Here is a 144,179-nt window from a genome sequence, read left to right on the forward strand (position 1 = left end):
TTGCTTCAGCAAACACCCATGTGCAATGCATAGAGTAGCCACAGCTGTAGTGGGAGGGACTGAGCCCTGGCTGGACTGCCTCTGAGACTTTCTCTGAGCTTGAGCTAAGCTGTGCACTTTCTAAGATACCCTTCTGCTAGGGCTCTTTGGACAGTAATGGTATCTCAAAGGTTGCTTCTGCAGTGACACTCCAGCTGGCGTGCCATACTACCCTTTCACCTATGTTAAACCTCCACATTTACACGACTGCAGCAATTTACAAGTGTATTTGTAAGTGGCAATTTGGGCAGCCCACACATGGTTTTTGCCTACTATAAATGTGCAATAACAAACTCTTTTACTCTGACAGCAAAATCAATTAAAGAGATTTCTACCCTGGCTGCTCATTCATCATTGCTAGTGTGACTCCGAAGTGAACTAGGAGAAGAATTTTTTAAATCATCTGACTAAATACAAATAAAGCTTCTTGGTTTTTATTCTGTTTTCTGTTTCTTTAAATGGAGGAATTAAGCTCTGCTGTTAGGGATCTTGTTCACAACGTGGCTCCATAAATAGTTGTATCGGTCTAGCCAGCAGCATTGGTTGGAGCATTGTGGTTTGTGGGCAGGAATTAGCAGCTCAGACTGGTTTGGGGGCTTGGAAAATGTTTGCACAAACGTGTAAGTGTGCAGTTTCAGCCTGTGTTAAGTCCATGCCACTATTGAAAGAGCTTTTAGGCTCTACCTGGGCTGCACTTTCCTGCCACCCTCCTACCCCAGGGTCAGCTGCATCAGGAACTGGCTTGGCTGAAGTCTAATGTTGCACCAATAACAAAGTTTTTATGATAAGCTTTTCCTAGATCATCTCCTTGATCTGACTCAAAGTCCAGTTGCACAAACCTGCGTGCCAAAAGGAAGGGAGGGGCAGCTGGGTGCAAGGTTGCTTATCTACTTCTGCAGTTCTTTCTCTCCTTTGTAGCATCCTCCTGTATTTTGTCTATTAGAGACATCAGTATAGTTGAAAGATCTTTTTATCATTAGTGTTCTGTTTTAAGGTGATACACCTAGTCTGCATTCAGGATATGTATTTTGATCATTTAGGCTCAGTTAGATAGTGTATCACATTACAGCTTTATAAATATAGTAATTATGTTGATTGATCTAAGCAAAAAGATGGAATTCTTCTAAATAATTTTAATGTCATAATACATGCTGCCAATCAACATCATATTATCAATTTATTGTTCATAGTAAGGCATTCTAATGGGGAAAATGCCCTAAGCAACAAGATAGCTAGTACCTTGAGTTGCATGTTCTAAACCATCTTATTAAACATAATTTTAAAATTAATCCTGCCACCAAAAGTTAAAACATGCTCCAGTGCAAGGTCATTAAAATAACATGTTTTCTACAAAATACTTCTTTATTTGTGTGATAGATTTTCTAGATTATTAAACCTATGACTCCTTGCTTTGTGCAGCTAGCACAGAATAGGGAAATTTTTGTGCTCTGCTGTTGCTTGGCAGAGGTAGTCAGACTTGGAGCTCTGCAGCTTACTAAAGTTAATGAATAAAAATGGATTTGTACTTAAACTCTTAACAGCGCATAGCAACGTTTTAGCATGTTATAAAATCTAAAATTATAGCAGAGTATGTGAGCAGCATTAATGAATGAATGGAGCTGCTTTTACTGAAAAGTAGGGATCTTGACTTTGATGTTTAAATAAGGTTTTAGTCCTGCAAATATTTGCTAGTCACTATGAAAATTAGTTTTCCTTCCTCAGAAATATGTTCTCATTTCATTTCTGTTCTTCCAGTTTACACAGGCAATAAAAATAAATGATGTTATATTTGCATGATAAGAAGGAAGGCAATGTAGACCAAATAGACTGACAGAGTAGATGGTCCTTTTAGCAGACATTTTCGGTGCCGGAACCTAAGCTTCCTGCTCCCAAAACACATTTTATAACCACTACTCTACCTCATAATAAGTAGGCATTAGCAGCACTGCTGCTTGCTATGAATTCAGACATCAACAGCTGTATTTTGTGACGGTCTGGATCCTGTTGGTGTGTTAAGAGTGATAAGGGCATGCCTTCCAGATTGGACCTGTCTCCCACACTTCTGGATCCTGGCTGGCATCAATGGGATTTAACTGCTCATGCTGTTTTGCGGGAGGCATAGCAACAAAACTGAAGGCATGTCAGGAACTTTTGGGTTAAATAGGAGTGAATTCAGGCTCTGGCTACCATCAGAGCAGGAATCGCAGATTACTATACGGACTGAAATGCCCATTTCTTCCTTGATCTGGACTTGGCTTGCTGGAAGATGTCTGGTGTTCAGACTGAAAGCATGGTGCTGTAATGTACTTTGCTGTTTTCTCCTCTGGTGATTTTCATCTTTCTTGCTTTCTATAGACTAACTGAAAGCAGTAAATCAAAGATATGTCAATATTTTTATTGGCAGATTTGTTCATTGTCATCAGTTATATACACAGAAGAGCACAGAAGGCAAAAAGCTAAAAATCTCATAATTGTTCATCAAGTAAAATATGTTCCCTTTCATTTACTTGTCTCAGGGAAGATACAGAATGTTATAAAAAAATCAATGTTTTATTACAAAAATAAAAATCAGTATGATCTTTTATGACAGATCCATATGTGAAACGGGATTAGTCTTACCTCATTTTAAAACATTGTAGTTTATTGGGAATTTCTATAAAATTCGTGGGGGCCCCCACAAGCAAAAAAAAAAAAAAGGTAAGCACAAAATGCATTTGCTGAACCATTTCGTAACTGTTTGAAAGGCCACAAACAAAAGCCCTATCGTAATTAAGAAATGTAATGCTTACTTGAGGTTACAGTGAAGAGCACATTCCACATGCTGTCACTGAGCACAGAGGGTGTCCACCCTCTTTGTCTGCTTGCATTTAGGCTTCTGTACTTTCACTTTAAAGGTTGTTGAGATTTAATTAATGAATGCTTCTGGGACTTGAATGAAAGGGTTATGAGCACCTTTGGAAAACTGATAATTCTGGAGTGACCTGGGGGAATTGGCATCTGCTGCAGGAGAGGTTAGCAAGGTCATGTCTGTGAGTGCTTGCTGTCAGTTGTTAGCTGTGGTAGTCTCCATGCTATAGTGGATGAAAAGAATGTAGAAAGATTGACATTAGTCAAGTCTATTGACCTGATTAGGACAGTGAAGATACTTTGCATCAGAGCAAGGATGAGGACTAAGGATTTTGCTATTCTTTGTTTTTGGAAGTATGTGGTACCTGTGGTGGTTGGCAAAGTGAGCATCAATGCCAGTTGAATGTTCAACTTAAATTCCAGATACTATTTTGATTTGTGGCTTTCCAGATGGAGCCCAGTTTGAGGATGAGGAGTGGGGCTTTCTGTGTTGTCAATGCAAGTTGTTGTTCAAGGACAGGCTGTTAAGTCCTCAGGCAAACAGCTCCTGTTCTTGAAGTCAAGGCTTATGCCTTTAGGACTTCAGCATGTAGATGTGAAGCTTTATTCCTGTTTCTGTACATTAAACCTGCTGTATGAGGGAGATGGGCAGTGATCATGCATGTTGAGACAGACAGATAAAAATCCAGAGAAGTAATGTACTTATTAAAACGCTTCAGGTCTGGTGTCAGCGTTATTGTCCACACTGCCTCAGGCAGCTTTGAGGTAAAGATCATTGGTTTGTATTTTATATACTATTTTCTTGCCAACTAGGGTTATAGGTGAGGGCACTGAACTGAAGATGTCAGATGATGTGTGTTTCTGGCAGCTCATGTGCTAATCTCACAGGTACAGTTACACCCAAATGACTCTTAAAGAGTATCAACTACCAGTAATTTCACTGCCAGTATTTCTACAATCTCCTTTTACTGACAGCATGCCACCAACACAGGCTGCTCCTCTACTTCCCTGTGGCCATGGACCTGGCATGAAGGTTTGGTGTAGCAGATACTTCCACAGTACTGGTGGTCAGCTGTTCTGGTGGAGTTTGGGTTGCCTACATATGGTATTGCAGCGCTTACCTGGTAAGGGTCTGCCATCAGGCATTGCTGTACTGCCATGAACAGGCCTGGTCTCCTTCAATACTTTAATTGGAATGATGTTGGATTTTGTGTCGGTGATGTCTGCAGGACAGAACTATGCTTACACCGTTCATCAGCAGTGTAACTCCATTGCTAAACCATTTCCTTTCAGTTTCCTGGTAGTTTCCCTATGTCTGTATCCATTTATTTTTGTCCTGTCTTACATTTGATGATGAATATTTTGGAGTAGTGGAGTATGTTTTTGTTTACCCTACATTCTGATTTGCTCTGAACTGACTGCTGGCAATTAACTTGCTTTTCAAGATATCCATACAACTGAAAGAATTAAACACACGTTTTATGCACAAAATAAAAATGTGTCTTACGCTCTGATATTGAGTCCTCCAAACAGATTTTATGAGCTATGAAAGCTGTATCTTGCTTAGCTGAAATCAAATGGAGTAAACGTGACAAAATATGTGGTATGAGAGCAATTCTTAAGCCATGAAAAATTGAATTAGTATTTTTTAGTCTCATTTAATTGCTATCAGAGATGACCACTGTCATGAGTTATTTGGCCAAACTGCCTGCTCTTTCCAATTGTAGTCTACTTGTATTCTGTTGACCTGAAAGCAATAAAATTAATTCTGGTCACACACACGTGAAATTCAGCATTGCAAAGCAGTCAGCTTTAAGGCTACATACTCTAAATCCTAGAAATGGTCTTTATATAGGTCTTGAATTTTTGATCTGCATGGTTAATAAGATTGTATTTTGTGATGTGGTTTTGCGTGCACAAGTAATTTCTCCCATTTTGCATAGAGTATAAAATAATTGCTCTGCTTTTCAAAATATATTCAGTTGTTATAAAACAGGAAATAATGCCTAGGAAAGAAAGTAAAGGAATCTAGATCTATAGACAGGAACTTTATTTTAATGTGTTGAAACAGTAGAGTGACACAGTTAAATATATGCTTGAAAATTTTGAAGCAGTGGAAATAAAAAAAAATAGGAAAAAAAAAAAGAGGGGGGATTTTTCTCTTAAAATGGTGTTTAAAACAACCTGGACTTTAGGAGCTGATATAATTCTCTGTAATCCTATTTACTATTCATTTATTGGTAACACTGTTTCATGCCCATAAAATATGGGAATATATTGCCCATTGCTGTGAGTTGTCATCTGAGGATCTGCCAAATGTTTGCTTTCTATAAGCTCTAGTCTCTTCTTCAGCATAGCACTGAAAATTATGTTTCTGTTCCCTCCTGTTCAAGTGTATTGCCAGCATTTTTTTCTCCATTCAAACCTGCACATGTGTTATAGGATTAAAGTGTACATCTAGGTGAGGTTAATGATCCTTAATTACACAGTGGTTCCCTTCATTTGCTTTTCTCTGAGATCAGCACCTCTTTCTATATGCAAATAGAAGGTTATTTCTGCACTTCCAACACTGTCTAATTTTCTTCCTATCTTCTTACACCCTTTGGTGTCTACCAGTTTCCACTATTCATTCTCCTCATGCACTAGTCTGTTTAAGCATCACGTAGATGGATCAGCTTTTTAAAATTGTTCTCCATAATGTTTCTCTGGGTCCCCCTTTTTCCTTCTCCTGAGAGGATGTCTGCATTCCAACCATTTATTACTTTATTGGTAGCGTCAACAGGACAGAAGAAACTTTCTTTTTCTCTGACAGATTGCAGTCTAGATGGTGTACAAACAGACTAAAGGACATAGTTTACAGAAAAGCATGACTGATGGGAGGAGTCCAGCCAGTAGCTATCCCTACCATGACTTTTGTTGTCTTTTAAAAATGTGTCCTGGGGAAATACTTTGTCCTGTAGTTACTTATTCCCAAGTTTACACTCCTTAATAACATGCATCTTCAACTCAGTGTATTGAAAACATATTTAGTGAAAGAATGAGAAAGGCCCTGTGAGCATAACCCTTCCTTTTACACCCTTTCTTTTCTCCTAGATCCCAATCTCATATTCAGCGTGTCAGAACAGAGGTGTTACAGATTAGGTACTCTCTTGCCTCCTACACCTCTAAGGCATATAAATCCTTTCAGCTCTATCACCTCCGTGATATTGCCAATATATAACACTCTTGATCAATCCACTGTGAAAATTCCTGCTGATGCCTTCATTTCCTCCTGTTTGGATTGCTGTAATTCACAGCTCTCAGGCACTTAACTGCTGTAATACTCCGTAGGATTGTGTCATGGTTTAACCCCAGCCAGCAGCTAAGCACCACGCAGCTGCTCACTCACTCCCCCCCCCCCCCAGTGGGATGGGGGAGAGAATCGGGGGGAAAAAAAATGTAAAACTTATGGGTTGAGATAAGAACAGTTTAATAGGACAGAAAGGAAGAAAATAATAATGATAATAATAAAATGAAAATAATAATAATAAAAGAATTGGCATATACAAAAAAAAGTGATACACAATGCAATTGCTCACCACTCACTGACCGATGCCCAGTTAGTTCCTGAGCAGTGATCTGCCCCCATGGCCAACTCCCCCAGTTTATATACTGGGCATGATGTCCTATGGTACGGAATACCCTGTTGGCCAGTTTGGGTCAGCTGCCCTGGCTGTGTCCCCTCCCAACTTCTTGTGCCCCTCCAACCTTCTTGCTGGCTGGGCATGAGAAGCTGAAAAATCCTTGACTTAGTCTAAACACTACTTAGCAACAACTGAAGACATCAGTGTGTTATCAACACTCTTCTCATACTGAACCCAAAACATAGCACTATACCAGCTACTAGAAAGAAAAGTAACTCTATTCCAGACGAAACCAGGACAGATCGGTACTAGTGCAGTATGATATTATAATCTGACGTGTTTTGGACAGTGACTGCCGTGTGCTTTAATTTCTAAAATCTGTGATAACTCTTAACTGTATCTGAAGCATTTTGATTTAAATTCATCATTTATTATGCCTTTGCAGGTACAGTTCCAAGTCTGAGGACTGCATAATTTGCAAGAAAGAAAACTTTCTGTCAGTTGTTGAACATAATTGGCTAGACTTCTAACAATACATTTGAATTGCACACCCATAATTAATCACCCATGCTCAACTGCAGGCATAAATGTTAGCATTTAGACATGTAACTGTGTGCAGGCACAGGGAGTCAGAACCTTTCAGTATTGTCACCCACATTAGATTTCAGGCACAAGAAATAAATTGAAATACTTTTCTTATAAGGGCCAAGTGAATTACTGTTCCATAGCATCGGCGTAGGAGAGTACCAAGAGCACACTAGACTTATGTTTTATTATTTTTTATGACAGAAATAACAAAGTACAAGGCTGATGAAATATGTGTGTTGTAGACTTGATTTATATACAGCTGTAAAGCATTTTCAGAGCTGGATCTTTGTTCTGCTGAAGCTGAGTGTGAGTTTTGCCTTTAACTTACCTGGACCAAGTGGTTGGACTGGGGTCAGGAGTGGCTGCGCGCGTTGCACCCTGTGCTGCAGCCATGGGATGAAAACTGCAAGGGCGTGAAAGGAGTGCGAAGGGCTCTGCAAGCACAGGGCTCCCCTGGAGGAGCCTTCTATTTGCTACACCAGAAACTACGGTATAATGGCCTTCAGTGCTGTAAGAAACCGTCTGTGGTGGGGGAAAGGTGCATTGGAGTATGTGGTGCAATTACAGTCACAGTGATACCTCTTCTGAAGTACAGCAAATCTTGAGCATCCCATGGAGAAGTGGAGGAGTCCACAGGGTGCTTAAAACCAAACAAACCGCAACAAGGAAAATAAATAATTGACATAAAACATGTATCTTTTGGGCTATCTGTAATTTTAAAATTCTGATGGAAGTAACTGGTCCAGAGTAAGATATAGCTTTATAATTTGCATTGGCACTTTTTACATGGTTTCCCTTTCCCCACCTCCATGCTTTCCAGCCTTCCCAAGCCATGTTTTTGTTCATTTGGTTTTAATTCAGTCCCAGTTCAGTATCTTAAAACAATTCCCCTGTGGGCAAAGGGCATCTTGAAAGTCACCCCAGGTTTTCACATCTTGTTTGAGATTTACAGCAGAATTCACGCTGCTTTTTAGATGTAGTTAATAAAGCTGAAAAGAAAAGATGTTAGGCTTGTTTGTCATTCAGCAGTTACAGCTCCATGCAAGACTCCACGGGCAAGGTAATTAAGTCTCTCACAGGGACTTGCTGCAGTGTGTGCATCTCTTGCTTTGTGCTGTGCATGCATGTGACGGTCACGTTTAGTTGTGTTGGTAGAGCTCTAGCTCCTTGGAGAGAGGACTGGAAATTAAAACCACTTCCAGTCCTTAACTTGTATGGATCACCATGCCACCAAGCCCTCTTTCAAGTGAAAACTAAATTAAGCTCTGGGGAGTCTTTTAGAAAATGTCCTGCAGCACTGTTCTGATCTATGTGCGATGTGGTTTTCATGAGACCTACCTCCACTGGTAAAAATAACATGAAGGGAAAGTAGCTTAAGGTATGGCCTACTGACATGGCTTAATGTGTATGGCTTTTCCAGTCATGGGAAGTCTACTTGATCGAGATAATTATTGACAGATAAACAAGTAATGTTACAGACAGGTCTAATCGATCTTACATGCTTGTTGCAATAATTATACTGTCAGTAGCTGAATCATTATTTTACAAACTGCAGACAGACAGCTTAGGTATCAGAACATGTTTGTATTTACTGTGTGTATGCACATTTGCTTTTACAACACAAACAGGTAACTTTTTAAAAAAACTATCTGTGATTTTTGAATGAATGAGTAATAGTTTCACTGGCTTCATTTTTTATCTCTGTTGTTTCCCTGCAGGTGAAGGCAACAGATGCAGATGCTGATCAGTTTGGTGAAATTGAGTATTTTCTTTACGATGGATTTCATTATTATGAAAAATCCAAAGCCTTCCAGATTGACCCACGTACTGGTCAGATCTGTGTGTCTCAAGACATTGACAGAGAAGGAGATCCAACCACTTATGATCTCTTAGTAAAAGCTATGGATGGGGTAAGTTTCACCTTTCCATACTACCAGGTTTGTGAATGCATTTACAAATTTGGATGCGCTGTATACTCTTAAATGAGAATGTAATTAGTATGTAAAAATTGCATTAATTTGAATAAAATTTCTTACCCCTACAGAGGGTAGAAAGTGATACTTCATGAACTATAAATTTTGACCCAAATTGATAAAATTGGCTGTGAAATCCCCAATTACTCATAAACAAGTTGTTGAAAACCATTTCTAGGATGTGTTAGTCCCTACTGATTTTCCTTCTCCTCTTGGAACTGGTGGACTCCAGGTTACCTCTGCTCCCTGCTTTCAGGATGACTGCAGCAGTAATAAACCAGTAACTTGTGCTAGAGCTGCATGGTTACTGTGGGTGCCAATGATTTTCCTGGATAAATTCTTTGTCCTTCCTAGCTAGCTGATGCCATTGCTGCTGCTGTGGCTGGGTACAGCCTCCCTGCAGTGGTGTGTCTGAAAGTTTTCCCACTTTACAAGATCTGGTGCTTGGAAGTGGGTATTCATGGTACAGCAAGGGCAGGGTAGTTGCCTGTGCCTGAAATAGTCCATTTCAGATCTCTGTTTGGCAAGGAAGGCGAAGAGACGTTCATTCTGGTGGGAACACATCGAGATGTCTGGGTGCCACATGACAGAAATTTTTGGTAGCACAATTCCTGAAAAAGACTGGAAGAAAATAATTCTTGGGTTCATCTTGTTGTGGAAGTATCTAAAGGCGATTTGCAATGAGAGGCCCAAAAGGAGACCAGCTGGTACTTTTCTTAACTTTCTTTAGCTTTAGTAGTGAACTGTGAAGAGGCTGAAGAAAAAGGTTACTGGTTGGCTTCAAATGTTAAATTAACATAGGGACACTTTAAAAAATGTTATTCAGGTCACATTTTGCAACACAATTTGAGCTGAAAAATGTTGAAATTTTCAGGCTATACAGTCTTTATTCCATACTTTGAATAATTACCTTGCATTTAAGATATCGTCTTAAGCGTATCTAATATAAATTTTAAAAAATGCAGTTGTGCTAGAAATACTGTATTTTTCATTAAAAAGTCTGTGCTTTTTATTACAGTACACTGGAGAAACTTAGTGAACTATGATTTCCATATTCATGAGTGGATGAACTTAAACAGCTGCAGTTGGTGCTTGGTATTAATTGCTGCATTTTGAGAAAGTAGTAGTTGAGGGTATGTTCATATGTTGTTGAATTTGGATATATGTGTAATAGTTAAGCGATTAATCTGCTTTTTTTTTTTTCTTTAGCTATCACTATTTAGTGTTTATTTCAGAGGGTACAGCAGCATTCTCTTGTATTAATAGTGCCTTTAGCAGTGTGCCTCTTCTTCCCCATAGGTTTCTTTTGAGGAGAAACAATTATATAGGAATATATTTCTTTGTTTGTATGTTTGTTTCCTGGCTCTTTCTGATTTGAACATCTAATAATTTAAGAATGTAAGTCTTTTTGTTAGGACAGCGTCTGTAATCTTTACAGGAGAATTAAGTCTGTGTGACCATTTTGGAATTTCTCTGATTTGTGATTTCTGTCTTCAGAATTCCTTTCTAGGCAAAATTTTGTAGCATACACCTGAGTACAGATGTCCAAGCCTTGAAAAGTAAAGCAGTCAGTATTGCAATGTATAACAGCAGAAAATTATGTATTCTGCTGTACTTCATCACTTCATTTTTCCTTCTATCACATGTTTTGAAGCTGTATAAATGTGAAGAACACATACATGTATCTGGAATATCAAGATTAGTCTTATTGATAAAAGCTATGTGAGAGCTGGACAATAGCAGTGAAATTCTGTCAAGTTTCTAAGATATCCGGTCTGGGCCAGAAGATTATCTTGAAAATGTGAAAGAAAACAGGTTTACATGAAAAAAGCTTGATGCATTTTTTTTTTTAATAAATTACTGCTTCAATGATAAATCTTCCATCCAAAGTTAAACAGCCAATGCATTGAAACTACAGAGTATTTAATTTTTAAATTGGTCTGTCATTTATCTTCATTTAGGGACCTTGTGTTTTCAGAAGTTCAATAATTGGGAGAGGGGTTCAATTCTTGATTGCCTTGTCTGTGACAGGCAGGACTTGACCTTTTTACTGGAAGTCAGCACTTTGTAGATCCCATTGATTTCTAAAAATTTGCTCATCTGACATCTAAATACTAAAGCACCTAAATTCAATATTAGCTTTTCAAAATTTTCAATATACCTGAACTTACATTGATCCACTCTCCACCTTTAAAGCAGAATTATAGTAGGGTGTTTTATCTCCTGGCATTCTGCTGCTGATTTTGATGGGTTAAAGATGTTAGGTGTGGGGTTCAAAGTAGAGGCTACAGTCAGGGGAGAAATGTGTACAGAAAAGACAGAGGAATAGTGAAGGGTCAGTGTTGTCAAAGATGGGGGAGAGAGATGAAAAGGAAAGAAAATAACAAAGTTAATTAGAAATGAGGAGGAAAAAGTATTCTCCAGGTGGTGCTCAGTTTATCTTACAGCAAAACTATCAGTTTCCTCCACCTGTTTGTGCCTACTCCATTACATGGTTTTGGAGCTTTGTCAGTCATGTCTTTTATGCATTATGTTGAAAGCGTAATGGGAGAACTGAAATTGCACACAAGAGCCTATGGAGAGGCAAGTGGAAAACAGATTCTGTTAAACTGGTGTTAAATGAACATCCCATGAGAGCTTGTGGGAGCACTCTCACTGATTAAGTGGGGATAAGACTGATCATAATATTAGCATTAGCCTTTTCAGTTGGCAGCACCAGTTTTGGTCCCAAAGTCACTTACTTCACATACATATTCGTTGGTACTCCTTGAAATGCTTTTATGTGAAAAGAAGTCATGTAGCTAGGTTTATAGAAAGGTGTTTGTGCTGAATCCCACAGCATCTGCATCTAGCCCTCTCCTTGGGTCTCGGTCTGAACTGTGGCAGACTGAGAGCTGTTCCAGTAGTGAGGGTGACCCTCCTGTGATTCACATGCCAGCTCTGCCTGGGACACCCCCAATTCAAACTGCACCCTTAGTCACAACAGCTGTATTTATGCACTTGTGACAGATCAGAAACAGTTTCAGCAGGCATTTGGGGAGTCTTTGAATTTACAGTCAGCTGAAATTTTCTTGTAATGATATTAAGATTGTAGGTTTTTTTCCTCTCTCTGGAAAAACAAAATTGGGTGAAGGTATGTTGCTTGGAGAAGCTCCACAAGCACTTGAGAGAGATTTAGATCAGACATACTGTGAAATCAAGACTTGCAAAAGGAAAATACAGAAAAGCAGGAATTCTAATAAGAGTATATGCATGTTTCCAAAGCAGTATAGAGGACAAAATTAGTACTTTTTTTGGTTTTGAATATGTGCAAATTAGGTCTGATATGTTTTAATTCTATTGTTTGGCTTTTTTTTTGTTTGCTTTCACAACATGACTGAAATGGACGCTCCATTGTGTGTTCTTGCCTGTTTGATTAGGGGTCTCCAAACTACTACATATGTAAATTTATGCTTCCTTTATGCTTGCTTTGTGTACTTCTGCCTTAAAGAGTCTTAATGTGAATTCACTTTCACACAGGAAACCTTTTTTTTTAACAGCACATACTTTTGCTGCTGTACAGTGGCAAATTTTATTGCTATGTATCATGCATAATTCAATCATTTTGTTTATTCATTTGCATTTTTTATGATGCCCATCACCTCTCTCTCTCTTTCAACCAAATAAACAGTAATGACTGCAGCTGTTAAAGAAAACCTGTCACAATCCAGAGAAATTTAATTGGAATAATGCTAATTTAAATTCTGTCTAGTGGCATCTGTACTATCTGCTTACAGACAACAGTTGCCTGGCCTTCAAAGCCAAAATCTGAGTTGCATGATCTTGGGGTTGGTGCAGAATGAGGGGTGTTCAGGAGTGTCCAACGTTGACTCTGGGAGGAGCTGGCCCACAGTTTTCTTCAAAAGCTGGGGAAGACTGGATGACCTATGTTTGTGAGAGCTGCTACCAGGCATGGACCAATTCCAGCAACAAACATCTCTGTAGGTAACACAGTCCACGTGCCAGTGTACCGACTCTAATATTGGTCTGGCAAGAAGTTTTAAAAACTGCAGAGCACAGGCAGGATGTTCTTCCACTCTTTGTCCTCCACTAGTATAAGGAGTGCCACACACACCTGTATAACCTACTGAAAGTCCAGAGGTTTGGGTTTGTGGGGTTTTTTTTGTCTTTTCCCTTTGCAGAGTGGACTGCCTTGGTTTTGTTTTCTCCAAGTGAGGTTCTTGAGTGCTGTGATAGGACTGCCCTTAATGATGGTTTGAAGGCTGCCGTTGAATGGTGGTGGGAGGCAATTAAAAGTCATCTTATTTTAATACTAATCAACTGGAGATGAAAAGAAGCGTCCTTGTATCTTTTATAAGGAATGCTAGGTCTTCAGTTTTTTAGCTGCTACATAATCATTACAAAAGGTTCAATACATCATCGACAGCTGTATTAGCAACTCTCTTAATGTCTTTCTGCATAGAAAAATACTTTGTTCTTCATCTCTTGCTTTTTGGTAAACCACGCTGCTTGTCCAGTTTTCTTTGTCTTTTATGCTGAAGCAATTGAAACGTAGAGGTAAGCACTGGACACTGACAGGCTTCTGAAGAAGTTAAGGCTTTTGAGATAATTGGCGATGTCTCTCCATTTTGACAGCATTACAACTTCAAGGTGACATATCTTTTAGGTTTAATGAAAAAAAAAAAAAAGAAAATATGTCTTCATGTCAGGGATCCTGTATATCACAGTTTAGTTTGGAACAAAAATTTGACAGCACAGTTCACTGACAAAAACTTTGGAGGCTGTAGTGGAAATCTTGGCAGATTCTTAAGCATTTTACAGCACTGAGATGAAGAAATACAGCTATTCAAAATAGCACCATTTCTATGGTAGGATTTTTTTTTTTTTTTTTTTGAGACACGATAAAGAGGTGTACTAATAGCTTTATCTTTTCACACAAATTTGGTCGTGCCAAAGTCAAGAAAATAATACTTGTGCTTATTTTTACTTGGTGGTAGTTTCTTATGTCCCCTTTTTGTTCCACAGGACACACAACTCTCAGGAGTCTGACAAAGAAGCTGTTGTAATTGTGACTTTTTTTTTTTTTGCATCAAACAGCACTACAGTAGTTAAAAATACTTGAATGTTTGAGAAGAGGGATTTCAAAATGAAAAACTGTGTCTTTCTGTTGCTTGTAACACGTTTTGACAAATGCAATTTTCTGTCAGCAACAGACTTGTTTAAATCGGCTTTCATATTTTGGAAGATCTACTATGTCGTGCTTGCTTCCGAGTAGATGAAGTATATCCATGTGGTTAGAAATAGAAGCAGTTTGTTCCTTCTCGCTTGGGATGATACTTAAAAATTTTTATAGCCAGAGCAAGCACTGAGCCATAACCAGTTAGTATCGTTAAGGTAATAAGTTAATATCGTACTTGACTTATGTGTGAGGGGATGCACTGCTTCTTCAGGAAAAGAAGGGTCTGTCTCTATCATAAAATTTGGCCTGTCTTCTGAGAGATTAGGTTCCCCCACATACTTAGAATTAATCAATTTCCAAAGACTTTGGAGTCTTTACGTAACTCCATAGGAGAAATACAAATTGGCTGAAGAGTGTTGTTTTTTGTTGTTTGTTTTTATGTCTGTTTAGCAATAATTAAACTTGGAAGAAGCAGTTTCACACAAGTTCTAATAAGTTTTTGCAGTTTGGTTTCATGCTGTTCCAACCATCTTTTTAGATGCTTTTTATAATTGACCTCACTTCTTCCTTGGCCCTCTTGCCTTAAAAATTTCTCATTTCTCATTTCTGTCCTAAAGTAGCTGAAAGCTGTGGAGATGCAGAGCATCTTCTGACAGTGAACAGAGCACATGGGGGCCCCCCCTTTTAGCTCCTGTGCAGGAATTTCCTCTGTGTGGAAATCAAGCTATTGGGGAAGGGACTCACCCTGAAGCGTGGTTGGGGTGTTGGCAGTGAGCCCGCTAGATCCGCACACCTCCGCTTCTCCATAGTGGCACAGGGTTTCATGGCTGGCTGAGTAGTTTTGAGGCTGGTGCTAGCCCGGTACACTTCACGGTCCTAGTCCCCAGGCACGTGTCCTGGCTGCTGGCTCCCTCTGCAGCAGCGGTGAGCCCTGGAAGCATGCCATGCTTGGGTTTTCTTTGAAGGAAACCCAAGCACACCAGGAGGATGTGGGCCAGATCTCCTAGTCTGTGGGTGAAACATAGACACGTGATGCACAAGATCATCCTAATTTTTCACATACTTGAGCCTTCATGGGAATGTCACTGCCACCCAACAGAGGTAATATTACGTGGAAGAAAAAAACTAAATGGAACAAAGCAAAAATCCCTATGGAAATGTGGAACAGAATGCCGATACTATTTTTTTCCCAAAAGTAAGTCTGAACCTGTGGACATAAAAAGCAAACTGACAAAAATAATTTTGGGGGAGATTATTATGCTGCAGGGCAAGTCTAAAGGAGTGGTATCCAGTCTGAATCATTGGATGGTTTCATGAAGGTCAGGTTTAAAAATAATTGACATGAACAATTAGGTTGCAGAATTCTGCAACCTATTTATTTTTTTTATATCATAGCTACTGTGACTGCAAAATTGTTTGGACTAGCTCAGCATATCTTGTGATGTGTACACACCAACATCTGATCTGTGTCAGCAGTTTCTGTAAGTGACTAATTGGTACAAGCACAGCATGCTCAGTGTGCCTTTAAGGAGCGCAGGATTCTTCCTCCATCTGTATCTTATCTTAATGTACTACATACAGGCTATACATACATGTGCTGCTTTGTGCCTCTGTTGCACATGCCAGTGCCCCAGCATTTGCTGTTAGCTGTGCCACAAGTGGAGCTGCTTTCTTTTAAAAATGTTTGTAGTTGTTACGGCTGTAAAATAACCTTGGAAATATGAACCCCTCCAAACTGATGGGAGGGAGCCTGCAGGGAGTACAAGGTAGTACCTCTGAGAAGTAAATTGCGATTTGTTTCACTTGGGACCCTGTGGGATCTACACTTCAGCACCCACAGAATTGTCTTTTTTTCCAGACTGACAAAAAATTCAGTGCTTTGCCATGGCAGATTGTGATGTTGTTGTAGCATAGTTTGATAAGCCAGCTTGCAGTTGCTCCTTGCTTCTCCTGTTTCACTGCAGAACAAGGCTAAATGTGGTACCACGGCTGCCCACACAGTATTTCAGTGGGCTCTTGGTGGGCACCTGTAGCAGGAGCCTCAACCATGTGGAGAGCAGTGCAGTGACTGGGCTGGGGTCGCAAAGAGGTACAGTGCCAAAGCTGCGCCCAACACCTGGCTCTTTTCCCAGCATTTTGTGTAGGGAAAAGAAACAAGAGCAGAGAAGTCGAGCCAAGACCCCTAGAAAGCGTGTTGAGACCTCTTTCCTTGCAAAATCACAGGCGCACTGGAAATGATTTTATGTAATCAGTTACAAATTTTACATCAACAAATCATTTCAGCTATGTGCTTCAGTTGAATTTGGTGTTGTTCTGTCTGTGTACACAAAGTGAAGGTGTGGGTATGTAGACAAGCACACATGCATACATATATATATAGAGAGATATATACACACACACACTTATATACACACATACGCAGACAAAAATATATATGTATAGACACACACGCATGCTGCACGAGCAGAACTGCTTGAACCTGCCAGGGTGGTAAATGGATGATGGGTCTTGCAGGCAGCAGCCTGACAAGTCAGCTTTTGGCTGTCCTGCACTGCTCTGCTCTCAGTCTGTGTTCCTAATCAGTAGTTGAAAAAGCCTCATATTTGCTGTTATAATGGTCACGCTTTTAAATCTGAAAGACTCAAAGATAGAAAGAAGTTATTCCTGCTTTACTGGAACACCACAGTCACCCACAGTCACTTGGGGGACATGTGTTTCTGGGGCAGAAAGCCCTGACTTTTAGTTGTGAAGGAGTAAGTGGTGTGTAGGTGATTACAGTAAAAACAAGCAAGGTTAGACTAGCAAAGATTTGACATGAGTAGGGTTCATTAGTATTTACAAAAATAACTCCATGTTCAGGCCTCATTGTTGTGAGAAGTTGAACTTCTTTGTGTACTCAGTCAGCCCACTGGAGTTGTTCTGAGTGTGTAGCTTGCCTGAATGCAATATTTTGGGATATTACAGATATCATAAGTTGATTTTAACAGACTTTTTCATTGCTCAGTATTGTTGCAGCATGTTCCATTTCCTAATGATGGGCTGAAGCCAGATGTGCATCATTCTGTTGTGTACACTTTTAAAATTTACCTTGTTTTTTGTTTTTATCTTTCTGATTTATCCAACAGGGTGGGCTGAGTGCCCAAGCTTTTGTTCGCATTGAGATAGAAGATATTAATGATAATCAACCTGTTTTTGAACAAACCGTCTATGTGACAAGCATCAGCAGTCACACACAGCCAGGAACAGAGGTCATCAATGTTGTTGCCACAGACAGAGATTCAGGAATATATGGCGTTGTCACATATGAACTGGTCCCAGGAGAATTTTCTTCTTTTTTCACAGTGGATACATCCACAGGTACTGTATGAGTCTATTATTCAGAAAGGCTATAATTATACAACATGTATCTTTTCCTTGACAATGATTTTTTTTTTATTTGGAGTCATGTCATACAGTTGAATCTTAGATTCTGCTGGGCAATAATTCTAGAGGAGGATGGAGGATTTAGGTTTAATATGAAGCCTTTGCGTTCACTGGAATAAACAGGAGAATGGGAAACATGGTAAATGCCAGTACAATACAGGTCAAGCAGTATGCCACTTAACACTATTTTCAGCCATAAATCTATTCATCATTGTGAGAAATAATCAAAACATTATTTTTTACAATAATATCTGAATTCCTTAAATTTTTAGCTCTTACTCTTGAGGAGCAATGAAAGACCCTTCAAGATGCTTGTCCTTTCATTTCATATCTCTGTTTCTGTCCTAACTTTTCCCCACACTGTGCTAGAATAAGTCCCCATTCTGCTCACAGTCTTAAAATATCCAGCTGCCTCCCTATTCGACTCAATGATTAGCTTTATAAGTGTCTTTCTCTGCCTTTTGCTTCCTGATGTGACTCTTTGTCCTTCTGGTTTCTGGAGAGAGGTTCAGTGAAGGAGTGACGAAGAGAGCAAGAAAGCAATTATGGCAAAAGCAAATCTGGGTGAATTTTCTCAAAAACAGGTTGAATCTCACAGATTGAATTACTTTTCCCATGGCCACAAAGCAGCCCCTGTAGTCTGCTTTCTAACCTTAAAATAGTTATCAATGTCAGCTGGAAAGAACATGACCAGCGTATCTACAAATGTCCAATGGTGTTTTCAGGGAGCGGTTAACTAAACTGCAGCTATCATTTTACCTGAGAGCCAGCCCTTGCATGTGAATCTATCTAGATCAATGGTTTTGCTTTATGATGGTCATGGCACAGGGAATTATTTTATGTATTGTAAACATTTTTTTGGCTGTTGTATGTGTGTATATATTAGCTGTTTGGCATATGAAATGTTACAAGGCTCTACTCTTTCAAAATGGTGCCTATTTTCACTTTCTTACATGGTCCCCAAAATACTCTGATGAACAGAAGAAACTAATGTTCTTAGGAAGTCGGTCTGCTTGTCTTGGCTATTTTAGAATTTATTTAACTGAGGACTTTTAACTGCCTGTCAAATCAGAGTCTCAGGGGCATAGCTGATGCCAAAAATATATAGTTCAATCAATAATTAGGAAGCTGGATCTCCATAGGCATTTAACTGGTCATTTTAAAACTGCCCAAGCAGGCTTGTCAGAGAGAGCCCCTGTGGATCATGCTAGCAGCACTGGCTTTGCAGCAGTCCTCTCTTTTGAAAGGCTTCTTCCTCAGATTGTGACCTTTTGGCCTTTTTTTTTTTTCCAGTTTTGGCACTTTGTATAGGAAAAATGTCATGCTTAATCATGAAGACCGTAAGTTTATAAGTTACTATTATTTTGCAGATCTATCATGGTATTTTATCAAAGGCAGACCAAATTCAGGGTGGAGTTGCTTGAGGTCATTATTGCTGACATTTCATGATGAGAAGAGCATATAGGTCAGAGACACTATTCCCCACGTTACAGTGCTTGGAATCTGATTGCGCTTAATCAGATCTCCTGGGTAATTCATGAGGCCAGACTAATTTTAACTTACTAATATTAATGATGTGTGGTTTTTCTTTTCTGAAGAATACACTTTTTCCTTTTATATTCTTCCACATTTACCTACAATAGTGCTTTTGCTCAGTCACTGGTGAGCAGAATGATTTTTAAACTCTTGGCAAAAAATAAACATTATAAACATTAAAATTGCCAATTTGTCACACAGAAGTTTTGCAATCTTTGCAGGTTAAATTGCTGCAAAAACTGTTCAGTATTCAGAGGGAAATTGAATAAGTGGCTCACTGTTAGGGCATAGAGATTATGAGCTCTTCCTCCTTCTTGTTAGGACACTGACATTTTCCAGTTTTCATTGTGCTAAAGCTGTCTTCATATGCTTTGATATATGGCCTAATTTATATTGTCTCTCTGAAGGTTATGTGGGGGACTTTATCTAGTTTTGTGGGCTGCATTTTGTGAACAGAGGGCAATGGACAAGTATGACAAGAGATAGGAATTCTTCAGGAGGTAAATCCCCAAACCCGTAAGCCAAACAAGATCATATTACAGTTTTGGTCTTTGTTTTTCTGATGTCATGAATGTGCAGTCTGTTACTGATGTGTTCTGCAGTTTTTCCAATTTGAAGTATGGCATATTCTGTTTTATCTGCTCTTTTCATTATTAGAGGACCTAAAAGGGAGGCACAGGGATGGTGTTGGAGCCTTCCATGAATTTGCCTTACTGATAAGTTTTATTTTTTTAAATGTTTAATATTTCTTACTGACAGAGCATTTAGAAATAAGCAATGAAAATCAATGCACTAGTCTTTCTGACTTATTATGTTCATTATAGCCCTTAGCATTATATGTGGAAGTGGACAGAGATGTTTTCAGTATTATGAGATTTAAATTAATTAGTAGCTAACAGTTTGTTACATTGCCCTACAGTACGTTAAAATCATATGCAAGATGATGCTGTTCTCTATGGCACATGTAGTTTCTATTTTATGGCATGTAGATTGTGGATTTGAAAATTTATCTGACTGTAGTTTTCTTCAGGGAATGTTTTTGGAGTGCTGAGCTTCGAATACTCACTAAAGATTAACTTTTTTCCCCCATTCCCTTTTTCATGTTTAAGAGAAATGGATAAAATAATAAAATAAAAACTGTAACCTGAATTCTTCACTGCTATGGCTTGCTTCTGGCTGTTGCTTTGTTAAAGCAATTGTATGGATATATTAAGAAAGCTTTTAGCTTTGCATAGTGATGTGTGTTCACAGTACAGGATATCACACCAGCTGGTTGACCACTGACTGTATAGAATATATCAGTGATGCTTTTGATACATAGGTATTAGGAGGTCAAGCCACATCCAACCTCCTTGAAGGGCCTCCATCTTTTTTTTTCAAGCACTGTGACATGTGGATGTCATATATAGATACATTCAGTGAGGGTGTGAAGGAAGAGCCTTTCACTGAGCAGATAGATATTCCATTAAAAAGTTTTTTGAATTCTAAACAAGTCTTTATTAGTGATATTTGATTGCTATTTTAGCTTTTAGATACTGCATTTATTGTTTGTGATATGCTCTTATACTCAATAAATAACATTTATTGCATTTCCCTTTGAGAAAAAAATGAAATGAAATATTTTTCATTTGATTGATGATAGACTGTCCACAAGAAAAACCACTTTAAGAACTGTGTAACTAGAAAAATGTATGGATAGGGAACTGTAAATCAGTTCCTCTGCTAGTTCGTGACTCTTGCTATCATTTGTTTCTAGTGTTGGTGTAAACAACATCTTGGCTTCATTATGTTTCCTTTTGTAGATATCTGATCCATGCATGATCTATGAACAGCACTCGTGAATTGATTAGAACAGAGCAAGTTGAAGAGCTCTTCTGGCTAAGAAACTGTTTGAGCTATGTTTGTTTATTTTCCCATCATTACCTAACAAGCTATCTGAAGAACAGTGTATTTATAGTTATGGCTGAGCAGGTAATTAAAAATTTAAGTCACAGGATACAATCACAAGTGTGGCAGAAAACCTATGCAGCGCTTAACTTTAAGACTTTGGGATTAACAATTGAATTGATAAACTTTCATTATGTTACAAGCACTAATATTTTCCTTCACCCAAGGGCATATAATTCATTTTTCCATTGATCTTGGTGATACCCTTCTTTAGAGCTGGATAAAAAGATGGTTATCATCTTACTGTAGCCCTGGTTCAAGGAAGCTGTTTCAAATCTACAAAATTAATAATAGTCTTTGGGCCATTGTGACTTCATGTGTCAGTCCTCAGGTAAATGGGCTGTTCATATTCTTGGAACAAGTCCCCTAGCTAGTCACTTTGTGCAGAGGAAACTCCCATGAAGGCTAAGTAAAAGGCAGCAACCATTGGTTTGTGTTCATTTGACAGTATTAGTGATTTAAACCTAGTATGAAAAGGTTGCAGAGAAAGTAACATTCACACAGTGTACGTTAGAGCAGTATAAGCATTTAACTTAGCTTCTCTGTTTCTTTTGACTATGTAAGATATTTAGGCTTGTGTTTCTGTGAGTCCTACCTAAATTAGATGCCTAAAACAGAGGCTGTGACCTTCCTTTATATTTTACTGAGAATGTTTCTGGGAGCGTGGTGGGTTGACCCTGGCTGGACATCAGGTGCCCACCAAAGCCACTCTATTACTCCTCAGCTGGACAGGTGAGAGAAAATATAATGAAAGACTCATGGGTTGAAATAAGGATGGGGAGAGATCACTCACCAATTACCATCATGGGCAGAACAGACTGGGTGTGGGGAAATTAATTTAATTTATTGCCAATCAAATCAGAGTAGGGTAATGAGAAATAAAACCAAATCTTAAAACACCTTCCCCCCACCTCTCCCTTCTTCCCAGGCTCAACTTCACTCCCAATTTTCTCTACTTCCTCCCTGTGAGTGGCGCAGGGGACGGGGAATAGGGGCTGCAGTCAGTTTATCACACGTCTCTGCTGCTTCTTCCTCCTCACACTCTTCCCCTGCTCCAGCATGGAGTCCCTCCCATGGGAGACAGTCCTTCACAAACTTCTCCAATGTGAGTCCTTCCCACGGGCTGCAGTTCTTCACAAACTACTCCAGTGTAGGTCCCTTCCATGGGCTGCAGTCCTTCAGGCACAGACTGCTCCAGCATGGGTCCCCTACGGGGTCACAAGTCCTCCCAGAAAACCTGCTCCAACATGGGCTCCTCTCTCCACAGATCCGCAGGTCCTGCCAGGACCCTGCTCCAGCGTGGGCTTCCCATGGTGTCACAGCCTCTTTCAGGCACCCACCTGCTCCGGCGTGAGGTCCTCCATGGGCTGCAGGTGGATATCTGCTCCACCGTGGACCTCCATGGGCTGCAGGGGGACAGCCTGCCTCACCAGGGTGTTCCCCATGGGCTGCAGGGGAATCTCTGCTCCGGCGCCTGGAGCATCTCCTCCCCATCCTTCTGCACTGACCTTGGTGTCTGCAGGGTTGTTTCTCTTACATGTTCTCACTCCTCTCTCTGGCTGCGGTTTCTGTTGCACAGCAACTTTTTTTCCTTCTTAAATATGTTATCACAGAGGTGCTACCACCATCGCTGATGGGCTTGGGCTTGGCCAGCAGCAGGTCCGTCTTAGAGCCGGCTGGCATTGGCTCTGTCGGACACAGGGGAAGCTTCCAGCAGCTTCTCGCAGAAGACACCCCTGTAACACCCCACCCCCCCCCCCACCCCCTGCTATCAAAACCTTGCCATGCAAACCCAATACAGTGAGGAATTTGGAGATCTTTCCATTGACTTGAAGATACATGGATCAACCTTTTGTCATGATACCATCTGTTACTTATTTATGCCCCAAAATAACATATTGAGTACAAGAGACAAGCCTTGTTACAAGAGCTGGTCAGTAGTTCAGCATTAAAAAAATTTTTTCAGCACAAAACTACAGCTTCTGCAAAATGAGCATTCTTCTGGGGAAATTTTGACTTGCTAAAAAAATAATTCATTTCCTTTAAGATTGTCAAGGTTTAACCCCAGCTGGCAACTAAGTACCACACAGCTGCTTGCTCACTCCCCTCTGGTGGGATGGGGGAGAGAATTGGGAGAGTAAAAGTGAGAAAACTTGGAGGTTGAAAATAAAGACAGTTTAATAAGTAAAGCAAAATCCATGTGCACAAGGAAAGTAAAACAAGGAGTTCATTCACCGCTTCCCATCGGCAGGCAGGTATTCAGCCATCTCCAGGAAAGCAGGGCTTCATCATGTGTAACTGTTACTTGGGAAGACAAAGGCCATCACTCCGAACATCCCGCCCCTTCCTCCTTCTTCCCCCAGCTTCTTCCCCCAGCTTTATCTGCTGAGCATGATGCCGTATGGTCTGGGACATCCCTTGGGTCAGTCGGGGTCAGCTGTCCCAGCTGTGTCCCCTCCCAACTTCTTGTGCCCCCCCAGCCTCCTCGCTGGTGGGGTGGGGGGAGAAGCAGAAAAGGCCTTGATGCAGTACAAGCACTGCTCAGTAATGGCTAAAACATCCCTGTATTATCAACACTTTTCAGCACAAAGCCAAAACATAGCCTCATACTAGCTACTAGGAAGAAAATTAACTCTATCCCAGCCAAAACCAGCACAAAGATGCATTCTGATTTCTTTTTAACTGAATAGCATAGGGCATCATGTGATTAAAATGTCCTGTAAGAGATGTAGAGCAGTCTAGGAGCTTAGGCTGTTGGAGAAGAATAAAAGGAGGAATACACCTGAAGGACACACAAATTTAAGAATATAAGAATTATTAACTTATCAGCCAAAAGGAAGATTTAATTCCAGCATCTCATCTCTTTAACAGTGCCTGGTAATGGATGCAAAAAGAGGAGTTAAGTGTAGAGCCTGTGCAGAACAGTTCCTCCATTGATACACTTTTCTTGTTTTGGCAGTGTGCAATTTAGTGCTGTACTACTTCCATTACTGTACTATGGCACCATGTGTAGATGCGATTTAGTGTCAAACTGACTTAAAATAAACTTTTTTATTTGGTTCAGAGCACCAGAATAAATTCATTCCTGTTAAGGATGTTGACAAGTTCTGTTTTATTGAAGAAAATGGAAATGTCGATGTTTAACAGTCACATCTTAGGAGATTTTCATTGCATGAAAAAGTTTTGCTTTATTTTTATTACAGTACAGGTTGAAAACAAAAGTTGAAACACCAAAATTTCTTTTTGGGAAAAACAAAATCCAAACTTTGCTTAACTCCATGTATTATAGAAAGTTTAATATATAGCAGATTGTAATATGCATCAAAGTAAAATGGGGATGCATCCTTTTTAAAGAAAACAAGGCCATTTTTATGATGATTAATGATGTTTTCATATAGTATTGTAGGAAAAAACAGTTTATTTTTAAACTACTTTTGGCATTTTCATACAGCATGCAGTACATTTGCTAAACATATGAAGAGGTTCACATAAATAACATTTAAAATTAGGAGTGTTTTGGAACATTTTGAATCCACTTGTTTTTTTAAACTGCAGTTTCTTCAATTACTGTTTTTCTGATCTTTCATATGAAATTGATAGTGTATTCAGAATGCTGCAAATCAGATGAATATGTCTGAGACATTGGTTTAAGCTCATTAAGTTTTCACCTTTGAAGAACTTTGAGTTAAGTCACAAAGGAAAAATTAGTGGTCTCAGCTGAGTAATTTGTGGACATCTACCTTCACTGAGATCTCATCTAATGAGAAATCTAACATGAATACAGGAAACGGTATATTCTTGAAATACACAAAATTTGCTGTAGTAAATGTGAGAGTGCAGATTTTGGCCCTGAAAGGAAGCTGTGTAGCAGAACAGCATGAAAAAATATCCACAGTGCCAGCTCTTAATGTATGTGTCTCTTTTATGAATAAAATCCAACAGAATTGACCATCTAACAAACAGAAAAATTCCTACAAGCTGTGTGCCAAAACTCAACCATGCAATAGTGTGGTGATGTGTAATTGAGAGTCATTGTGCGTGATACAATGCAAAGTATTTACAAAAATACTCTAGCCCCCCCCCCCCTTTCTTGTAGTTAAGTCAATGTCAGATCTCAGAAACAGAAGAACTCACCAGGTGAGACAAGAGTGAACTCCCATGGGGTTGCACAGATGATGTGGGCTGATAACAAGAAAAATGGTGAAAATGAAAAAATTATGCCCAAACCTCCCATTTTGGAGGAGAGGAGTAACATGAGACTTGTACAGTAAAGTTCAAACAATCAACACTTTTCTTTGATAGAGACTGTATGGGTCTTAAGTACAGATGTACTTAATGTACTTCATGTTCTCAGTTAACCTAAAAAAAAGACAAAAGCGGCAGGTCACACGAGGCAACAGACAGCCTTGGCAAAATGCCTTCACACTGTTGGACTGTTAAAATGGGCATAGTAGGGGAGTGTATAGAGTAGAAAATCAGTTCGTGAGGAGTAAGGTGAACATCTGATAAGTTTCATAATGCTCTTAATAGAAGAACAGCAACTGTAACTTACTTGGCTTATATTAGGTTTCATTCTGTATCTGGGCTGGAAACATGCATCTTTTGGTACAGTGCCTTCAATGAAATATCATCTCCGGTTACCATGGCAGTTGAATTTTGTTACCAGGTTGTGCACTGAACTATTTTTGGATCTGCAGGCTGGCAGCTTAATTGATTGAAAAAGTCCTTATTAAAAATATGTTTTTGGAAAACTTCAATAAGCTAAGAAAGCAAAGGTGACCTGGTGGGATGGTGCGGCAGTGCTGGAGCTGTGTAGATTGCGTGGGGAAGGCTCTGCCTTTGTCTTTGAAAATACAGCAGTTCACCAGGCCAGAGTCCTGCCCACTTACGGTGCAGACTTTGATTTTTGATGTGGGTGTTTTTAAAACTCATGTTCTATGTGGAAGTGTTCTCTTTGTATGCAATCAGACAACAAACGTACTCTGAGTTACTATTCTGTCAGATTAAAGAAAACAAACCAAGGCAGAAACAGAGGAAATATCCCTGTAACAGCAAATTATGTCTCTTCGGTTATGTGCTGCTTTACTGGCAAATTAGTGTTTTGGTGTTTTGTTTTGGTTTGGTTTTTTTTCGTTAGGGGAGAATTATTTAAACATGTAATACTACAATATAGAGAAGGCTACATCGAAGTAATACTTGGGTTTTTTCCTGTATTAAGTTTAGTCATAAAACCTTTGTGGTACTAACAACAGCATTGTACTAAGCAAAAAAACCCCCCAACCCTAGTCCTGTCCTGTGAGGTTTATAGTAGGTTTAAATAGTGAGACAGCGATGGATTAACATTACAATCAGTCAGTTCAGTTATCTCCAGGTTTCTTTTAATATATACTGTAGAAAATGAGAGGTTTTGAACAGCTGAATGTTAGATTTGACAGTATTCTGAAGAACATGTAGCAAATATAAATTTGTTGACAATCTGAGGGGGGTTTATGTTGAAAATTAAGATGGGAGGAAAAGGATCAAGCAAAATGTTTCATTTGACTTGAATGTTAAAAATAAAGGAAGTGAATCAATAGATTCACAAAGTAAGTGCAGAACTGAAATCCCAAACAGTTTAGCGATTGCTGTGGTCACCAGAAAGACCCAGTTGAGTTCTTCCTTTGCTTTGAGCAACACTGGATCTATTTGTCTTTTGGTGGGTGTTGTAATCACCTGATTAAAGTTGGAGTGGTAGGACTTTTTTTTTACCCTATTAATATTTCTTAAGCATTTGGGGCAAAGTGGAGCAGCTTCCCTGCTCAGAATAGCCGCACTTACTGGGGACTTCATAGCTAAAGCACTGCTGTTTTTTGCTAAATGGGGAGCATGAGGCTGTTCTGCTGCTGGCAGCTTCTTCAGAATACTACTGCCTGGCTTGTAGCTGGTGGGGGCACGTTCGGCTTGCTTTGCTCACTCTTCATTGAGAGCTTGTTCAATGAAACACTTGGTTTGGAAGCAGTGTAGGGGTTTGCAAGGGTCTGAATGGGTCTGATCCAGCTTCTGTTCGAGACCTTTCTTTGGGCTTTTGCTGTTACATACCTTTTCCTTAGGTATTCATCATCTCTCATGCAATCAATAGGCAACTGAACTTTTAAAATACAGTAATAATTGGTAGAACCATTGCTCTAAAAAATTTGCTTGCTTTAAACTCTTAGCTTCTCAAAATCATTGGAAAAAAGCACTACAAATTTTGTTTATGGTCTGCAATTTTTCATGGGATTCGTGAGCATTTTTTTAGGATTATCTAAATCCTAATTGCTTTATAAATTAGTTTTCCCCTACAAAATAAACAGCCATCATGCTAACTTGATTTGTAGTAAACTTTGAACCATGCATTGACAGCACCACTGAAATATTAATATTACCTGTAATTTAAGATGTAAAAAAACATTCAAATACTGAATAGTTTCGAACTTGAAATAGTCCTCTTATTCACTGAAACTCAAAACAGCATTTGTGCCATCAAGATTAAGCTTTTTAAAGCCTTTTCCTATGAGCTGAAGCTGTGTGTATTACAGCAGGTAGACTGTAAATAACAGTGTAATTCCTCATTAATTCTTTCCTTTCCTCTGACAGTTATTAAACCAGCTCTTCAAACAGTGCATTTGGCAGAGTGTTGTTATGGTTACCATCAAGAATGCAGCTTCACTAAAAAAGGTGCATTTTAAATACAGGTAAATTGCTAAAACTGGAACTTAAATGTAAAGATTATAGCATAGGCAATGAGTCGGATAAACTTAAATAGAAACGTCAAGCAGAAACACTATCGTTCTTCCCTAGAACAATGCTGGTTTTAATGTTAATGCAAAGTCTACACCTCCTAACTGCATCCATCTCTAGGAAGATCATCCTGTCTATGCTCATCTGGAACATTTTTCTGGACCATAAAAAGCAAAGCTGTATGTGTGTCTCTGCACTGAAAAGCTGGAATGCTAGGTTGGGTGAGGCGTGCTCTGAGCAGGTCAGTGGGTCAGCACTGACCTATGCAGTATTAAACAGCAGGTCCAGTGGCCAGCTTTGAAGGTGAATTGGGGTGACAAACTATGCGTACCTTTTTGCCATCTGCTTACTGTCTGAGCTGTGTGTCAGGTCATGCCAGCTCACCCATCCTAGGATATTTGCTGAAGAAATACTGCCATCATTTAAAGCTGGTAGGGCATTCAGTTTCATGATCTTAGGGAACACTATTGATAGCTATTGATTTTATTCCTCTTGCCGTGTTCTGAAGTTGCTTTTTTATTTTATGAACAATTAGAAAATATTGGAAGCCATTTAAATGAGTACACATTTCTATGCAATCCAGACTTTGTTACTGAAGTTAGTCCATCCTGATTTTTATCTTTGCCTCTGCAGTGCTTGCCTAGTGGAAAATATTTTGTTTACCTATGAATGGCTATAAATGTAGGGCTGTTTTTTGCTTTGTTTACATGATGATCCTGTGGAAAAACGGATAGGTTTTCAAAGTGGTCAGCTAGAGAGAGGTATGTGTGGAAATCCTATTGGGATAACCAGTTTATTTCTGCCATACAAAAAATGCTTTTGGTGAGTGAACCTACTGATGATGTATGCTGTTGTAATGTTAGGACTGAACACAGGATCATGAAGATAATCAGAAATATATTTTAAAAGAATCATTATATGCGGGCACCTGTCTCCTGCCTTTAATTCTTGAGAAACAGCACTTAGCAGCTAACTCACCTGTGGAGTAAGGTGCATCTCCACAAAAATAAGAACAAAAAAACCCCATGAGAAATTTTGTCATTGACAGATGATGGCAGGTGCCACAGAGTCCTGTCTTTCTCTAATGTGTTTGCATGTTCTGGGCAAACATTGGCTTCATGTATCTTTTGTGGTTGATAGGCGCAAAGTGGAGAGCAAGAACTTCTTGGAAGTAAGAGTCCTAGCATGTACCGTGAGTGAGGAAGTATGAAGCAGAGCAAGGAATTGACAATTATGATTTCACCCTTCATTAGTACTAGCTCTCACCATACATCAGTCCCCGAAACCATTGTAACAATTTATGCTAGCCAGTAAGCACAGATTGTTCTGCAGCAAAAGGTCTGTGCTAAGCTACCCTGCCCTGGAAGCAGAGCTGTTCCCCAGCTAGAGCCTACAGTGGCAGTTGCTAACATGCAACCAGCATTGCAGATTCTGTCTAAAATGTGTATACAAATCATGATAGGCAGTCTCTGTGTCATGTTTTTGATTTACAAAGGTTGGAATCTGCAGTCAGTTACACCCATGCAGATCTAGTCAAGAAAATGAGATTGCCAAGGTGTAAGTGAGGCTGGATGTTAATGCTTCATCTGGTACATAATTATATGATTGTTCACCTGTGAAGCAGAATTGATTCCAGCTGTCTCTCGTGCAGAATGAGGAATTACCAGAGGTAAAATCTTCAAGGCACTGCAGTAATATAAACAATAAATGTAAAAAATTGGAATTAAATGTTATTAAAGGCAGCAGACAAGACTGTCCATATGTATGGGGAGCCAAGCTGTAAGAAAGAAGGTGGCATTCTTCACGCAGTGACTCCTTAAAGTGGAACCAGACTTGTGTCTGTGTGGTCCCCTGCTGGGAGCTTTGGTCTTGGTAAAACGTTCCTCACAGAGGAGCCATCTCATTATTCCCTTTCCATCCTCAGCATTTCTAGAAACTGTTTTTCATAATGGAAGAATATGTTCTGTACCACAGCAACCTAATTGTCTTTTAAGTTCTCTGAAGCCACAAATTGCAGGCTGCAAATGACTACGATAATAACAATAATAAGCCACTGTCTTTTCTTAATCACAGAACAGGAAAGAAAGGAAAAATGTGACTTGTCTTCAACCTGTTATTTAGCAAGGCATACCTCTATTGAGTTTCACACCCCAAATGTGTGACTTGACTTACACAGCTAGTTCCTGCCATGTGCTTCTTGCAGTTAGCCCCATGTTTCTGCCTTTGCAGTGTAGTACTAGGGGATCGCCTGCACCGTACTTCAGCAAATCAAATACACCTAGCCAGTTTACTCTGAGGTGTGCTGGCAGCTAGTTTTGACCCAAGTGGTCATGACCGTCCATTTTAGTCACAGTCCAATGTTTTTACCTAACCGTATAGAAAGTAGGATCCCAGGTGCTGCCTACTTCTACAACTTCTTTCCCATCATATGATGCCATAATAGAGCCTAATGTGGCCTGTTCCCCAGCATATGGTAGAGCTGTCTCAAATGTCTGTATAGATTATGTATCACTAGATGCAAAGCTAATGCCCAGTCCTACAAATGCTGAAAGAAACAGAATGTATATAATTAAAAGTCAAACTGGGTTATAAAATTTCCCGCATACTACAGTTTTGTGGCTGGAAGGAACCATATGGAAGACATACACTTTTTACCTGGAATCTGCTACTGTTCTTAGGGTGTCCCTGGTCCTCCAAGAGAGGACTGAGTTGGCGAGATGTACTTGCCTATTCCTTTCCCTCCCTAGGACACAGCAAAAGAATTAAGAGAGAAATCAAAATCTTTTATCCGTTTTCTTTTCTGTCTGCTTTCTGTAGCTGAACTGGCTGTAATCTGTCTAGGTCAGCAGAGAAGGAATTTTGATTCTGAAATATTTCTGTTCCATCAGGTCTTCAGAGTTCCTGGAGTGGAGCACTGTTTGCTCCACCCTTTGCTAAGGGATGTTCTGAAGTCATTAGTTATTGCTTTGAGAGTAAGAATTTCAATGTAATGCTTTTGTGTAGAAGTTTTCCCACTCTTCACGTACGTTTTGAAGTATCCAAAATAGGAATGAAATATTTTTGACCTTGTCAGTAGAAAAATACCCAATTGGTCAAGTTAGTAAAATACAGTCCATTTGATTGGCTTCATTTAATTTGAAAACAACAGTGTTTAAAGTCCGTGTTTATACATTTAACCTCTGGAAAAAAAAAAGGTTAAACCCCTTTTTCCTTTGAGCTACAGTTGCTCAGATTACCGCAGGAAATGCCAAAAGTTTATGTCTTTGGAAGACTACTTTGTTGAGCTAACTAATCGTAAAACCCAATCATCAGAAGACAAAAAAGAACAAAAAGGCCAAAATAAGGTTGATTCTTGGAAGTGCATCAGTTACTGGCATAGGAACTGGATCAGCAATGAATTCTGAATCCATCTCTATCTCTGTTGTGTTTTTACTGTGTTTTGCTACACTGGAATAAGTGCCCTTTGTTGTTAGTGGAAAGCATTCTTCCTTGATCCTGAAGAACCTTTGAATGCATTTTAAGCATGTCAAGACACAGTTTGTTATTACAATGTCCTAGCAGTATAATTGGAATGTATACTGCGTGCACATTTGAATATTTATAAGGATTTCATGTATTTTCCTTTATTCTGCTTAAAAATACATTGTAGCAAATTAGTGTTGTGGCTTCACGCTAAATTTTGAGAAGGTATATTGTAGTTGAATCATGCACTGATTCTCCTTAGGCACTTGAAGTTAAATCTAATTTTTACCCTGTCTGACAAATAGGACCACTAAATGTCTGATTTGAATGCCAAACATCATCCCTACTAAACCTGTCTGGAGAGCCAGGAAATTACAAAGGTAGCTCAAAGTTTAAAAGTTTGGTTTTACTGAGCTGCTAGAGGTTTTGTGTCTTCACCAGCTTCTACAGAAAGCACAGGTGATTTCTTGAAAATATCTGTTGATATGTAGAAAGTTGTCTCTATTAGTTGAATCACTTGAGTTTACTGCAACCTTACTGCTTAGCTCACTGCAATTTTAGCATTTAGCGTATATTTAGTTAAACTCAGTCATTGCTAAGAAGGATTTTCAGGTGTTTGGTCACCTTTCATCTTCATTTTCATGTTGAAAAACTTACTTTACAAATAGTTCTCTGTGTGTTGCAAAATCTGTGACTACCAAAAGGTCTTAGAATATTGATGGATTTTTGTTACCTCAGAGTAAGTGGTCTTCCTCCTGCTCAATGATAGGGAATATGCTGGAAAGGATAAGACAAATCAGTATTAATGCTCTCTAGGATGTAATTACATTTTTTTATTCCATCTTTTACCTGGCTGAAAGCACCTGGTCTTTGACTGTGTGCCTCAGGTTATAATTTAGTTATACAATTTATGAAGTAACAAACATACTGTGATCTGCTGTATTACTCTATGATCTAGTGTTTACCCTTAAATTTTTAAGTATTGATGTTCACTTCATCTAGACCAGACATTTCGGAGTGCTCTGAGGGCTAATGATTTATTTGTGGGTTTATATCTTCATTTATAAATCCTTAATTTGCTTGGAAAGGACAATGAATGACTGTCTGTCATGGAACAGTTAACAAGTATCAGTTTTGGATAATTGTTGTGGACCATTATGAATGTCCCATAGAGAACTATGGTTTGGATGTAATTCTCATTGCTGAGACTGAAGTCTTCACTCAAAAAAAGCTTTCTTTCAAGTTCGTACAAGCTTTTACTGTAGAAGAAGATGCGACAGGATTCCTGCCATGTTCATTCTTTCTACCCATACTGCCATCTTAGGTAATAATAGTTAGATGTGGGTTTCTGTAGTTATATAGAGAGTATTTGAAAATTGGACATAATTATCTGATACTACTGTAGACTTATTTTAGCAGTCAGAAGAGAATGTATTTGGAGACAGCTAGTCTCATTCATCAGCTTTAAAGGATGAAAATTTATTTATCTTGGGGAAGAAGACATATCCAAAGTCCTGTATTTCTGGACAGAGGATTGCATTTTCTTTTCAAAGAATTACTTATTTCATATAGTTTATAAAAAATTTAATTGTTAGCAGCTTGCAAATTCAACAGATCTTAGAATTCACTATTAAAGGGTATTTTACCAGAAACTCATGATCAGACAGCAGGTGGTTGCTTCCCAGATACTCTCCACAGAGCCCACTGCTCCTAAGATTTGTATTTTGGGGCTTCAGCCCCGTTTGTGTGGATGGTTTATTTGGGGACTTATTTGAGCAGAATGTCTCTGCAGCCTGTTTGTAACTTCACTGTTTGCAAAGATAAGTTAGTCTTTTGTAACAAGAAAGTATTCCCCCCCCCCCGCCCCCAATGTACTTCCAGATTCCTATAGACTAGTACTGGTAAAATTGTGTTTTTCCTAACATTGCTGAAAACTCAGAACAACGCCACTGACTCAGTTAAGTTGTTAAAGATTTAGCTGAATCTGTGTTTCTAAAATTGGAATTATGGACACTGTGTTTTGACACAGAACGTGCTATGTCTCAGTGGCTTTGTGCATGGTAAAGACCATATAATTTGAAAAAACTTGGCTCTCAAAAAGGAATGGGGAGAGCTGCTTTTTGTCCACATTGTCTGGCTGTCTCTTAGAGTAGTGGTACATGTTTAAACTATTTTGACAGCCTGCTGAATTTTAACTTATTTTATTGCTCTTTTGTTTCTGTGTATTTTCAGGAATTATTTACCTGATCTCAGCTCTTGGTCACCTGGCACGCTCTGCGCTCTTCCTGACTGTTTCTGCATGGGATGGGGGTGGCCTTCCCTCTGCCACCAATGCAGCCATCACAGTAAACATCCTTCAGACCGCTTCGGCCCCTGCCGTATTTGAGAGATCCCAGTATGCTTTTTCTGTTCCTGAAGATGCACCTGAAGACAGCCCAGTCGGCACTGTAAAGGCCAGAGAGCCTCCAAGTAAGTTGCATGCTCAGTCAGAGATTACATTGCATTTCTGTTGTGACCGTTAACTGGAAATATCTGCAGATAATTTTTTTAAAACTTTCATATTATTCATTCAGTCTGTCAAGCATTAAATAGTATTTACTGTTGGTATTTACAGCAGCTGGTGTAATCACTGCTGTATCAGGATGCTCTTTGGAACAGATGGAGATTTGTGGTACTCTCCTTGGTGGTCCATGGGGATTGGCAACTGCCTCCATTTCTTCAAGATGGATTTCTGTAATTGTAAATGGGGAGGTGAGAAGCATTTTGTGAAAGTGTAAGGAAATGTCCGTATGATGGTGTGGCTTGTGTTAAAGCATTACCCATGCAAGACATATCTCAGAGCAATACTCATTATCAGAGAGTGTTCAGAAGTCTCAGAGAATCTATATGAAGTGGTGCTGCAAAATAACCCCAAACAACACCCCCCAAAAAAGACCACAAACACCCCACCCCACCCCATTTTCTCAAATTAAGTGGTGAAGTCCAGATGAATGTTTATGGGACCTTTTGAAAATGTATTTAATCCATTTGGTTTCATTACCATTTTTAGAGGAAAATAGGTAGCTGCTACCAGGCCTTAGTCATAAAAGATCCTGTCCTGAGAGCCATATATATTTGGTTCCTATGCAGAACAGCGGGAGCCATGAGTCCACGTACCAGCTTGATGATGGATCTGTACATGTAAGGTGGTAGAGGCAGAGGTTTTATATAAGTTTGATTAGTCAGGTCTTCCCATTTTCTCCTTCTTGGAAGGACAGTTCATTGACCACTGTCCTCGCGGTGAGGTAGCACCTGTGGAGCGGCTTTGGTAATAAGCCTGAACCTTTAGATAGCTTTTGCTTTAGGTAGCATCTGATGTATAAAGGTTATAGCAATGGTCATCCATGAACAGTAAGTTCAGGAAAATGCAGTTCTTTCAGAGAACTGCCACCTGTTTCATTCCTTGCTATAGTGAATGCCTGTGTGTAATGAAATTACTCCCATAAGACTAATTTATAGGAGTGTTTTTTCTATATTTTAGAAAAGGGAAAAACAAGAGGCTTTTATACTATTTCCTCTGTAGAGTTTTATCATACCAGTGAGATGAAAAGCAAATGGTGCACAAGTGGACAAACTGTATACAGTCATATTTTACTGAAGGGCTCCAGGGACAGGAAGAAGGAAGCATAAAAAGCCCAAGGAAGTCAAACATCGGTGTAGCTTACATTTATTCCACTGAATTTAACAGCATGCATTCTTCACAGATGTTCACACCAACCTTCATATTATCACTTTCTTTCTCTCTCTCTTTTTTTTTTTTTTTTTTTTTTTTACACTTTTTGTTGTTATTTCCATTTCTAGATTCTTTAGAAGTGGTTTCTTACAGAATTTCCTCTGGTGATCCACATGGAAGATTCTCTATTGATCCCCAGTTTGGTATCATCCGCACCAAACAACAGCTTGACCATGAAACTCAGTCTGTTGTGGTGCTCACCGTTCAGTCACAGTTGGGTAACTCCCCTGTCTATGGTAGCACCCAGGTCAACATATCTGTGGTAGATATTAATGACAACCCTCCAGTGTTTCTTACCAAATCTGACAAGGTAACTATTTCACATACCCAGCCCCCTGGCACTGCTGTCTACATTGCTCATGCAGAAGACAAAGACAGTGGCCTGAATGGGGCAATCAAATATAGTATTGCAAGCAAGCAGTCAAATGCATTCAGCATCGATCCAAACCTTGGAGTGGTAAACCTCACCAGGACAGTGTTTGCGGATAAGCAGCAGGAGTATACTCTACACATAGCAGCTGAAGACTATGGCAGTCCTCCTCTGACTTCTTTGCTGATGTTGACAGTGATTATTGAAGAGCAGAAGATGGGCCCTACTTTGGTTTTTCAGAACTTGGTTTATCAAGTAGAAATCAGCGAAGCCACCTCTCCAGGTGCCCAAATCCTTCAGGTTCAAGCCCACTCACTTGATCCACACGGCGTTACCTCCAAGCTGACGTATTCCTTAGAGCCTAGCACGGATTCTATTGCATTTGGAATCAGCTCTGATACTGGCTGGATTTATCTTCGGAAACATTTGAACTACGAATGTGCACAGATACTAAGTTTCAGAGTCCTGGTCAGCACCTCCAAGGATGAAAACCTCAGGCAAAATGCAAGTACATCGGTAATAGTTAATGTCCTGGATGAAAATGATAATTCTCCCATGTTTCTGCATGAGAGCTACTTCTTTGAAGTGGAGGAAAATCCAATTCCCAGGGGTGTGGTTGGCACCATCACAGCTGTTGACAAAGACTCGGGAAGAAACGGACAACTTTCCTATTTCCTTTTGTCTGATGGAAAGTATTTCAAGATGAATTCCAACACAGGTAGCATTTTGTGATTTGTAATCTGCCTAATATTGCTTTTGGAAAGCAGCCTTCCCTAAGGGAATGGAAGTAAAGTGTAAAGCTTTCAGGAACTGCAGTGAATCTCTTGGGTTGATATGTGAATATTCTCACTCAGAGCTTCACAATTTGGGGAATGAAATAAATCTAATATATGTTCATGAAGAATGAACTAACCCTTAGGATTTTATTTTTTTCATGACTTCATTCTGGTCACTTGGTCATAAGTTTCAGTGTTTGACTGTAACAAATTAAAAGGAGTTTTAAGTTGTAGCTTCAGTAGTTCATATGAGGAACTTAATTGCCTGTGATGAAGTACAGTTGAAAAGTACAGATCAGCCATAAAAAACTGTAAAGGTAACTATGACATTTGACAGTTACAGTGATTTAAAATATTTGTGAAAACTTCTGTGAGTTACATCAAACTTGAGTTCATGTTGTACATGGCACCACAGAAATCAAATTGGCTGAGAGAAATTTTTCACGGCGCAGGGTGTGCTCTGCAGTGAATCCCAAATGCTTTGAGTAATAGGTACTATGTCCACACAGTATAACACCACAGACCACAGCATGGAGAGCCCGGAGGAAGGGAATCCTGTAGGGACCACAGGCACTGTAAATTATCCAGTTTAGCAAAATGATACATAGCAAGCAAAGATCTGCTGTTTAAAATTCTTATTCCCAGATGTCCTGCCCTCATGGGGAGTGAATAAGCTCTCCCAGAATTTCTCTGTGTGAATCTCAAAATAAAATTGTCATTTCAAAGCAGGTTCCTGTTGAGTATGTTTATGGAAGTTTAAAGGCAGAGTGCTAGGAGTTAACCAAGAAGATCTTAAAATAATATGTGGCTATCTGTGTGAAGGACTTTGGTCAATTGCAAGTCTACAGCTATATTGAGTAAGGTTGAGCAGATGGAGAGAAGATTGGGTCAGATTTATTCACTGGGTTTACCAGAACATATAGGAGACATAAGGGTTCCTGATTAATGTACAGACATTGTGTTGAGCATTTCCTAACCCAGGGGCTTAACAAAGGCTGTTGTCAGCAGTTAAAACCCAGTGCTCTTATATTATCTGTCCTGAAGTGTGGTGAAGAAAAGGCCAGATGGATTTCTTTGGGGGTTTGGCGCATTGGTTCGTACTGTTTTACACCTTTGCTCAGGGGCATCCACTGTATAGTAAAGAATGTAATACAGTACTAAAGTACAACTGCAAACTATGATTGACAGAACGTTTCTATGGAATGGAGCTTGGGAAGCTGAGGTTTTAATGTGAGCAGTAAGGTGTATCAGAAGACATGTATTGTTATTTCACATTAAATTAGAAGTATAATTGCATGTAGTATGATGAGTGGTAGCACACAGTAAAGATCTAACTCCCTTTCTCCTTCATTTTCTTTGTCCGTCAGGTGAAATCATAAACTGGGTTGCACTAGACCGTGAAAAACACGCTCACCACCAGCTGACCGTGCTAGTGACTGACCACGGCTCACCGCGGCTGAACGCCACAGCAACCGTGTACATCGCAGTGAGGGACCTCAACGACAATAAGCCCCTCTTCCCTCAGGCGGCACTCGGGCGGGAGCTGCGTGCCCAGGTGGGTGCTGCGTGCCCAGGTGGGTGCTGCATGCCCAGGTGGGTGCTGCATGCCCAGGTGGGTGCTGCCGGTGGGATGCGCTGCCTTGCTCTGAGCACCACCCTGTGGTGGGAGCCCAAACCCCCTGCGCTGGGAAACGGTGACGGTGGTGCTGCAGCGAAATAGAAACCGACCCCGTTCTTAATTGAGACTCGGGTGTGTTTGGGAGTATCAGGCTTTATCAAATGATGACGATTCTCCGCTGTGTATTCTGTTAGATGTAAAGGATAGACGTGTATAATTTTATTTATGTGTGCAGTAGAATCTCTTTTAATTTCTGACATCTGAGTCTGCTGTACTACAGATTTTCGAATTAGCAATATATGCAGACTGTAACAGAGGATTGCTAGAACTGTATTGTTTAACCATTTCCTGAAATGCTCTTTGCACTGACTGTAAATATTACTAAAACGGAAAATAGAGTAACAGATAAACTCTTGTGTTATGGCAAGGGATTTATTTTAAGACTTGCTGTTATCCATGTATATTTGCAAATTATTTATAAAATGCTTGATGACAGGTTTTGGAAGGGCAGCCGTCAGGGACACATATTACCACTGTCTTTGCAAAAGACTTTGATTCTGGAAACAACGGTGTTGTATTGTATTCAATAGAATCAGGTAAGAATTTAAAGTGTTATTCATAAGAAAGGATACATTGAAATAACTAGAGTTTTAGAGGTGCCATATATACATACAGGATTTTATGTCTATTTTGTGTTTGTTGGAATAAAGGTGCCTGCGTAAATAGGAATCGTGACCATGGTACGTCTTATGAAGTATCTAAGGAGGTGCAAGCAGCTACCTTTTCTTCCTTCCTTCCTTCTGTCTGTCTGTCCATCCCCCTCTGCCCCATCTTCCCAGGAGTTTGGTTGCTTATGTGGCTGGCCAGAGACCGTTCAAACAGCACTCAGAAGAGATTAGGAACATGGTCTTGTACTGTGCAGTTTTGTGTTTCAGTCAGTTGTTTAACATCTTAAACGAAAGATGATCTCCCTTTTCCCATGACCAATTGAAAATTTTTCCTGCTAAAAGAACTGTTCATGACAGTCTGAGACAGGGATCAGAAGGATCAACAGATAATCTGGGCAAACAGTGAGACTTGTGGTTTTTAGTTCATGTTTCACCCTTTGTTTAGCACTGTGTTAGCCTGACATAGCATGGCCACTTAAAAACACTTCTCTTTAGTTTTCCCCATAATTCCTACGTGTAGTAGTTCACTTCTGGGGTGAGCTATAGGATCCAGTTTTGATTGCAGTGAAATCAATAACAGAAGGTCCAAAATTAGAACATGAGTGGGACTGGGGCATTAATACTAGTAAGAGACATAGATGTGATCTCCATTTTTGCTGCATGCCACTTGCTACACTTTTACGCAAAGGAGAACTCCGTCTGTAACCAGTGAGGAAAACATGTCTGTTTCTCCTGCTTTTCTTCACTATTGGTTGAAAACAGCAAGAGGTGCCAAGAACAGAACTATTTCTTTATTTTGGTACCTGCTGTATTCTAGCAGCTTAATGTAATCAATACCTTTTAAGCTTGGTATTTGTAGTCTATGGTAATTTGCACACAGAGCATACTGTTTTATCAGAGCAAGAAAGCATTTCCAATACTTCCATCCACTCAGTGCATTTCCTCAGGTGTTCTCTTCTGTGTAGGCAGAGCTCAAATGTGGGCTCAGTTGGTTTAAACTCATTACAATTATTTGTCACTGCAGAGTAAAGAACAAAATACTGCAAAGCTACATTACTCCTCACTCTTAAAGAGCAAGGGAATCTGTAGCCTCTTCTTGCCAAGGCTGAAATTACCAGAAGATTCCTGTGGATTATGTTATACTGTGTCTTTATGTATCCTTTTGACTTCTGTGGAGTAATGGAAGGACTTTAAGATCCAAATCCACAAGGGCCAGAGAACTAACTCTGCTGTCTTCCACCAAGAGATGCTTAAAAAAATGAGACATTTAACAACTCTATTGGAAATTTTGCAGTTGAAATATATGTAGATAATAAAAGACTGTAGGGTCAGTTTATGGCCATACTATTATTCCCTTAATTTGGATACAAGTGACTGCCTCTTCCAGAGGGAACTGGAGAGAATTGTTGACTTCTGCATTGTGAATAATAATATTTTGCAGGAAATGATCCCCCTTAAGACAAAGGGAATGAGTAGTGCCCAACCCTTTGTTTGAAGGGTGGTGGCCAGGCAACACAGGAAGTGTTCTTCAGGGGTCTCTGCCTGTCTGTGTATCTAACTATATTCCCTTCCTTCAAACTATACGTTGGATTTTCTTACTGCCTTCACTGTAGAGCCCCAGAGGGGAGTAAGTAAGAGTTCAAATTATAAAAATGACTAGCAACACAAAATACAACTGGTCTTGCAAATGCTGTCTCTAGAAAGAACAAAAGGATAAAAACAGCACCAAAAAAAACCCACTAAAAGAGCCCTCCCAGCCTTGGAACTAGATATTTTCCCGATAAACAAATCCAGAAACAGCTGAGCTTCTCTGATACTGATTTTTGTTGTTGTTGTTAGTTGGCTCAAAGCCTTTAACATCTGGTCTTCTGTTTCATGGTGAAGTTCTTGCCTGGTTTATATTTAAAGTAGTATTTTCTTGTTCAGGGACATTGTTCAGTGCTAAAATATGGAGAAGAAATATGATCTGATTTACAGTCATATTTGTTAAACACAAAGACATCAGGTTAATTGGAGGACTGCATGCAGACTAGTGCTCTTTTCAACAGTTGAGGGACTGCCACAAGATTAAGAGCTATGAGTATCAGTGTCAGCTGTTAAGCTTGTAAGAGTCACTGGGTGATTTTTAATGTTCTTGAGACCTTAAAGAAACACCAGGATAGCAGCAATAGATTAAGCTATGCATGAGGGTTGATGGCAAATGCCAACAAATTACATGAGGAAGAATCTGTAAAAGAACTGTGAGGCTTACACAACAGATGAATTTTAGCCTTCAGAGGAGAAGCGTTTCCTTCAAAATGCCCCTCTCTATTCCCAGAAAATCAAAACAGATCATTCTTAAATATTCATGTGTATGGAAATGCATGATCATATTGCCATACCTCCACTTTTGTGTTGTCAGTGTAAGAGTAACCTAATTCAGAGAGAGATGAATCCCAGCTATGTGTGCTATTCCTTAGTGATGCTGGCAATTGCAAAGTGGTTTGCCTGGCCTTCTTTGTGACTGTCAATAGGTTATAGTATAGCATTTATAACAAAAATTAGTCTGTATTTGTAGTGTATCATAAACTATTACTTTATGTGTTAAGACTAGCACTGGCAAAGTAGAGGCTTTTACAGTTGCATTTGGACCAATTCTGTGGATAGATTAGCACTTGACCAACAGAGTGCTAGGAGAAGCCCAGTTTACACTGCTAACACACAGAAATTGGCAAGTGTTGTACGTGTGTCTGTAGACAAGTACTTGTTCTCCAGGGTGATTTGCTAGCAGCATGTAGGGAGCATTCCTAGACTTGCAGAGGGCTGTATTTCTGCAGCAGCCTCAAGGTGTTCAAGCTCTTTGGGAGCCATGCCATTGCCTTCCTCTTTTCTGTGAAGAGAAACAAATTTCCTTTCATCTCAAAGGAGAATGAGATGGCCAAGGCACTAAGTATTTTAAAACCTGGGAAAGATACAGTTCTTCAGGAAATTAGGTAAAAATATGTAGCTAACTATTACTGTATACTGAGGTCACGAATATCTGAGAAAACTCTAGTGTTACTTTTTTCTGCTTTCTGGGCCATTTTGCCTGAATGCCAGTCCCTGGAAGGCTTAAATGCTCTGCCAAAGTTCACAGCCACATGTTGCCTGGGGTTTCTCAGGCCATCTTTTTTTGTCCAAAACTGCAGTTTCTGTGATTATATTTGAGAGCACAGAGTTGAGAAGGTGCCTGGGCTTTGAAGAACCTCATGTAAATGAAAGGCTGGCCAAGGGGTTGGACAATGCAGAGGTGGAAAATTTAAGTGAAAAAGTGTATCTGTTTATTGGCAGGTTAGGATAGAGTTGCAAGCACAAGAAGATACTGGGCCCATTAGAGTCAAGTTATTGAGAAATTTAATTTTTTTCTGTTCCATGCTTCATCTGCTCTTCTCAATTTCCTTCTTTCGTATTGATTTCTCCTATACTTTCTCCCTTTTCCCTTCATACAAAAAGGGACATCTTTAGGGTGTATGATACAAGCAGCAGTTGCCTAATTCAGGTGACTAATGGAGATGAAAACTGAGCAAATCTTTCTGAAAGTGCAGGGAGCATGAGCTTTTAGAGCAATGACTGACGTGCTCTTTGAGTGTAAAACTTAAACCCACTTTTTCCCTTATTCCTCATTTTGAACTTCCAAAAGAATGAGGAGTAGAATTTGGAGTGTATTTAGAAAGTGAGCAACCTACTGCTCACATGCACTTGCCCTCAGTAATCTTGGGCAAAAGTATTCAAAAGTGGTCTATCTCTTCTCTAATGTCATCTATTAAATCGGTTGAAAAGCAAGATCTGTCTTCAGGTAAGCTTTGAAATTCAGAACTGAATTCAATTGCTTTAGCTACAAAATGTAGTGTAAAAGTTTGATTAGTCTGTCTGTAGATGTAGGGAAATCCATTTCACAAGAATTTATTTTCTTGAATTTTTTTCTGATTTGGAATCAAATGGCTACACTTTGAAATTGTCCATGAATAAATTACAAAATAGATGGGTAAAAATACTGGAAAAATAGAAATAAGATGTTTCAGTTTTGACTGTCTTTATTATGCAGTACCAGATAAAAAAAGATGAAAATGAGAAGTACTTTTGAAATGTAAGTCCCAAGGGGTTGTAGTTTTATACAGTATCTCTTTCCGACATTATCAGACTTTTCTGTTACTTTTATTGCCACCAAAATAAGTACAAAACTTACCATTTCATGCAATATTTGGATTTTAGTGGAATTGTAGTCTCTAGTGAATAACACTACTGGTAATTTCTTTTCTGACCAGCTGTCTTTTATTTTATTCAGAAATGTAGATTCTGACCATTCCTTTCCCCTATCAAATAAGCTTCAACCCTTCAGAAGCTCTGTGGACTGACACCCATTTCAGCTGAGCTTAGCTATTTATGTTCTGCTACTTGAAACAGAAAAACAAGTATTGGTCTTTATGCTAAGACTGTCCTCATCACTGCTGAAGCCTCATAGCCTCATGCTTAGATTTCAATTACATACTTGCAATGTTTTTGTTCTCTGATATGTTTTTTTTAAACTATTTTTTATTTTTTGGTTCAGTTTGGTAACTGTAGCTCCATTTTGGTAGAAAAATGAAGTGAATAGTTTTTGTGCACTTCTGTTTACTGTTTTCTTTTTCTTGTTAGTTCTCCGTATCAGTTATTTTAAATGTCAGTTTTAGCAAAATGTTAAAAATATATGCATGCAATTCATGTTATGTTTTCTGTTTTTCATATCTCCTCTGTCTTTTGCTTAGCTGGGATTTTGTGTCCTGAAACATTATACAGAACAAAATAGCGTATCTGTGAATGTAGACATACACTGTTGGGACCTAAACCAGGAAAGTAACCAAAAGCTATTTATGAAAACAGTAATATAGGGTCATTACTATTTTGAAACTATCATGAAAAATACAGAATGCAGGACTGTCTCATTCAATATAATTGTCTCTACATATTGTTTCCTTTTGTTGGCAATTTCCTTGTTACGTTCCAGACTGCAAGAGTCAACCCAGAAGGGACTCATGGAGCATTAGAAACCTATAGGCAGTCAAAAATAGCAGAACAATATTGGAAAAATCTCCTATTTGTTGATGGTGAAAACCCTGATTTCTAACTGGCCTGCTCAGTGTTTTTTCAAATTCTGCAGGTGCAAATATTTTACAGTTGCAGGTGAGGTGATTGGATAAAAAAAATGAACATCTATATGTGCAGCTAACTAGTTTGCATGTGCAGATTTGGAGAACGTAAACAGCTTCATGCTCACTTAGGTGCCAATGGAAATACAGATTTTTATGCGTGTTTTGTGTACTACATCTGCACTGAATTTATTTTTACCATAGTTGCTTATTAGAATAGCAGCTGTTATACTGCATGACTTTGTTTAACCCACTAGCACACCTTATTAAAAATTCACATAGTAAAAAATTTTTTGCATAGTATTTCAAGAGAGAAGTAGTTATGACAAATTTGATTTTCTAAGTTTCTGGTAAGGTATACCAAGTAATAGATACTTCCCCATTTTACTAAAAATTAGAGAGTAATTTGTATTGCATTCCTTAAAAATGGGGGAGGCGGGTGTCAATCTCTTTTCCCAGGTAACAAGTGATAGGATAAGAGGAAACAGCCTCAAGTTGCACCAGAGAGGTTTAGACTGGATTTTAGGAAAAAATTCTTCACCGAAAGGGTTATCAAGCACTGGAACAGGCTGCCCCGGAAAGTGGTAGAGTCACCATCCCTGGAGGTATTTAAAAGATGTGTAGATGTGGTGCTTAGGGACATGGTTTAGTGGTGGACTTGGTAGTGTTAGGTTTACAGTTGGACTCGATCTTAAGGTTCTTTTCCAACCTAAATGATTCTATGATTCTAAGTCACAAAGAGCTATTTACTCTTCTATGGTAGAATTTTTCTTTGCAACTCTAGAATAAGTGTAATATGTTGTAGCTCTAAATAGTAATTTTAATTAGAAGTTGCTTGTTATTAGCATGCGGCCAGTCTTTGAAAGATGTAAGCATAATTTCTAATATTCACATGTTGGTCTGCAATAATTTACTGTAAGATTTTAGCTACTCCTACTTAGGTCCTGGTTCAGAGCACAGGCAGGGCCCATGGCATCACTGCAGTTATGGTGTCTTAGGGGTAGATAGGTGTCGTGGTTTAACCCCAGCCAGCAACTAAGCACCACGCAGCCGCTCACTCACTCCCCCCCATCCAGTGGGATGGGGGAGAAAATCAGGAAAAGAAGTAAAACTCCTGGGTTGAGATAAGAATGGTTTAATAGAACAGAAAAGAAGAAACTAATAATGATAATGATAACACTAATAAAATGACAACAGTAGTACTAAAAGGATTGGAATGTACAAATGATGCGCAGGGCAATTGCTCACCACCCGCCGACCGACACCCAGCCAGTCCCCGAGCGGCGATTCCCTGCCCCTCCCTTCCCAGTTCCTAAACTAGATGGGACATCATATGGTATGGAATACACCGTTGGCCAGTTTGGGTCAGGTGCCCTGGCTGGGCATGAGAAGCTGAAAAATCCTTGACTATAGTCTAAACACTACTCAGCAACAACTGAAAACATCAGTGTGTTATCAACATTCTTCACATACTGAACTCAAAACATAGCACTGTACCAGCTACTAGGAAGACAGTTAACTCTATCCCAGCTGAAACCAGGACAGGGTCCTACTCTTTTTTACTGTTAATTACAATGTTCAGTACTATGGAAGCAAGCTGAAGAGATCTGCAATAACTCATACCCATTTTTTCCCCAAAGAAGAGGATATAGGATACTTCCAGATTGATGCTGTCAGTGGGGAGTTAAGAACAACCCGGTCTCTATCATATGCTGAGAGATCAGACTACAGAATGATGGTCACAGCCAGGGACCAGGGCACACCTTCACTTCAAGGACATGCTGCTGTTCACATTCAGGTACTGGTTTATGTTGAGGGATAGAACAGTTATGTTAGATACTTAGTTACTTTGAAAAAAGAATTTTGGGAGAAGCTAGAGAAATAAGCTGAAGAAAGGAGGAAGTTCCAAATCATAAGCACCTTGCCTCATGGTAATTTTCTTTAGCCATTTTTCCGTTAAGGGAGGAAATGAGAGGGCAGACTCATTTTAATTTGTTAAGAATACACAACAGCATTCTGCGATGTCTTGCAAATAGATTATGTTTATGCTTTAGTAGGAGGTCATTATGAACACTGGAAAAGACAAGGAAAATATCCAGGTAGGCAGAATGAAAAGCAAATATCAGGAGGGACTGAAAGTGGGGGAGAGGGTAGTTTGTTTTTTTTCTCCTCTATGTTACTCTATTTCTAAATTCTGTCTCTGTAAACCAGTATAAGGATAGCTCATTCCTTTGTGCTGGTTTATATAGGGCTGCTCTGCATGGGCGTGTGAAATCCAGCGTGTGCTTTTTCCACAGTCAGCCACCTGCTGTTCATTGAGCTGCAGTGGGGCTGCTTTGCCCAGGCTGCCTATGCACTCCTTTATCAGAGGTTGAACGTCACTGAGGCTGCTATTTTCATGTCACCCAAAAGATGGTTAATTTTGGATAGCTTGGATAAAAATGCTTCAGTCAAGACAAGGCAAATGCAGTTTCCACAGTTAAAGAGATTCTTTCATTTTGAAGCATTAACTTGGAACACAGCAGCAATCCATAATGAATGAAACTCTGTAATGACATAAACAATCATCAAAAAAACCCAGCTATCTGTTTGCATTTGGAAAACTGCATAATGTACCATGCTTTCTTTGTCACATCTGTCACTGTGATGCTGTCCTACGTAGAAAGAGTGTTGAAGTGCTCCAGAGCAGGGGCAAAGATAGCAGTATTCAAGTTGTCTGTCTTCGGACCCCTGTGATTCAGAGGGTGAGAGACAGTCTTGTCCCTTTTTTTAACATGGGAATGAAAGATAGCATTATGGAATGACAGGCCAAGGACTATTTGAATTCTTATGGAGCATGCTGACTTTGTTTTCTGGCTTTGAGGCATACTTGGGATAAATAACAGTCACAAATAATAAATGATTAAACTCTCAATTAAGGAAAAAAATTTTCATGACACTGTTCATAATAATGATCGGAAAATATTGCAGTCTTTGTCTTTTTTTGTAGGTAATCCCATTTCCCAATGGGAGATCTGTCTTCTCTCAAGATTTCAAGCACTTTGTTGTACCTGAAAATTTTAAACCTGCACAAGTGTTGAGTTCTCTGAAGTGGCCTGATAATCATCTAGCGACTAACAGGAAACTGCATTTCAGTATTGCTAAAGATGATGATGTTCATTTTGAAATGGATAGCTTGACAGGAGACCTTTATCTTTCCAAGGAACTTGATTATGAAACAGCTTCGCACTTCCTTTTGCAAGTTATTATAAAGGATTATAATAGTAATCCTCCACAGAATTACACTGTCTTCCTGAGTATCGATGTAGAAGATCAGAATGATCATTCTCCATATTTCCAAGATGACTTTGTAGTGATTGGCGTAGAGGAAAATGTACCTGTTGGCACTCTGGTTTACACATTCAATGCCAAAGATGGAGATGGCAGTTTTCTGAACAGCAAAATACAGTATTCCTTAGAAATGAGTAACATGGGTGAAAATCCATTTCTTATTCACCCTTCCTATGGCACCTTGACCACAGCTTTTCCACTCGACAGGGAGACTACTCGCTCTGTGATCCTTACAGTGTCTGCAGCAGACCAGGCAATAAATCTGACTGATCGCAGGCTTGATTCCCTGGCTGCAAAAATTGTAGTTTTAGATATCAATGACAACAGTCCCAATTTTACATCTTCACCTCTTTCCTACATCATGGAGGATGTGGAGGTGGGATTCCTTGTGCACCACATAATTGCAAAGGATCCTGATGAGGGAAGAAATGGACAAGTTACCTATCACATTCTTTCAGGCAATGAAAACAAAGCATTTGTATTGGATGAAATCACAGGTACTGTAACTTCTGTTCTCTGGATTTTTTTGTACTGTGCTTCTCATGGTAATATTGGGGAGTGCATACCACGCAATACTGAAATACCACATTACTATAATAGTCTACCCAGGTGACTTACCATCCTCAGGGGTGATTACCTTGGGCAGAGCACCACACGAGCACGGCAGTACTATGTGCAGCAGGCAAGCTCAGTGAGACTCAGGTGAAAAATTTCCACATGACACTATTACTGTGTTGTGTAGATGTACTGGAGTGCTTTCCAATAGTGCATTAAGGAATGTGGGAAGAAAGTGTGTGTGAGTAAAATGCTTCATTCTGATTTTTGCATGGTGCATACTTAAAGCATGTGCACACACATGTATTGCTATACGTACACATGATGAAAGGGAAAGTCAAGATCAAGGAATGTGCATTACACAGTGGGTGGAACATGTTCTCACACTAATAGTTGCAATATTTTCTCATTCTTATTCTGATTTTGAATCCATTATATGATACAGCTGACACTGATTTGTAGAGCTCCTAATTGTGTAACTTGCATGCAAAAGACAAATATTTAAGTTAAATAAAGTTAAAAAGTTAAGTCCAAAATTAAATAAAAAAAAAATCTCTGAACTTCACTTAAATATTCTATGAATCCTGGTTTCCCTTGATGTCAAAATGAGTATTTCTGGGCCAGTTAGCACTCTAAAGGGAATCACAGGTAATGACTGACTCCAAAGTCTTGGAAGCCTTGGAGCAGTGGCACAGTGTGCACAGTGATGTTACATTGAAGCTGTGAGTGCTGGAACAACTGGGATCCTAACCTGGACCAGAACACTTTTTTAATACCTTTTTTCTTTATAATAGGACTCTTAACTACAGCCCAGCTTCTGGACCGTGAGATTCAAGAGTGGTACAGTTTGACAGTCATGGCTCTTGATGATGGCAGCCCAGCTCTTTCCGCCACGCAGGTTCTAACCATCATTGTTCTTGATGTGAATGATGAGACCCCGATATTTCTGAAGCAACTTTACGAGACTGCAGTTCGTGAAAACCAACATCCAGGGGAGTTTGTCATAAAGGTGGAAGCTGTGGACAGAGATGCAGGTAATTTCTGTCTTTTTGCTATTGATTTCATTGTGGACCATAGTAGACTGATTAAATCTTGCTGCCTGCTGTGCTTGCGTGTACAGCCGTTGTGCTTTTCCCAAGGTGATGTATGAGTTTTGGGTTTCAAAACATGGCTTTTGGTTCAGACCCTCAACCTTTATTGAGGGCTTGGAGGTATTCTGACTTACACACTGGGGTAGCTTCAGCTCTGACTGGTATATTAAATGGAAACGTGCGCTTGCGTGATGCAGAGTAGCTCAGCGTACTGTAGCTTTCATGTGAAGATAGCCAGCGTGCTCTGCTTGTAAATCAGCAAACAATGTTCAGCTCAGTTAAAGTTAATATTTGAACGTTTTGTTGCTCTCAATCAGAGCGGTTTTAATAGTTTTAAAACAGTTCGCTAGACCAGGGGCCTGGTTTTGTGACAGAACCGGCAAATATGCACTAATCTTTTCTCACCAGAGAGGGGCACTGTCATCCAAGATTTTCCAGCTAGTTGTGCTGTGACGGTATGGTGGAAGCTGCTCTGGATTTCAAATAGGATTTTACATATGTAAGAATGTTAATGCATTGCTTTTCAAACATACGCAGAATGGATGAGTAAGAAGGGGTGGTTCATAGGCTCTTTGTATCACAGGTAAGCACTAAACGTGAGAGACTCTTTGCTAAACAACGAAAAATTCCCTCCAGTCCTTCAACTACCTGCTCTTTTGAAATATCTAAATGCATATGATGTTACAGGGAGTCTGTGTGCTGGAGAGAATCTTATCTTAAGTAATACCACACACAGTGCATACAGTTGGTGTAACATGAAGCAGTTACACAGAGTCTGTGGTCTGCAGAAAAGATAAAATCTGGAAAGAGAATTAAATACTACAGTACTGCTGCAGTTGGCCCAAAGGTGGTCTCAACTCTGTGAATGACTTTCTTTTTACTGTGGGTTCATTTTCTGCACATCTTTAGAATTAAGTTTAAGGTTGTGCTATCTGAAAAATAGATAAAACAATAGGTCTTGTTAGCAAAACAGTTTTCTGTATTAAGATTTGTCATTTTAATGTAGATCATGTATTGATTACAAAAGGCTGATGTGAGCTCAGTAGAGGTGCTATATAGAAGAAACATTTCCCCACAAGTATGTAAAATATTTAAAAATTAGGAAAAGGTGGGTAGCCCTGTCTATGAAAATCTTCATGACAGCTGAACAGTGTTACAGTCTACCTCTGTAGCTCGCTCTTCCAAGTATTTTCTTTCTTTTGTGGATCACACTATAAAAAAAAAAAAAGGCAGTATTTGAAGCAAAAATTTGCAAAATAATAGAAAAAAGAAGTGGGAATTTGCTCGGATTCCTCTCCCTCCTTTCTTTGTCCCTTATGTTTATTTATCGCACATCTTGTGGGAAATACAGCAGAAAGGAAATTTTGGGAGCCATTAGGAGCAGGGAGTGGGGGTGGCTTGGCCAGGTGGAGGGGAAGGGCATTCCAAGTGTACTGGGTGGCACAGTGTGCGCCTGCCTGTGCAGACACTTCGGGCTGGAGCGCTGTTGTGGCTGATGGTTCCTTCCTGCTTTTTTTTTTCTAAAGTACATTTTCCAGTAACCACAGTCCTTCTGTTGGGTCTTTTTCTCACATTTGCCTGATTTGGCCTCATGTCATGTGCGTGTAACAGTATTGTTCCAAACACTGAAATGATGCTCATAATGTAAGAAAATAGAATTTATATAGGAGTCATATAAATATAATGCTACTCACTTTGGTTATATTTTTGGAACAAAATTTTTGAATAAGACAACTCCTTTCATGGTGTTCTTTCATTTTTTACATCACATTTTTTACTTTATTTTTATTCTCTCTTTAAATTGCAGTTCACATCACAGTAATATTTGCATAGTCTCAGTGGAGGACTTTCCTCCCATCACAGATGCGGGGTTTATTTTCACTTCATATGTTTTCTGACTGACCACGGGGAAGAATAATTTTTACTGACAATATCAGCCATCATCAACCTTTTGCTTTGTTTGTCTTACTACTCATTCCCTGTGAAGGGAAGAGGGAAAGCAACCAGCTGTCACCTTCTTTGTGTTTGACCCTTTGTGTTGTGAGCTTGCTTCCAGTTCGAAAGGTTGTTTTTTTGTTTTGGTGGTGGGTTTTTTTTGGAAATCACTGCTAAAATTTTTGCTTGTAATGTTGTAATGGTTTTCTTTCATGTGGATATCCATGAAACATCTTGTTCGGCCAGCTCCCTCCTGCACACAACAAAAGCTGCACTTATTGCAACTCTGTGTTGCCTCCTTTCCTCTAAGTCCTCTTACACTGTGGGAGCTCTCCACCCACCCCGAGACCAACATCTAACAGTACAACACAAGTAAATGCAAGTGTAAAGATACGTGTAGTACAGGTAAATGCTGGAAAAAAATGTGCCCGCAGCCTATTTAAGATAGGTCAGGGGTTTGTCTTGAGATACGTCTTTGCAGAAGCTCTGAATGAAGTAACATTTATCAAGGTTTGCTTTTAAGCTGATGTGCCCCTCTGTGGTTCAGTAGTTATGTCTGGAGCCTTAGGAGAAAAATCTCAGAAGATTAATGGGGACCACTGACTTAGAGTTATGAGACAGGGCTTACTGCCATTCACTGGACATTTTGTCTTGCTCATATTCATGGATTAGCATGGTCTTAACAACACTAGTATTATAAAGATGAGATTTCATCCTAGATTTGGGGCAGGGGGGACATTTGTTCCCATTGCTTCTTCACTGGTGTTGGCACTAGACATATCCACAGTGTAATGCTATGGCTGCTGCTTCCAAGAAGCTGGGGGAGCACAGGGCCTGCCCGTGCTATGGTGAGGTGTCATGGTTTCGGCTGGGATAGAGTTACTTTTCTTTCTAGTAGCTGGTATAGTGTTATGTTTTGGGTTCAGTATGAGAAGAATGTTGATAACACACTGATGTTTTCAGCTGTTGCTAAGTGGTCAGGGACTTTTCAGCTTCTCATGCCCAGCCAGCAAGAAGGCTGAAGGGGCACAAGAAGCTGTGAGGGGACACAGGCAGGGCAGCTGACCCAAACTGACCAACGGGGTATTCTATACCATAGGACATCATGCCCAGTATATAAACTGGGGGGAATTGACCTGGGGGGGGATCCCTGCTGGAGAACTAACTGGGCATCAGTCAGCATTGGTGAGCAACTGCATTGTGCATCACTTGTTTTGTATATTCCAATTCTTTTACTATTATTATTATTGTCATTTTATTAGTGTTACCATTATCATTATTATTTTCTTCCTTTCTGTCCTATTAAACTGTTCTTATCTCAACCCACGAGTTCTACTTTTTTTTTTTTCCTGATTCTCTCCCCCATCCCATGTGGGGAAATGAGTGAGCAGCTGCATGGTGCTTAGTTGCTGGCTGGGGTTAAACCATGACATGGGGTAATGGGAAAAGGGGCTGAAGCTTTTCCCTGGCTGTAGCTCAGGCACCATGCATCCACCCTGCCATTTCGCCTGCAGGGAAAGGGGTCCAGGTCCTTGCCACCAGCTGGTGGCAAGGAAGGGGCTTAGCTCCTCTTCCAGCTCGTAATGCGCAGGAAGATTAGTTTGTTTCTCATTTCAGTTTGTAAGTTCAGCCCCCAAAATGTGAGTAACACTACTGAATAATTAACCAACAGGTTGGATCAAGTGCAAACATGTCAGCTGCTGTGCCATGGTATATGAATGCGTAGAGTCATCATGCTCCTCTCTTGGGCAGGGTGTGCAGCTTTCTCCTACTGCTAGGTATATGCTCCTAGCAGCAGGATATGAGAAAGGAGGCAGTAAGTGCTTGGTAAATAAATGTAATTATGGTGTCACATATCTGTGTACTTTAAGGGTTAAAAGTTTTAATTTCAACAGTGTGTGAATAGTCAACTTGGATGGCACCTGTATGTTTTTCAGTACTGTCTGTAAATAATGTCCATTGTGAAATCTGCCAGTGAAGGCACTGGGGTTGAAGCAGCTCGGTTGCAGGAGAGCAAAGGCTAATAGTTAATATCAGCCTTGGAGTGTCATGTGTCTTTTTTTTCATCTGTAGCATATTGGTGATTAAGAATAGATATATGCAAGCAAAGCTGTGAGTATCTTTTTAAATGTAGTTGAATGGTATTTAATATGCACAGATCAGATAGTGTGTGTTGGTAAACTTAAACTTTCAAGACGTTCTCCTTGATTGTCCTTACTGCTGTGATTTTTCTCCTTTCTTCTGGAAAGCTGGAAGGATTTCTGTAACTCCTGTTTGCTTTCGCTGTGTACTGCATGAATATGTGCCTCCCTTGACTTAGTTTAGGTGCAAATGCATTTACAGTAATAATTCTCTTAATCAAATTTCAATATCATTGTCAACTATTTAACAAAGCGATTCGAAGGCAAACAAAGGAAGTCATGGATGTTAAAAACTGTAGGCTGTTTTTTCTCTCACACTGGTGTTTCTCCATCAACTCCAGCGCAGATTGTCATGTTTTCGACTGCAGCGGATGAGAACAGGCAGGCAGTGTTTGACTCTGAATAGCAGTTTTCGTATGACTAGGAGTGCTGTAGTTTTCCATGTGTGCCAACTGTCCCTACCTTACTAAAAGACTGATTGTTGGTTGGAAAAACACAGGATGATTGAATGAAACTTAGAAAAAATTGCAAAAAAAAAAAAAAAAAAAAAAGCCCAATACTATAAGCCCTTCAAGTGTAATGTAGGATTAAACTCATTAAAGTTAATAATATAAATGTGATGGAGATGACATACTTTCCTCAGGAGGGTGTTGAAACTAAGAGAAATATGAAAAAAATTATTTTATAACCATAATAGGTGAGAATGTAGAGTCACGTTTCTTGTTCAACTCAGGCAGGCAACTTTGAAAGAAAGGTATTTAAAAGCCTGTACAGTTTTAGCCTATTTCCCAGAGAAAGACAGGAAGGCTAATATCCCTGTACTATATGCAAATGGTAGGTCTGATTAGGAGCTGAATGGAATTGGCATTCAGAAAAACTTGAAGGGAAGGAAATTCTCTAACCTTCCCTTCTGAAAATCCTGCACAACTTTATAAAACCAAGCAGTATCATTTCGGAGACTGGCTACAAGCAGGAGCAGTCGAAAACGCCTGAGATGTGCTGTGGGAATATCCACCAAATTAGCTTTTCTGTTGAAGACAACTAGGAGATGGCTACCCTGTGAGCCCTGATGGGACTTAGGCACCTGCCTGCTCAGTATTACGAATATTTAGAACTGGTGGGCATGCCAAGAAGTGGATGTTTTCTCTGAATGTTTATACTGTTCAGTGTTGTACTGTATAAAGATACTTGCGTTGTCTCCGAGTGAAGTTGAGTGGAGAACCAGAGCTGCCAAGAGCAGCCTGGTAGTCTGCCTGACATCCTGTTGAGAAATAAACTAACTGCATCCAGGAGAGCAGAAGACAAATGCATGGATTCTATGGTCTAAGTTAATGCTGTCTTGCACCATGTTGATCTCTCAGCTTGTTGGAGACATGCCCTGTGTACCTAGAAATGTTGCTGGGGTCACTTTGAGTGGCTGCAGAACTTAGGCACAAAGCAGCATCTGGACAAGGCTTTTGAAGATCCAAATTTAAAATTTGTGCTAATGAAGAAGCAATTACTCACTGCATTAAAAATAATAATTTTCATCCATAACCCATTTCCCAGGGCGGGGGGGAGAAGAAAGAAGCAAATCTGTAGACCTGAATGTGAGGAGAGTGGCTGTGTTTTACTAAAACTTCCATTCTGTTTTTAAGGGCTGAATTCCTTGCTTCAGTATGAAATCTTACCAGGAACTGGTTATGAGAAATTCAAGATGAACTCAGACAGTGGAGAACTCGTAACAACTGCATCACTGGACAGGGAAACCCAGGAGGTTTTCAATATTAAAGGTAACAGTGTGAAATATCTATGAGTGCCTGTAAAATGGGAAGTGAGAATGGGTGTGGTGTTACTATCAGTATTACCTTTTCTCGTGCTATTTGAATTAGATGGAAGCGGTAAGATTTTCAGGTACAAAAGAGCATGTGCTTTTTGCATAGCACAAATAAGTCTCCTATTCTGCTATCATTAAGGAACATCTATTGTTGCACCCACAACCATTGTATAAAATCTACTTTCTTTTTATTAAACTCAGTTTTGGTTCATGATAGTGGAATCCCATCGCTGTCAAGCACAGCGACAATTATCTGCACAGTGCTGGATGAAAACGATCACTCTCCCGTGTTTCTTCTTCCCGCCTTGGAGATCCGTATTCCAGAGAACCAACAGCCTTCTGTTGTTTACACTACCTGGGCTGTAGATATGGATTCTGGCAATAATGGAGCTCTAAGATACAAAATAATTGGTAAGTTATGCTCCATCATTTTTGTTATAAATAAATCAGGAAGTATGTAAACAGCAGTATCCAAGTTTTCGACTAGTCCTGATTTTACCAAGCCTCCCTAGCTCCCATCTTGTCCACGTGTTTCTTTCATGTGGAAAAAAGAAAGATCTTTCACCCCTTTGTCAGCATTAATAAGCACTTTCCAGGCATACTTTCAGTCTACTTTCTGGATTTGAAGTAGTACAGAAAAGAAAAACAAAAAACTACCAAATGCTGGAAGGAGGCATTAATCATGAAGGCATAATTTTGTCCTTTTTGTTACAGTTGTGGAAGTACTGAATGTAAATATACCCCTGCAAATAAGTACAAGAATTAATCTAATTTTTTTTATTTAATTTTATTTCATGAGAGCTTCTTTCACCCAACAATTAGTAATGTCATACTTGGTTTTCATGTTGCCAAACTCTCCCTGTGTCCACTATGCCAATGTAAGCTCCATAGCTGTTCAAAGCCTCCTGTAAAGTCTTTGCACAAATACAAGTTTGCTGTGCTTGCTTTGGTTTGTGGCTCTCAGCAATAGCTCAAATGTAGACAGATAGCTGCTGTGGTAACAGCTAAGACATTTTTATGTGAAGAAACAGTTATGAATTCCTTTATGTTTTCTTGGGTTTAATTTCACAATCTTTTATGATCTTTAATTTAATTACCTTTTGTCTTTCTACATGTTGTAAAGTATGTATGCCATTCACTGTTACTAAAACCTCTGACTTTTCTGTCAACTGATTCATATTTACCTCCCCCTCCCCACGCCCCCCAAATCAAGACCTTGCACAACTGTTCACTTCCAAGACAGGTTTGTAGAAGAGAACAAGGAGCGAGTAATTACAATTGTCAGCAATGCTTTATAGGTTTCTTGAATTTGTAACTAAGGTTGGGAAGAGGTCACTTTATGTGGCAGCATAGTTGCAGGAGATTTTATAAGGTGTTCTGCTTCAGGAAAAAAGACATGCATCTGGCAAAATAGCCACTCTGTAAATTGATATGACATTCTGTATTTACTGTCATTGCCACCCACTGATTTAAATTAAATGCAGGTTTTAATTTGTATAAGAGGAATAAAATACGTGAAAGGCACATGAGCGCACCAGCTGTACGAGCAATTGGATCATGTTATTGCAATTAACATAGCAGTATTCAGAAGGGATTCTTTTTTCAAAAGCAATTGTTTGTGATCATTTTATTTTTTATGTGTTTGAAAGGTGGAAATGTTGGAGGATACTTCACACTAAATAACACTTCAGGAAAACTGCTGGTCACTCGTAGCTTAGACAGAGAAGATGTCAGCAATTTCACTCTTGTAATTGAGTGCCGTGACTTAGGCAGTCCCTCGAGAAGCTCCACTGCACAGCTCACTCTGATGGTCTTGGATGAAAATGACCACAACCCCTTGTTTGCAAAGAGCCAGTATCAAATCTCCGTGAGAGAAGATCTAGAGGAAGGCTCAGCCATCCTGGACCTCTTCGCTTCTGACGAAGATGATGGCCTGAATGGCGAAGTTAGATACTCCCTTGTTGACAACACCTTTGGAGCATTTGCTATCAACAGTGTAACGGGGTCTATAGTTACTACAAAGGCACTGGACCGGGAGACCAAATCCCAGTATACATTTAGGGCTGTGGCAAGTGACTGTAGCACCCATTTGCCAAGAAGCACCACTGTCAGGGTTGTGGTGCACATTGATGACATCAATGACAATGATCCCGTTTTTTTGCAGAATCCTCTAAGGGCCTTTGTGCCTGCTGAAACCCCTGTGAATGAGACAGTAGCCACTGTGAGAGTGGAGGACGTGGACCTGGGATCAAACGGAGCTGTTGTTTTTAGTCTGATGATAGCGGAAACTATATTTCAGATCAACGTGAAGACAGGTGACATCATTCTTCAGGAGCCATTGGCTTCCAAGGAGTTCAGTACCCGGCTGCTAGTGATGGCTTCAGATCAAGGTATCTCACCTCGAACAGCCACAGCTATGGTCATTATCTCTACAGAAGAACAAGAGGAGGAGATTTCATTCAGCCACAGCCTGTATGAAGCAAGCATACCTGAGAACAGTGCAGCAGGTGGGCATCAAATCCCAATTTGTGTTCTTGTGGTTTCCAATCTCCCCTCGTTTTGGAATCATAATTGTAACGAATAGTATAGGGGAACCTTCTTCCAGTGCACCAGCATGAAAAAGAAGCATGGCCTGTTAGTTGTAGGCATTGTCTGGCTCTAGAGTTTGCTGCCCATCTACAACAGTGATGCTCACATTAAACAGAAAGCTCTCTTGTCAAAGGTGGTGTTTCCATCCCTCAGCCTGGGAGGCCCTGAGCATCAGTGGGTTCACTCTTTTAGCAAAATTACTTTAATGATGGGCGTACAGCGTTTACTTGTCGCTTCACTTGTCAACACACCCGCACTCAGATGAGATGAGTGGTGTGTACCAGCTGCAACATGACGTTTCTTGGTTTTACAAAACTCTTCGTGAACGGTAGTAGCTTTCAGAGATACTCTAAAACCTTACTGAAGTTTTGGACTTGCCAGAAGAAGGAGAATGTGGGCTAGGGTGGGGTGAAGGGGAGAGAAATTCAAAGGCTGTGGTACACTGTCACTCAGACAGGCTTCTACAATGTATTTCTAGGTAGAGCCTGTGCTATTGAATGCTACTTATAGGCAAACAAGCTTCAATCACAAGGTGCTTACAGATTTATATATTTTTTTTCCATATAATGATGAGAATTACTGGTCTACTTTATATCATTCAGAGAATATTAGTAGTTATGCCTCCTGCCAATTGGATATGGTAAGTACCTTTTTTTGCTTCAGGGGATGGGTTCGTCCTAATGAGGGGCAGAAAGGAATGCCTTTCACATTTTTGTGCCCACAAGTCCCACTGTACAATTGACCAGATGTATGTAGAGATCTGACCTGCACTATATTCTTGATTCAAATACTGCCTCATGAGGTTCACCTTGAACAAGTCATTTATCCTCTTTATAGTTCAAATTTCCCGCAGTAAAATGAAAGCAATATTCCTTTATATCCTAAGGGTATTGTGAGACTAGTGAATTCTTAGATCTTGAATAACAGCCTATATATTTGATTAGGAATCAGTAAAAAAGAAATGTGTTTATAATTTTGGAAAACCAATCAATATTCTTGGATAATTACAAACAGAATAGAGAATGAAGGGTGAAGATGGCTGTTGCAGCAATTACTGCTGTGGTACTCAGCCATTCCTTCCTCTGTGCCTGTTTGGGACTACAAGCCAAATTTTCAGCAATGTATTGTAAAATAAAGATAATGCTGTGGATATTACTGATGTTTCAGTTAACAGATCGAAAATAGGCAATAAAGTGAATTTATTTTCTTTTTAATTAAGTGACTTTTTTTTTTAACCATTGATGAAATATTTTGGTTTCAGGCTATTTTTAAAAAGTTGTGATGAGTGATCAAACCATGAAGCTAGAGCATCCTTCTAGCTCTCTCACTGTCTGTCAAAATATACGTGGGATTTTTTGAAAAAGTGGAAGGCTTCCAGCAGGAAAGAGTGGAGTGTGCAGTAGCCTGGTGGTTAAAACACTCTCCTGAAATATGAAAGGTGTAGATTCAAGTCTCCTCAGGCAGAGGAGCATTTATTTCCCTTTCACTCCATACTGAGCACTCAGAGTATGGAACCTGCAGAATAAGAAATTCTGTAGTGTTTAAATTTTTTTAAACCAGTGTTTCATTTATTGCTTTTATTACAAATGCAAAAAAAAAAAAATCCCTAAACACATTTGTCCTGACATTTAAAAAATGCTTTTTATTCCATGAATTTGACCAGGATTTACAAGTAGTTTTGGACACCCTAAAATTGAATTTTTCAGTGAATGTGAGTCACAGATACCCCAAGGCCTCCAAGCCCTGTTTTACTAGAGTTGGCACTGTACAGTAATTAATTGTGTGTCACTTCGCAAAGGAGAGTGTGCCCTGGGGGAATCGCTGCTTCCAGAAGATACGGTTGGGATGTCACAGCAATGTGTGTTAATTTTCTGTTTTGTGTCTTTTCATTGATCTACCCATTGAGAGTCAATTGTGGTCATGGGGGGAGCCCTCAATCCTAGGTGTCCGGAAAGCAGAGAGACCATGGTGTTTCCAGAGGCGAGCTCTGGGCTCTCAATTTTGTCTCCCCCTTGCTGCAGCAGGCTTGTATTTTCAAAAATTGTCATCAGAACCTGTTTGTCAGGCTTCCCAGGGGAGTAAGGTCAAGGCCCTGGGGTTTCGGTCTTTTCAGGAGAGATGGGATTAACCTGCGTTAATCCTGCATTAAAATTTCTTTCTAGTTAAGAAAAAAATAATAAAAGGGAAGATAGGTTTTGTTAGGTTTAAAGAAAGAAAATAAAAATCGGGGCTTTATGGCAATAGATAAACTGATCTGATCCTACATTTTCCTAATTGTAGATAAGTTCTGGGTCAGGCTAGACAATCCAGCCTGAAATGAATGCCCTGAGGAACTGTGGTATCAGAATGCCATAGTCACATGTTCTCCCATACAATCTGTAGAAAATATAAATAAGATTCAATTTAAGTTGTTTTGATTAAAGGAAATTTAGCAAAGCTTCAGGGTAAACAGGAGGGTTTCATCCCAAAATGTTAGTTTGTATATTTAATAAAAGTCTATTTGCTAAGAAGATCAAATTCTTTTAAGATTATGAGAGATTTTACCAAATACTAATACTATTTTGGCTCTGTTTGTAGTATTTTCTTATTTATATAAGCATAAGTAAATATCAAATATTTTACATTTCAGTGGGAAAAAAAGCATGATTATAATTAAAACTCTCATAGAAGTTAGGTTACAGGATATATGTGATCCTGGGACTTCTACAAATATGAATGGTACCAGTGTGTTCAGACCAGGGGAGATTTACATTACATACTGATTATTTGTAGAACTGGTATTAATAAATGTGGCTTTTCCTCCTAATTTTATTTCTACCTTAACTAATAGAGTGGGAAAACTCTTAAGTTTATTTTAAAAAGAATCAAAAATCTGAATAGTATAAACGACGAAAGCCAAAGCCAAGGGTCCTTGGACTAAATTAAAACTAAACTCGTCAATTGGGTCAGTGCCTCAGGAATTGGTCCTTGTGATCAGATTTTCTTTAAGTGTTTGACCTCAAAGTTTGATGACCTTCAGAAAACCCTATTCTTTTGCTTTTGTTTAATATTGAATATTTAATGACTGTAAATATTATAAACTGCATTACAACAGGCACTTAGAAGCCAGTCAATAAATAATCAAGTCACTGTGCTCTCCAGAGGGTAGGAAACCTTTATTATTCACCAAGCTTTCACTTGAATGGTTGTTTGCATAGCACTTCCTTGGAGACAGATTCACCAGTAAAACTTGTTGACTCCTGTTTTTTTTTCTAATAGATATAAAATATGTAGCCTCTTATTCTGTAAGTCATCTCTTACTCATTGTGCTCAGTTAGCTTTTTCTTTCATGAGCAATTAAGAGGTCTCAGGAAATAATGGCAAGTATGAACTGGGGTTAGATGGCAAAGGAGGGGAAAAGAGATTACTATAATGAGTACTGAAGAGAGAAGAAAACCAATGATACAGCGATACAGTAACTCAGTTCTGGTGTCTATGTGATGTCCTAACACAGAGTACAGTGAATGTTTTTGAGCCTCTTTGGCCAGGTAGGAAAATACTGTCCACGCTGCCATGCTTCAGTTTCAAGTCAGGAGGCATAATGTAAGGGTTGGTGTCCAGGCTATTTAAAGCAGTTTGAGATACTTTCAAATGCACTTAGGTTGTCTGTGACTGAAATGAAATAAACCTAAATATAAACATTTTAAATCAACCTCCGCTTCCTTTAATATTCTTAACTAATTCAGGAGTCGATTGCATAGCGTTTGAAGCCAATCTGACTGCTGTCTATGATCCTGATCTCCTTCCTTCCTTGCACTAGCTTCAGCGCTGATCTCATCCTTGTGCCATTTCAGTGTGCTTTGCAGCCAGAAAGCTACCTGTCTCTTAATCTTCTCTGGGTTAAGTGTTACATGTTGTGACCTCCGCTTGAAGCGGTATTTGAATCACGTGTACTTGAAATGGCGAGGTCCAGCAGATGGGTACTGTCTTTTGCTATTTACCTCTCTAGGGCCTGTTTGTCTCACAACAGACCTCACAGTTTGGTCATATTTTTTTGACAATAAACTGTAAAAATTCACAGTTTGAAAGAGTCATTTTCTGTGAAAGGTATCAGAAACAGAAGAAATTTATTCTCTGCCAAAAAGAAGTTATAAACAATTTTAACTACATGAAAAATATGAAACTTAAAGGATTAGGATTTGAAGACCCAGAGTAAAAATTTATTAACCTAACCCCTGAAAAACAGGGATTCAAGTAGAAATGCTGCTGCTTCCTTTATTTCTGGTAGTTTTTCTTTTTAAACACTCAAACAAACAAACAAAAAGACTGCTGACAGCATTAGAAGATGAATAGTGACATTCTTCAGACCTTGAAATTTTTCTTATCTTTAACTCTGCTCTGAGGACACTATGAATGATTGCCCTTGCAGGCTTTTGTAGTAAATCAAAGTTGCTCAGCAATGAAAATTCAACTTACAACCCCCTATTTTAGTTCCTAAAAAAAACAGTGCAGCATTCATATCAGACCTTACCTATTGGACGGTTGGATCTTACTTTCAGAACTTTTCTAGTAAATATCTTATAAATATATTGACTAGTACAGAAAATTACACCTGTCCAAATCAGCATATTTTTGCTTTTGACAATCAGATTTTAGGAGCAGATGACAAACCACTTAAAATTTCCTGCTTTTAAAAATCAATAAGAAACAATGCTAGAATAAAAAAGGTAGCAGATAGTTGTAAAGAGCAATGTTTCCTCTCACTTTTACACTCAAGTCCTTTCCTCTGACATCCAGGACACTGAGTGTGAACAGTATGCCCTTTGTAATGTAATAAAATAGCTAGTTGTCTGTAATGCTGTTTGGAAGAGTTCAGGTTGCGCCGTAACCTCAATCCATCACAGTTGCGTGGAATCAATTACAACTAAACTAAATAATTAAAATCTATTAAAATCAATCACCATATATGCTAAACAATTTTGTAACTCACTTGAAAAGAATAATTATTTGGAAATCTTGATAATGCTTTTTGAACTTGCTACATTTTTGTTATATGTGATGATTCAGAGCAGGATAATGTATTCAGTTCCACATTTTTCCTAATTCTATTTCAAACAGGATTTTTATTTATTGTCTCTTGTATTCTATATTAAATTGCTCTTTTCATGGAATTTAGATTCTGCTTGAATTGACACATAGCTATGCATGTAGTTTCACCTTTTCATTCATTCTGTCAAAAGGTGGCTAATTAAAATTTTTAAGAATGTATCATTTAAAATATTTTTCAAAAATCCAAATTGAATTCAGATAAATGAAGGAAAAATAAACTCTTTATGGTGATTCAGGGTTAACATGCATTCCTATGATCCACAAAAAAAGGGACTATTTTCCTTAGAAGAATTCAGGAAAAGGTGAGTTTTAAATGAACAAAGCATAATCTGAATAAAAGGAATACATATGACTTCAGGTAAGAGGTAGTTCCAGTGGTACATGGGAGTTTGCAATTAGGAAAAGTTAAAACTCACATTTCGTTTAGGCAGGTGATGAAGTTGTGATCAAATTAGTAATCTACTGAGCAAGCAGTGATAGACAGTGCCTTGCCTATGAAGTTGTAATGCAGTGAAAGTCAGGGAGGAGTTGTTTTTATTGCCTACTGTAGGGTTCGGCGTTCGGAAGATCTCGCGATGTCACGGAAAGTTAGAGGGTTAGTCGCAGCCTTATGCTGTACCTGTAATCCCGCCTCCCCTTGTTAGTATAAAAGGAATTAACTGCACAATAAAAGGCGGAAGTTGGCGCTCACACTGCGTGTGTTATCTGTCTCTTTCCCTGATCTGGGGGTTGATCAGTGATCTAATTGTGGCACCTTGATATGCGGCGAATGCTACAGCCTACTATTTTAGTTCATGAATAAGCACCTAGCCTAGTACGTAGGTGTTTTGCTGTGCATCTGCTATTAATCACAGTAATATAAAATTAGAATAAAACCCTCTAAAGTGGGTGTGATTAAAGTGTTTTATTACTCCCATAGGTACATCTCTTGTAACTGTAGAAGCTTATGAACACAAATTTACAGGAGAAAACATAAAATACAGCATCTTCAATGACAAGGAAAGCATATTCTCCATACATCCCACTACAGGTACATTTTTATAAATGTATTTTTTTTCAGTTGTCTGTGTGTAGCCTAAAGAGTGTGGTCTCTGAAATATAGCCAGTCCCTACCACAAGAACAAGGGGTAGAGTATTACTGTCCTGTTACAACGAATAAATCATTAGTAAAACCAAGGATGTGGAGGGACCTGCACTATTGTAAACTTGATGTGGAAAGAAATTGAACACCAGTATACCTGTTTAAAATGCTCAGTTCTGATTAACTATTGATCACCAGGTGTTAGGAGTTGATAAACTACTGCTGTGTGATCCAAGGTGAGACTCCATCTTGTTTCTCATTATGAAGTTGCCCAAAAACTCAATAAACATAATCCTTCAAAACACTCCTAATGTAGGAAGCATTAGACCCTTGTTGAGTTAATGCTCTTTGTTTCAGGCAAACCATGACAAGTCTGGAAGTCAAGTTTGTTTATTTTTTTGGCGATTGTATTTGCATTTTGCAGCAGGTCTGCTTTTACCTGCTCTTCAGTCAGGAACTTTGGATGGCAGGAGAGTGGTGTGTTCCCCATGTGCATTTACATGCTCTCATCTAAGGCGTGTAAGATTGCATAGCTACTCTGGTTGCCTCTCAGCTCCTAAATCTCTGCAACAAAAGAGTTTGCCTTCTGAATAGCTGTAGTCTTTCTGGGATGGCATAGACAGTGTAAACAGTCTTCCTCAGAAGTAGTGTAAATAGTTTGTACTCTTAACAAATGGCTTTCTCCCTGAGTTCCTGGAGGCTTTAGTCTCTGATTATTCTGCTATCTCCAGGCATCAAGTGGTGTACTTATGTAAAGCAATCATGTTTGATGCTGATGAACAGTTAAAATTATTTTGTTTTGTTTAGAAGAGGGGCACTTAAAGGGCATACACTTGATTTGCAAGTCCTTCTTATTTCACTTAAATAAAGCTAGAAAGATTAATCTTAAAGAACGTCTTAGACCCAGACAAGTTTATCCCCAAGAAAGTGAATCTTCCCCAATATCACCTCCAAAAAAAAAAAAGGAAAAAAAAATCAGATGGGATTTTCCTTTTTTTTTATCAAGCCAGGCTGAAAAATGGTTACATGATGTTTTTAAGGGTCTTGTAAGCACTCCCTTCACAAACAATAGTGGCATTTCTATAGCAGTGGATGTCACAAGTCTTCATTTGAGATATTTGAGCCATTGTGGTTTCTTCTGTTTCCTTTCTTCTGAAACCTTTCTTCTGTTTCTTAGAAAGCATTAATTGAAGTGCAGCCTTCCAGGACTTCTTTTTAAGAACAGTTCTTACCTCAGCTTTAATTTTGACACCAGTAACTCTACCCCTTGTTTCTACAGCAGAAGTATTTTGAGCTTTATTGATGCCCTTTCTATCTTAGGTATTCTAAACTGCCAAAGGTCTGGTCTACTTCTATTTTCAAGCACTGATGTTAATTAACCCCACTTTGGAGACTTTCTCCCATTCTAGGGGGGGGTTTATTATATTGTAGAATCATATGAAGTATAGTAGGAAGTGACCCAAAGACATGAACTAGTCCGTCCTCTGATGCAGAAGGGGAATCAATTGTGCTGAAATCTGACAGAACTTTGTTGTGTTCTTAAAAACCTCCAGTGATAGTGATTTTGCAAAGCCTCTCAATAGCCTGTACAAGTCTTGGCAGTTGGAAAGTTTTTATTCATATTTATCTGAATGTTTGTTGAAATGATTTAAATTTATTACTACTTCAACTAGTAACAACAGACATAAGACAAAGGCAAAACCTCCATTCTTCACATATTTGAAGACTGTTACCCTGTTTCTTCTTAATGTGCACTTCACTAGAATGAGCAACTCTGGTTCTTTCACTTGTTCCTTCTAGGTGGTGTACCTCAAACTTGATTATTTGCACCATGCTCCACTAGAGTCTTAAAGTTACTCTGTCGTCTTGAAGTGTATTCCTTCTGCCACTGTCTATTTTGCTTTTTCTGTATACAGAATGTGATCATTTTTAAGTGTTGTGCTGAAGAGAGACCACCTGCCAGCTTTGAAATCTTTATGTTCAAGATGTAATTATTGAACACTGGACAGATCCATAAACAATAGCCAATCATTGCTGCTTATCTTAGAAAATAAAAACTAAAAAGCACTAGCTTGGAGAGCCACAGCAGATGGGTTCTTATGCTGTCACAGGTGTGGGACATAGATATTCATGGCATTATTACTGAAAAACCCATGCAAAACTCAGCTTGAATTCTGATGAAATTAACATAAAAATTAACTATCTTTGGTGTTTAGATGTAGTGAAGAATTTTGAGTATATTACTGTATTACTTAGAACATCAAAACAATGCTACGGATTTCCAAGGACATTTCAGGTTGAATGTGGAGGTGTCTAGTTGTGCTTGGTGTTCTCAATAATTTTCACTGATTATTTTTAATAGAATAACAGTTGGGGCGGTGGGGCTTACTGCATCAGGAGGAGTCAATGTTTTACCTGTATGTCAGTCAGATACAGAAATTGATGCAGCTGTTGCCCAATTTGGATATAGGTGGAGGGCTAGATGTAGCCACTTTCAGATGAGGTCCAAGAGTCTCTTCAGACACAGCTGGCTTACTGTCACGTGTCAAGGAGCACATGTCACGCAGCCACTTTCTTCCTCTCTATCCCTCTACAAGTAAATTGGCTTTGCTTTAGGAAATTGCCAACATGGTGGTCGATCAGTAAAAACCTAGCTGTCCAAGATTTGTACAGTAACTAGCATGTGGGGGGTGATGTTAGGTAGAGGAAGGACACAGTGGGGAGCTTGCTGGAATTCTGTTATGTGTTCAGTGAAGGAGACCATATACATTAGGGACTTTGTAACTGCATTTGTGGATGTTTTTTCCTGAAGACATATGTCACATCTTGATTTATTTTTTTTTATTATTTTAATAAACCAGGTGCAATCACAGTAAAAGAGCCAAAGTTTCTTGATTATGAAGTTAAGAATAAAATACATCTTTCAGTTTTGGCTGAAAATAGCTTGAATTCAGCGCTCTGTGGAGTCACAGTTTTGATACAAGATGTGAATGACAACGTACCTAAATTTGAGCAAAGCTACTACAAAGCATCAGTATGGGAAGGCCAAAGTCCTATAACAGACATCATACAGGTAAGTGGAAATATAAGTTGAAAGAGAATTCTTTATCTTCTTAATAGTTGTGCAGCTGGACTTTAAATTCTTTTAATTTTCTGTTTCTCTCTTCAAGTAGTTGAAAAACACCATTCAAAGCTGTGGTTCTGGTTACAATGTAGGCTGGGTCTTGCATTAATGCATCTACTGAAAGGGCTATAGCAATAAAAAGAATACTTTCAAATCATCAAACTAGTAGAGTCAAACCCAAGAGTTCAATTTAAAATCTGATGCCTAAAGAGCAGCTTGTCTCAATTTAAATGTGCAAACACTTCCTCTGAATGGATCCATTCTCTGAAAGTGTTTCCAGCTGGCCGTGTTAGTGCAAAAGAAGACATCAGTTGGACTAGGAGAACGCATAATTTCCTCAGTGTATGTTCTTGCATTGCAAGTAAGGTCACAGTGAGGGTCATGTTAGGTACTAAAGATATTCCTCCTCTAGAGAATAAATAAATGGAAAGCTACGAATGCCTCCAGGGCAAAGTGATTAGAAACTGATGGACATTGTATTTACAGAAACATATGTCCAGGAATGGAGAAGAATCAAAAGGCAGTCAACCCAGATGTGTAGTTGAAATTTTATGACAGAATACATTCTATTATGTTTCCTTTATTCAGTCTGACTGGTTGCCTCTGCTATGGTTTGGATCCCGTACTCATAATAATGCTTGTTCAGCAACCAGAAAAATACAAAGACAACTCTTTGAAGAGTCAGAGGAGTCTCTGAGAGACCTGTTCACTGCTGTTTAATGTTATTTATTTTGTTGGGGTTATAGCTTGCCTCTGCCCTTTTTACATTTTCTGGTTTGTATTTTGTAAAGTAATTAATAAACTATTCCATGAAACCTCTGAAAACTTAATAATTTAGTTATTTTATCCTTTGTCTGTTTGTATAGCAGTACTACTTTAAGGGCCAGTCCCAGGCCCCATTTTTATGCACTAAACAGAGACAGCATTCTAACAGCAACCTTATAGTAATATAAGCAGTGTAAAATGATTACATTCAGCCCTAGCCCTTTATGTAGCTGAATTTCGATTTACTCAGGGAAAGAATTCATGTACATCCTATTGCAATTCATGAGCAGATTTTGTGACCTCACGTGACACTCATGTTGGAGACCAGTATGATTGTTTGCTTAATCTGTGCAGTCAAAAGGAAAGTAACCAGAAATAGAGACTGTAGCATGAGGTTCTTCTTTCCGAAACTGCATTCTGCCCTTTTGAATTAAGCCTCAGTTTTGCTCCCAAACAGGTATTTGCAACTGACCTTGACAGTGGGCTGAATGGGGATACTGAATACTCAATTTTATCTGGTAATGAAAATGCAACATTTCTGATTGATTCAGCATGGGGGATTTTAGCAACTAATACAGTCCTAGATCATGAAAACACTTCATCTTACAGGTTTGTATGCCAGGTTCTTGTAAAAATGTATTCTTCTTTTTGTCCACTTTAACTTGAGATTGCTTGTGTTATGTATTTTGTAGTTTTCTGTTGATATCCATTACCCACAGAGCCTGGGTGCAAGCCAGACAGCATTGAGAACAGCACTAAAGCTGCCTATTTGTACCATGGATTCTTGCATACTTCTCAAATTTAGGGGAAGATATATAGTCTTGTTTAATAAATGGCAACACTTACTGATATAAACGAGTGTGATGATTCGCTATCAGAATGATGACAGTTCCTGGACTTTAGTTTATTAAGAACTGTACAGCCACTCCCTCTCCGTAACCTTTGTTTATAAATAAGTAAAGACACAGAGAAAGCACACATATTCTGTTCTTTAAATAGAATATAGTTCAAATTTCCTTCTCCATAATTTGATAAAGATGCTTCTGTAAGCTGTTTCCATCTATAAGCTGTCTTGTACTAAATAGTTTTTTCCTGCTTTCCAAGAAACTGTGAGTAAATATGATTGAGTGGACATGACAATTTTTCTTTACAGGTCATGCCATAATTGGAATTAGAAAGCAAATAAATCATGCCTTGAAGAGAAAATACAAATAGCAGATTCATTAATACACCCTTTTTACATACTGCAATCTCTACAAAAAGTAGATTTCTGTGTATGTGTCAGTAGAAGTTAGTTCTTTTTTTCCCATATGGTTGTGGCATCAGTTAAAATATTTGCAAGTTTTCCTATCCTCTGGGGCCTCAAAGTTTTAAACATCCAATCAGAATTCTGATGAACCAGAACAACTTTTAGAAAACCACATCAAAAAGTTCAACAGAATATGATTTCTTTCTTTTTTAAATGTCAGTGTGATCTGATAACAGTGTCCCAAAATACTTTGTTTTCACCTAATATACAGAACACTTCATTTGGAGTTTATTTTTTTCAGTTTTTCACTGAATCAAAAACATCAGTTCTGATTTTTAGTCATTTAAATAGCATAATACATTTTGTTGGTAACTAATACTTTAAAAGAATACCTGGAATAAATCCTTCAAAGGAAGGATGTTTACTGTTGATGAAGTATTGAACATGTAAACATAATAATTCTCATATCTGTCTTTAACTGGGAGCCTGATTTATTTCAGTATTTATGTAGGAATTCTAGCCTTTTAAATTGACAGTTTGTTTGAGGAATCTGAAACTTCATATTCCTTCTCTTTATTAATATGTTATTAATCTGTACATTGTTAGGTGAAATGTGAATAGCAAAAGAAGCTTTCAAAACTGTTTTCTTGTTTAATTTCAAAATGTTACCATTGGTTCTTTCAAATTTGCAAGTTGTTTATTTTATCTAAATTGAACGTTTTCATCCCCAGAAGTTCTAAGTCCCTTATAATAGGAGTTACAATGAAAGTGTTGACAGAACCTTAATTTTAATGCTTTGGCTGAGATGTTTTTATGAGAGTTTTTTCCTGAAACCTTAGAAAGTGATTATTTTTAGTAAAATATTTCCATATGTATACCTTACCAATATTCATTCTAGAAAAAATACTCTTTCTATATGGAATTATACATGGTCACAGATTGAATACTAGCCTGCAATTCAAGTTATGTGTTCTGTCGGCGTCAGAAACCACAAGAACACCCAGAGCAGAGCTGGTGTGGTTCAGGAATGGAAGTGCTGCAATCCACAGCTTGAGTTACAGCCTTGGTATTCCATATTGTCATGTGAACATTCAGGAAGTAATATCTATTTGACACTTTAAACAGAATCTGTGACTTAGAAGAAAGGGGGGGAAATAAAGCATTCAGAAGATCAGCAGGGAGACCCAGAAAATATGATGCGACATGCAGTTGTTAGTGCACAAAATGTTTAATTGAGATGCCAGGCTGTGACGTGTATATCCTTTCACATAGCTTGATGTTTTCTTTTTTTGGTATGTTCCTTTTTTTTTTAGAGCACCTGTTGAGTTAGATTTAATTTTGAATTCCCTTCTGGATAATTTTAAATAGTAGGGAATGGTGAAGTCTTCCAAATAATCTTTGCTTACAATAAACATTTGCTCTGTATTGCTCAGAAGCTAGTTCCCGCAGAGAGTAAATGTCCTTGTATCCATCTTTATCAGGTTGTTACTTACCATTTTCTTTGCTACATTGTTTGTGGAAATCAAAAGATTGTTAACAGAATCTACTTCCCAACCTCATGCAGGTGTAAGATGGAAGCATACAGGTCTTAATCTGACAGTGAGATTCTGGTCCCGCTAAAATCACTGGGAACTTTGCCATTGTCAAATGGTGCATGTATTCAGCTTTTTCACTTTATCACTTACATTTATAGTATAATAGGGGGCTATTCTATATCTCTGCAGATATTTTGGCTGAATATTACTTTGGATGTTTTTATATTATTCAATTTTAACATTCCTGTTGTCCCTTTATAAACAATGAGGAGAGTCAGGTTCCTCCAAAGGACAATTTAGTACTTAAATTTTAGTTCCTGCTCTGAATTACCAACTGGAGAAATGTGTCTTATTTGAAAGAGTCTTGCTAGCTTGTTTAACCACCTACATTTGTTATGAAGTTGGGTGAAATGAATACAGATGAATACTTCCTTTTCTTTGTATGATTTTGTTATGGTTTTGCCACCTAGAATCTCCTGGACATTTTTCCTGCAAGACACAAAAAATAAAACTCCAGACAGTCAACCTTAGAAAAAGAAAGGTGGAATTCAAGAGTTGCAATGAGGAGCAGAAAGGGCTAATCTTTTTGTTTGTAATTTTTCCCCTGCTTATAACATTGGTGGATAATTCGGTGATTTCTGACCAATAGTGACAATTACTGCTTCCTTTAATTGTAGGTTAGTTATACAAGCTGCTGATAAAGGAAACCCCAGACTTTCTGCTACAAGTATTGTGAGGATACAAGTGTTAGATGTTAATGACAATGCTCCAGTTGTCCAACCACCAGGTGAAGTGGAGGTCCCAGAAAGTAAGTGTGATAGTACAGCTAAGTTTTGTTAAGACTGGGATTTGTCAGACAACAATAGTGCTTTTGGTGATTTGTGTAACCAAGAAACTGTAGTAAAAAGGATAATACTGAAATATTGACGTAAAGTGTGATCTGCTTTTGTTCTCAGAGGCATTATTCTTAATCTTTAGACATTGTGGTTAAGAATAGTTTGGAACAAAACCGTAGGCAATTCAGAAAGAGGAAAACAAACTGCAGAAATACATCTGTAATCTGCTCATTTTGGACTTCAGTGTCATATTCTGCTTTTCTCCAGTAAAAATACTTGGTGTTATAACCAGCATTGCTAGAAATGAGACATTTTGAACTTCATTGTGATGAAAGAAATAATTTCTGTAAATATGAATGAAGCTTTAAAATGCTCTATATTTTGATCCAGTTGATGATCATGAAGAGGAGGACCCAGGACCTCCTGAGTTCTCATCCCATCATACAATTGGTATGTTGTGTGACATTTGCAGACCTTGAGTCTTAAGCCCAGCATTTTCAAATACAGGCATCACACATGTGATGCATTAAGTTACACAGCAGAAAATTTATAAAGATTTAGGTGCTGAAATTCCAGTACTCCTGTTAACAAAAGATATCAAGGCTGTCTTTCTATTGAAATTTTTTAGCCTTTCCTAAACTTAGCTCCCACTGGTAATGACAAGTACGGGAGTCATGGATGCACAGCAGCTGTAAACAACTGGCTACTTATTTAGGTTTTTGTATTCCATTTAAGAACACTTGCTTTAGGACATGGCACAGCATTTTTGAGGCTTAATGCCCCAGGCATGCAAATGGGAAATGGTTTAATTTCTGTTAGCTCCAGGCTTTATTAGGTGATCACTAATACGTTCAGTTTGCAATCCCTGGTACTGTCAATCTGGCACATGACAAAAACTGTCTGTATCCAGTTTCTCACTCTCATAGGACTATACCTTGAGCTCTGAAGATTTTTGTGCCATGTAGGCCTGGCTGGAGGTCTCGTTTCTCCCTAGTGGCCTTCTCCTTTGGAAAAGCTTCAGAATTGCCTTCACTGGTTCTACATGGACTAGGGGACTCTGATGCCTCAGTTAAATATTCTTGTTGAAGTTTGTTACACTGTTCCATAAATTCATGTCACCTAAATGCTTGTGGAAAATCATGGAAGTTCCTGTTGCTGGTGAAGAAACAGTTATGGCTACACTGGATCTGGGAAAGTCTAAAGAAAACCTGAATTAAAATTTATAAAATACTAATACTAAAATAAAAGCAAGATGCATTTGAAGAAATCCACTACTGTTTCCATAGTAGTTTGGGATATTGCTCTTATTCTAAAACACAAAGTCAAAATACACCAAAAGCTAATACAGAAAGTTTACATATATCTAAAATCCAATATTACAAGATTGGCAAAATCTTCAGAAAGTATAACATCATCTTTTAGCTATGACTTATTCTGAAAATTACTGTTTCAGATGCCCTGCCTGGTTTTACGGTGACTCAGGTGTCAGCAAGTGATGAGGACTCCAGGCCAGCACTTCAGTTTGGTTTTATTTGTGGTAATAGTCCCGGAATGAAATTTGCCATTGATCAACACACCGGTGTAGTCACAGTGATAGAACCATTAGATTTTGAAGAAACTGCTGTGTATAAGCTGAGAATCGTAGTTTCGGATTCTGTACATCAAACAGAAGCAGAACTCACCATCCTTGTTTTGGACGTCAATGATAACCCACCAGTGTTTACTCAGGATTTGTATCAGGTGGGAATGTGGCAAATGGACAATGAACATAGGATATCTTTCTGTGTATGATGATAAATAGTTGGAGTGCTTGTTTTATTTGTCTTAAAAATGCATTTAAGCACTGAGAGGGAAGGTCTGTGCAAACTTTTACTGAGCAGAAACAGAGAAGAGCTCTTCTGGGAAACCCCAGACCCTTCCTAGGAATTCTGCTAAAAGGACTGATGGAACTGTTAAGTTTTCATGTTTGTTGTTTCTGACTTCAGAAGGAAAGTGGTGTGAATGCTAGCTGTACTCCATACACCATCCATTCATCACTAGGGGTTACTGGATATAATCCAAACCAGTTTGGGGAGCAGGGTCTAGTGTTCAGAACTTCCTTCTTCTGAGAGAATGGTAAACAAGTTTGTACATTTATTCTGGCCCCATTACTGTGGCATGCATTTTCAGTTACACAGCTCCACAGAGGTGTAGCAAATGCCCCTGTGGTATGTCATGTACATACAGTTTGTAATGTGTAACCCAGCCTTATAGCAATGGCACTGATCTAGGGAGTGAGGGATATGAGTTTTGACGTCCTCAACATCCCCTACAAGACTGAGGAGGGTACAGAGCTCAGCTTTTGGACTTCTGGACAAGGATTTGAACTGCTAGAATGTTGTAGAAGTCAAGTTGTCCAACAATGTTTTGAAACAAAGCTGGTTTAGCAACTATGGACAACTATGAGCCACTAAGATGATTAAATGAATTGAAACATATATAAAATGGAATAGAATAGACTATTTCAGTTGGAAGGGACCTACAACGATCATCCAGTCCTGACTAATTCAGGGCTGCCCAAAAGTTAAAGCATGTTATTAAGGGCATTGTCCAAATGCCTCTTGAACACTGACAGGCTTGGGACCTCAAACACCTCTCTAGGAAGCCTGTTCCAGTGTTTGACCACCCTCTCAGTAAAGAAATGCTTCCTAATGTGCAGTCTAAACCTCCCTTGGTGCAGCTGTGAACCATTCCCACATGTCCTGTCACTGGATACCAGGGAGAAGAGATCAGCATCTTCCTCTCCACATCCCCTCCTCAGGAAGCTGTAGAGAGCAATAAGGTCACCCCTCAGCCTCCTTTTCTCCAAACTAGACAAGCCCAAAGCCCTCAGCTGCTTCTCACAGGACGTTCCCTCCAGCCCTTTCACCAGCTTTGTTGCCCCCTCTGGACACATTCCCTTCACATCCTTCTTAAATTGTGGGGCCTAGAACTGCACACAGTCCTCAAGGTGAGGCAGCACCAAAGCTAAAGTACATGGGGATAATAATTTCTCTTGACTGACTGGTTATCCTGTGTTTGATGCACCCCAGGATGGGGTTTCCCCTCTTGGCTGCCAGGGCACACTGCTGACTCATATTGAGCCTGCTGTCGACCAGCACCCCCAGATCCCTAAAAAAATACGGAATGCTTTACAATTTTGTGTGCCGTCCTTGGGCAGGGGCCGTGCTAAGCTTCTCTGTATCACTCCAATTTTAGTGTATGTGCTGCCGAAGTGAGCACGGTACCATACAAGGCTCTAAAGGGTAGGCTGCTAAAAGGGTTTTGCCCTGACTTCATCTGCCCTAAGGTTGTGGGGCTTGGACTAAGGCTCAGCACATGTAATGGCTTGGAGTTAGGGTTAGGGATGGGAGAGAGACAAAGCATGGAGCTCCGGGTGAAGTTAGGCTGCAGTAAGGCTGCCACAGGAAAGGTGAGGCTGCCAGAGGAGTTGTTTCCTTAGCACTTGTTTGTGTGGGGCTAGGCTGTGTGGCTTGGGCTGAGGCCCAAGAGACCCTAGAGCATGGATCGTTCAGCCTGGGAAAGAGAAGGCTCAGGGTGGGTCTTACCGATGTGTGTAAATACTAGTGGGGGGAGTAAAGAAGACAGAGCCAGACTCTCCTCTGTGGTGTCCAGTGACAGGACAAGAGGCAGTGGGCACAAACTGAAATACAGAACATTCTGTTTAAACATCAGGAAAACCTTTTTCTTTTTAAATTCTAACAGTGACTGAGTACTGGCACAGGTTGCTCAGAGAGGTTGTGGAGTCTCCATCCCTGGAGATACTAAAAACTCAACTATATACAGTCATGGGTACCGTGCTCCAGGGGACTCTCCTCTGGGCAAGGGTTGGACAAGATGCACTGTGGAGGTGCTCTCCAGCCTCAGCAATTCTGCCGTCCTGTGAACTGAGCTGTTTGCTTGACTTGGCACTTTTTGTGCGGGGTGGATGTGCTCAGAGCCAAAAAATACGAGGCACCACAGAAGACTTGGATTTAATAATGCTTCATTTATAAGTCTCAGACAGATTTAGTCAAAAAATAAGTCTAAACATTTGGTTTAGTAAAGAAATTGCAACACCTGAGCATGTGCAGGCACCACAGTTTAGTCACTTAGATAACTATGGGACAGACTGTAGGCACCTGTGAAACTTTCAGGTGCCTGAGTTGTCAGGATTTGTGTAAACTGCCCAAACTCGTAAGTCTGAATTATGAAAAAAAAAAAAAAAAAGGCACTATTAATGCTCAAGTGTTTTTTAGACCTTGCCTTAAGTTTTCCTCAACCCTCATATGTGTCTGATTTCAGAGAATAGTTTAGGCAAGTACTTGCTTGTGCAAGGGCTAGGAATTTTTTTGTAGATTGGAGCAGACATTACAGGCAGTGTTATTAACTGAAGCAAAACACTGTAGCTCTATTGACTATACTAATGTAAACAGCTGAGCTTTTCTCTCCACAATCCTGATGTTTTGGTGTATTGCTTGGACAGTAAGATACACTGCTTCTTTTTGGGCGATGATATGTATAATTCCCTATTCATCATCCTGTAATTTTTACCCTTTTATTGTCCTTTCAAGTGTTTTCATATTTATACTTTTCATATCTAGTTTTATACGTATATATATAGCTATTATATAAATATAATCACTCTGTTAAAATGATTTAAACTAACACTTGAAGTTATAACAAAAGCAGCTGCTGTATCATACTGTTCATTTGAAATTTGATTTATAAGGTGGAAGGAAACTTTGGTCACAAAAGTACTATATCTGGACATCAAATAATGGAAGCTCTTAAGGAGAAGGGCTTTCTTGGTTTCATAGATTATATGAAGAAAAAAGGGAGTATTTTGAAAAACTAAATTCTAGGAATAATCCACTGATGATTAAGTGCTCTGGTGCTGGAATTTTCAGGGTACATATGTTGGGTTTTTTTAATGGTCAATCATATACTCCAGATGGGGACTGCAGACTGTATTCCATGTATGAAAATCAAGGTGTTTCTGAAAGCAGGGAGAAAAGCCAATTTTAGTTGCAGTCCATTGTAGGTATTCCTTCCATTAGTGTACTATTGCAAAAAGAGATTCAGTGATTCTCTGAACTTATTGTCAAAATGAACTAGAACTAGATGTATTTTACTACTGTTTAAAGTTTACTATAAATTTTGGCTGTATTGTATACATCGTTTGCAATATCTCAATTCTTTATAGTTTTGTCCCAGAAGAAAATGGGTAGGTGAAACTTTTTCCAAAGCTGGGAACTGTGTTTGTTTTTTTCTAGTAAGATCAAATGAAGGAAAATGTATTTTTCATGTTCAAAATCTTTTATTAAGCTCTATCAAAACTGTACTTTTGCTTTATATGTCAGGTGAGCTTGCCAGAGCTAATTTCTGTGGATGCTACTGTTCTGACAGTCTCTGCTGTGGATAGGGATTCAGAGCATAATGGAATGATTTCCTACAAAATCCTCTCTTCCTCTGAGGGATTTTCCATTGATCACAAGAATGGTGAGTCTGTAAGCACAGTTTATTATTTCAGCTTTTTCAGTGTAAATTGAAGAGTCCTATTGCAATTCCTCACCTGTTGCCAGTAATCACTTAAGTTCTGGAAATCTTTGGTGGCCAAAGTCCACTGTATGTTCTGGCTAAATCTGCCATTGTCGCTGAAGAACTGGTCACATCAAAGACTGGAGTTCTCAGTTTGTCCCTGAACCATGCAAGAGGCAGCTAGTCACAACATCCTATAGGTGCTATTCCTCTGATGTGATTTGATAGAAAAGTTGGTGTACATTTTGCATTGATTTATAATGTTTCAGCTCACGTATTAGATTTCAGTCAATTTAAGTTTGTACTTAGTATTTTTCAGTATAAGTTGAACCTATCATAATGGAGCTTCTCTACAGCTTGGGCAGTATGTTTTTAAGATTGCTTCTTTAGAGAGCTTATATTATCCTATAATCCTAAATGGAATTTAGAAGTTTTCTAAATTGAGAACACTCTCTCCAAAGTACATACTTTTCTTCAATAGTTAAGAGATTTACTGGTTTAAATTTTCTGGCCCAATGTTGTAACACTCTGGGAGGTGGAAAACTGTGCATCTCTCTCTTTGTATGCATGTGTACATGAGATTTTGGGGAATATCAGCTTCAGACATTACTAGATACTGCAAAAATGATGTGCAACTATTGTTCAGTGAGCAAGTTCTTACACTTACATGCTATTCCCAGATGTTTACATGACATGAATTTTTGAAAGCAATGTTTGTTGGGTGATGGTAACTATAAACACTGAATGTCTCACCCAGTTAAAGCTGTTTTCTGTTTTTACCCATTTGTTACTCTGTAATCACCAACCTGTCTTTATGTTTGGCCAGTGGCTGTTTTCAACTGTGATCAGAAAATTGTCACATGTCATTCTCTCTGTGGTGCTTAGCTATAGACTGTGAAGAGTGAAGTAGAAGTAGATGGCTTATGAACATAGTCATTGAATGGTTTGGGTTGGAAGGGACCTTTAAAGGTCATCTAGTCCAACCCCCCTGCAATGAGCAGGGACATCTTCAACTAGATCAGGTTGCTCAGAGCCCCATCCAACCTGACCTTGAATGTTTCCAGGAATGGGACATCTACCACCTCTCTGGGCAACCTGTTCCAGTGTTTCGCCACCCCCCATAGTAAAAAATTTCTTCCTTATATCTAGTCTGAATCTACCCTCTTTTAGTTTAAAACCATTACACCTTGTCCTATTGCAACAGGCCTTACTGAAAAGTCTGTCCCCATCTTTCTTATAAGCTCCCTTAAAGTATTGAAAGGCTCCAATAAGGTCTCCCCAGAGCCTTCTCTTCTCCAGGCTGAACAACCCCAACTCTCTCAGCCTGTCTGCATAGGAGAGGTTCTCCAGCCCTCTGATCATCTTCGTGGCCCTCCTCTGGACTCATTCCAACAGGTCCATGTCCTTCTTATTTTGGGGGCCCCAGAGCTGAACGCAGTACTCCAGGTGGGGTCTCACAAGAGCAGAGGGGCAGAATTGCCTCCCTTGACCTGCTGGTCACACTTCTTTTGATGCAGCCCAGGATATGGCTGGCTTTCTGGGCTCTGAGCACACATTGTCGGTTCATGTCCAGCTTTTCATCCACCAGTACCCCCAAGTCCTTCTCAGCAGGGCTGCTCTCAATCCCTTCATCCCCCAGCCTGTATTGATACCAGGGATTGCCCTGACCCAGGTGCAGGACCTTGCACTTGGCCTTGTTGAACCTCATGAGGTTCACATGGGCCCACTTCTTGAGCTTGTCCAGGTCCCTCTGAATGGCATCCCGTCCCTCAGGTGCGTCAACTGCACCACTCAGCTTAGTGTTGCCTGCAAAGTCATTGAGGGTGCACTCGATCCCACTGTCTGTGTCACTGATGAAGATATTAAAGGATGCTGGTCCCAGTACGGACCCCTGAGACACACCACTCATGACTGATCTCCATTCAGACATTGAGCCATTGACCCACTACTCTCTGGATGTGAGAGAGTTACTTTGGGGTGTGCAGCTGTTACGGTTGAGTAATTTTCAAATATGACTGATTAGAGTCAGCTTTTGGAATCACATTTACTTGCCTTAGTGAGCGTGAAGTGTGGTCTTTTGTTAATTCTGTTTTATTTTCAGGTTCAGTGTTCGCTACGGGACCAGTGACACGGCTGGAAAAGTTTTCCATTATTCGGCTCCTGATAGAAGCCACAGATGGTGGGTGTCCCACCCTGAGTGCGGTTACCTCTGTAGAGGTGCACATAGAAGATGTAAATAACTATGCCCCTCAGTTCACAAGAGTTCTGTACAATCTCAGTGTGAACGAGGATACCTCAGCTGGAGAAAGTGTTCTCACGTTTTCAGCCATTGACTATGATTGGACCCGTGAAAACACATATGTTGAATACTCTATTATTGATGGCAATGCTGAGAATTTATTCTCCGTGGAAACAAGTGTCATGGAGTCAGAAACATCCTACAAACTTGTTGGCAGTCTTGTTTTGAACAACGTTCTTGACAGGGAAACGGCTTCTTCTCACCGTTTGGTCCTCCTTGCCTCTGATCATGGAACGCCCTCCTTGAATTCAACTGCTACTGTACTAATAACTGTGCTGGATGTTAATGATAATCCTCCAGTATTTAGCAGCCCGGAATACCATATTCATCTCAAGGAAAGCATCCCTGTAGGTAGTCACGTCACTGAAGTTTCAGCAAATGACTGCGATGCAGGCACTAACGCAGAGATCACTTATGCTATCATCTCTGGAAATGACAGGGGACATTTTCGCTTGGATGGGAAAACGGGATCAGTGGATTTGATGAAAATCCTGGATTACGAGGATACCATGAAATTCACTTTGATCATCCAAGCCACAGATGGAGGAGCTGATGTAAAAAATGTGGCTTTTTCTGTTGTTCTTGTCAGCATCCTAGATGACAACGATTATAGCCCACTGTTTCTGTTTCCCAGCCTGAGCTGTAGTGTCAGTGAAAATCTGCCTACGTTTTCTTTTGTGTGTGCTGTCAATGCACTGGATTTTGATAAAGGCTCCTATGGGCACCTTACCTACTCCGTCCAGTCTTCATGTTTGGCTCATCGTGAAGCTCCTAGAGACCACAACATGTTCTTCATTGATCCTTTGACAGGAGATATTCATACAAAGCAAATGTTTGACTATGAAAGTCAGAATAGGTACTGTCTCATAATCCAAGCAAAAGACAAAGGTGACTCACTGGCTACTGTTACAGTTCAGGTAGATATTGAGGGGAGAGATGAATTTGACCCAGTGTTTACACAAGATCAGTATTTCTTTAATCTCCCTGAGAGGAACGAAGCAGGCCAGTTGCTTGGCAGAGTGACAGCATCGGACAGCGATGGTGGACTGGATGGAGTTGTTCATTACTCCCTGCTAAAAACCTCTTCATTCTTTTCTGTGAATCAAACCAGTGGTAATATTTATTTGACTCAGGCTGTTCACAGAAAGAAAAATGGCAGCAAAAGGAATGATGACACCCTGGAATTGTTGGTAAGAGCTCATAGCCCCCAGATTGAGTCAAAGTTCACAGTATGCACTGTTTTGGTAAATGTTTCCAATTCTCCTGAGAGTTATCCCATAGTGTCAGCATACAGCCTGACCATTAGCATTTCGGTCTCCTTGATAGTGTTCCTACTGCTTGCGGTCAGTCTTACTGCACTTATTCTAAGACATAAGTGGAAATATCTGACGAATGCTTGTGTGAAAAAAGAAGTAGTATCCTCCTCAGCTACTGATGTGAATTCAGCCAGCGAAGATAAGGACTGCCAGAAAATCCAAAGTACTGAGAGCAGTATGCTTCCCATGGGTGCCATAGCAGAATGGCTGAGCCTAGTAGGAGTCGAAGAAGGGAAGGATGATGGTGTCCCCTGCAGGCATTCAGACTCCAGTGGCCACGGTTCTGCCGAAGGAGAAACTGCAGAGGACGAGGAAATCAAAAGGATCAATGAGCATCCTTGCAGAAGGAGCACTGGCTCGGTGCTGAGCGAGCACGGCTCACGGGTGCCAGATTCAGGGATCCCAAGAGAGTCTGATCAGATCTCCTGTCAGTCTGGAGAAATGGACGTCATGGCTACCATGCAAAGCATGGAGAGTGTGCAGGCCATTAAAGAAGACAGAGAAGAAGCCTGTGACACAGCCTTCGCACATAAAATGTTGTCTCAAACAATTAAGAAAATTGGAATAAAAGAGAAAGACATAATGACAGACCTCACAAGAGACTATGTCTTGATGTCAGATAGGCAGGACTCTGGGTATGATTCACTTGCAACTCTTGGCACCCCTGATGAGGATCTCGGAGGTGGTTATGACTGGGATTATGTGCTCAGCTGGGAACCCAGATTTCAACATCTTGCCTCAGTGTTTAATGATATTGCAAAACTGAAAGATGAAAATGTACACATTCATAGCTTCCCTAAGGAGAAGAAGTCTCTTGTTTTCCCTCCTCCCTTGATAACATCAGTAGCTCAGCCTGGCATAAGGACAGTGCCACCACGAATGCCAAATATAATATCAGGGCAAGCATTTAAAAAATACCCTCGTTCTCCCCTTATCCATAATCTTGGATACCCTCCACCAACTATGACCCCCAGTTTTTCTCCTTCTCTCTCTTTACTTACCATGCAGACACCTACTGCTTCTCCAGTAATGTCTGATGGGAAAATGATAGGAACACATCTCATTGATCCAAGCTGTGAACTTGCAACAGAGGAAGAAATTCAGGTCTAGGTTATCAACTAACAGTAGTTTATGGTAAAAAATATGGCTTAAAATGTGTTTTTCTATTGTTTAACAAGCAAAATATGCCTATCAGAGCTATATCACCAGTATTCCTTCTGTTTTCATGAGCTGAAAAAGTTAAAATACAACATAGCCACAAACTTGGTAATTATCCATCTTGTTCCTCCCAAAATACACTGTGAGGCCATGAGGCTTCTCCTCTTTCAGCTCCCAACAACTGTGGTTTCCTATGTAAATCATACAGCCAGGTGCCTGATAACCAACTTGACCGATTTTACTGGTTTTCTCATAAAATATGAGAAGATAAATAATGAATGAAATAAATGGTAGTAATTCTTTACTGTGGAAAAACTTTATTAGCATGCCATTTCTGTGGTGGTATTAGAAGAGGGTACTAGAGGGATGTGTAAGTACGGCAGGATTGGGGGTGGGCAAAGAATAAAGCAAGGATTCCTATTGAGCTCTTTCTTGAGTGTTTACCCAGATTTCCCACATCTCAGCCCCTGGGTCCCAACAACCTGTTGGGCCTGGTGCAGTTTCATCATCTAGCATGGCTCCCCCCCGGGCTTTATTAGCTAACTTTGTGCTGTGGAATCCCACTTAGCAGGTTCTGTGCACCTTTCGTTTATCTCCTGGTGTAAAGCCTGTGAGTCCTGATTATCTGAATAATAACAGATCACCCTTGGAAAACAGAATAACCAGTGGTAAGATAAAAGCAACTATCTTCTCTATTACTAGATCTAAAATGGATGCCTCTTATGTTTCTGTCCTATTACAGAAGCTGTCCTGGTCCTCAGGCAGCTGCAGGAACAGACAGTGTTACAGTTCTGAAGGGTTTGTATGCCTCCACCCTGGTCTTTGGTCCTGTGCTGGGCATATCTCTGCAAGACCAGATAATCTGGCCTTGTTTGTTGTATGTATCATACATATGGCATTTTGTGTATGTATGTATATCCAGACACATACACATGCCTATACTGCTGTGTATGCTTGTATATTGTATCAGATCAATAAAATACATAGAAAATACATCTAGAGTAACTCTGGTTTCTCTTCAGTGTATATTTAAAAGTATTTTGCATCACGTGTATTAAAACTGGGCTATAGGGAAGGGTCCAGTTGGTGCCTGGGAATCTGTTACAAGTTGGATGTGTACAGAGGTATATATTGTACAGGTCACAACAGGTGGAGGAAGAGCATACGGTGTGGTTAGACTGAGTGATCTTGTGGGATCAGCATCATGTGTGCAGGGGCTTTTGTCGTTTCCTCGGTTACGCATGTCAAGATTTGCAGCCAGTGGGCTCGTAACCTGTCTTTGAATAGAATCCTGTTTCAAATGCTACACCTGCACGGTACTATCATGCAACAGGATCCATGCAGCTATGCAAGAGTGCTTCTTTTAAGCTGGCATTTGTTCTTTGTACTGGCGTGGAGAATGAAACAAGGCGTAGCTTAGGAATTCATCGGGATAGACAAATGTTACTAAGAAAGGAGACAGGATGGTAAGTTTTATAGTCAGACAAAAACCTGTGCCAGGAAGAGGAAAGGAAAGAAGAAGAGTCATTCCCAGTTCATATCTGAACATGGAGTATCAGTTTAAGGCTATTATTTCAGAATTAATATTATTCTCCACCTGTTAACATTATGCTATCTGCAGTGTGTTTGGTTTTGACTTTTATGTCTTAACTTGTAAATTTCTAATAGAATGAGAGGTGTTCTTTGTGGTGTTCAGTTCTCTGCAGTTATAGTTTCAGGAGGCACACATGGCACACAGAACTACCTTTTCTATATAGTCAACAACTTAGCTAATCTGATTTTAGTTTCAGGTAGTAATGGTCAAATGGCAGCTATTGCTCTGAGGAGCAAGGAACACATGCTGTCCTGATAGGGGTCATCTTTCCAATAGGTGAACAGTGAAAGAATAAATGCTTTACAAAGCAAAACTGTGTTTGATCTTTCACGTTGATGGGTATGAAGTGGTAGCTAGGGCCTCATTTTATGTATAGAGTCTAGGCTAATGGATAAGTAGCTTTTTCTTCACTAATATTGCTGTTGCAAATGGAATACTGTTAGCATTAGAAATCATTAGAAAGCATTCAGTCATCATATTAAGCGCAAGATTTGGACCTCACCATGCTAATGTGTGCCCACTTCCTATGGTTCTGCTTGAAAAGTGAGAAGACCCTGTTTCTGTTTGTGCCCTTTTTGCTCCTTCAAATGCAGCTTGTTTTCGATGCCTTTCTGGAAAGTTTACATATGATTTGCATCCTGTTTTTCAAGCACATGATATAACCGATGCATGCTTTGTGCTCCTTTTAAGTGTTACAGCAATCTTTTCCTTGTCTCTTATGTATTTGCTCATTCTGTATCAGATGGGAAAGAACACTTAGCTGATATATTGTTGTTTCATATATAGTCAAGCTTAAAAATGTGACCATTGAAACCAGTGTGTGCAATAAATCATGTGTAGTTCTTTTAACCTTACTATTCTTTTCCCTAAGTAAACAGTATAACTTCTATAATTTACCATGAGTTTAATATTAGCTTGCCTCGAAGAGGCTGTGTTACTTTGCAATGCTGCACACCAGTTTTAGCACTTTGGAGAAGGTACAGAACTTGTTAGTGGAAAATCATATTAAGCTCAAAACGCATAAGCTATAAAATAAAAGACAGTTGTCTCTTCTGGAATTTTGGCTGCCTGCCTTCTGGATTTGCTTGTTGGCAGCCTTGAAAACACTGGTGTAAATCACTACCAAATGGATATCAAAATTCCATCTACTAGTAGTAATCATTAAATTGATGTTCAAGCAGATTCCTGCGCAAAGAGTAAAAACCTTCATATTTTTAGGGAATTCATCATGTACAGATTATAAAAATATATATACCTATTTTCTAAAATGATACTAAAACCACTAGTTACTTACACGAGTCCATAGTTAGTTTGTATTTTATCTTCAGCTGAAGACAGGAATTGTTCCTAAAGCAGGTTTAGATAAAAATAGTTCCGATAAAAATGAAGCCTTGTTGCTAAGTATATTGCATTGCCGATTCCTACTATCATTTATATTTGGTTGGCATCATTTCTCTGTGCTGTATGTCACTTGTTTTCTTTAACTGGCACACAGGTTCCTGAAGAACTACATTTAACTCTTCTCTCTGGGAGACCTATAAGCCAAAAAATGCTGCCCTGACAAGAAATTTAACTAAAACATCAGCTAGCACCAGACTGATGATTGTGCCCGTATGGCTTTATACTTCCACAGCTCATGGAGTCAAAGGCCAATTGGCAATCCAGTTGGCCATTGTAGGCGTGTGGAGCCATTGGGATTAGACCTCCTCCCAGTGCCTGCTGACAGCATTGCTCCTTAAAAACTGGCTCCCTGGGGATGAAGGACACAGGGGAATCCTTGCAGGGAGGGAACTGGCACTGGTTGGCGGAGAATGGAGGGTGGTGTTCCCTAAAATCCTGTAAAAACGCTAATTAGAATATGAGGCAGTTGCGATTTTGTAATTGAATATACTGTGGTGCGAGGTTTATATTTAGAATTTGGCTTACTTTGCAAGTGAAATGGCTTTGCAGCTTCTCGCTCTTAGTATCTGGCACAACAGAACCAACTTGCTATGGCAGTATGTGGCTTAGTTCCCTGTAGATGATCTGGTTGGAATAACTAAGGTGTTGCAGAATCAAATTGAGTATACTTTTGGGTGTTGCATAGCTGCTAGCTCTGCTAGCTGTTTGCTAGCACGTATACAAAGCCTAATGTATATTCAATCTGTGTATGGATTTGGATGTTCACATCTCATTAAAAAGAGCTGCAGTCTGGCATCCAAATCCTCTTGGTGGCTTTGAAAATTCCACCATAAATACATACAACATTTTAAAAACGTTGGAAAAATGTGGATGCCTAAGCAAAAGAAAAGGGGCCTTACAGAAAGGAAAACTGAGGATCTAAAACTTTCTGGTTTAGACTTGCAATTTCCATTGCTACTAGGCTATTCCTCATAAAATGTCAGATGCTTTTCTTCTGAAATGTGTAAAACGTAATAGAAGAGCATCTGTAAGGAATACAGAGAGGCATGAGGGTAGGCTAGAATTGCGAAATGGTTCTGTTTCTTGACATGTATGAGTTACTTAAGCAATGTAGAAAGTACCAAATCCTTTAGCTGATGATAGTCACAAAAATCAAAATTGCTGCCCTGTTACTGTATAAATGTTTGACTGACCCAAACAAGTTCTGTGCCGGGTGAAGCATGAGATTTTCACATGCCTGAAAATGCAGATGTCCTGGTAAAGGATTGAAGTGATCCACCATGGTATTCAAAACATCAGTTGGAAATCTCATTATAATTAGAAAACTCAAATTTCTTGAATTTTACGTTCAAAACAAAGGATTGCCGCACTAAAAACTACACTTAAAACTGTCAACCTTGTCCATGTCACCTTATCCACTTGAAAATAATCTTACGTTTAGCACTTTTTTTGAACCTTAGAGTATTTAATCACCTGATCCTGATCATCTTGCTTAAAACTGCATATTAACAGCCTATGAAAAGCTCTCAGAAAACTCAGAAAATGGAGGTTGAGCTGTTGATTGTGAGAGCTGGTCATCCAACAGTAGCTGTTATATAAAGGTGACATTTGGGAATGGATGGTGCTAGATGATGTCCGCTCACTAGCCCAGCCTGGAGGAATACCTTGCTGTTAGTTATATATACCTACAGCATTTTGTTGAAAACTTTCAAACAGGAAATTCAAAAGAGTTTCTAAAATGGTCTTACTGGTGTCATAACTAAAAGAAATGAGTAGCAAGTCAAGCTTGCTTGCGTTGACCTCAGAAATTCCTGTCTCAAGCCCCATCTAGCTGGGTGTAGACTCATTTCCAGCATCTTCCTTTTAACAAACTGTAGGGTTCATTTAATTTCAAAAGGTTTGAAAATACTGGGTTCTGGTCCAACACCCCGAGACTTCTTCCACTGATTTCAGTGGGACTGGAATAAATAATGCACCTGGAAGAAATGGACAACATGTGTGCCTCCCTGGTACTGTAACAAGAGTCACTGGCAGCAGAGAGCTGGCTCCCTGGCGTGCGGGGCTGTAAACCAGCAGGAAGGCGCATTAAAAGAAGGGAAATCAAGAGCCTGGAAAAGAGAGTAGAACCAGCATGGGGCAGGGCGGGGGGGTATTTGGAGGGGAGGTTCCCCTATGCTTCATGGTGATTGATGCAAGCCTTGCTTTCTCTGCTTATTTTGGAATGACTTTTAGAGAAGTCTGAGAAGGTCTGTAAGGGAAAGGTCACTTACTGTTTCCTCATTCTACCCTTATGTAAACTACAGTCTGCTGCTTGATTTGCTACTGCTTTTACTGAATGCACCGAATAATTATGCCTTCAGACAGAGATTTCTCTACTTGTCTTTGTCTTGTAAGCACTTCACCTGAGGTCAAGTGCTGGGTAGAATTAGTCTTCGAAATGATCCTAATAACTGTTAACGTTGAAGTAGCCATGTTTTGGGGGTTTTTGATTGGTTGTTGGGTTTTGGGGGTTTGTTTGGGTTTTTTTTTAAAAGCTGCATGTGTTTTTTCAATTTTAAGCTGAACTCCACAGTCACGTAGCTTTTGCACTTTGAATTTTGGCTTCTGTCATGCTAATGGAGCGTCTTGTGCCATTGGCTGATCACATGTTCACTGGGTAGAGACTGATAAGTTTCAACAGCCTACTCTGTTCTCTGGCAGCAGAATTGCAGGAAACTACATATAACTTTGTTGCTGAATTTCATACACTGTGCTTGATCAATGATATGTTTGAACTCACCCACCTTTCCTCCAGACTTTTTCCATATCTAGCTAAAATGTTCCAGTGTCCACCATTTTCATCCCTTGTATTTCTTGTAATTTAGTTTTAATAACTGAAAATTGGGGATTCTGATCCCTAATCAGTTAAGGTGTGAAGCCAACATGTGAATGTTTCCTATTAAAATAATGTGGTATGTTCCATCTTTATAATTAGATATAAATGAGGGTTTAGTAACACAAGCCTCCTCTTACCAACAGTTTCTGGATGGGGTTTAATGAGGTATTTTGTGACTTAAATTGAGTTAAGTAGTGATGTTTATACCATAGAAACAAAAAGCAACAAGGAAATTTGATTACTGCAAGTAGTCTAAAGGTGAAATGACGGAGCAAGGAGGACATCTTGATAATTGAATTTTAAAACATGAGACTGAGTGTAAGGCACATCCAGTTCATCTGCCTGCTTGAGACATTAACTGCTTAGGAAGATCCTGTGATAGTCAAGACTGCTAGGTAGTGCTTTGGGGAGTATAGAGCTGCTAGTCCTTTGTTACAGCTCTTTTGTTTTGTAGCAATGATAATGCTCATGTGTATAAACAAAAGTGCCTGGTATTGTATCCCATGGCAGAATCAGTGATGCTTTGTGGCAATAGCAAGGACTGGTAGAACATCACCACTGAACCCATCACCCGCTGAGCTGCTGAATTTACAAAAAACCTGCCTCAAATAAATAATAAAAAAGATAGATTTGGGGGTATTATTCCTAAGAGAGAAATTCATTATGAATAATCTGAGCAAAATCCTTCCAGTGACTGCTGATTACATGCTTCTGAAATGTGTGTACATGGGTCTACTGCATGTTATCTCCTATGCAGAGATGTTGTGAGTCTCAGCAATGAACAAAGAGGGTGATATGTGAAAGTCTATGACAGAGAAGAGAAGATGGGATAAACTGCGGTTGAAAGGAAGAGCGAAGATACATACAGACATGGAGCAGATCCCTGTTAGTGAGGACTCCCTGTTAAGAAGAACTGAGTGCCTGCCAGCTGAGCTGGTCCAGAAGACAGTGTTGTGCTGCCTGCCAGGGACAGAATTACATGTTAAAGACCTGACACTGAGAAATAACCTCTGAGGAACAAAATGCTTCCTTTGCTCACCTGTGGTCTCAACAACAAAAGAAACTGTCTGCTGGAGTCTGTCAAGGATAGTGATGAGAAGCTGAGGCTTCAAGACCTTGCAGCCTGGATGACCTTCAGCAGAGTTCTGCCAGTCTGTCAAGAAGGAGAAAAGGGTAGGGGAAGACAGTGCAGAGAAGGTCAGGCAGGACACACATAATTTCTCAAGCCTGGTTCTATTACATGGAAGAGAAAAATCGGGTAAGTGGGGAGGGGATAAGGGAGAAAGGAGTCACAGAGGCAAGGGGAATGGACAAGAGATTTGGATGTTTGCAAAACTGAATGGGGCTCTGATCATATTGATATAACTTTGAAGCTCACACTGCTTTGAGCAGGAGGTTGAATTATAGGCTTCAGGAGATCCTTTCTGACCTAAATTATTCTGTAACTGTTACGGTAAGAAAGAAGTGTTACCACCAAGAATAGTGATCAGGTAGATGATGCAGTGGGTGGTGGAAGGTCAGGTATGGTATTTAATGAGGTTAGATAGGCATAACTGAGGTTCCTGTACATTTCTCAAAAAGATACTTTGCAACACGATGAAACTTCAACTGCTCATGCAGGATGTGAAATCAAGTATAATGATTACAACTGGAACACAAGTCTCAAAAAAATGTGTGCTGTCCAGGGAGAGCAGAACTAAAGGCAAAACGTGATGTGGTAGCGCCATACATTATTAATGTGGTAGGCTGTAAAGAAATGGGAAGGGACAGCAAAAATAAAGCTGTTTTGGATTACCGTCACTTTGGGAGAAGGTAGCCAAAGAGCTCCTTTTGCTTTTGGTTGTTTACAGAGCCTGTTGTAATCTCTAAGGTTGGCTTAGACACAGGTATATATGTATACATAGGATTTTCTGTAATTGTACTGCTGGAATGTTTCTTTGTAATAATATATGCATGGCTGGTGAAGAGATATTACTAATCATGCTAGGACTATATAGAGCTAAAACATTCAATGACAAAAAGTGATCTATATTAATTTTTATTTTGATAAGTAATTAACATGCTATGGAAGACTTGACTGTAGAAAACAAGCTTGTATCTGTAATCAAAAGTTAGTTTTGTTTAAATTAAAAAAAAGTACCTGTTCAGATAAAAGGCAGAAATAGGTCTGTAACTAAGAAATATGTCTACACAACAGTACCTAGCCAGCAAAGAGGACCAAATTAGTTCTGAATGGGCTGATTTGAATATCTGAAGCTGTACTGCCACATGCTTTGCTCCGGCTAACAGATTCAAAGTTTATTAGCTCAAGTGGAACATCACACTGACATAGCTACACTACCCAAAATAGCTTGGATCATATTCCCTACTGTGTCATGTAAGCTAAATTCTAGGATTACTGACTTCAAAGAGCAAACTTTCATAAATATAGAGATGAAGACATTGAGACCCAGCAGTCTGAATGCTGAGGAAGCTTAGAATTCTATCAAGCCAAAGATGTGAACATTAGCTGGAACTGTCAGGATAGCAAAGATTATCCGGGGCAAAGAAAACCAGGCATGGACTGTCTGGTAAGGAGTGTTTATGTTTTAAAGAGGACAAAGTGTAAGGATTGCAAAAAGTCAGTGAATAGACTTAAGAAAATTACAACACACTGCCAATTGTTCTTTGCTTATAAAAAGGAAGAAAGGAAGTAGGACCCCTGAAAAATGAGGTTAAAAATAATCTCTCTTGGCTCAGGTGAAAACATTTTTATCCTTAATTTGCGGTAAAGCTAGTGATGTTGTTGACCATGGGATGAATGACAGGACAGAGCTAATAGTATGGGCAGGGAAGGAAAAGAGACCACACATACGGTGAAAACATACCTCAAAGTTCTTAATGTGCTCAAATAGAGAGGAAAGAATAGTCCTTGTCCTAAGATTGTGAAAGAGTATGTGTGTGTGGAATTAACATGGCATTTAAATAATTTTATCAAGGAAGGGATAAGAGCATGCCACTAGAAAATCCTGATGGAGTCCCCCTAGCAAAGAAGGGGAGAATAAAATGACTCACACAAACCCTTGAATGGTTACCTCCATCGGATTAGAATCAGGTTTGGAGAAGAATCATGACACACAGATGCAACAGTACTGTGTGTCGGTTTCAGGGTACGTCATGTGCCCAAACTCTGCAATCTTTGAGGAGATAACTCAATAGATAAATTCAATGGAATTCATGTATTTGAGTTTCAGAAAAGCATTTGACACAGTGCCAAGTAAGAGTTAATTCTAGAATTACAACATTATGCATTTATTGCAGAGTGTATTGTCAGTTAGATGAATAGTGCAGTGGGGAGGGCACTACTAAAGAGGGAGCAAAGGACAACCTTTAAAAAGGGAAGAACAGAGCTGGAGTGAGGTCACAGATATATTTTTCTGGATTGTTTAATATATTCCAGTGGAGCAAGTGACAGAAACAAGCTTGGTCAGTTTCTAAGAGGGAATTTGGATTAATTTCATATATGAATTTGTCAAACTTCATCTTCCAGCTATTGATTCTTACAATACCTTATTCTGCTCTAGATTAAGGAACACCTGAATTTCTGATATGATTGCTCAATGTAACCAAATCTATTTTAATCTCTTCTTTTACCTACTAAAAATATTGACCTTTTCTACTGTCACACCATGAGTCATCTTCTCTAGCCCTTGAGTAATTTTTGTGGCTCTCATCAGAACCTACTTTTTCAGCATCTTGAAATAAATTTAATTCAGTTGTTATTCCAATATTGTTATAATACCAAAAAATACTGCAACTTAACATTTGTAGACCTGAAGGATTTGCAGCCACTTCTTATTTGATTCTTGAATGCCAAATAACCCAGCTGTTAATTCAGCCATATTCATCCTTGTATGTGTTCTCTGACCTCAGTACCATTACCATTCCCTTTACTTACTAATGAACTGGGTAATGTTTATTGTCCCTAAATAATGCTGGAGGTTCTTTATGTTTCTTCAGTAGTACAAACCAGAAAGATGTATTGAACACTTTTGACTTAATAGTGCTTCACACAGTTGTATTTGAAGAAAGAATTTACCTTGATTTGCACAGAGAAAGAAAATACTATTGTTTGAAGAAGTTGCATAAAACTTGAATGCAAATACAACAGAGAATGTACTGAGATGGTGGTGTCCAGGATTGTGAGTATTGGCATGAAATTCAGTACTCTTAAAGGCACCATAACTCACAGAGCTGTTTAATCCATTAGGCTATCTAGAACTGCCATTTCTTGATGTGCATTTTGGATCAATAGAGTTGTTTCAAAATTTGCCCAGGGATTCAAATATTTTAAAATATTTGGTTTGAATTTTTATCAAGGTATTTTGAAATGTAATAGAGATGATCACATTTAATAAATAATGCATGAAAATTCAAAGGCAGGCACATTTTATTTAAGCTTCCAATTTCACAAATCTACCTCTTTTTCCTCTTCTGTTTCCCTGCCTCTGTTCCTGCCCCCCCCGGCAATATTTCTTCCTGCCAAAAATTGTTTTGGGAATTGAACTCAAATTGGGGAGCTGTAGTCAGATGACCGAAAGCACATTTTTCTATTAAGTGTTGCATTACTGAATCATCTCACTCCATTTTAGAGACGTGAAAGTAAGAAAGATACGTATATGGGATATATATAAAGATTGTAACATTTTCAGAATGTGATCTGAAAAAGTTCCACAGTGTGTATTTTGAAACATGCACTATTTCTGAGTGAAGATGCTGTGAGTTATGTAGGTCATCTCCAAGAAGCAACAATAAGGCCTTCAGAGTATTTCACACCACAGTGAGCTCTGTAGATGCCTGAAATTTTACAGCAGCTTATTCGTAAAATATTTTAGTAAGTTTTAAAGTTTTATTGTTTCTATTTCTGTCTCTGCCTGTAAAGCCAAGCTCCATTAATGCTACAATTCCAACTATAAAGAATTATGGGAGAGGAAAGGAACTTATAAATAATACATTTAGAAACCTCTAAAAATGATTTGCAGAACTTTTGACACACTTCTTAAAGGGGAATATCTCAAGATCAGCCACAGACAGAGATTTTTTTAACCATAGATAGGTAGGAAGAGCTTCCTGGCTTTTTAATGGAATTAAATCTCTTGTTTGCAGCCTAGGAGAGTCATTAAGCTTATCAGTAGCTTTCATTCGGAGCAGGCTAATTCCAAGAGGGAGATTCATAGTTCATTTGAGGGGATAGGAGTCGACCTGGGGAAAGTGGCACCCTGCTTGCAGGGATTGGGATCTGAGTCTTCTGTGCAAATGAAACTGGCACAGCTGGATCCCAAGTTCCTGGCTGATGAAAGTCTGCAAAGTGTCATCTGTGACTCAAGGGGTGAATCAGTCACCGGATGTTACATGTTAGAGCCTAAAGTCTGGATGGTTTTCTGTGGAAATTTTGGAGGAAACACCCCAAATGGAGCAGTAGTATCTCCTCCCCAGGAACTTTCCCAAGAGGCTTTGTTGTTGTTTTAAATGGATTATTGGTGGTTTAATTAACTGTTTTTTTCCTATGGATGTTTCTCCTGGTCAGAGTGCTGCAATACAAACACAATACAAACAGTTCCATTCCCCAAATGGCTTTCAAGCCAGGGGCCTGTTTCTGTGATGGGACGCAGGGGAGAGAAGTCCCACTCTTTTTCTTCACTCTAACATCTTTTCCACTTCTTGGCATCACCCACAAGGTTTCCCTCTTTTCAATATCTGTAAGTATAAAACTGTAACTTAGCCATCTGGGAATAATCTAGTTGAATCCAATTCACCCCCAGGGCTTCAGTGGGAATTCTCGCACAGGACGGTTCTCTTAGATACGTGGAAGAGTGCTGACAAGATGAAAATTGCATCATTTTATACTTCCCTCCACAATAAATCTATCGCTTTATGATTTTCACAAAATTCACTACTCAGAAACCAAATTTACGAGTCAGAAAAAACTTTAATGAAGACACTGTAGAAGATGTAGAGGAACAAGAAGAAAATAGGTAGCCTTCCTGTGGGAGCAGAAATTGCGAGTGGTTGAAATGCCTTTGGAAACATGTGCTTAAATCCTGTGCAGTTTCACATTTAGATCTAGAAGATGTAGCTCAATGTAGCTTGAAGAATTTCAAGAATTCCCTGCTGGCTTTCACCAAAGGAAAAATAAATCTTTTAACTTCTTTTATTTCCTTCTCTTTCTTTTATTGTAGACATTTTGAGTGCTTTTCTCACTTTTTCATCTTCTGATTCCTCAGGTTTGGAGTATTTCAACACTGTAAAAGCATCCTCAGTATTTAAGCTACCCTCAGGAACAGAGGGCCAGATTCTCTTCTCTGTTACATTCACATAAATGTTAAACAGTTCCTGTCATTTGCACAAGGTGTAGGCAAAACAGAATATGATTCAAGGAATAACTCTTTGTTTGACAGTGGCTGCTGAAGAACAAACCTGGTGATCTTGAAGGGGAAAACTGGAGGCTGGACAAACAGATAAAAAAGGAAGTGAGCTGAATGTTTTCCCAAATTCTGTGGTTGTCAGATGGCTTGGCACAAGTGTCAGGTTTCTTTTTTTGGTGAAGTCCCTGAATTGCAGCTCAGAGTTTTAAGCCAGGTCCTGCAATTTCTGTCTTTGGAATGTGCTTTGTTCTCTGGTCGGTTCCTGAGGTGATCCACCCACTGCTAGGACAGACTTTAAAGTTGTAATCCAGTCTTTGTGGGATCAAAGGCAACCCATCAAAATGAGAGAGGCTCTTGAGGATAAATTCCTTATTCTGTATCTTGCTACTTGCAGTCCTACCCACTTACTGTAAAACCATTTAGTACATGATCAAAGTCTTTCTCTGGCAAGTGACAAAAATTAGTCCCACTCCACTAGTGGGATTGGGAGCCCATAAAAGAAAAGGTAATTTAGGGTTTCTAACAGAAACAACTATATTATGTTGCCAAAGGATTTCAAAGCTGACTCCCTTCTTGGGTCTGACTTGGTTCTTGGTTGCCTATGCTGAGATGCTTCAGAGTATTCCAGTCCTTCCTACACTGGTAATTAGAGGTTGATTAACCCAATGTTAAAAAATTTTTTGGATGTTTGGGAAAGAACACATAAGTTGCTTATTTTGTACCAGATGCTTATTAGACTTCAATCTGGAATACTGCTAAAATTAATATTGAAAATAATTCTGCATTTTGAAAGAAATAGCAATTGCCATGGATTGTTTATATTTGGATTTATGTTAACAGGTTTTATTCAATTGTAGCTGCATCTTTGCAAAAGAGTTGAAACTTGTAAAGCAGCCAAAACCTAAGATTTTACAGAATTGAAGAACTTTTCTTTTCTCCATACCTAACCCTGCCCCACATCATCCATTATAGCAGTTTTATTATTAAAAGTGATCCCAGCATCATGTTCTTGCATAATCTTCTTACCTGGCCAACCTTTTTTGTGCACTTCATTTTTTCAAAGGGCTCAGAACTTGGCATTTTATGCTTTGATGAAGGAAAAAATAGATAAATATATTAAACTAGAAGAACAGGTGAGCTCTTGAGGAAAAAAAAAGAATGTACAGTAAGTGTAAATCATATGGTTCATATAGTATCATATATCATAGTTCTGTGTTTTCAGTATTGCCTGCTGGATAACAGCGTTTCCTAGTGGTGCATAAATTCAAGGTAGTAATCTGTCATGCATCGTCCAAATGCTATAAAGACTTTAAAAACAGGAAGAAAGCACAACAGCAGTTTTCAGATGAGTCAGAACGGTATTATCTTTCTTTATTCTTGCATTTATAAATTCTGTCAAAAAAGGGTTGTTCTTGTAATTAGTTGTCCATTTTAAAGAGCTATAAATTGACATGGCAGAAATTGCTTCATAAGAATTTATTTGAAGATTAATGCCAGAAGTGAAACCTTTCAGACATTGTGGGAACCATTTATTCATGTGAAGTAAAGATATGCAAATGAGCGGTGCCTAGGTATAAGGAGATATTTCAGGAGAACTCTCAGAAAATGTCACTGGATGAAGCTCGGGCTGGTTTTTGTTTGGTGCTTTGTTGCATGTTGTCTTACACGATTCCTTATATTGTTTTAAGCACAACCAAGCTTAAAAATAATCAGATGTGGCCACTGTTAAAGGAAATACTCACTCCAAAAAGCAGAGGGGGACGTTCAAGTAGCCCAACTTGGTCACTGGCCTATCAATTTTCTAAGCGTTTGGCCCTACCAAGGTTCTTGCCTAGTCTGAATTATTTACTCAGTCAGTGAATTCCTTACAGAGGCAACAGGTGCCTCTGGAGATGTGCTGCTAAGCAACCAGCTCTTTAACTTTGTTGACTCCCTAAAGAAACTGGTCATGCTCAGAAGATGACCTGGCCGTGGTCAGCATCCCAGGGAGTGCACAGAGAGCAGCAGGAATCTCCAGTTGCCTCTGGTCACCCAGGACTCATCCTGTTCCCTGGCTGCAAAGGAGTTAAAGCACTCATCCAAGTAATAAGAGTTACGAGGTAAGGCCTATCTTAAGGGGTCCTAATCACCACCATTCATATCTCGGGGGAATCCCTGACTGCCATGGGACCAATGGGTTTTCTGAGAGAGGACGCTCCCTCCCCCACCCCGCCCCAAACTGAGCTGCTGCAGGGATTTCCTTCCCAGAAGGAAAGAGTGAGAAACTGATTCTTTCAGACTCAGTAGTGCTCTTAGAAAAGATAGTTGGTTTATTGATTCCTTCCCTTTTACCTCTGCTACCCTATTGCTGCAGCCTGAGCATGCACGGGGCCCTCTCACACCTGGTGGAGGTTGGAGGAAGTTCAAGGGCTGGATTAGCTTAGACCTTGTGAAAGCAAGCCCTGGATGATTTGCTTTTAACATCATACCCATAAAAGAGAATTATTCTTCTACGTGGTGCCTTCAGTGAGTGGCAGGTTCTGTGGCAACATAGGGCTCTCTTTGAAATCAGTACGTGTGCTCACTGACCCCTGCAGTACATCCACCTGTAGACAACATCTTAGCCATGGGTATACAGCACACTGTTTTTGAAGAGCCACAACTTTGCTAAATGAAAGCCAATTCCTTTCAAAGCATGCAAGAGCACTAATTTTCATTGATTACTCAGTCATGGCCAAGTTTCAAATTTCATCTGTTTTTACTGTAGTTCTTCTGGAAAAAGTTTGGTTAGAATCACTCTCCCATAACCTAAAAATGGTTGCAGAGATTTTGCTTTGACTTTAAGGGGATAAGAAAAAAAACTTTCTCTTTAGGCATGGAAAACTTGAGCCTGAACAATGAATGATTCAGAAGACTGTGGTTGTGAGAAAAATGGGCTTTTAATTGGATTCATTTTGCTTATGTAACCATTTGGCCCCTATCAAGTAGCTGCTCTAATAATCATTTTGCTTATCAATGATATGTAGTCTCCTCTAAACTAATGTATCTATAGCAACAAAAATGCACCACATGTATATATGCCTGTGTTTGTATGCAGAGTTTAAAAAGTTCCTGCAGAAGTTTGTGGAAGAAAAGTCTGCCCAGGGGTCTTAATAGAAAGACATTGCTTCTGGCTCAGGAAATCCTTCAGCTGCAACTGGCTGGGGCTTGGGATCGTATTCTGGAAAAACTAGATTTGCTTGTTTAGCTGAACCTTTGATCCAGTACACTCAAACTTGGGTGAACAAAACAACAGCAGCGTGAAGAGAAACTTCCTGCGGGAAGATTGAATGTTTACTGCTTTGTCCCGAGTTCCATGGAAGAGCACAGGCTTAGCCCTCCCACTGCAGCTCCTGTCACTGCAAATATCCTGAGTGTTTTTAGCACCCTGCTTCGGAGTTAGGCAGACATGCTGAGTTTGTTCTCAGTGAGCTCCTGCACAGGATGGTTGGAGAAGGGTCTTGCCTTCTTGTGGCTGTAGGAAGACGAGGAGCTGGGGGTTGGTTCTTGGGTTTGTAGCTGGCTTTGCTGTTGAATGACTCAAGCTGTAAATCCTGGTGGGTCAGCCACAGTAAATGAAGCTAAGCTGAAGGACTTGGCAATTAAGTTCATGCCAGGCAAATGCTGGAGCTGACAGGTAGAAGAGGCAAGCAAGCGATGCTTTTATGCTGGCTGGTGGTGAAATGCCTTTCACTAACATACCAGTCATGTTGAGTCAAGGTAAACCACAGGTCTCAATGGTTAGATAAGACGACTTTGTAAAGAGCTACCTGAGAAGGGGCTGTTTTTTAAATGTGGTGGTCCCCCACACCCTGGGGAACTCGTACAAATGTAAATATTAAGTCAATGTTTAAATGGAGACAACTGGAGTCATCACTGTGGACTTATCAGTCTGGCTGAAAGAAATGCTGGAAAGGCTGAGATGTGACTCAAGAGGGAATTAAGCAGCAGTGAAATACACAATGCAGGTTCACAAAGGCTGAGACAGAGACTTGAGGTGAGGGAAAAGAGAATTTACCAATTTTGTTTGATAGAGCAATGATGAGGTTGTGAATTTACTTGCTAATGATTGCTGTACTGATGTGAGGTTCCTGCTATTTTACTTGTTTTTCCCCACTATATTTTGGTTTCGACACAAGAAGAGTGCAGAATCTGTATGACCTACTGAATGAAATGAACAGGATCAGATCTTGGACCACTGCAGTTTCCTACCTTTATCAATGGCCTGAAAACATAAGTTGCAGTTAACCTAGAGACCAGTGAATGAAAAGTAGTCAAGGGATGTGTTATGGCAAAAGGGGCTCAGCTGGATACTTTCTGCTCTGGTATGGCACTCTGTCTTGACACAATGTTGGCCACATTTGTCATAGTACTTGGCAATCCAAGGAAAGAGCTGGGAATTGTGGTGGCTAATGGCTTAACTTGAGCTCCCTGTACAATCCTCTGCCTAAAAAAGGTGAGCTGAGCCTTGCATCTATAATCAAGGAGATACCATGTGGTGTGGGGACTTCTTCATATTTGTACTTGGCACGGTGACTGCTGTGCAAACTCTGTCCTTTTCTGGCACTCGTTATTCAAGAATATGTTGAATATGGGTTGGGTTTAGAGGTGAGCCACGAGAGTGATAACAGCATTGTTAAGTGACACTCATTTCTCTCTGCTGAAGTTGTGCCGCTGAGCACCAAATAAATCCAGATTTGGTCAGATGAGAAAGGGCTTATGAGAGCGAGCCTGACTCTCTAAATTGCTGATTAGGGCCTTTACCTCCAAGGTAACTGCTGACTTTAAAACACTAAGCTCTAGGAGGAGGGAATAGCATGACCCCATTTCACAAGGGAGAGGCTGTGTCTTCTGACATGAGAAGTAGACCCAAGAGGGCATTAGAAGAATAACTTCCTGTGTGAGATATTTAATGAAATAAAAGAAGCTCTAGACACACTAACAGTCTCACATAGTTAAAAATAGACCCAACTCCAGGAAAACCTAGGAAATTGTGCACTGAAGTTTGGAGCATAGTGCCCATGCATCATAAGCTCCCTGAACATTTTGAGCATTGCCATTTTGTCTATGAACTCTCTTCTTGTGGATCAGCTGGGTTAGCGTGTGTTAATGCTTTGGAGCAGCAAGTCGCACTAGGAAGGCATTTCTAAATTGCAGTAAGCAGGACAAATAGTTATCCCTGACTGCCTGAATGGCAGAGATGCTAAGACAATAAGCTTTTGGTTCTGGTGGACAACCCCCAAAACTGGAGGAAGAGGTGAAGAAGGTTAAATGAATTGAGTCATTGTAAAATCATCACCACCACCAAAAATGGATTTAATTGAGAGCTGAATAAAAGCATTTTTATTTTTAAAAAGTCCTTAGTAAAGCAGGAAGCAAAAGAGTTCAAGTTAATAGCAAATCAAAACATTTAAACTTCTGAAATGTTTGAAGGTTTAATTATTTTGGGCCAAAAAGTATCAGCCAAGTCACAAAGAATTTTGTTTGACTTAAATAAACATCTTTTTAGAGGAAAAGCATTTCTTCAAAAAAAGTCACCCTTCTCTAGTCAACAGAACATTACAAGCAAGCCAAGTAAAATCATTAATCTGTTACGCAAAATTACGTAAAGACCCCACCAGAGAATGATACTCCCTCTTGAGTATATCTTCTCCGTCTGATCAAAAATGTGAGCAAGAGCTTAGATATGATAATAAACTAAAGAGTTTAAGGCTAAAGTTCCCTCCCTGCCCCACCAAAATTGTGAAGTTTGGCAGTTTAATCCAAGTGGCCTAGTTTTCAAAAGCTCAGAGCACATCTACTGATCTGCAAAATTTCTACATTTTCATTCTGTTTTTGTTTGTTGCCATGGAGTCTAATAGGATATTTAGATATGTGAACGTTGAACAGGATGGTTAGGATTACAGCGTGTGGCTGCTTGCCTTCTCCATGTGGCGAGCACGTTGGGCCTGTGTTCAAGTCCTTCAGCTGGCTCTTAGCTCTGGATGCTGAGTTAGGGCTTAGACCCCGTCTTCCACCATGTTGATCAGTCAAGTCCCGGCTACATTAAAAGGCTGAATTTCAGTTTGTGTGCCACCAGCACAGCTGTAACATTGCAGACTGGCACACCCAATGCATTGCGTGATGGCTCAGTCACCAAGGCCTGGAAGAGATCAGGCAAGCATAGAGAGTGGCTCCCTTGAGGAAACACAGCAGAACTTCCATCTTTCCTGCCTTCAGGATTGCCATTCACAAAATTGTCTCCAAACCTCCTGTCAGTTATGGCTTGTCCCCTTCCAGTTGTTTGTTCCCTCCAGCTCTTCTCAACTAGGTTTTCCTCAAAAAGGAAACAAGTCAGAGATTGTAGAAAGGCCCTGGTGGATTTTAGTAATTTAAATAATATGGGCTCAGATTTATTTAGTTTTTTAATGATGGACAGCATTAGAAAACTCAAAGTTAGCTTGGGTAGACTGTGAAGAATTTGGGTAAATGGTGAGGAAATTAAAACAGTATTTTAAGTTATTTTGCAATAAATACGTCATCTTTGGAAATACGTTTCCTCTTTATTATACATGGAGACATAAAGGAGATGGTAGAGTCCAATATTTGGCATTTCAGGCTGAAGGTATTTAGATTCAGGAGGAAGAACAAAAAGAGATACTGCATCTCCAGTCTGCTGTTTCTTCAGATGTGGCTTCAGTTTAAGCACAGAGGCATCTCTTAAGGAACTGCCAGATACATCAATGTCTCTGTAAAAATGAACAAAATGGAACTGTCAATTATTTAAAAGTGTAGATGCAGCAACTAGGGAGCAGTTTGCTGTGTCTGGCATTCCTTGTGAAGAGGGGTGCCAGAAATTTACTGGCAAAACACTTTAGCTAAGTCATCTCAGATGAAAAAATGACAGCTTCTGCTAATGAACAGTCAGGGCTGTGAGCATAAACATTCATCAATAGTCCCAGAGTGGAAGGACTGTGGTAGTATCTGGCTTTGCAAAGCCTCTCCTTTTCTTTGCACCCATGTGCACATTCAGCCCAGTCTTACTCTGTGATGGTACTGGAGCTGGAACTCATAGCACCAGAAGAAAGACGAAAGGGCATCTGCTCCCGAGGACATAGCTCAAACACCTTGGTGTCTCTTCCCAGAGTGTCATAACTTTGCTCCCGAGGCAACTGCAGGAAGGCTTGCTGTATACACAGCTCCCAAGGAAGGTGGCAAAGATCGTAGGAACCGTACCACGTCCTGCCCCAGCTGTGGCCAGCAGCAGATGCCTGAGAGAAGAGTACCAAAACCAGCACAGTATGGTCCATTGGAGGCCTGGTATCCACCATGACACATGGTAAGCTGCAGGCTGTATGGGCAAAATTGTGTTTGAGAGCCACTGCGCTAACCTGTTTTCTGTTAACTCTGCTAATCTCTTTTTTAATCCCTTTAAACTTCTGGTTTCCATAAGGTAAGGCTGATGCATTTCACTGTTTAATTATGCACTGTGTGGGAAAAGGCCTTCCTTTCTCTTTGTGGCATTCAGAATGAATTGTTTCGGGTGATGTGTATGTTTGGGAATATTTCTGTGCAACCGCAAATGAATTACTAAGACTGATACAAGTGTCAACTTGATTTAGAACCTAAAGCATTAGATCAGCAGTTTATGCACTGCAGACACTAACAAACACTTTAAAATGTTTTACAGTCAAAAACTTTAAAGAAAGAAGGCAGCTGTGGCTATGGTGCTAAAGGTTTAGTGTCTTTATTTGTGGGAAGCCTATGTTAACTGGCACAAATAACATGCTTGACATTGCCAAAGGGGGCCTTTTGCAATGCCTTCCCCTCACCTCCAGATGACAAACACACGGATGTGTAAAGCATTTGCAAATTGAATACAAGCCTGGAAGAGATTTGGTATTAGCAGAAGGATTTTCTACAGCATTTGAGGAAAAGAACTAGGAATTGTACATATCGGCTTGATGTAAGAAACCTTGCAAAAATGTAGAGTCTCTGAGAAAGTACAGGCTATGGTGGCTGGTCATGCTATGGGCTTGAGATGCTTTAGAAAGTCACTGAGGCTGTTAGCAAAGCTAACTGGGATTTCACCTCTCACCTGCCCCACTCAGAACTTCCTTAGGATGGATGATTCCTTGGGCATGCAGGAAAGCATATTCAAAATCGTAAGTTTGGGTCAATTGGAAAGTGTAAACTCAAGGAGAGACATTTCATTCTTTCCCTAAAAGAACAGGTGAAACCAATACAGCTGATCACACATGCCAAGGATATGTACCCAGGCAAATGAAAGAGTTAATGTCAGTGGCCAAGAAAAATCCCTGCCCTCTCAGAGGGGACAGAGGTGAATGAAGTTGCTCTCAGTTAGTTTACATTTACTGCAAAAACTGTGTTCTCATTTTAAACGGGTATTGTCGTTCCCCTGTGATAGTCCCCTAGCATAGTCCCCCTGCTAGAAGGGACTACACCTAAACAGAAATAGGATGCATCTAATTTAGTCAGACATGACTCAACAACTTATCTCTTAGCATCAAATGTTATCCACTTCATATTTAGCCTTTGGGGTTTTATTGTACTCGTACAATTCTTTACATGTTGCTTTTCAGGCAGGAGGCATGATTTTAGCCAATTTGCCATGAAGTACAGTTTTGGATAGGTAACTATTAACCTCTGTTGTGCTCAATCCACTGCACAGGGGAAAATGTTAGTAAATAATATAATGGCTCCTGAAGAAAACTGCACAGCTATCTATCTTATCTATCTATCCTCATCTAATTGACACGGAAATGTCAGGACAGCAGGAACAAAACCTTGCTCCACGTGTATATTTTTTTAAACAAAAAACCTGAGAGCTAGAGTTCTTGTAGCTTTGGCAGCCAAGGCCAGAGAAACTGAAGCAAGGCAACAATATGAACTGATAAAGGTTAAACCCAACAACAACAAACTACTGTGATTTTTTGTCTCAGGACACAACACATTCACAATGGGTTTCTGCAACGAGTGCAAGCAAGAGGAGTACCTTAGAAAGACGCCCTTAACAACATAACACACACATAGCATGCAATAAGCACAGCATGTAAAATACAACCAAGCACAACTGCCAACAGCAGTAGACTCACTGTTTTTTGACAGCTCCTCTACTATTTCAAGGGGAACAGCAGGTCCAAACAACAACAAAAGGCACTGCAGGGATTGCTGGTGCTGTCGGTAGTAAGTTTAATTAGTTAGTAAGAGGTAATAAATAGCCTTTGTAGGATCCAGTGTGGTCACTAAACGTAATTCTTGGGCTGGCTTTCTTGGTCTAACTCACCAGTTATAATTTATCATTGACCCCGGCCTTCAAACTGACCACAGGGTGCAAAATAAACTGATTTAGCCTCACCCTCTGCCCGTGGCCTAACACAGAGCTTGTACTGCAGGCTGTCTGTCTCAATGTCCCTGTAGGGAAGCACAAGGATGTATCGTCCTCCCATGTGTCTCAGCTTTGTTGCTTCAGTAAAAATGACACATTTTTGCAGTTTCATAAATAATAGCTCTTAGGTGAGGTAGTTACCAGCACAGCTTCTCTATTGTAGAGATATTTGGCATACCGAGGATGGACTGTTTCCTCTGGTTTTGTCCAGACCAAGAATATTTTCCAGTTTCAGAGAGCTCAAGCTTTCCCCAAATGTTTGTTTTTCTCCACACAATTTAGTCCTCTAACTTGAATGTTCCATGTGTGACATCCACAGTCATCCTCCCTGAAGAACTGGGTTTACTGACCACCCTGTTTTACAGGGGCTTGGCAGAGAGTCCCCTGGTCGTAGCTGCAAATTGAACTGTCTTTGGCAGTTTCTTTCCCTGCAGCATTTGGGGGGGATTCTGAGCAAAATCACAGCCTGTGGATGTAGGCAAAAATCCACATTGAAAAAGCTACAAAACACCTCCCTCCAGATGCAGCAGCACACCTGAAGAGTGAGTTTTCTCCACGGGAACTGGGCTCATACACCTGCCATCAGGTGAGCACCATAAAATGCACAGACTGTGAGTTAATAAGTAGTATTTTACCAGTCTTATGGGCTCTTTCCTCTACTGATGTTTATATAAAAATGTTTTATAATCCTTGCTGGGTTTCTGGCTGTATTTATTCACCACCATCTGTTCTTTGTCTTTTTTCTCTTTTTCCAGGGTTTGCTTCCCATCCTCCTTATTGTTTATCTTTCAGGGCAGCTCTTCCCCAGTGCTCCCGCACTCCTCCTGGTGGGCTTTTCTCCCCTTGCTTTACTGAGCTGTGGTATTCTTTCCCATGCACATTCTACATTTGTGGGGGTACTTATGCTGCAGCCTTTTCTTTCTTATTCTGCGAATGTAGTGGCTGCTTTGCAGGCTTGAGCTGATTTGGCTCATCTCGGTGGATTTTGCATCTTTTTTTTTGGCACTCTCTTGCAATTTGCTGGTGTAACTGCTTTAGTGCAGGGAACAGAGGGGCCGAGCGAGGCTCCTTGGGCTGGCACTAGGCAGTCATCAAGCAAGGAGTGTGGTGGTGCTCCTTGCTCTCTCCTGCAGGAGAGCAAGAGCAGGGAGACAAGGAGAAGTGGCTTGAAGTCACTCAGCTGTCAGATGTGACAGCAGGAATAGAAGTGAGGCTTCCACCTTCTTTCTTATTTCTGAAAATGCCATGAACTGTCTCTTGCTGTAGTGTCCTTTAGGCACGTTTAGATACAGGCTGGCACTGGTACATAGGAGAAACTTGCCTGAGGAAGCCACCAAACATTGAAATCAGTCTGTTAAATACAGACATTTCTAGCCAATATGGCAGGAGGAGACTGTAGCCAATTTTCTTCACATCAATCACTTGCAAAGTTGTGTTTTCAAAACAAATGTTAAACACAGAAAGATTGATCTGAGCTGTCTGAGGTGATCCATTGCATCTTTTCTGTAGCTATCAATTAATAGCAAGAAACTTATTGTTTGCTGTCTCACAGCCAACTAAGTAACAAAATTAATTGGCCATATTTAAGACAGCTGCTTCCTACTTGTGAAAATTTTGGGAAAATCACTAGAAGGAAGAAAAACAGGGCTTGAGTGTTATTGAAAATAAATCTAGTTTTTTAGACAATGAAAACATTTTACTAAGTTAAAACGGAATGTGTGTAGCCCATTTCTAATTCACATTGTCCATGAAATTAAAGCAATGTATTCATCTTGACTTTCATGCTCGTTGTCCCTAGTAAAAAATGTTCTACATCAAACACTCATTATTTGCTGAGGTTGTTTACTGTTAAGTTTGTGTATGATTGCAAATTAAACAAGAGCATTGAAACTCCATCATCTAACACATGGCCACTATTCATATCTGGCAAGGCCTGTTTTTCTCATTGAGCACTGAGAACCCACCTCAGATACAGTATTTTCCTTGGTAATGAAGAAGTGCTGTATTTCAGATCTGCTGGACAGAAAGTACAGGAGATAAGCAGGGGTTTTTAATATAAAAACAACCTATTTTATACCTGAAATAATAATAAAACCTATTCTATGCAAGCAATTGAATATTAACATTAGCTTAATAAGAGGTAAGAGAGTAATGATCTCATCAATGATTATATGTACAAATATCCAGCAGAATTTGATTGATTAATTATTGCTATGTCAAAATTATAGTTGAATGATTCCCAGGTTATAGAAATGTTTTTGAAAATAAACTGTTATTTTAGGTGCCAAATTTCTTGGATACCTACGCTGAATAACTTTAGAAGTATTAATTTCAGAAGGTCACTCGATGCTTTCTGAAGACCTGACACTGTTGGAGCCTCTCATGTTGAACACCTACGACGTGATGCACTCAGTGCTATTATTTTTTAATTTTACCCACTTGCATTCATAAAAATAATGAAAAAAAATCGTTAGAAATTCAGCAGATTTATCAAAGGGGAAAAAATCTGTTCTTCACCACTGCTTTTCCTTGCTGATGGATGACTACTTTCTAAGCATCAAGCCGTGCAAGTAAATGAAAACCAGTACAATCTCCTCAAGGCCCTATTTTCAGAAGCTTGTGAGTCGGCCAGGAGATGCTCCTGGCACCGCGCTTGGCTGGTGGTGGACATCAGCTCTGCTTGCCATGGATGCTTCATGTGGCTGGAAACACCTCCCAAAGGGGAACTACAGCTGCTTCACATGGACTATTGCTGCATGCTGTAGGATTGCTCGCTGGCTGTTTTTCTTTTCTTCACCTCCAGCCGCTACAACCCATCTATCATGGTAATTGATTTCTCTCCCTCAGTTAAAGATCTTCATCTGGTCTCTCCTCTTCAGAGCCTGATCTTACAGGAGCCTGGGAAGCTGTAGCGTATGGACATCTGTGACAGATAATGCAGTAAAAATGAAGAATGAGGCACTGCCACCCTCGAGCAAAGCCCTCCGCCAGTCACACTGCTTTCTCTGATTTCTTCATATTTCCTTTCTGCTGCTGCTGCTCTTGGAAAGGTGAAGCCCTGTGGTGTCGGAGCCCAGCTGGTACAAAGGCACTTGTCACATTGTTACTGGCTAAGGACAGGAGAAGCTGCAGCCGCAAATTTGAAAATTACATGACGGCATTGCAGCATCGGTATTGCTGCTCACCGTAAGTGCTGGGTCTTCCTATTCCAGGTGGCCCACCCATGGGCTTCCCGACGGGGTGATCGTCAGCTGCACCCGCAGGGTGAATGGCGTCAAGTCTTCCCTGTGACCTGCAGCCGTGAGCATGCAAAATCACAGCAGGCGGGCATCTGCTGCTGGGTAGATGAAAGCTGTGTGATCTGTGAATGGCATGCGACAAGCTGCTGGGGGAGAAAGGGCTGACAGCAAAACGGGGAGAGTAGCGAGTTTTATCTTCCGCGTGGCAGCACTCAGTGATAAAATAGCATTGGGATTTATGTCCCAGGACCTGACTTGTCACTGGCCAAGGAGAAACACTTCGTGGGACAAATAGCAATATCAACTGAGCATGCATATGCAACCTTCTTACATTTCTGAATGACTCAAGAATGCCAGCACAAGGTAATGGCTGATATCAAACCGTGACTTCTTTAGGCCTCCATAGGTCTATCTTGGTCTCATACCCTACACAATTTAACCCTTGGGTCTCCATCTCTAAATTTACCTTTTGTAATACAATATAACTGAGCCAAAGGCATTGGAGAATGAGGTGACCCAGCTGAGTTAAATGGAAATTGAGATTGCTAAGTAGCCCTGGAGGTCAGGCTGGAGTGATATATAATTGCTCATAAATTATACAGAATTTTGTAATATCATGTTTGACACAGGGATGAGGTTTCTTAAATTCTGCTGTTAAGGAAGAGAATGATGCATTTTTCACACCGTAAGGAGAAGTCATATTTGGTATGGGAGCCAGATTTGCAGGAGCATGTAGATGTCCAAAGCTGGTGACAGGCTCCTTGTGAAACTGGTAAATGGAGGGAACAGTGGTCCTGGTTTTCCAGTGGAAGCCCTGGCACTGCCAGCTCTTCCCCAGGGGCTGCAGCTGCAGCACAGAGGCACCAACCTGTGGGTGGTTTGGCAACATTTGGGCGCAGTCCAGCATATTAAATTAAATCACTGATAAACACAAGAGGGTGACGCTTCAGTTCATCCTGAAGAGGACCTGCTCTCCATTAATTCAAAATAAAAATGGCAGATTGTTCCAGTCATAAGCTTATTTCCTACTATGGTATATTAGTGAGTAGATGGACATCGTACGCTACCATGTCAGGGATGGATATGAAATCTCACTTCAAAGAAAGCTCAAGAGGTATTTTGTGTCATTCTGATGCACTCAGTCCTACAAAAAGTGATTGTTTGCTGCTTTCTACAAAATATGATTCCTTGCTGTTTTTTTCACTGGCACAGAGCAAAATGTGTTTTAACGCTTCACCTCCATTCCCCAGCTCTGGTTAAGGCTGTGGTTTGGGGTGGGGAGGAGAAAGGCTCCAGGCACAGGAATGAGACAAAATGTTCTTGTGGTCATTCATGTGGCTTGTCACCAGCTCCAGGGGAGGCAGGCAGGGCTCTTGTGAAGGCTCTGACAGCACTGAAACCAGCTGGGATTGCAGAAAACATGCACAGGAGGAAAAGTCCAGGCCTGAAGAACCTGTTTCTCATGTTGAGAAAGCCCATCACAGAGTGCAAAGCTGACCCAGCAATGACATCACTCCGGAGGGACTGATGAAGTCTGAAGGCACGTTAACACCAGCTCATTGGTGCTTTTCCCTGACACTTTCTGCACCTGCATGGCACAGATGTACAGAGGTACCTGCTTCTGCAGGGGCAGGTAGGAGACCTCCTGTTTGGAGGTAGTCACCTCCTGGTGACTCAGTCATCTTGACTCAGCTCATGGGAAAGATGTCCAGCGTTTCGGCTGAACAGCAGCACATCGTTGGCTTCCTGTGAGGAGGGACTGCCGTTCTCGTCGTTCCCTGGAAAGCGCCTGATGTTTTGATTGTAGAGAATGTAAGCAATGGCCTGTTGTCTCTCACTTGCAAATTCCCACAAAATAAAGAGGTGAGGACAGCCCAGAGAGCAAGACTGGAGTCCCAGGCTTATAGAACTGGGGTAGAAGTTGAGCTCATGGACCAAGCAGATGCTCTTCCCTGTTGTCCTGCAACATCAGCTGCACCCAAATCTTTTCCAACAGGCACTTCTTGGGTCTGGGCTTGAGTATCTCCATCCTCCCCAGGCAGGCTTGGACAGTGTTTAACTAGCTTCATTGTGAGAACTTTTTTCTTAGTATCTAATGTAAGCATCCCAAGCAAACTATGGATGTTGGGCACCTAATAACATGTGTGTATGTATGTATATGTGTGTATACATACATGTATTTATGTGTTTTTACATATATATACAAAGTTAACACCAAGCTTTTATTTTTATATCAACTTCATGGTATAATATGAAGTAAATGACATGTTATGGAAAAAAAAATGAAGCTTCAAGGCAAGTAAATTTACTTGTAAATTCATATAAAACTCCATGAATGCTTCTGGTCAGAAAAAAGAAGGAAAACCAAACAAAAAAGAACACCCTTTTTTCAACATTTGCTAAGCTAATTAGGAAAAAAAGTAGATTTTTAATAGCTTTTCACCTGGAAATTAGTTTGTTCTAAAAGTTTTGATTCATGTGGAATGTTTTAGTCAACTGGAAGTAACACTGAGAAGGGGAGTATTCTGCTGATGAAACAAATGCAATTTGAAATTGGGATCAGTCTGAAACCATTTCCCTTCTGTCTCTCTCAGGTTGGCTGGTGAATTGAGGAGAATTAATTGCATGGCTTCCCCTGCCCCTCAACACACGGGTGCAGGAATCCTTGTACCCTGGATTTGTGACCACAGGAGCCTGTGAATCAGGAAAGAGCATTTAAGCACTGGTCTCTGACTACAAATAAAAATATATCTTTGTGGAAATCTAATGAGAAGGTAATTCACAGGCATGTTTATTAGTAGGAAGCCATTGCATAAAATGTATGGGTAAGGCAAAACATTGATTAAAATACCACCCAGGTAAATCAGTTTCCCAGGCAATATATGGACAGCGCTGCCATTTAACTGCTCTGAGGCAGCCAGCAAAAATGCTGAAGTGGCCTGCCAAATAGCTAGATGTTGCTGATGGAAAAAATTAGCCTCAGTACATTGGCATTTGGAGTCTGTGACTACCATCCAAAAAGAAAAGGGACTGGTGCTGTGGAATTGGGTAATTGCACTCCAGAAGCCTACCACAAGTCTGCTGTGGCTTTGTCATAAAAAAAAAAAAAAAAAAAAAAAAAAAGAATTAAGTGTTTTTAATTAAAAAATAAGGCTTTGAAAGTACAGAAAGTAAGATGTTAGGGGAAGACATACAATTAACTGGATAAAAGGAATCACAGTTTCTGTGTGTGTCTGAGTAAAACACAGACATATGCATATGTGTGCATGTGCCGGTTTGTGTTTCTGAGTATTTGTTTCTGTGTTAACTCTGTGTCCATTTCACAAAGAATTATACACTCCATTTACTTGAGATTCCAATGTATATTACTTGGGGAAAAAAGCAATTTCTGAGTACAGCCCATGTTTTAGCAATTATATTCCTTTCTCTCTTCCACCACCCCTACCCCACCCCCCTCCTTTTCTGGTTTGGTTTTTTTAATTATTATTTTGGGGGGAGCTGTCAGATGCAGGCAGCCACCCCCTGTGGTGATCCCCAGGGTTGGGGTGTAGCTGAAGCAACAAGAGTGGAGCAGCCAGTAGAGATAAATTACCAGTTCTTAATCTGAAAGCATGCTTATTCATAGGAGAAATTTACAGGAATCCTGATACATTAATGCAAACCTTTTAGTTATCTGAATGATTGCAGTTTGCTTTACTGCTGATGTCCAGGGAAATGACACTGAAACCACTCTGCATGACACTTTCTTTTGAAGACTTTAGTTGCAGGTGCTTAGAAGTCCTTCCCTCCAAAAGAGCAGTGACACATCCTTCTCATATGTGAAATTTAAGGAAAATCCACTTAGGCGTTTTCCTATTAAATTAAAAATTGCCATATTTCTTGTACAAGACTGACTGAAGGATGGTGTAGGTTTAAAACCTCAGGCCTAGCAAGCATCTAGTTCTGAGAGAGGAATATGCTCAGTGCCAAGTTACCTGTTTCCAAGAATTCGAGAGTTTATCAATGACAGAAAACATAAGATGCTATTTTACCTATTATTCCAAATATACGTGAATCTGGTAAAATCTGATCTCTCTCCCTTATCAACTGCAGAGGCAGTGAGAGGAAGCATATTATTTGTCATGCACATCGATGGGACTAATCATATGCTTAAAAGTTAGGGGAGGGCTTAAGTGCTTTGCTGGATGATGGCCTGAAGGACCATGCGTGCTGCACCAGGTACTCATGAGAAGGATCAGCAAGGGATGCAATGCAATTGCATTGTAACTCAGACTTTTCTGGATGTCTTTTTGGCCTTTGGTGCTATTTGTGTGTGTCCGTGACAGTAAATAAACCTCGCTTTCTATAAAAAGAGCAACAAATAGAAGGTGGTTCATATGCTGTGGTGGAATACCCACAGAACAAGACAGGTACTTCTGCCTGCCACAGCTTTTCCACACAAGCCAATGTGCAGGAAGAAGGGGGAGAAAAATTAACTAGAGGCCACTATTGGGTGAAAATATCTAGTGTCAAGAGAGGTATTCAGAGGTGTTGTGTTGGAAGACACATGCTTTTTGTGTGGATTGATAGACATACTAAAGTCAGTGTTAATTTTTAGAGACAGTTCTTGTGTGCTTTATTAATGGCAGATAAGAAACAGTAGTGATAAATCTTTGAAAAATGTTTTTAGCCATTTCTGGAAAGCTGTTTTTCTTAAAAATCAAATGAAGGAGAAACAGAACGCATTCACTAAGAATAAGGCAAGACAAAGGTTATTACAGGAAAAATACACATTGACTTAAGCACAACCCTATCCAGCAAAGCACTTAAGCAGGTACTTAAGGCAGGGCATATACCTAACTGCTTTCCTGAGTCATAGTCGTGATTACCGGACGACTCATTTGCTCTTTGTAGTGTCCTCAGGTCCAGAGATCTTTTTGCTTTCACAAAGAAATCCCTGTAATCAATCAAAAGGCATTAGCATTCCCACCGCTGGGATTATGAATTACATTTCTGTAATAAATGTGAATGTCATTTCCCTCATCTCCTGTTCTTTCAAGAGCCCTAAAAGTTTTATTTCAACTTTCAGACTTGCACTAAGGGCTTTGGCTAGGAGTTAGTGCTTCTCTTCTGGCTCACTTGAGCTAATTTGGCAAGTAATTTTAAAACAACTTCTATTGTATGTAGAGTTGCAGGGTTTGAAATATTGCTCAGTCAGCTCTTATTTCATGAACGGTTTGTTTGATTAGGCGCCCAGGTGAAACACAATCAGGGGAACCTGGTGAGCTGTAAGCCCTCTGCAGGGAGGAGGAAATGAAGTGGATTTACTTGCTCCTTGGCACAGCATTACAGCTGCTCAGCTGTTGTGTAAAGGGGTATCGCCTCCCTCTGTCCACCTTTCAAGAGCGTTGCTGCTGTATTTTGTGAAAATTCCTATTCTGACAACACCTATTAGGCACGCCCTTGGGCATCTACTGGAGCAACCCTCTAAGGGGGTCTCGTTAGTGCACCTTGACTGGGGTTAAGCTTGATGAGCTGCCAAGGCTTGAGGCAGCTCCGGTGTGGGCAGGAGGACCATGCTCAGCCCTTATCAAAGGGGCATCCAGATCCCAATGCTCCCAGGTAGATCAGCTGCCTGCTGAGCGTGAGCTGTCAGGATTAGCGTTTTGGATTTAGCCTTCTAAACCTGATCTGAGTCCTACTTTAGGTCTCAGGACTTTTTGTGGACTTTGACCTCCTAGAGCTTCCTAAAAGCCGCTTTGGTTGGGGTGGACTTCACAGCATCCATACGGTGATAAAGCTGAGCTGGCAAAAAGGGCCCTGGTGCGATTGGGCTGTGCAGGGTCTCACCCATTTCTTGCTGGTGATGGTGGGCCCGTGTTGGAGACACAATCCCCCAGTCTTCAGGTAGCTTTCAGGATGCGCAGAAGCGTGGATGTGGGCAGAGTCCCTCGTGCCCTGCTGCTGCTGTGGCTGCTGTGGGGAGCCTGGCTCGCCAGGTCTGCGAGGATGAGGAGTCCCAAAACCACTGACAGAAATCCCAACAATAAAGAATTTACCTTCAGCAAGGAATTAATAGAAAGTATAAGCATGAGCTGTAGAGAGGAAGAAAAGTAAAGCAAACCAAAAAACCCCAAAGCATTTGTTTCCAAACTCTTAGCGAAGCAAGATATGTTGTGTCCTGAGGACAGAACAAGAAACCAGACTGAGTTTATATAAAGTGGCATGTGGAAACCTCCCTGGTAACAAAATAAGCAATAAAAATCAAATATCAATGAGGATCCAAATATTCATCTTTAAAATCACTGAGCAGTAAATTACACATCACAGACCTCTTCAGTCCTCTGGCAAAAGCTGCACAAATGGAAACTCCTGAATGCAAATAAAAAACAATGTGTTTGTTTAAGTCTGCAGCTAGAGCAAGTCTCTGTACAAGCTGTGTTTTCTAAATAAGGCTTTTTTTGTCACCTGGGTTGAAGAATGTCTTTTTCCAGCACAACCTACAAAGCATTTAATCAATCCTGATAGTAAAATTAAAATGGCAAATTCCTCCCTCCCTTGCCCGAAAGTGAAGAGACGGGCACGTTTCCTAGGACAATTTGAAAGGATTTGTCAGACATTCTTTACCAAAACCCACAATCTTAAAATAAATCCAGAGGAACCAGGTGGGTTTGGTGTTCGCTCTCTGTCAGGAGCTTTTATTTGTTTTCACCCGGGGCTGGATCACGTCATGGTGTCATGGGAGACTGCTCAGCAGTGTGGAGAGCAAGCTCCTCCTGTCATCTCCTCAAGCTGGAGCAGGAGAAAGAGGAGGCTCCTGCTGCCCCAGGAGGAGGAGGAAGAGGAGGAGGAGGGAAGAAACGCACGTGGCATTTGGAGGATAGCTTGAGTCCATCTTTTGCCTGTGAGCTGGAGCTGTGCCAGTTTATGTCTAATCCTTCAGGCTGGCATTTCACCTTAAAACCTCACTCTGAAGAATGATCTCCTTTACAGGTAAGGGACATTTCAAACAAGACAGCACTCAATTCCCCATTTTTCCTGCATCGTAAGGCAACAGCAAGCCCAAGCAAATGCAGCTGTTGGAGCGGCTTCTGCTCAACAGGGGAGGCTGCAGAGTCAGGCCCTTAAGAAGCAGGGCTCTTCTTAGGCAGAGATTGATGGGATACGGGTACTTTGTACCACCTTTATCCCTGTCATGATGTGGCAGGCCCATGGTCCTCCACTCTACAGGTGCTCTGGTTTTCTCAATGCTTTATGTGTTGGTGATGGCAAAGTCTCCATTGCCTGAACTAGGCATGGGCAAAAGACGAGTGCCTTTCTGAACAACTGGTCATAAGATATCTGAAAGACCTTTGCATAATTCATTATTATTTTTATTGATTGGAAATTAAGCAGTATGCTGTCTGATATTTTACGAAGTAATGCACAGACACTCTTAATATGAGGAGCAGCTGAATGGGGTTGCAAGCCCTTAAAAGCTGGTTTAGCAGTTCTCTTCCCCAAACTGTTTTAAGGTGACTAGCACAAAAAGCTATATTGATGATTATTTGGATCTTCCCCCTTTCCCCCTTTGGTGAGCTGTGGTGAAATCACATGAAGTGCCCATTTTTGGTAGCATTTAATTGTGGATGTCTGCACAAGACATTTTAAAGCTTCAGTGATAGATTATGAACCCTTTCTTTTAAACATGCCATTACAATTTCCCATTATATTGTTGCAGTGGACTGAACATAGCAGCAAACCAAATCCTAAATCCATAAAAGCAGTAAATTAAATGTGGCTCCAGTGGTTTTGGAGCTTGACCAACAAGTTATCTTTATTAATGCATTCAGGGAAAAGGTCTCATTTTATTACATTATTTTCTTAATGATAAAGGCAGTAATGGAATCTCAGCAGAACACACCAAAGGAATCTTAGTTTGCTGGCAGTTGGGTCAAATTTTTGTCTGTGTGCGCCTGGTACAGGGTTAAGACTTGGCAGTGTCCGACTCACTGACTTCTGTCTTGAAAAGCACGGTCTTTTGCTGCTTCTCTGTACTTGCTAGTTGACATTTTCTTGGCTTTAAATGAAATTTTGACACATAAATCCCACATGTCAAATGATATTGTAAAACAAGCATCCAAGTGTCAGCACATAGCCCAATAGTCTAGGGAGTAGAGAATAGAATAAGGAACACCTTTATGCAGTCTTTCATCTACATCCAGCCATCTGCAAGTAATTTGAAACCAGTTTCAAATGAAGCTAGGTTGTTTGGCCTGTTAATGCACACAAAGCCAAAGCAGAAGTTTGGAGTCTTCATGGCTTTTATTGACTTGCTAATAAGTAGATAAAGCCTTTAGTTTCCAAAACTGTTCTTTCCCAGATAGCCCATTCCAAAGAAAGCCTAATTGAAATTACAGAAGTCTCTTGCAGAGTGCCACAAATTCCATTTTTAAATAGCCTGCTGATACTGAAAGACTTCTTGATGAGCCTTTCACTTGCAAAGCAGGGCTGGTGGGTTCCCCACTGATGAGCTGTTTTGTTGGGCTTGGGGGGGAGACACTAATGGTACGAGGTTCCTACAAAACAACACCAACAAAGGAGTGTGGATTTACATGAATAGGGGCTGGACCGAAGATTCATCACTAAAATACTACAGCCAGCCTCACGTAGCTGCTGGCTGCAGTGGGTACTTTGCCATATGTACTTCTTCTCTGTGTAGTACCACTGGAAAAACAGAACCGTCGTTTAAGGTAAGCCATCATTTAACAGGGGTTTCAAGGGCCTTCCGCTGTGGCAAACTGGTATTCAGTAGAAATAAACTGCACATTCAAATGATATTTTAGCCATGAAGCCAGTTATGAATTTCAAATGACACAGAAACATGGAGCTTGGAAAAAAACAATAGGATTTACCTATATTCCCAAGACGAAGGGTCCTGTGAACGTCAATGCGTAAGCACTTTCCGTGAGACTGGAGAAATGTGGAGAAACCATGACATGCAGAATCCCAACTGAGGTTTGTGGATGTACCCAGAACATAATCAGTGTGAAGCAGGTGCAGATGTGAAGAACCAGGAGATCGGGAGTATCACCTTAATTAAATGCAACTATTTATAGCTGTCAATCTATCTACCAAATATAAGATATATGTGTGTATATATATATGTGGATGTACACATATATATCTAAATATATAATTCCTAGGGAAAAAATCAATCTGATTTTAGTTAAGGGACTATTAGGTCTGACTGAAAAAAGGACACTGAGGAGGCTTAACCTTGAATTATTTTTGAAGGTGGATAAAAAACTAGCATTTGATTCCCATGTGATTTTACTGGACTTTACATGATATGACTGGTCTTACTTCACTTGCAGCATCATGCTGGGGACAGCGCACCGAGGTTTAGCAGATGTTGACCGCGCAGGTGTGATGCTCAGGCTGAGCGTGCCTGGAGGACAGGTCCAGGTGGCTTCTGCCTGTCTCCACCCGGGGCTCACCAGAGGTCCCTCCAGCACTGCCCGTGGGCCACTCCCACAGGCAGCCTCCCTCAAGGCTTGAGGAGATACGGCTACTGCCCTGCAACAAGGGGACAAAAGGGGATTGTGTGCAGCCAGGTGCGTCTAGTCTAAGGGCAATAATTTTGTAAATCCCACGGTTGGTGTAGGAAGAGCTGAGCTTGGCTTCCTTTGCTGGATGTCGCTAACTGTGCATTTAGTTGTGTAACTGGGTGTCCTGGTTTCAGCTGGAATAGAGTTTATTTTCTTCCTAGTAGCTGGTACAGTGCTGTGTTTTGGATTTAGTATGAGAATAATGTTGATAACACACTGGTGTTTTCAGTTGTTGCTAAGTAGTGTTTAGACTAAGTCAAGGATTTTTCAGCTTCTCATGCCCAGCCAGCAAGAAGGCTGGAGGGGCACAAGAAGTTGGGAGGGGACACAGCCAGTGCAGCTGACCCAAACTGGGCAAAGGGGTATTCCATACCATATGACTTCATGCCCAATATATAAACTGGGGGGACGTGGCCAGGGTGGGGTAGATCTGTGCTCGGGAACTAACTGGGCATCGGTCAGTGAGTGGTGAGCAATTGCATTGTGCATCACTTGTTTTGTATATTCCAATCCTTTTATTATTATTATTGTAATTTTATTATTATTTTGTATTTATTATTATGATTATTTTCTTCCTTTCTGTCCTATTAAACTGTCTTTATCTCCATCCACAAGTTTTACTTTTTTCCTGATTCTCTCCCCCATCCCACTGCGGGGGAGAGGGGAGTGACCAAGCGGCTGCATGGTGCTTGGTTGTTGGCTGGCTTAAACCATGACACTGGGCTCTGGGATTTTAACCTTTTGCCTAGCACACTGGCTTGCCCCTGAGCCGTAAAAACACCAGTAACCCAATGGGCTTTACTGAAAACCACATGTCTACCTGACAGAGAGTGTCCGGAGCAAATGACCCACACCCACATCATTAAGCACATCCAGTCCATTAGTTAAGTTCTTCACTAGATAAACAGATACAGTTGTAATTAAACCTGAAAAGAAACCAGTGGAGGCTGGCAAGACAAATCTGTATGAACAGGAACTGGATATTGGGTTTGGTTGGTTTTGAGCCTGGTGAGTCCTTTCAGCTGCCTTTGGTGTTTCCATGCTTGGGAACGTGCCAGGATTGAACAGCACAACTCAGCTGGGGATGCGGAGGTAGCTAAACCCTCCCCATATAATTTAAATGGTTGTTTGGACTTCAGCAAGTGCCTGAGATGCCTTCAATTTGTGCTGGTTGTTTTTAAGGGCAAAAAAAAGCTACTCACAGCCAACGTATACTGTGGAGCAAAACAAAAGATACTGATTTTGACAAGCAAACACCGATGGTACGAGACTGGAGTTGAAAGAAACTCTTTTGTGAGCTATTCCTATGACTTAAGACTTTTCGAGATCTCAATCCTATTCGGTCTGATTCTTGGTTCTGTATATCGTGCTGTCTTTTGACTTCTTGGAGTGACCTGTGATTCAGTGTGTGTGCGAGCAAATGGGAAGTCGGCTGTAGCAATCGGAGACGGTTTCATCCTGGCGTTGCGGTCCTTAGCCTTGCGCTGATGTGGCCCAGTGCTCAGCAGCTATGCATCCCTCGGGTGTCCTCCGACTCCCTAGCAGAAGGTGGCACCAGCACAACCCCCTGCCTGGGAGCTCTGAGGGGAATGCAATGCCGGGCCGGCGTCATACAGCTTGTCGACTCATCCCAGAAATGCAGGGCAATGGCAATAGTCACTGGTCTGCTCACCACAGGAGTTGTTGCAGCATTTCTGTCCACCCTCAGCTCCTCAGACAGGGCCACCAGGTGCTTCTGGGGAAGGGGACACAGCCTCAGCAGGTAATGCTCCTATTGCACCAAAACATGCAGCTCTCATTCCTCGGCACCTGCAAAACCTGTTGAAGGAAGCTGTGAAGCGTGGTGGGGTGAGCAAGCAGGAATGCTGGATGCACTGATGAAAGCCAGCTAGCTCTCTGCCCTCTGTTTCAGATTATTTCACTTTTCTGAGTGCATCCACCAGACAAGACTGCAGTGAACATGGAACCCCTAAGAAGATCCTCTTCTCCAGATCTCGGGCTCTTTTTCACCAAACTATTTGCTGCAGCGACAGTGAGTCATTATGGGAGCAGTTAAAGCAAGAAGTACACATCTGTTGGAAGATGCATACGGGTAAATATGGGCTCACCAAGAGCGATGTGGAGATAGCAATCTCTCTCCACCATGCCCAGGAACTGTTTGGGAGAACAGGTAGGGACTGCTTCAACAATATGGCACTGCTTAATTTATTACCATAGATGTAGCCTATGGGAGCCTTGTCAGTTATCCTTGTAGAAATTTGGCCATTATGATTGGATTAGATTCTAAGCATTGCTTTTTATCAGGTGCCTGGCTTTCTCAGGATTGGTCCTGCTACCTTATTTCAGAAACATCAAAATGCATTTAGCTGACTCAGAAAAAATAGCGGCTTTGCCTTCCCCATGCCTAATACAGCCAATGTCTTGCCTTGCTAATATGTAATACAGGACACTACATGGCATCCTTCTTTGCTCAACTGTGCAGCATAGAAATACAATATAACAGACATTTCTATGAGAACTCACATAGAAGTATTTCATGAGCTACTTTCCTTAGCATCTAGTGACTGTTAGCATCAAATAATTGGCCAGAAGCATTCTTGGTGTAACTCCCTTAAAATCCATGCAGCTCCTGTTAGGGAATATTTTTATTCACACATACTTATTTCACATTCCTGCAGTGTTTTATTTTCATGAATTATGAATTTAAGACTCACAGTTTTAGCATGCTTGAAGCTGAGTTCACTGATGGGCACTGCTGTTACAAAATCATGCAGAAAAATTACAGGACCAAGTGTGAGATCTGGAATTTAAGATACGTAGAGCTCAACCCATTTTTGAGGATGACATAATTGCACCAAAAATGAATGTGATCCATTTTATGTACTGATCTCGTTCAACAGCTAGCAAATTTGTAAGTGTGCTTTCAGAGATAAATTCCCCACTTTTCCAGTGAGCAGATATGGATTTCTTCCAATACACTCAGTTTCTCCAGTTCACAAGGCTACACCAAAAACTGGGTTCATTTCATACCTATGTGCAGCCAGCAAAGCATACCAACACACTTAAACAGTTTATTGATCTTGGCCGTTAACAACAGCGTCACAAAACCAGTGATGCAAATTGTGTTTTGTGGAGTTTCAAAGTTCTGTTCTTCCATGTTTTTGAAGCAATATGCCTAAGAGAAAGGGGAGAGAGCTAGCAGAAAGGTATGTTTCTGCAATGACTGTAATTGTGTTAGGCCACACAATCAACAGTTTTATGGAGTTTAACTAGCTTCATTCATTTTGTAATTAAAAATTTCATCAACACAGCAGAGACAACGTGGCATTTGTGGCCTCTTAAGACTTTGGTTTTTTTCATCACAATGTTGATGCAGTCCAGACAAATAGGAAGCTAACACTATCTCAAGGCATAAGCTTCTGTAATGAATTTTACACTCAGAGCTTTTCTCCACTCAGGGGTCAGCTGTGTACCCTACATATTGGCAGAATACAGATAATGGTAAGATACAGAGTGATTTTTTTACAAAACTTGGTCTTCTTTCATAGTACTGAAATGTATAATGAGCAGTCTGGTATGCTTTCAAGAAACTACTCATCGTCAGAGACTTTCCTTTTTCAGAAAAAAACATCCTGAAGTTGTGTGCAGTCATAACAAAGAAGCTTTCTCATCCTTCCATCTTGATGATCACTGAGTTCATCCACGTTTTGCTTGCATACATCTACATGTAGGTGCACATAATAGACTTTGGAGAAGCTTCCTACCATTTCTTTTTCTTGCACATATCAGTAGCATTGTATAATGAATTATCTGAAGTACATGAGCAGATCAGCTGCATGCAATGTATTCATCTACCTCACCAGCGGGGTTAAGCTACCTCTACAGCATTCAGGGCAGTTTCAAACAGATGACATTTTAAAAAACTTGGGGTTACAGCAATGTTTCTTTTCTCCCTGAGTTTTTTCACTCACCACCAAATGTCCTTTAAAATGCAGATTAAAATTTAATCCTCGTCTGGAGACACATTTGAGACATTTGAGGCATACATGGGCTTCTGCATGCAAGGTGAAATCCAGAGCTGAAGTATACATTTTTCTTCCAGACTTAAACCCAAATGGGTGAGAGTGTAAGTTGGTGTGAGTTACATACTGGGATCTAGAAGACAAGTTAGGAAGGCCTGATTTAAAAGAGGCTTCAGTATTTGGCTCTATGTGTTGCTCGACTGTAGGATTTTTCCTAGCTTGCCCATCTGTGTCTTTCATAATTTTTTTCTGTTATCCCTTTGCCTGAGTGCAAAATGCTGGATTTGTATGTTTTGTGAGGGAATACTTTTACTGATCTGCCGCATCTATATAAAACATGTATGCTATTCTCAGGAGCTGCCTGAAATAATAAAGGAACTTTCTTTAATATCCCTGAAGGCACTGTGCTGAAAAGATATTTTTACTGTTAACACCATGACTAAATAAACAAATAAAATATGAAAAGATAATAGCTGAATTGGAAACATTTGCATATTAGCATGATTTCTATTAAGTGCACTGATGCTAGTGACAGAGATTTGGAAACATTTGAAACTTAGTCTTGCATTTAGTTTGCTATCTTTCCTTAAAAATTTCCTTGCTTTCCCCTTCCTCCCACATCTAGTCATTGACCATGGGAATTCTCAATTTTACGCAGACAAAGACTCCTTATTGTCTACTCTAACATGGCAAATTTTCTGTCTGCCTGTTGGAGTCTAAAATGGCCCCTGATTTTTTCTAACCAGATTTAGCTTATAAGGTTGAGAATGTGTACAAGAATAACACGTAATAATACAACTGGGTCCTGAAATGTTAGGAGACAGTGAGCATGCTTAGACATTGGCCTGATCTTCATTAACACCATTCCTGAGGCTGTGGTTGGGAAGACTAAACTTCAGCTCCAGAGTGGGAGAGAAAATGGTTAAGAGGCTACAATAGAATTTGGGTGTAATTTCTGCCTAAATTTAAACCTGTAATTCTGGACATCCACTTCCATGTGCTCCATAACTTCATCCATAGCTTCCCTCCTATTCTCCAGACACCCAAGTTGTGCCTCTGAGAGGACAGATGTGTTTCCTCCTGGGAAGGCTGTGCCAGGAATGCATAAGTTTGCTTCCAGGAGACTAAGACTTACACAGCTGGAAAAGGATTTCAAGATCCACCCCTGCATACCAGAACAAGGTTGGTTATACCTCCCTCATTCTTGAGAAAAGCCTTATTTGATCCTGGCTGTAGACACCCCACATGCAAATCAGTGTAGTGCTGTGCTATCTGTCCTATTGGAAGATCTCAAAAATGTTGAATGTGAACCTTTTTCACGGTAAGCTGGGCCCTCTATACCTTGTCCTGTTCCCAGGGACACAGAGAACAATGCGTTGCTTCTCCTTGCAGCGTGCTGGGATAGTTAATTTCGCCTTTCTTGGCCTTTGCATCTCAAGGGTATCCTGAGCAGCCTCAGTTTGTTTGGCCTTTCCTCAGAAGTCACATTTTTGAGATCATTCTTGCTGGTGTCTCCTCTGCACTCTCTCTAGTGTTTGTGTATTTTATCCAGTGACTATAAAATGTAAAATGTGGCCATGCAAAAAGTTGCTTTTGGCGCCTGTGGATGCTCCAAGTTGTGGAGACCTCCACGCAAGCCAGGATTTCTCCACAGCTGCCTGGGCCCTTCTGTCCTCTGTGGAATGCCTGTGGCAAGAAATCCATACACGAACTGAGCTTGCAGCAAGCAGCTCATGTGGGGAAAGGGAACATATGCGAATCTCCTCTGACAGTTAAAAAGACAGACATTGAAAGGATGCTTTACAGGGAGAATACTTACGGTAATGTGCTGAGAAAAAAATAAACGTATTTAATTCTCCTGGCAGCCAATCAACCTTGCAAAAATCTATCCCCCTCCACTCAGGGAAGGTCTCAGGCAAGGTCAGCGGTACCCAGAAAGCAAAACATGTTGAGTTTGAGAAAGCGATCACAAGCAGCTCTTTTTGCTGAGATGCTCACCTCTCCAGCAGCGGCGGCGAGATCCCACCCGTGCTCGGGTCACGGGGAAGTGGGAGCGTGGGGGACGCTCAGCCCCAAGGGGCTGCTGGCTGAGGAGTGCCTTGCGTGTGTGTCTGCACCCAGCTGTGCTCCCCAGGCAGCTCCAGCTGGGAAGCGTGGCCAGCAAGGTCGGACCCCCGCTCTTGCAGCCTCCAGGGCTCCGGCCGCTCTTTGGTGGAGAAGGAAGCCCACGCTCCTTCCCCTTCCCGCATCCTCCCCCAGGGGATGCCGCCATGTCCCACGCACCGCAGGGAAGTGGGGGCAAGGATCCCTGGCCACCGTGTCCCCTGGGGGTGACGAGCTGTGGTGCCCAGGAACGAGTGGGAGCAACCAAAACCTGCGGTGCCCCGATGCAAGCAGTCAGCAGAGAGGATGCCAGCAGATGGTGCTCCAGCCCACGCTGCCTCGCTCTTTGGTTTGCAAAGGTTATTACTGAAAGTTATCATCTTGTTCGGGGGAGCACCTTGCTTCCTCTGCCCTCTGGTTTGGAGAGTGGAGCTCTTTACACCAGGTGATTTAGAGGATGGGGTCAACGGGTGAGGACAGGCTGAATTTTGGGTACCAGCTATCAAATACGTATGGTCAATGGTTAATGACCGGTCAGTAGAATAGAAGCAGACCTGTAAGGACTGTGATAAATGTGACGGACAAAACAACAGTTTGAGGAAAACACAATATTCTTGAGGAATGGAATTAATTCTTAAAAAATAGACATACTCTGATTTATTTTCCTAACTCAAAGAGACCTCAGGAAGGCCTGTGTATTTTTTCTTCCACCTTTACGCTGTAACAGCTGATAGAAGCTGAGATTAAAAATGTTCCCCACAAGCAGGGGAGTTGTACAATAATGAAACATATACCGTAAGTTAACAAAGTCATCGTACTTCCCTTGTTCTATGCCCAACATAACTTGATGCTAACCTTGTGGCAAGAGTGCGGTAACTCTTTAGGCAAACCCACCTATGCATTGATCCACTGGTCTCCAGTGGCTGCTTTAAAGTCAAAGTACTCAATTTTTAGAGGCTGTAAGTACAAGAAACAAAAAGAAACTGCAAGCTTAACTCAATTTCTCATTAAAAAAATCAGCAATCCTATTTTTTTAATCAGGATAAAATATATCAGTAATTGCTTACTCATTTTTTTTAAGAAGTATTGAAAACTGAGGGCACATCCAGTAATGTCTGTATAGTAATCTAGTAAAGTCGACCAGGCTTTTAAGCAGGCAAAGGTAACAGACACTGCCCAGAAACAATTCTTACATCTCCTGTTTCTCTCTGCCGTTGCTTGCGTTTTACTCTGCTCTATACTTTTTACTCTATCTAGGCTGCATTAATAATGTTTAATCCGTTCACTTAAAACCAGAGTGAAATGAGGAAAACCTGTTTCTACTCAGATTATTTCAGCCTGTGGCTTTTGAGATGCAGTGTCAGCTCCATACTTTGCATCGCCTCTGTACCACACACAGAGAGAGGATTTAAGATCTGACACTGGTCCCGCAGTAGCCCAAAGTGGAAATGGAGCTGCACACCTTATGGTGCTCAGTGACCCTGTGCCCCATATGTAGGGGTGGGATCGGATCAAGCTGCCAGATCTTGTTCCCCAAACCACTGTAGGGGCAGGGCTTTCGGAGACAAGTTTTTACCTTAGCCTGCAATAAGGTTATACACAGCAATACATCCAGAGGCTTCCAGGGATGGAGTGAGTTGAGGTTTCTTCCCCTTGGCATTACCTGTGAAATGGGCATTGTGGGCAGCAGAGGGGCTCCATGGGCTCCATCTTTCAGCAAGAGAGCATTAGATTGTCATCCTCAGCCTCTCTCTTCCCCTCTGTTTAATCCATCCCCTGCACAGCCAGGGCTGGGACTGAAATGCAAAGAGATTCCTATGTCATGCCTACCCCTCTCTAGCTGTCTCTCTCACGACTCTTGTTTATTTGTAAAGAGATCAATGCGGGTGATACCTAGAAATTGCTTACACTCAGTAAAGTGTGTTTTAAATGGTGCTGCCCTGTTGCTGTAGCTCTCAATGCTTACTTAACATTTCCCCCCTTGCCTCTCACACGCTTCATTTACAAATGCTATTATTTTGATACATACCAAATAGACTCTTAAGGCAGGCAATAAAATCTTGTGGGGGTATCCCTCTAGATGGAGGGGCAGTAATTAAGTGTAAATACAAAGAAGCATCAGTATACGCAACTTGAACCTGTACGACTTCTGTTAGTAAACTTTGATCCTCCACATAGGGATGTGCAAAGAGCTGCTCAGCCAAGGAAGGGATCAGACGTCACAGTCCATATGCATGAAACGTCACATGCTATGGCAAAGATGTTTCACTTGCTCTTCTGATCCTTTGTACTTTTATTCTTTAAATCAAATAACATTTCTAAAAGTAATGTTGTTTCAAACAAAAGCATCAAAAGGTTTCATTCTGAAATTGCCAAAAGAGAATAATCTGAATGTACATAATACCCTTCCTCCTATCTTCTCTTCTTTGGACCCAAATGACCCTGGAAATCAAACCAAATTTGCCATTGGTTCTATCGCCTAACAAAATTTTGCTGTACTCAAACGATTTCTCAGCTAGACCAATGCAGCTTTGTGTTCAGCATCAATGCATTTTCCAAAACTGTTTCTGCTTTTTTTGTTATTTATTATTTGCATTAGCACCTGTGGGTTTAGGGCTCCTTGTCTGGCTATGTAATAAAAACAGTCTGTCTCTGAAACCTCATATTTTTCAACATCTCTGAGGGATTTTGATGCATGAAATAATTCAGTTCTGCTGCTTTACTCGAATTAACTAGTTAGTTAATTCTTTGAGTGATGTGCATAAAATGTTGGATGCTGTGAAAGAGACAGCAGGCATGACTCCTGACGAACCACCCCATAATATTTACCAGATTTAGATCTCCTCATTTTAATTCTATCTCCAGTCTAGAGTAGTCACATGAAAGACTAAATGAATGAGCTATAAGAAATTCACACCACGCAAGATTACTATAAGTAATAAATCTCCTGCAGTAAAGGAATTTGTATAGAAATAATAAAAGTATCAGATGCTAAGAAGAAGTAAAACCAGCTGTGTAATATAAAAGAAAATCTTTATCCTCATCTCACTGGTGAAAACTAATTCAAACAAAATCTATTATATAAATCATACACTTTGAAATTATTTACATAAAAACAGATGGAGAGAGTTCCTACTGCGATAATGATGTTTTAGCAAAGTATGTCTTCCACAGAATAACCATCTTTCTGCAAACAGCAGGGTTTATTCTGCTGTCATCAGGGGTGTAAATCTCCGATAGGTCCCCTGACTTTCCTGGGGGCTCAGGTAGAAGGCAGGGCGGAACCTGTACTCGTTGCTGGAGCATCCTGTGAGTTTCGCAGTTACAGCCTGCAGAAATGTTAGGGTCTACAGAGAGGCAGTTTTTGCATGCCTCTGCTTTCTGAGGCTAGTGCAGCACACACTGGCTGTTCTCACAGCCCACAGTACGGCCTGAAGGAGCATGTGCTCTGCTGAGCATTACCCAGCTTTGCTATTAATTAGCCCAATGTGGTTTTGTGTGTTTGCCCATTTATTAATTTATTTAATGCTGATAAGATGTCAGTCCAAAGGCTTTTTTGTGGGCAGACAGGTGGGACCACAACCCTCTTGGATGCTGTTTTCTGTCCCAGAGTGCATCACAGCTTTCCAGCTGGGCTTTCGCCAGTGGGTGCAGGATGCGTCCCTGCCTCCCTCCCTGCCTGTTGCTGCCAAGCACACGGATCTGCTCCCACCAGCCTGGGGGCCACATCCTGCAGTGGCTTCGGAAACCACGTCCTCGCTCTTTAAAGCTCTTCTGCTCCTCCCGATTATTCTTCTTTTTAAAAATAAAAAATGAAATCACTGCGATTTCTACCATGGTTCATGGTGCTTCTCCCACCAAACAGAGTCCCCCACAGCAGCTAATGCCACAGCTCCCATGCTGCTTCTTCAGCTGCTGTCAAAAACTGCTGCATGTTAGAAACGTATTATTCCTGTCAAAATAACAGCATTCATTTCTTCCACATGATGGAAATGTATGCTGTCCCTTTAAAAATGTATCACAAAAATGAATGTTCATAAAATATGAGTCAAGTTTCCATATACCTTAATCAAATTCTAGAGGGTCTCTGGGGGATGGCACTTACACTGCAGCTGTGCAATGTGAAGTTTGTTCCAGTACTGATTGAAAATATTTTTGTGCTTCCTTCATTTTCGCCGGTGAAAACCCCAAGGCACTTTCTGCAGGCTGAAGGCGCCGTTATTCGGGGTGACAGTGATGGGTCACAGAGATGGTGTGGAGAACTAACTAGTGGATTGGAAACTAGCAGAGTCCCCGAACTGATTGTCAGTCTTGAAACCTTCAGAATAAAATGTGTCTGTCTTTCTCATTCCCTATTTTTATTCCGCAGGGGAACAGACAGGACCAGGTTTGCATGAGCTATAGAAGTTGTCTGTAAAAGCAATAATGTGATTGGGTGTCATAGTTTTTAACATGCTTTCTTTTAAATGAACAGTAGGTTTTCTGGACTTGCTTGATGTGGGTTTTTTCCCCTTCCTCCATTGCTTTCCTCAGCAGTTACCATCACCCATTCTATCAGGCTGGTGCAGGACAGCCATGGCAGTACCCATGGTTTGCCCAAACTGTTTGCTTTCTTTCCAGTCTGAGCATCTCCACCCAAGCCCAAATTTTCCATCAGGAAGCACATTACCTTTGTGGTCTTTGCTCTTTCCCGGTGTTCCCGGGGAGCTCGTCTCTTTGCTAGCCAGGAAACTTCCTCCGTCTGGTGACACGGGACCCTCCGAGGTTCAGGGCAGCAGTAGCAGGGCATTTTCAATGGAGGTTCTCCAGTCTGGAAGCTCCAGCTGGTGGTAGGTTTTAATTACTAATTCAGGAAAGGTGTCCTCATCTGATGCATTAGGTGAACAGTTGTACAAGTCCTTCAGCTCCAGATAGACTTAAAAAGCCTAAAACCACATCAAAGCTCAGCCCAAACCCCTGGAATTCAAAAGAAGCAAAAGCCATCTCAATCCTCAAACAACTCTGACCATGAGGCTCCGAACTTCACGCTGTCGTGCCACGTACGTGGCACCTGCCTGGATGAGGTGGAGGTAACCAGTGCATGCTGAGGCTGGTGAACGCTACACGCTGCCTGTTAGCCAGGTTCCCAGGTGCAGGGGCTGGGCTCAGCTCCAAAGCGACTCCCACGACTGCAGCGGGACGAGTCCACGGGTACTGAACATGGCCCCTGTGCCTTCCCAGTCACTTTCAGATGCGACTGATCTGGCGTCTTGAAGCCTTGGCACCCGAACCGCAGCAATCCGTCACTCCCAAAATGACACCGATGGTGGCTTTTTGAAGAATGACAGAAATCAGAGATCTGCTGGTGGAAGGCAGTTCTTCATTCACAGCGTATTTTCCAGTGTTTTCTCCAATCCAGTTTTAAATGATTCAAGCAATTAAGCTTCCATCTATCATTTCCCTGGGGAAAATGAATATGCCACAGACTAGTACACCTCACCATTAGGACATTTTTCCTAATATTCCACCTAAAATTTCCTTTATTATTTTGCTGTCTCAGGAAAACATTTTGGTTGTATGTCACTGTCAAATGAAAAAGAAACTCAGCATTTTTAGCATCCAGAACAGCCACCTCCCTAGTACTTGAGCTGATGTTCATTTTGCTATTCAGAAGATTTGTCAGTCTGCTTCACCGTTCCGGTCCAGGCATGACTTTTTTTTTTATGAGCTACCAAACCCATCCATTTATTATTACTGGCAACAAGTAAGTTCCATCCATTCTTCAGGACGTAAGAAATGATCCAGCTCTAGACATCACCTGAGCAAAGACACTTGATAAATGAGTGGAAACCACAGTTAGAATCCCCACATTTCTCTTCAGCCTGCCAGATATTCGCAAAATGAGGAATTCTATGAAAAATGAACTGCATGATGATGTCAAATTCTTACTATTACAGTTCAAGGTTAGTGATGATATCCCTTTTTCTTGGTCAAATTTCCAGCCACAGCTGCTTTAAGCTTTGACCCAGAAAACCTCTGCCTGCAAGCCCATGTTTGCTCACTCCCTTCCTTGTTGGAGCATCCTTCCTAGACTTGTGCATTCAGATCTGTGAAACTCAGCCTATAGTCTCTGTATTAATTGACAAATACAACATGTGTCCAGGTTGAATATTGAATCAAAAGAAATAGCACAGGAAAATATTTCATGCATTGTCTACTTTTTTTTTTAAAGTAAAGAGCAGCAGTTGTCTTTTTAATAGCTTAATTTTATGCTCACTAAGGGTGGTGAGTCTCACCCTTTCACAACGTCCTTTTGGTTGAAATGAGGAAGGAAATGGGAATATTGATCTCTGATTTTTGCCAGAAAAGTGTACAGAGCCCACTTGGGAGATTTGTATTTGTTTATAGACTATGAACGAAGCTTACAAAGATGCTGAAAGCGTGTGAACCATGTATATTCTTCCCATAAAAGTAATTATTTCCAGACGCAGAATAAAAATAGCTACTACAAAATGTTGTTGCACAGACCTTTTCCACCTCTAACTGTTGAACACTGAGCACAAAGTCCAATTTTTCCAAGTTTTTAAATGTCTGCTCTGAAAATATTCCAGGTGTCCTTTCATAAGGTATTCTCTGGAAGAACATGAAGAAAAAGAATAGAGGGAACAAAGGTGCATACCTGTGTCTGAAATTTGGATTCCCCCCTGAAGTTATTCCCTTGGAGTTCTGTTGGCAGCAAGGGGTGCCAGGACTGGAGATGGTTTTTAAGACTTGAAGCCAAAGACATAAAGGGCTGCTGAAATGGGGAAGGGGCTAGGCCTTTTGTAGGCATTACTGAATGGTTTAACATGGTTTGCATAGTATGGTCAGTGTTCTTCAGTGCGTAAGAGCCCCTGATGCTTTTTAATTTCCTATGCGCATACAGCACAAAGTTTCACAGCAATTTGCAAATGGCCATGGAAGCTTTGGCCCCAGTCTTGCAGTCCTCACTGAAGCAAAATTTCCACTTGCTCAGAAGGTGTCTTGCTTAGTGCCATTTCCTGCTCAGGGTCAGACCTGGACTGGAGCTGGACCTTCCCACCTGGCAAAGGCAAAGAAACCTGCTCTGATGCAGAAGGCAGGATGAGCTGGCTTGCCACCTCAGCACCCCATGTGACACAGCTGATTTTTTAAAAACTAAGTATTGTTGTCTGGAGACAGCATTTTACAATTTTATTTGCATATCACTGTAGCTTTCAGTGTTGGGTATTTTTAAAACCCTCCTCTGTTAGCCTGCCTGGTGTCAGTAGGACTTAGGTTGAGGTTTTAGTTGGGGTTTTTTGGAGGTATTATTACCTTTGTGGACCTAGTATAAGAGATGCATGTTAAACAAAGTTGTGACTAAAGTGATTATTACAACCAGCATATTGGGAGGGAAGGAGGGTTGTTCATTTCTGTTAGCAGTGCTGGTCTCCCAGGAATCGTGAGTAGAGTCGGGACAAGGTTTGTGTATGCCCCTTCTCACCAAGGTGATATCTCTGGGAGTTGTAGGAAACAGCTGGGACTTCTGGAGGATAGGAAGGTTGGGTTTCTCTCTGCTGGGTGGATGTCCCTGGAACCTGCTCTTGAGGAGGCAGCCATAGTGCTCTGTTAGATATTACCAGGCATCTGTAAGCAAGTTAGCCATCGCTGCTATATGTTTGAACAGGGTAGTGATTGCTTGTAGACTTTCTGATTGCTGTTGTGGATGGCAAAAAAAACCCCAACCTCGGTATGCTTATATGCTGCCTGTCAGATTTACATACATGCCTGCAGATCTAATGGGCTGAGCTGATCTCTCCCAGCAAGGCTGGAATTAATGAAAGGGCATTATTGCGTTCAGTGGAGGTAAGCCCATGTCAAATCAATGTAAATACGTGTAAAATCAGGTTTCAAGTAGCTTTTTTAGACAGTAGAAATGTTTCAAAACCACCCTGATTCTGTAAACCATGTGCAGGTAAAACTCTGGGATCAGGCTCTCTTTAGTCATAATATCATTGCTGACAATTTTGTATGTCTGAGACACAAAGAATAGGGTCTGGTTTTATATGATGTAGCGAAAGGGATAGGTAGGAAAGTAATACTGGGTTATTTTTGATCCCACCCAGCAGTAAGTTCATTTAACTGATAAAGACAATTGATGACTTTTAACTTGAGCATCTGCTGTCAACAGACATCTGAGCTTAAGAATTAAGAAAAAAAAAAAAAGCTTTGCTGATACTTCAGACGGGTTTCATTTCACATTGCAAAGTTGCCAAGGCCAAGGGGAGAGGGGAGTGGCTGTAGGACTTAGCATTTTTACACACTTGGAGCAATGTTTGAGGAAAGCAAAGAGTGAGGGGCATGAGCTGGGGACTGGGCTACAGCTGTCTGCTAGAGTTTGCGAAGTGTGTGTGTGTGTGTGTGCATCATCTGTGAGCTATTAAGCTCTCATTGCTTTTGCCATCTAATATCCTTGTTCAGGAATGTACATACTTCAAAATAAATTAGACAGGGATATAGAATCTTGTATCTGTCTTAACTCACCTGTCTCTGCAGAAGGAAATTCCCTACTCCTGGGGTCCAGATCTTCCTGGTTGCCCAGAAGCGGCGACAATGGTATTTGAAGCCGCTATCAAGTGCATTCAGAGGGAGATGACAAGCAGCAAGTGCTCACGTGCAAATCGGTGTGTGGCTCATGAAGTGGTATATGGGGTCATGCAATGACTCGGGTGGACCCTGTGTAGGGTTTTCAAGACCTAAACCGATCTGGCCTATTTGCTTAGAAGTTGCCACTGACTTTCAGATATTTATTTATTATTCTGGTTGTGTAAAAAATGAAAAAAAAAAAAAGGAAAAAAGACAAGGCAGTGAAGACTGCATTGCTGAGAGCAGCAAGGGCAGGGGCAGCCACCTGGGTGGGACACCCCAGGGTGCCCCAAAGGAGGGCTGTGCCCTGCCTGGGGGAAGCCAGCGAAGCCCTGCACCCCCTGGCCGGGGGCACCTTGGGCACTACCATAAACCTCTCCCAATTAACACTGATGAAGGATTTCTCAGACGTCTATTGGGCTGAAATTATGTTGCTCAGACTAAACATATTAAATGAATTACAGCAAATTAGTCCACGTTCCCTGGTGACTTTGAGCCCTGTTAAAAGGCAGCTGTGGTAGTTATTAGAGTGTTGCCTTTAGCTACTGCTTTGTGGCTTCAGTGTTTCTTGCGTGTAAAAAATCTGATCAGAGGTGGGTTGCTCTGTGACAAACACATACTTACTACCAGATCAAAGGGACAGGTATCACGCTCCACCATGGACCAACAAACGTGTTTCTGGTGCCTCAGGCGAACTTTTCTGGAGGGGCACTGTAGGCACAAGTGGCTCTTGTGGGCTTTCCCCTAGGCATAGTAAAAACCCGGGTGGCTGAAGGAGGCTGTGATGCAGAGGGACCACTGACAACTTCATTAATACAAGCAGGAATAAGACTTACTGGGCCCTGCCCAAACTGTTTTCTTAAGTCAGTGCTCTTCCCCTCGGAGGCTTCTTTGCCACGGGAGAGGGAGGGGTGAAGGATGAGCTTGGGGAAAATCGCTGTTTCGGGGCAGTGTTTGCCATGGTTTACTACTGTGTATCCTTTGAGGGCTGCAAACATCTGCTGGGGACTGGAGCTGCACTGCTGAGCACACGGAAACTTGAAGTTTCCACAGGCTACATAAGACAAGCCATGAGCAAAATGCCACAAGTTTTGAGTCTGGCTGTCATCTGCTTTTCCAAAAGACCATTTCTTGCAAAGTCAGGCTCACCCTGGGTTGCTGGAAAATGCAGGGCACTTTGGCTGCTGGAGTCACCTTTCTCCCCTGGGAGCCTTTCACCTTGAGCTCCTTGCTCTGCAGGAGCAAGGTCAGTCCTAAGCAACTGCTAACATTTAACCATTCAGGTGAAATGGCAGCGTGTCTCATGTCACATATTAAGATTATTACAGCAAATGGACTGGGTTTGTTATTTAGTAATTTTTAAGGTGATGATACAGGTAATATTGTGGTTTTTTCTCTTGTAATTTCAAGTAAAGGAAAAGCTATCCTAGTGTGACCATCTACAGAGATTTCCTGAAAAGAGACCTAAAAAGGTAGGTTAACGGAATATTTCACTCCACTTATTAACCCTAAAAACAGAAGTCATGTGTTTTCACTTACAAATATTTTATTGAAAATGCGCTATGTGAAATATTTTACAGTCAAGCAATGTAGCTGAGCATTTGCCCTCTCATGGCTTGGTGGACCTCAGATGCTTATCATTTTGGTTTTCAATACATATAAATACAGTTGTTGTCAGTAATATAAATTTAGAGCATCACTGAACTGATACTGACAGATTTAAATATTTCTTCTGAAGAGCTGTTTAATGTAGTAGTTACAAGTGGAAATGGGGCTCTGGTCATAGAAGGGATCTGAAAGTCTGGACAAGCTACATTTGGGCCCTGTGTGGGGCTCCTGGGGTAAGCAGGACCTGGAAGGCTTTGCTCCCAGCAGCCGGGCTTCAGCTTTGTATTATGGCTAATCAGAAAAACCATGCAGCCCTGGCATTGCTCACTGGCAGCCCTCCAGGTGGGTGAACTTCACATCCACCTTGAGCTCCATCCTGATACCTCATCCCTTCACCGCTGCATCTTCATGTGCTCCCCAGGACCCCCACGAGTTAAAGTTTCCTCCTCAAAGCTCCTCTTCCCAGTTCTGCTGCTGAACCACTGGAGCCCCAGGTTCATCCCGAGAAAATGCCCTGCAGCATGGAGGAGAGCTTTGTGGGGAATGAGTGGCTCCAGTGCTGCATTTCGGCTGAGGACTGTGCCATCTGATTTCTAGGCTAACAGTTAATTTAATCTGGGTGGATATTTGTCCTCAGAACAGCTCATTTCTCCTCAAAATAAGCTCCTCGTTCTCTCCTATCTGAAGGAGCCCTGCTCAGATGCCCAGGCTGGGGAGCTGACACAGGAGCATTGTTCAGTGGATAACATTGGACTGATCCCAAATTCCCAAAGGAGGCAAATGGTGAAACAGGGCTGAGAACAAGGTCAGATTCCAGTTTCCTCTGGTGTTTGTATAAAGAGCAGATAGGGTTTCTTTCCGTCAGCTAAGATTCGACTATGAGCACAGCACTGGAATAATTCATAAAATGACAATGTTTCCCCAAGTCTTCACTTCAATTGATCCTTTGGGGTTTTTTCCCCATTTTGTTCCTCATATCATTTTATTTCCTATTAAACAAAGTCATAGTGTGACATAAGCATAATAAACATTATACCTTAAACCTAAAAAATCAGTGCTATTCCAGCTGATAAAGTATGAGCCATGGCATATGCAAGTGAGATTTCTTTTCACTTCATACTTTAAGTGGTTTCCTTTGTGAACAGTTTGGGAGCTTTAAGTTGGAAGACTGTCTTATAACCGAACTGTGCAATATATGCTACGTAAATATGCATATGCATTCACTTAATATGTATTCAGCTATGTAACGGTGACAGAAGAACAGACGTTTCCGTTCCTGTGCAGGGAGGGTGACAGGCCCAGATGCAATGGGGTTACATACAGCACCGCGAGTCTGCCGGGAGGAGGGCTGGGAAGGGCATCTGGAGGCCCTTTCCCCCTCCCAGGCAGGGTCACCTATACGCAATGTGTTCATGGTTCATCTAACTTCTCTAAATCCCCTGGTACTGAGGGCTGAAAAAATTTCTTGAGTAATTTATTGCATGACTCACTACCCTTTCTGGTAAAACGCTTTTCTTAAGTCACCGCTGCTGAAGTGACAGCCCATCTTTTTGTGTCTGATCAGCAATGGACACAAAGAAGAGTTTGCCCCACTCCTTTTGGCAACAAGCTTTTACAGGTAGTCATGTGTCCCCTCTGTCTTCTTTGCTTGGGACTTCATAACTCTCTGACCTTACTGGTCCTGTGGTGCAGTCTCCTTGCTCTTATCCTGACTGTCTATAAATGAGCCATGAAGTGACCCATGGGATTTAACCCATGCTGGACAGAAGGGAGGAACAACATCTAAAATAGCGTTCATGAGCCACGGGTGGCTGCTCCTGCGTGCACAGAAAATCACACACGCTCCGGATGGATTCGGGAGGCTGGTCATACTAGCTGGAAGTTTTGTCCCTGCCAGGTTTCACATTTTCTTTGTCAGTATTCAGAGCTGCAGCCCTCAAACACTCAAACCAGGAAAGCTGTGCTGCAAAGCAAATCCCTGCTTGCTGGGGCTAAGCCTCTACCTTTGCTCTGGGAAGAATGGAGATGCCCATTGCAGATGTGAGGCTGACATACCTCATCTCTTAACACTACAGGCTGAGCCAAAGAGCCCTTGGGGTGCTGATACCTAAAAAAGTTTTTCAGGGTTCTGGCTGGGTTGCAAACATCCCATGCAACCATAGGCCAGAGCTATGTGTGCCCCAGGCTGCTCAGATCCCACCACACCACCAAGGAGGAACGGCCACTTCTGAGCATCCATGCCTGTCATCGTCTCCTGAGCCACCTCTGCTGACCAGAACTTGCTCTTTCAAAAAAATGCAGCGTGAGGCGGGGGCACTGCCAAAGTGGCAGGAGCATCAGTGCAGATGGGATCATTTTATCTTTTAACTTTTAACTCCAGCTCTTGGTGGAGCGGGGAGGGGTGCAGTGCCTCAGCTGCCCCCTGTGCCTGCCTCAGCCTCAGTTTTGGGGTCTAAGGTGGGACCTGCAGACTTTCAGGACAAATCAGTCTTCATTTCCAGAAAAGTTTTTCTTCAGCATGAATTACAGGATGAGCTTTGTGGATGCTTTGCTTGGACTGGGATCCCAAACTCCACCTCTGTCACACTGCAGCTATTAAAAAAGCCTTGTTGGGCCTTACTCTGCTTCTTCTACCAGGCTGCTCACTTATTCATTTCACCAAAAGGTATATTGAAAGAAGTCTTACTCTTTCTCTGTATTTTGTAAATAGTGGAGCCCTAGTTATCTTATACTCTTAGATATGATCCATTTTTTAATTGGTCAAGTCTTGTGGAAATCCAGCAAGAATTAGCGACAAGAGGTTGGAAGGAAAATTATCTCTAATACTCCCCGAAAAGCGGCATGCTAGGGGACGAAGCTGGAAAATACCGTGGACCCACAGTGGGATAGTTCATCCCTGGAAAAAACCCATTTCTATGGCAAGAGGCAGGGCAAAGGGGCTGCCAGCTCGCCATTCTGCAGGGCTCGTGGGCCCGGCGAGAGGTGGTGGAGGGATGTGCTGCAGTGGGTGCAAGCTCTGCGACTGCTTCCCCAGCAGCGGTTTGCTGCCCCAGCTGAAACCCCAGCGGCGGTTTGCTGCAGGCAGCTGCCTGCCAGCCAGGGGTCGCGAAAGCATGAGTCACCACGGCAAGGTCAGTGTCTGGCGGGAGGAAAAATGAAAAAAAGTTTGCAACTCTTAAATAGTTGGGGGATGAAAAAGCTGCTGCTGACGGCTGCTGAAACCCAGTCTTTTAAACACCGTGATGATCTTGAGTCCCTAGAATTTTAAACTAATTAAAATAAAACTGGATGGAATTAATATAAACAGCCTCAAACCAGGCAAAGGAAAAGCAAAACCCCATGCAAGCTGATCTGATGAAGATTATGGAATGTAAGTGCCATTCAATTTTCTGGAATACCACATTATTTTTTATTCTGATGTTAATAGGAAAATATTTTACAGACTCTCTCAATAGGTTATGTTGGACTTGATTCCAGTGTCTCCTTTTGCAATAATGCTAATGGCAAAAGAAATGCACTTCAGTGTTGTTTTAGCTGCAGTAGAAATGCCAGGGAACTCAGACCTACACTGTGCACTATCACCTCGTCAACTGGTAAATTACTAAATCGGAATTTTATGAAATTACTCAATCAATATTTGTGCAGATGGCTTCCAGGAAAAAGCACTTGTGTGTCTGCTTAACTCCACTATGTAACAGATGGTTAGAGACAAGGCATTTCTTTTCATCCAGGCTCATTTTGACATTTTAAGATAGCTTCCTTTAGATGCTTATTAGTTCTTGTAAGACAGCCATTAAATCTTGCCTTATGTATTACAGTGAAAATAAAATTCAGTCATTTACAAGACCTTCAAGAAATGTTATAGCATGTTACTTACAAAGAAATTAAGTGTGAACCATCCCTTCATATTTGTATTTAGTTTTAGCTTGTAGCATTTAGATGTTAAAAGTCAGTTACTTGTCTATACTTTTACTGCTATTCTTTAACGAAATGTGTATCAGAGCAGTTCAGCCCTTATTACTAATTGGCGGACGTGACTTTTTCTTATTCTTCTCTTCTTCTTGCGATGCTAAACACCAGTCAGGCACTAGGCAGCCTAACAGGTCTCAGCGACCTCAACAGGATGCAACACCTCATTCTGTAGATTGCAACTTTAATCGCTGTCTCAGGTCGCAGGGAGGGATGCCTCGTGGGTGAGGCTGCCAGAGACCCTTGTTCCCCTTGGGGTCACCAGCAGCGTGGGCAGCCCCCATGTCTGCCCCAGCTGTGACGGTGCATGAGCAAGCCTTACCTTTCTACCTAAAGCTCTGCTGCTGCACCCTCATCTTCAGCACCCTGTGCCAAAGCTCTTCAGGTTTAAGCCTCTTCTTCCTCACGTGGCAACGCAGAAAAAGCTGAGAGACTCTTTCACAAGCCTCCAAACCACCCTGGTCGCTATGTACTGCTCGGTCATTTATAGTCCCATTGCACAGATGGAAGTGAGGTAGGTGTCGGGATCTAAAAAGCATGTTCTGTGTTTGACCCAAACCATTTCCACCAGCCTCAGGCTCTGTCACCTCTAATGCACAGAAATGTATTTCTCTATAAGTGTTTCACTTCCATCCATCCTTTCCAACCTCCCAGCCATGATTACTTACACAGGAGTTTTAGTTTTTAACTGGCAAAACCTAATTGTCTGCTGTTTCACGCTTGTTTCTGAGATGTTATGACCACAAGGCAAGAAAGAGGACAACTCATTTCAGAAATTAATGGCAGTCAGGGAATGAAAATACAATTTCCCAGCTTATCCCCAAGCAGTGCGTATCTGACTTCAGTGACTTTTAGATGAGTCCTTCATCTGAATGCGTCTTTGTTGGGGTTTGTACATTAACCACACACTTCGCTGAGTTTTACTGTGCAAGAATAACATTACCAGATGTATATTCTACCTTCTGATAGCATCCTGCAAATGATTATGTAGTGAATTAAACATTCACTTAAAAGTCTTAGCTTTGTGGTAATGAGTTGCTTGTCAGAAAATGTTTATGATAGGACTCAGTACAATTCATTGTCCATTGAAGAACTACTATTAAACCCCCAAACAGCTGGCATTTTTCACTATCATTGCACCCACCGCAGTTGAGATGTTAATGAACGATGAGCGACTTCTCTGCAAGATCCATTCTGTCACTCCTGTGTTTTGCATTCCCTGTGAGGCAGAGGTGCACCAAAGTGCTTTTGAAGTATTATTGCAACCTCGCAGTAGGGATGAAGAGCAGTTTCACTGTGCATCTTGGAATGGCTTTGCCATCCATAGCTGTGCGCCACAGCCTAGCATTAGGATGCTCAGTCCTTTGGGGAGCTCCAAGGCTGGTCTCTCACCCAGGACAGGTTCTGCCCACCAGAGATGCCAGGGGGGTGGGGGTGGAGGAGGTGGGGGGAAGCCCACTTCAAAGACTTTGTTTTGTTTGCTTTGACGAAGGGATTGAGAAAGAGAAGCTCTCTTGAGCAGCACATAGTTTCACAAGCATTTATCATCAGCCACAGTGGAAAATGATAACAGTGGAATTCTCAAAATAAGATTAATTTTCGTGATATTTCACACCAGGAAAGTTCTTGCAGAATCCTCTGTTTATTTCAACATCACCCTAGTAAACAAACTGAATCCTCACGGAGGTTCATAAGGCCAGTTTCTCCGCCAGAGTCCACAGAGGGTACCTCTGTCCCTTAAGAAAGAGGCTGACTAAAAATGACAGAAAGGAAGACCCTCCAGTGATACCCACTTCCAAACCTGCTCAGCTCTCAGTGTTGCTCATTCTTCATTCCCCTTCATTCCCCTCTCCCCACTCCCTCTCTGTCTGGATAAGAACTATGGGACATGATAAAGACTGAAGTGCTAAGGTTTTATACTCACTACTCTGAAATGGAGAAGGATTTCCACATGGGTGTTTGAAGTCATGTTACAAAATTTTCTACTTGGACACTTTATCAGTATGTGTAACACTTTTCAGCTAAACCCCTGAAGGGCTAAGTAACTCTAAGATTACTTTGGCCATGATGACCTACACATACATTTGCAAGGGTGCATTTCTCTAAAAATGAGTTTCTTCTCTCCCCATAAAAACTGCTGCCTCTGTGGAAATGTTATTGGTCTCCACTGAGCAGACTTCTCTCCATCTCCCTCTGACCCAGACAGAAGGCAAGACTCATTAAGCAAATGGGCCTGGCTTTAATGGATTTGATGAAGAGGAACTGTCCATTATGGATTTGGCAATAACAGCACAATATATACTGTAAGCACGTCACTGTTTTCCTTGGCCTAGGGAAGTTGGGTTCTGATTTTTTTTCATTTATTTAATCACAAAATGTTTCTTTAAAATTGAAAGTTTTTGTTGCTAGTCTCTCCTTTTTAATGGCCTGTTTTAGAAGAAGTCACTGTACACAAAAAGAAATCCCCAAACATTTAGCATAATGGGGGCTTGCAAACTACACAATCTGCAGATTTAATTTCAAATACCCACTGAAAAAATACCCCTTTTGTAGTACCCCTTACATAGCTCGACATAAATACTTATATATGGCCTATATTTTAAAAACCCTTATCCTTCTGTCCCAGAATCTTTCAAAACCAGCTGAAGTTAATGCCTCCAGAGAGGTGACCTGTCCCAGCTGAAGTGCAGCCATGTCCCTGCTCCATCACTTGGGGCACAATGGCACTTTGTGGGCCAGTGCCCAGGAGGACCATCCCTGCCCTGAAGGGGCTGCCTGCTACAAAGCTTCCCAGGTTTCTGCATCCCACACACAGCATAATTTGCAACTGGACCCTTTTCCATGTAAGACACTTATTTTCCCTTGGAGGGTCCTTTGGCAGCGTACGCAGGGAGCGTGCGGAGCCAGTGCTCATCCACCTCACCACTTCCCACGTTTTGGGGCTTGTAGGCAAGTGGGAAGGCAGTTGTTGAATTTCAGCGGGCTCCATCAGTGGGCCACAGACAGGGAGGAGCAAGCCCCCATGCTGCCTCCCCACTAGCAACCTGCCCTGGCCTAGGGCAGGGAGAAGCTGCTCTAAGACAGGTTTAATGAGTGTCATTGCCAATTTATGGCCATTCCTTCATGTCCCTTGCTTTTTTTTAATCAACACTTTGAAAAGGCAGCTGTGAGGTTATCGTCCCATAGAACATTATTAAAGTCTAGTGGAAGTATTCCTTTAGTACCGGCAAGCTGGGTATTTCATATAACGGCTACGTTTTCATCATACAGCATGTTATTAAGTGTGTTTTAAAACCAATTGTGGATCCCATTTTACCAGTTGTATAACATAGATACTTGCCTGTCCAAGCAAAGCAGCCCAGTGCATCAGTCCTTTGAGGAGACATTTATGTGGGCAGGTGCCCGCTGGGCTAAAATCTGCATTCAGACATCAGTTTTCTCTAAGTCTGGGGAATTTCTCAGTCATCCTTTTTAAAAAAGTTTTTATGGCAGTTTGTGCTACCAGAGAAGCATTAAGGGGCCATTCAGGGCTGAGGGAGGAGAAAAGCAAAAGAATGGAAGTGACCACTTCCAGCTGGTCATGCCCTCTTCCCGGGGGACCTGGAGGAATAAAGGCTGTTTGTCCGAGCAGTGCTGCTCCAGGCTGTGTGCTCTTGTGCTGAGGTGGCTGTGGATGTTAACCCCAGAGCTTGCCGGGCAAGCAGCAGGACTAAACCTGACTCCTTTATCTCCAACCGCAGATCCCTGCATTTTAGGGGCAGGTGGTCTGAATCCTTTTCCAGCTAAACCACTGTCAGTTAAACAACGAAGCTTTATGTATTTGCACCACCAGCATCCCCGCTGCTGGGAGACTGCTGTGGCTCACCATCCCTCTCGTCCCAGGGGCTCCTTCCAGTGCCTGGCTCGCGCAGGGTCAGCAGGCTGGAGCTTGCCGCACTCAGTATGGGGGAGCCAGAGACAGTGTCGCGCTCTGTGTGTTGCAACACATTACGTCATCGGGACTGCGATTCTCAAAACCCCTCACGCCAGCAAGAACAAGAGCATATTTTATTGCCTTGATGAGCAAAGGCAGCCCTTTGGGTTCAGAAACTCGCAGGTGGCTCCACAAGAACAAGACCTTGCGTCTTAGCATCAAGCCCTGTACAGCTGGGACTCCATAAACTCCTTCCCCTGAGCAAGGATTAATAGTGATTCATGCCTGTGTGTATACTGTTAATGCGTGTGACTAGGTTTTACTGAAGCTTAAAGGAAGTATGTGCCAAAGTACACACAACAATTCACTGACGGTCACTTTATAAAAGTTTATAATGAGATAAATGAGAAAAAAACACGTTTCCTTTAATTAATATGCAGAAAACTCTAAGCTGAGAATTGATCAGGTACTTTGAATGTGTGAAAAATGCACACTGATAAAAGAAAGGCTCATCTCGGCACCACTGAGACATTTGCATGCCCTGAAACCCCAGCCTCAGGCCCTGTTTCTAGGCAGATGCATTTTTCCAAGGCTAAGCAGACAGCAGAATATGCTGCTGCACCACCCTCTGCTAAATGGGCTGTTATTCATCCTGCTAGAAATGTTGTGCTGTGCAATTCTCCGAAGGGCACCCAAAGCATCCGCACTGATCTCTCAGCCTATTCAATTCAGAATGACACACTAACCCCAGTACATCACTACAGATTCCCCATCCTTTTCCAGGAAATGTGGGGGTGGGGAGCAGGGGAAAATACTCCAGCTTACTCTATCTTTGCAAACCAGTATCGTAATGATGAGCTACCGTCTACCAGAGCCCAGCTACCGTACCTCAGAAACCAGTTCCCAAGGGGAGCTTGCCTGTTCCTCTTTATGCACCGTGTAGTGCTGCATATTGCCTAGAGCCTCTTGAATGGGAGACTTTCTGTCCTGTAGGAAATTCCAATGCAACATTTGCTTTTATCTGCAACTGGAACAAGCTTTCCAAATGTCTGTTTCCCACAGAGGGGAAAAATCTAAGAGAAACATGATTTTAAAAAGTCAGAATAACCTATGACACTACCATGGTCTGGTCCACAAAAGCAAGCGGCTCTGATACGGCTTTAAGTATAGCTTTAGATCCAGGAATAAACAAAAGTCTGGTGGCACAAGACCAGGAGGTGTATCCTCACATATCCTCAGTCACAGGCAGTTTCACCACAGCAGCATTTTAGCTTCAGCACGCACAGCCACTGCCTCCGTTGTATGGCCAGGACGTCAGGATCCGGAGTAACCAGGTGGATTTGGCAGCTGACAGCATTTACAGCAACATGGCATTTTGGGGCGAGTGCCGAAGGGCGCGATGTCTGAGGTTCATCTGGTATGCTCCTGCATTTTTCCCTCTTTTAGCCACAAAGTAAGTGATGACTTTAATGTTTGTCTTTATAAAGTGAGTAGGAGTTATATTGGCTATACTGTTACTTGGCAGTCTTAATGGCACTACGCTCACGATTAATAAGGAATAAGTATCTTGCAATTCAGCCATAGAATGAAACGGGAAATTTCGGTAGCAGTAACCAAAGAAAATGTTGGCAGTGGGTGCTGTCTTTGGGCTATTTTTGCCTAACCAGACTAATCTGAATAGATTTTTTAAATGGTTCAAGCATATAAATATTCAAAGTGATGGCAATATATTTTATTAAAACCAGTACGTTACTTGGTAGGGCAGAAGGAAATAATGGCTCAAGGGTCTGGGAATGGGAGATGGAACCGTTTACGTCTAAGTCACTCTTTCACATCTAGCCAAGGTCAGCAGTAAACAAGAATCATATCGTTACCAGCTGGTGGCCCACAGAATGAGAAATAAATTGATAGTGTGAGTCCGGTTTCCATTAACGGAGGCAAATATCACAAAAACAGAACCAGAAGTGGAACTAATTGACACCGCTGCTGGCTCTACCTGGGAAGTTAAGGACAGAGCTGTGGTGGAAACCTGACCACCTTCTCAGCATGGCGGGTGGTCCCACCAGGGCCAAGGTGGAGCCCGTCGGGCACCGTGCGCTACCCTTCTTGCTGTCACGATAGCACGGTGCTGTGCCTTTCTCATCTGAGGCAGCATGCCCAGCATCCTGCATGAGCCCCACAGAGATGCTAAACCCAGAGACCTCCTCCCAGCAGGGCAAGGAAGGACCCCCTCACCCCCCTGTCTTCCCTGGGAACCGTATGCTCGCGGGACAAATGCCTGACTGACAGATTTTCATTGGCATTTACATCAGTAACAGCCTCTTCCTCCACCTTCCTGTAATTATATGTCCTCTTGAAATAACAAAGTTTTGAAGTATAATACATGAGCTTGGACTGAGGTGGCAGCTGATGTTTATTATTATTTTTATTGTTTGTTTCTTCTGGATTTTCTGGTGTAATTAATTTATCTAGCCATAATATTTTAAAAACACAATCAACTGTCATTTTAATTTGAAGCCAAAAAATACAGACTCATAATATATGAATGCTTAAAAAATGATTACTCTCTTTTTTAAATACCACAAAGAGAACGTCAATTTAGCATAATTACATTAAAGAACAGTGCGGGGGGGGGGGGGCGAAGAGTAAAGACCTGGCAAAAATAAAAAGACTGCATGGGTCAATGGTCGCTTGATTACAATGTACACATTACAATATGCATGTGTATATATAAGCACATACATGCTTGTACCTAAACGTATATAAACCAGCATGCTTTAACACTTAGTTCCAAATTTATACTTTACAAAATGGTCCTTTCATAGGTACTAAGAGAGCATGAGATCCAGAACTACAAAAGGCAGTGTACTGGTTTGTTTTTACTTTTCTCATATGACAGGCCAAATATTGCCTTTCTTGACGTTAATATCTGGAAATTTGTTACACAAGTAAGGTAGGGGGAAAAAATTAATAAATGGGACTCATTAAAGGTATTGCCAGAAAAAACTTACTAGATTTGGCCAGGCCACTGATTTAATCAACATTTTTTCTTATTGAAAGCAAATGTTCAAATACTGTGGAGTTGAACTGGCTAACTGGGGAGTTTCAAAAAGCGGAAAATGAGTCTATATAAATCTGCATATACCAAATATTAAATGGAAGATAGCTGTCTGCATATTCTGGGAAAAGTAGAAACAGGGACAAAAGGCAGAATAAAGCTCAGATGTCTGTGAAACAATGCTCTCTGAGGAAGGAAGCAGCAGCTCTCCTTTTCTGTTTCTGGGCTGCTAGGGTGGTTGCTGGAGGCTGGCTACGCCGTGAGGACGAAGCCACTGTGAGACACTTTTCTCTCTCCCCCACATACTTGGATTTATAAAAGGTTTCCCTCCAAGAGCTGGAGATGTACGCTGAGCAGCGGTCGCCACAGCAAATGCTCCACTCAGGAAGGCAAAGAGCTGCCCAAGGTGCCCAGCCGCTCGGTGGTGGCCGGCTCAGCCAGCTGTGTCTCCGCACCCCATCACCCGCCCTGACGAGTTCAAGGGCACTTGCGGCATCTTGCTGGAAGAGGTGACTGAATCCCAGCTGTGACGGATGTATCTAGGGGCAAAGGGAGAAGCAACCGAGGTGACTGGGGCGGTTTTCGCCCATCAGCCTCAGGTATTAGCACTCATGTGCTCCTCTGAGAGCTGGTGCCTGGCAGGGAAGTCCTGGTGGCTCCAGCTCCCCGAAATACCACCTGCAGCATGCATGCACCTTTATACACCTAAATCAGGCCTTATAGAGCTGGGGAGATGGGGTTGGCAGTCCCGTACATCAGCTGGGTGCAAATGTTACCGTCATCTGTGCCTGTAGCAGGGCACCTCTCCTGGCTTTCTGCACCAGGGCCAGTCTACACCATTTTCTCTTTGCACATCAGTGTGGGAAAGAGCAGCATGTAAGATAAGATGAGCACTTCTGTCTCATTTCATTTCCTTCCCTGATATTCAGCAGAGAAACTGTTCAAGCCACGCAACAACTGGCACAGCAATGGGTTGAAGCAAATAAAAACCCTAAGCAGAAGCTATGTGAAATGCCACATCTACAAGCAACCCCGTACAAGGTGGCTGTACAAAGCTAAATATTTTCCTTACCCTTCTGTGTGTGCGATCTGCACCTTGAGTCAACTATGCCACCTTTCTGTAGACAAAGATTTTGTTTTATGTACAGGAGTCTTAAAAATAGCCTTCATCTTCTGAACCCCTTTCTACAAATGCTCTTCCA

The 144,179-nt window shown here is 40.8% G+C and overlaps 1 protein-coding gene and 1 non-coding gene across 2 annotated transcripts; one reads left to right on the forward strand and one right to left on the reverse strand.

Moving 5' to 3' along the window:
- Window positions 1-8,763: 8,763 nt before the first annotated feature.
- DCHS2 (dachsous cadherin-related 2) lies at window positions 8,764-81,143 on the forward strand. The gene is given in 20 exon segments (XM_075035707.1): window positions 8,764-8,790; window positions 8,792-9,007; window positions 17,375-17,606; window positions 33,609-33,845; window positions 35,217-36,236; window positions 37,662-37,849; window positions 38,409-38,508; window positions 45,365-45,522; window positions 46,714-47,551; window positions 48,404-48,643; window positions 54,414-54,548; window positions 54,794-55,003; window positions 56,242-57,099; window positions 63,189-63,299; window positions 66,212-66,423; window positions 67,697-67,848; window positions 70,701-70,831; window positions 72,313-72,599; window positions 76,241-76,379; window positions 78,520-81,143. Coding segments are annotated over 20 exon segments (8,115 nt in total).
- On the reverse strand, window positions 74,014-74,120 carry LOC142037437 (U6 spliceosomal RNA). The gene has a single exon (XR_012652376.1). It is a non-coding gene; the product is annotated as a U6 spliceosomal RNA (small nuclear RNA).
- Window positions 81,144-144,179: the final 63,036 nt, after the last annotated feature.

Source organism: Buteo buteo, chromosome 1 (assembly GCF_964188355.1).
Source record: "Buteo buteo chromosome 1, bButBut1.hap1.1, whole genome shotgun sequence".
Classification (NCBI taxonomy): Eukaryota; Metazoa; Chordata; class Aves; order Accipitriformes; family Accipitridae; genus Buteo; species Buteo buteo.